At 48.8% G+C, this 140959-nt stretch overlaps 4 protein-coding genes and 1 non-coding gene across 13 annotated transcripts; 3 read left to right on the top strand and 2 right to left on the bottom strand.

Annotated features, from left to right (window-relative positions):
* The first annotated feature begins 398 nt into the window (after positions 1-398).
* TTPAL (alpha tocopherol transfer protein like) lies at positions 399-23054 on the top strand. Of its 4 annotated transcripts, XR_010751768.1 has the most exons (6): positions 4036-4146; positions 8962-9421; positions 11904-12097; positions 14820-14930; positions 17529-18791; positions 22685-22814. XR_010751768.1 is itself a non-coding variant. In XM_066387718.1 (5 exons), the coding sequence occupies exons 2-5, from the start codon at positions 8977-8979 to the stop codon at positions 17805-17807; spliced, it is 1029 nt and encodes a 342-aa protein (XP_066243815.1). In that variant the 5' UTR covers positions 399-514; positions 8962-8976; the 3' UTR covers positions 17808-21860. The 4 variants fall into 4 exon arrangements, 3 of the variants coding, with proteins under 3 accessions (XP_066243815.1, XP_066243816.1, XP_066243814.1); XM_066387718.1 differs by lacking the exons at positions 4036-4146; positions 22685-22814 and adding an exon at positions 399-514 and having other exon boundaries at positions 17529-21860; XM_066387719.1 differs by lacking the exon at positions 17529-18791 and having other exon boundaries at positions 22685-23054.
* Positions 23055-24940: 1886 nt separating this feature from the next.
* On the bottom strand, positions 24941-43686 carry SERINC3 (serine incorporator 3). Of its 2 annotated transcripts, none has more exons than XM_066387713.1 (10): positions 43504-43686; positions 40085-40246; positions 37958-38151; positions 37038-37117; positions 36268-36405; positions 35916-36085; positions 34664-34754; positions 33482-33662; positions 27602-27829; positions 24941-26962 (listed from the first exon to the last, which is right to left on the bottom strand). In XM_066387713.1, exons 1-10 carry the CDS (start codon positions 43540-43542, stop codon positions 26824-26826), a joined length of 1422 nt encoding a protein of 473 aa, XP_066243810.1. In that variant the 5' UTR covers positions 43543-43686; the 3' UTR covers positions 24941-26823. The 2 variants fall into 2 exon arrangements, with proteins under 2 accessions (XP_066243810.1, XP_066243812.1); XM_066387715.1 differs by having other exon boundaries at positions 40085-40303; positions 43504-43660.
* TRNAG-GCC (transfer RNA glycine (anticodon GCC)) lies at positions 29842-29917 on the top strand. The gene has a single exon. It is a non-coding gene; the product is annotated as a tRNA-Gly (tRNA).
* A 5227-nt stretch (positions 43687-48913) lies between the features above and the next one.
* Positions 48914-113513, top strand: PKIG (cAMP-dependent protein kinase inhibitor gamma). 4 transcript variants are annotated; one of them, XM_066387710.1, is made up of 4 exons: positions 48914-49045; positions 98872-98941; positions 110132-110305; positions 112800-113513. In XM_066387710.1, the coding sequence occupies exons 3-4, from the start codon at positions 110155-110157 to the stop codon at positions 112877-112879; spliced, it is 231 nt and encodes a 76-aa protein (XP_066243807.1). In that variant the 5' UTR covers positions 48914-49045; positions 98872-98941; positions 110132-110154; the 3' UTR covers positions 112880-113513. The 4 variants fall into 4 exon arrangements, with proteins under 4 accessions (XP_066243807.1, XP_066243809.1, XP_066243808.1 ...); XM_066387712.1 differs by lacking the exon at positions 48914-49045 and adding an exon at positions 69522-69614; XM_066387711.1 differs by lacking the exon at positions 48914-49045 and adding an exon at positions 76026-76088.
* Positions 113514-113920: 407 nt separating this feature from the next.
* ADA (adenosine deaminase) lies at positions 113921-139793 on the bottom strand. Of its 2 annotated transcripts, none has more exons than XM_066387706.1 (12): positions 139637-139793; positions 129849-129910; positions 125165-125287; positions 119535-119678; positions 118719-118834; positions 117609-117733; positions 116915-116986; positions 116733-116834; positions 116430-116494; positions 115424-115550; positions 114752-114854; positions 113921-114225 (listed from the first exon to the last, which is right to left on the bottom strand). In XM_066387706.1, the coding sequence occupies exons 1-12, from the start codon at positions 139667-139669 to the stop codon at positions 114209-114211; spliced, it is 1089 nt and encodes a 362-aa protein (XP_066243803.1). In that variant the 5' UTR covers positions 139670-139793; the 3' UTR covers positions 113921-114208. The 2 variants fall into 2 exon arrangements, with proteins under 2 accessions (XP_066243803.1, XP_066243804.1); XM_066387707.1 differs by having other exon boundaries at positions 113921-114222.
* Between the last annotated feature and the right edge of the window lie 1166 nt (positions 139794-140959).

Genomic DNA, 140959 nt, shown 5'->3' with positions numbered 1-140959 from the left:
GGCAGCCAGCCCCGGGCACATCTTATCTCAAGCCTGGGAGGGTGGATAGCGCTATTCTAGGTCCTGATTTTAAGGCTTATGAACAAAAGCCTGGCACACAGAAGTCTCTGGCTTCTTGAGGGACAGCAGGCCCATGGATCACAAGTTTCACACGACCCTCCGATTGGGGTCAAGCATGCCTGGCACTTGCCAAGCTCTGGACTTCTCCCAGCCCTCGTCTGGGCTTTCTCAAGCCAAGTCAGGCTCCGGACCACTGATTGGGCAACCCGTGACCTCAGACCGGGTCAGATCCATCAGGTTAACATCTGTTTGAGGATGGAACATTTTGTTTTTTAGAATCCCAAAGGCCAGAGATTATAAACCCTCCTCATTCACAACTCAGACCCCAACACTGTCTTGTAGTTACGTACTTTGTAATTTTGAGCAAGTTCTTCACCTCTCTGAGTTCCAATTTTCCCATCTGTCAAATGCAGACTAACAAGTACCTCCGTCTTCCAGGCTGTGTGAGGCTCAGGTATGGATTGTCAAGGGGATGGCACACACACTGGGAAGCACTCCATAAGAGGAAGTTAGTATTTGTGTATACAGGGGCACTGCAAACCAAATTTTTTTAAAAAAACAGTAAGGTATATATAATATATACAGTGGATATAGATGGGATTATGGACCAGAAAGCTAGACAGCCTAGGTTCAAAACCTGACTACTCTGCCACTTTCTGTATGGCCACAGATAACCTCTTTGAACCTCAGTTTTCTTTTCTGTAAAATGATAATAGAGATAATAAGGTTGCGAAGATTCAGTTAGATTAGATGCACTGGAAACAGTGCCTGGCACATAATAATCACTTAATAAGCATCAACTATTTTTAATTAGTCACACAAGTTAATGTTAGCAAAGGGACTGAAATCACACAGGATTAATAAGGAAGGGAACTTATACTTAATGAGCACCTATTATGTACTTGTTACTCCCAGAAGCTATATATGTATCCATATATCTATCTGTACACACACACACACACACACACACACACACACACACACACACACACAAACACAGAGAGGTACTTCTGTTTTCATTTTTTTTGTGTGTGTGTGTATTTTTCTGAAGCTGGAAACTGGGAGAGACAGTCAGACAGACTCCCGCATGCGCCCGACCGGGATCCACCCGGCACGCCCACCAGGGGGCGATGCTCTGCCCCTTCGGGGCGTCGCTCTGCCGAGACCAGAGCCACTCTAACACCTGGGGCAGAGGCCAAGGAGCCATCCCCAGCACCCGGGCCATCTTTGCTCCAATGGAGCCTTGGCTGCGGGAGGGGAAGAGAGAGACAGAGAGGAAGGAGGGGTGGGGGTGGAGAAGCAAATGGGCGCTTCTCCTATGTGCTCTGGCCGGGAATCGAACCCGGGTCCCCCGCACGCCAGGCCGACGCTCTACCGCTGAGCCAACCGGCCAGGGCTGTTTTCATTTTTAAAACCTTTATGTTGTGAAACAGACCACAGATACAGAAAATCATACAAATTAAATTTGTAGCTCAGTGAATCATTTCAAGACAAACACCGTATAACCACCACCCAGATCAAGAAATAGAATTTTGCCAGCCACCCATGAGTCCCTCCATGGACCTCATTCCAATTACAGCCCTTCCGTGAAAAGTAACCACTACCCTGACTTTTACAGTAATTATTTCCTTGTATTTCTTTATGGTTTAATCCTCTGAGTGTGTGCCCCTAGACATTATAGCTTAGTATTACCCATTAAAAAAATACTTAATGCCTTTTAAGCCTCTTTTAATGCATAGGTTCCTGCCTGTATCTTTCTTTTCCTTGCAGTTTATTTGTTGAAGAACTCAGGCCGCTTGACCTGTAGAGTCTATCAAAGTCTGGATTTTGTCAGTTGCATCCTCATTGTACAATTCAACTTGGCCCTTTGACCGCTGCATTTCCTGCAAATTAGCAGCTGGATCAGACTCAGATTCCATCCCTTTGGCATGATAACAGGTGGTCCTGGGTTCTTTTATCAACAATCATGTACACAGCTGGAGTTCTGCATTCTCTCTCTCTCTCTCTCTCTCTCTCTCTCTCTCTCAGCTAAAGACATGAATTTATTGTAGGTTGCAAAACGGCAATATTATATCATTTTGTTTTTATTTATTAGCTGCAATAATTTTATAAGAAGTGGCTTTTCTTTTTCTTTTTTTTTTCCAAAGACAGAGAGAGAGAGAGTCAGAGAGAGGGATAGACAGGGACAGAGAGAAATGAGAAGCATCAATCATTAGTTTTTTTGTTATGACACCTTATTTGTTCATCGACTGCTTTCTCATATGTGCCTTGACCGTGGGGCTACAGCAGACCGAGTAACCCCTTGCTCGAGCCAGTGACCTTGGGTCCAAGCTGGTGAGCTTTGCTCAAACCAGATGAGTCCGTGCTCAAGCTGGCAACCTCGGGGTCTCGAACCTGGGTCCTCCGCATCCCAGTCTGACGCCTTTATCCACTGCGCCACTGCCTGGTCAGGCAGACGTGGCTTTTCTTTCATTTTTATTTATTTATTTATTCATTTTTAGAGAGGAGAGAGAGACAAGGGGGGAGGAGCTGGAAGTATCAACTCCCATATGTGCCTTGACCAGGCAAGCCCAGGGCTTTGAACCAGCAACCTCAGCGTTTCCAGGTTGACGCTTTACCCACTGCGCCACCACAGGTCAGGCAGACGTGGCTTTTCTTAATCTATTATTTGGTCACCCAGTGATTTATACGTAAAAGGTGAAATAAATATTTGGTTCTTTTTATTTACCTAGTTTTCAAGAATATAATGTTTCTATGCCATCATGAAGGTGATCAATTAGTGTTTCTGCTGAATATGAACTATTTTTTGCTGGTTTTATGAACTGAGGGATTGAAACATATTTGATGAGTTTCAGTCAATTGCAACTATCTTTGTTGGGGCTGAAATTATGTCATCTTCAGGTTGGTTTCTAAGTCCTTTTGGTGTGACCCTAGGGCCTTTGATAGCTTCTTTGTTATCAAGTATGACAATATATTAAATAGAAAATGGCATTTCAAGAGTAAAATCTGAATGTTAGATACGCTTATTGCTACTACATTAGCCATTGTTTCTAGGCATTTCTAGAGGATAGAATTAGGTATTTTATATATTTATGTATACATGTGCATATACACTCATACATTTCTTTAAAAAACTCATCTCTTAAATTCACACTGATATTTCCAATGCAAATACAGTTTTATGGGATTTTTCATCTATATTACATCTGTAGGTCATTTTTTTCACACAAGAAATTGTGTGGAATATTGAGTCTGTAATTTCTGATTTTCACACAATCTGGCATCTCACGGAAACTGTCATGTTCTCGTGGCCCGCCTGGGTCAGTTCCCGTCTCCCTCAGACCTCTTGCCCCTGCGGTAGGGAAAGGAAGAGATTCAAGTCATCTGTTGGATACTCTTTTGGGCTTTGAGTCCTTCTGGACGACAGAATTTCTCTCTAGAAATGATTTAGCGTCTTTACTCTGCCTGAAAGAGGGACCTAGACTTCTCACAAAATATATGTTGGCGGGCCTGGGGATTTTAATGAACTGGGGTTGGGGGTCCGTAAAGCTTTTTTTCAAGCTACCACCTTCATGAAGGGGACTTCATGCGCCCCAAAGCAGAGAATCCCGAAATGCTAACCCCGAAACCTAGGTTTAAAACCCTTTACTTCATTGATTGCTAGCTTCCCTTTTGTGAAAGTTTGCATAAATGTGAGGATTTAATGAGGCAATAAATGTAAACCACCAGGCGCATGGTAGTTAGGTTCTTGGAAAACGGCAGCTTCTCTCCGTCCTCCTCTGGGCCTCAGTTTCCCCAGCTATGCCATCTGAGCCTGCTGGCATTCTCTGTTCCAGCCACCACCTTCCGACGGACGTGTCCCCCTGCACTGGGCGCCAGCCGCCAGGTGGGCTCAGAACGCCGACATCCCGGCGAGACGTCACAAACGCGCACGCCAGGGGGCGCCCGCCTCCGCACGCCCTGCGTGCGTCACTTCCGGCGCGAGGGGCCGGCCGGCCGGGCCGGGGTTGCGGGGATGTTTTACGTTTGCTTCCTGACGAGGCTGCTGCCGCTTAGTGACCAGCGCTCCGCCCCGTAGCCGGGCCGGTGAGTGCCCGCGAGCCCGTCTGCGTGCCCCGGGCGCCGGGGAGAGGGACCCCTGAGAAGGAAAGAGAACCGGAAGTGGGTGACCTGAGGAGAGAGACCCCAGGAAATGGGGGCACCTGGGGAAGGGATGCCAACCGGAAGTGGGGGGTCTCATAAAGCAGCCGACGGGACGTAGGGTCCCTGGGTCTCCAGGAGCGATGGCATCTTGACCTTCTCCTGTTTGGGTGGCGTGGGGGGTGGGGGGCGGGCGATGCTCACAGAATGATGGGCTCCAGGTGAGGAAGATGCACCGCCCCACCCTTCCGACGGGGTTTGCTCCCCTCCCTGTGTCCACCCATCAGTTCATTCCCAGACCGCCACTGAGCCCTGCTCTGTGCGGGACCCCGCCGAGACCCTGGAGACTGAATGGGAAGCTCCAGGCGGAGTGCCTCCCTGGGTCTGTAGCCCTGGGCGCGTCACTTAACCTCGCACCATCCGCTAATAGTGGCTGAGCACCGTCCTGTGCCAGGCACTGGGGATAGCAGGGGACGTGCGGGCAAGTTGTCTTCGTGGAATTTACATTCTAGCGGGCAGTTTCCTCCTTTGTAAGTGGGAACGGCAGTAGAGCCGTCACCAAATACTGTGAAGATAAAACGAGAGACAGATGTAAAGTGCTTATCGCTGTGCTTGATACATGGTAAAAATACTCAAGTACGTGTTATTTCTTCATAATTCCACTGCGAGTTCAACTTCCTAAAACAAAAAATGACGCTTTTCGCTGTTGTATGCCCAGTGCCTAAGAGCACAGTGCCTGACAGCGTAGGTGATCAGTAATTATTTAATAATGAATGGATGCTGAAACGGACTCTGAGGAGTTTTCACCTAAATACCCATACCACTGGCCTGCCATTTCTGAAAGAAATGGGTGCTGTGGAAAATGGGAGGGAATCACCCTGGGGAAATCAGGGAAGGCTTCACAGAGGTAACATTAAAGCTGGGCCTGGAAGGTGATGAGTTGTCTGGTTGGAACAAACAAGGAGAGGAAATTCCAGGCAGATGTTTCAGAAATGCATGAGGTGTTTCAAGAATGGTGGGTCATTGGTCTGTTTTGACTGGCATTTGATGTGCATTGAGAGAAGCTGGAGAAGGCCTTGGAGGTTAGAACCTGGACATGGACATTCCAGTCTTTCTCCTGGGTCAGCAGTGAACTGGGATTACAGGCATCTGCTGGTAACTTCCCTGGAATCAGAGCCTAGGGTGGGTCCTGTGAAGCTATGGTTGTTCCATTCCTTGCTCGGCATACATCTGCCAGGCAGATTAAATTCATTCAACAAGCATTTATGGAGCTTAGACTCTGTGCCTGGCACCCCACTAAGTGCTGGGTTTAAGATGATGGGTGAGACAGATGAACGTTGCCCACAAAATGCCCACAGACAATTACAGTGGAGTGGGAGAAGTGCTATAGACAATTACAGTGGAGTGGGAGGTGTGCTATGTCAGAGAGCTCCTGTGGGGAGGGCTCCTAACCTGGCCTGGCTCAGAGGCCTCCTGTTTCCGGCACCATCATCTCTTGCCTGAATTATTGCAGGAGCCTCTAAAAATGGTCTCTTCATTTCTGCCCTTATCCCCTTATAGTCCATTCACAAGATAGCCAAGTCACCCTTTTTAAATATAAATCTGGTAATGTCATTCTGCTCTAAACCGTCCATGGCTCCCACCAAAGTCAATGTCAAACTTATTGGCCTATAAAGCTCTGTACCAATGGTTACCTCTCTAAATTCACCTGCTAGTAATCTGCCTTGCTCATTCGGCTCTAGCCACACTGGCCTCCTCTCTGTTCCTTTAAAAAGCCAGGTGTGTTCCTGCCTCATGCTTTGCACTTGTTCCCCCAGATCATCTGTGTAGCTTGCTCCCTTGTATTCTTTGTCTTTGCTCCATTGTCACTTGGTTGAGGCCTTCCTGACCAACCTATTTGCAATTGCAGCTCCTGTCCCCAGATGCATTCAACCCCCTTCCCTTTCATCTCTCTCTGTAATACACATCTTCTAGTAGACTATCTAGTTTATTTTGTTTAGAGTCACCCCTACCCCACCACTAGTATCTAGGCTCAATGAAGGCAGGGCTTTTTTTTTTTTTGTATTTTTCTGAAGCTTGAAACGGGGAGAGACAGTCAGACAGACTCCCGCATGCGCCCGATCGGGATCCACCTGGCATGCCCACCAGGGGCGATGCTCTGCCCACCAGGGGGCGATGCTCTGCCCCTCCGGGGGCATCGCTTTGCCGCGACCAGAGGCACTCTAGTGCCTGGGGCAGAGGCCAAGGAGCCATCCCCAGCGCCCGGGCCATCTTTGCTCCAATGGAGCCTTGGCTGCGGGAGGGGAAGAGAGAGACAGAGAGGAAGGAGGGGGGCGGGGGTTGGAGAAGCAAATGGGCGCTTCTCCTATGTGCCCTTGCCGGGAATCGAACCCTGGTCCCCCGCACGCCAGGCCGATGCTCTACCGCTGAGCCAACCGGCCAGGGCTTTTTTTTTTTTTAATATTTTATTTATTTATTTTTTTTAGAGAGAGAGGAGTGAGAGAGAGACAGAGAGAGAGAGAGAGAGAGAGAGAAGGGGGAGGAGCAGGAAGCATCAACTCCCATATGTGCCTTGACCAGGCAAGCCCAAGGTTTCGAACCGGCGACCTCAGTGTTCCACTGCGCCACCACAGGTCAGGCCGCTTTATCCCACTGCGCCACCACAGGTCAGGCCGCTTTATCCCACTGCGCCACCACAGGTCAGGCCGAAGGCAGGGCTTTTTTATTCACTGTTGTATCCACAGTGCCTGAAAGTGGGCCTGGAACATAGTAAGTGGTCAATATTTGTTGAATGAATGAAGTGGCATCTAACTGGAACTTAAGGGTGAATCAGTCAGGTGATGAACCAGAGGAAGAGCATGTTAGTTGGAGGAAACAGGATGTGTGCAAGAAAACACACCTTTGGGAGGAAGTGGAAGAAGCTGGGTTGGGCTGGAGGTTAGAATGCAAGGAATGGAGTGGGCAGAGCTAAGACTTAGGGGAAGTGACCTGGTCACAATAGCTGCTGTGGACTAGGGGGAGACTGGTTATGCACAGAGACCTCTGAGATGGTCCCTGCTTTCCTTGTTGGTTCAGTGACAGCCCATGGACAAGAGTTTGGGCTTTGACACTGGGCAGCCCTGCTGCTAGCTTACACCTGAAATATCTAGGCAGCTGTTTTGTTTTTGTTTTTCATTCGCTAAGTGTGTTGGTTCTGGTCTTCTAAGAAGCAGATACCAGGATAAGATTAGAAATGCAAAAAATCTATTGGCTGCAATGCCCATGAGCATGAAGGGAGGGGAGCTGGAGAAATCAGGGAGCCCTCAGGCAGCCATGCCAGTCTGGCCCTTTTGAAGAAGGTTTGGGCCGGAAGTCCCAGACTGCAGTGCAGGTCCACGAAAGGTTCCGCTGGCCAGGCTGATAGGGAGTCCTCGAGGCAGAGTTGCCTGTTAGAGGAGTGCCATGCCTCAGTCATTGGCTGGGGGCAGTCTGGGAGGGACAGCCGCTGGGGCCATCTGTCAGTTAAGCTTCATCCCAGCAGGAGATCTGATGAGTTCAGCATCGTGGCCACCATGATAAGTCACATTGTATATGGTAAACAACAACAACAACAAAAAAATGGTATGGCAAAAAGTCTCTCCGACCTTAAATACCCAGTTCCCTAGTTTTGTTCTGCAGGATTTGGCAACAGTTTCCTGTCTATCCTTTCAGAAATGTTAGGTGCAGCCTGACCTGTGGTGGTGCTGTGGGTCAAACTTGGGCCTGTAATGTTGAGGTCGCCTGTTCAAATTCCCAGGCTTGCCTGGTCACAGCACGTACAACAAGCAATCAAAGAACAACTAAAGTTGATACTTCTCGCTCCATCTCCCCTCCTCTTTCTGTAAAATCAGTAAATTTAAAAAAATCTTTAAAAGATAAAAAAAAAAAAGATATGTTAGGTGCATTCACAGATAAATATATATGTATATAAAAAGTGGGCAGAAGTAGGGTTACAGTTGTGAGTATATGAAAGTTTATTTTTGTATTATTATTTATTAATTATTGTATTTTCCATATGAACAACTATAAGCCTACTTTGTCCCACCTTGTATTTAAAAAATATAAAGTTATTTTATGTACACTGTTCTGCAACCTTCTTTTCCCCCCTTGACATGTTGATTTATAAAGTTCTGCCTGATTTTCGTGACTGAATAGTGTTCCATTTATGTGGTGATATTATTTAACCAGTCTTCAGCTGGTAGGTAGTTCAAGTGTTTCCGATCTTTGCCGTTATAACCAATACTTGTGATGGTCATCCTTCTGTGCATGTTTTATCCACACACACATGTATTGGAAATGAAATGCTGAGGCAAAGGGTATATGGTTTTGTATTTTGATAGATATTGACAAGCTGCCATCTAAAGAGGCTAATTTATTCTCCCAACAGCAAGCATCTCAGAGTACACATTTTGCGTTTTGCCAATCTGAATTTCAGAGTCGTTTTAATTTCACATTTCTTATGAGTAAGGGCGAACGCCCAGTCATATACATCTGTGAGCAAGGCCCTGTGTGTGTATCCTGCTGTAGGTGCCTGGGTGCCTCGTGGAGATTCTACTTCATTCAGGCTGGGGTAGGATCTGGGCCTGTGGTTCAGATCCCGTTCGTTCCTCCCAGTTGAGACCTACTGCTCGGAGGTCACTCGGCTTAACAAAACTGTTCCTGTCCCCTCCGTCAGCTGCCCTGAGGTAGGAAATGACCAGTGCTGCACTCCATTAACTCCGCTTGGGGCTTCTGTTTTGACAGGGATCCTGGTAGCTAATGTCAGAAGAAAGTGACTCTCTGAGAACCAGCCCTTCTGTGGCCTCACTGTCCGAGAATGAGCTGCCGCCAGCCCCCGAGCCTCCTGGCTATGTGTGCTCGCTGACGGAAGAGCTGGTCATCAAGGCCAGGGAAGAGCTGCAGGAGAAGCCGGAATGGAGACTTCGAGATGTCCAGGCCCTCCGCGACATGGTGCGGAAGGAATACCCGAACCTGAGCACCTCCCTGGACGATGCCTTCCTGCTGCGCTTCCTCCGAGCCCGCAAGTTCGATTACGACCGGGCCCTTCAGCTCCTCATCAACTACCACAGCTGCAGGAGAAGCTGGCCCGAAGTCTTCAGTAACCTGAAGCCTTCGGCCTTAAAAGATGTCCTGGCCTCCGGATTCCTCACTGTGCTGCCCCACACCGACCCCCGGGGCTGCCACATCCTCTGCATCCGCCCAGGTATTGTGTGGACGCCCTCCCCTTCCTTCTGTCCGCTCCCCGTTTAGTCAAGGCTCTTTTGATGGCAGATTATAAAACCCTACTCAGCTTGGTGTAAGAAAAAATGGAGGATTTAGTCTGAGACAGGAGTGTCTCACAGAACCAGTTTTGCTGACAGGGCAGCAGCTCTCACTGGGCCCTGGAACCCAGAGCCAGAATCCAGTTCGTTCCCTCCAGGATCTAAGCCAGCCATTCTGTCTTGGCCTCTGCTGGTCTGTCAGTCTGTGTGTCTCTGGACCGCGCATTTCTGCTGCCCTTTGCATATCGTCACCCTTCTCCCTGTGGCCTAGCTTTTGCTGCCTCTGCGCACGTGGCTAGATCAGCACCCCTCAGCTCCCAGGCTTACTGGGCCACCCAACTAAGTTCTTGGGGTTGAGATCCGCTGGGCTGAGAACGCTGCCCTGGTCATCGGGAACAAGCAGGGATCAGCGTCCCCCGCCCCATCCCTCCTTTGTGAGTGAGGTGCAGGTGTCAGTGTGGCCAGGCAACACCTGGCAGGTGTCGGTCTACCACGTGCTTCCTCCTACCTCTCCCTCCTTTCCTCTATTTTAAGCCCCCGAAAGGATTCACTTTAGATTCTCATTTTGATCTTAGCACTTCATGATGGTAATCAGGACACCTGACATTTCTTTGGCACATTCATTTTCAATTGGTGGTGGCTCCCTGCCCCCTCGCCACCCTAAAAGCATTTGGAAATGTGTGTGGGGGGGCATTTTTTAAGTTGACACCATGACTAAGGGATGCTAGAACTCAAGCCTTCTGATTCTCCCTCCTATTGTCTTCTGTGACGCCAAATGCATTATAAACTCAGGAGTGTTTGCACCCCACCCCCAGCCGCAACATCTTCCATCGGACCAGAGCTGAGACAGAATCTGCAAGTGAGATTGCATTGTTCTTCCCAACCAGCCGGGAAGTGAGAGCGTGCCGACAGCCCTCCTTGCCCATGCGTGCAGAACGCCTCCTGGGTTGTCTATCAGGGAGTGGAAACCTCCGCGCACTTTCCTCTGTTACCAAACCCACTTTGCAGACGAAACCATTCTCTTGAGCCTTTATTGTGTTCCAGGCACTGTTAACTAACTGCTCTGCCTGCTGTTGCAGGCACTTTCCAAATTGCGCTTATTTTTAAATTTGAATAAGCAATGCAGTGGAGACTTTAGGGTACCAGGAGCCCTAGAAACCCAGTAGAGGTTTTCTGCTGCTCCTCTGTGTTCAGCCCATAAGAATATTATGAAACAGTCTGACATTTCCACACTGATTCCACCTCTTTGTGTGGCTTTAACCCTGTGCTTGTGAGATAATTTTTCCCCCGTATACTTGCAACAGATCTAGGCCCCTCCCCACCGACTCAGCCTTTTAGGAGGAGGCGTACACAGAAGGCTTTGTTCTCAACGGGGCATTGGCTTTGCCTGCTATAAGCTCTTTTGAGACATCCATGATTGAAAAGGATGACAGCCAGTTATGTAGAAACAGGTTTAATTGACAGCAACATTAAACAACAAGCTGGCACAATTTTTGAACAAAGATTTCTTCATAGGAATTTTGTGCGTATTACACACGCCATTGGTGGTGATCGTGTGGAGTTCTGTCAGAAGGAGTCACATAGATCATGGTGGGGTTTTCCTAAGAATAGTGGTAAATAGTCCAAAAGTTGTCATTTTCATCTTTTTCCCAAAGAAAGGAAAGACTCCTTATATGGGGCGTATTAAAGGAGCATCCAGCCTGGAGAGGGGAACTTGCTCAAACTACGGCATTAGAAAGCCATCTCCATATCCGCTGTCCTCAGCACGGGCTTCCTTCTCAGACCAGCTCTTGTCTCTTGGGGCCTCTGACAAGGTTCCCATCCTCACCGTTCCAAGAGGAGAGAGAGAGATCTTTTCTTTCCGAAGGGCCAAGGTCCCAGCATTGAGTCCCCTTGTCTCATTCGACCTGGCTTGGACCACACACTGTGGCCATGGGGATGTAAGGCCTGGATTGGCCAAGCCCACATCTGGAACCAGGAGTCAGTTATGTTGTACCCATACTGCATGGTGAGCATGGGGAGCGGTGGTTCCCCACGGAAAGTCAGGGTGGTCTTGGTGAAGATAAGGGGACACATCTAATGGCAGAAGACGCAGGTGTCCATTCAGAGAAGTACCGTTACCCCATTCTACTTAGGAGACGATGTGGGCCCAGAGTGAGGAAGTAGCTTGCCCAAGGACTGACATCAGAGCTCCCACTTTTCACTTCAGCACTCAATTGCATTTCCATTTCAGAATGTGTTGCTGTGTTTGGTGTTAAGAAATGTCAGCTGCTGCTGAAGGTGTCTGATTTCCTAACCTAAATAGAGCCATGCCAGTAGAATATTTTGCTTTTCCATTTTTAAACAACAGTTTTAGCATGGAGATAAATCTTAGCCTGATTGTATTTGTTTCTGTAACGTACTGACCATCTCTTACGACCTTAGACAGATGGATACCGAGCAACTATCCAATTACCGAAAACATCCGCGCCATATACTTGACATTGGAAAAACTCATTCAGTCTGAAGAAACCCAAGTGAATGGAATTGTAATTCTTGCGGACTACAGAGGAGTGAGCTTATCAAAAGCATCTCACTTTGGCCCTTTTATAGCCAAAAAGGTGATTGGCATCCTTCAGGTAGGGCTGCCATTTGTTGTGTGCCTGTTCTGTGATTGATTGGTCTTCCAGGGCCCTGCCCGATTACTTCTGTGAAACGCACACACCACTTCCCACTCCTGCAGTCAGGAAAATACAGAAGCATTATGGGAAATGTAAAAGTTCTATTTTCCACTCATTCCCATGAGGGTCTCTAGTAGTTTCTGAGGTACCTTCAGTCTAGGCAAGATCAGCTTTAGGGCAAGAGTCCAAAAACCAGAGAAATGCTTTCAGCTCTTCCTTCCTTCCTTCCTTCCTTCCTTCCTTCCTTCCTTCCTTCCTTCCTTCCTTCCTTCCTTCCTTCCTTCCTTCCTTCCTTCCTTCCTTCCTTCCTTCCTTCCTTCCTTCCTTCCTTCCTTCCTTCCTTCCTTCCTTCCTTCCTTCCTTCCTTCCTTCCTTCCTTCCTTCCTTCCTTCCTTCCTTCCTTCCTTCCTTCCTTCCTTCCTTCCTTCCTTCCTTCCTTCCTTCCTTCCTTCCTTCCTTCCTTCCTTCCTTCCTTCCTTCCTTCCTTCCTTCCTTCCTTCCTTCCTTCCTTCCTTCCTTCCTTCCTTCCTTCCTTCCTTCCTTCCTTCCTTCCTTCCTTCCTTCCTCCCTTCCTCCCTTCCTCCCTTCCTCCCTTCCTCCCTTCCTCCCTTCCTCCCTTCCTCCCTCTCTCTCTTTCTCTCTCTCTTTCTCTCTTCCTTTCCTTTCTTTCTTTCTGTTTCTCTTTCTCTCTCTCTTTCTCTCTCTCTCTCTTTCTCTCTCTCTCTCTCTTTCTCTCTCTCTCTTTCTTTCTCTCTCTCTCTCTCTCTTTCTTTCTTTCTTTCTATAAGGAGGCAAAAGAGAAATTCTCCTAACAGATGAAACTGAAAAATTGTGCTTCTGCCCGAGGCCCTGTCCCCTGCGGGACCTGGGGACGTGGAGCGCCGTGGGACTGTTTGGGGTGGATGCATTTACATCTCATGTTCTGTGTCTCAGAACACAAGTCACTGAAAACCATTAAGTTCCTTCTGTAGCTTCACAGTGTGTAACAGTTTGCAGAGCTCTTTACAATCATCATAACCCATTCAGTCCTTCAAGGAATCCTCCAATATAGACAAGCCAAGGGTTATTTATCCTTTTTGGTAGATGGGGAAACTGAGACCAAAGGATGTAGTCTGGCCCGAGTCCCTAACAGGCTTGACCCCTAATTTATTCCCACCCACCCGTGGGGTGCTGTCTCTGGTGAGCTGTAGGGCGCTGGAGCTAGAACAGTTCTCAGTGTGTCTGAGCTCCTGCTGTCTGTGCCCCAGGCTGATTATTTAAACATTAGTGTCACATTTCGTCATTGTGGGAAATTTGAATTCTGGCTTTGAGGCAGTGCTCTGGCTTTCCTTAGCTTCCAAACGTCTTTTGATGCCTCCTGTAGATTTGGGGTCTATATAATGAGTTTGGATTGTTGTTTCCTGGTCCTGATCTGGGAGACAAGATCCCAGGGATAAATAAGTCTGGGAAGTATGGTAAAGCACAGGGGTCCTCAGACTTTTTACACAGTGGGCCAGTTCACTGTCCCTCAGACAATTGGAGGGCCGGACCATAAAAAAAACTATGAACAGGCCCTGGCCGGTTGGCTCAGCGGTAGAGCGTCGGCCTGGTGTGCGGGGGGCCTGGGTTCGGTTCCCGGCCAGGGCACATAGGGGAGGCGCCCATTTGCTTCTCCACCCCCGCCCCCTTCCTCCCTGTCTCTCTCTTCCCCTCCCGCAGCCGCAGCCGGGGCTCCATTGGAGCAGGGATGGCCCGGGCACTGGGGATGGCTCCTTGGCCTCTGCCCCAGGCGCTAGAGTGGCTCTGGTCTCGGCAGGGCGATGCCCTGGAGGGGCAGAGTGTCGCCCCCTGGTGGGCGTGCCGGGTGGATCCCAGTCGGGTGCATACGGGAGTCTGTCTGACTGTCTCTCCCCGTTTCCAGCTTCAGAAATTTAAAAACAAACAAACAAACAAACAAACTATGAACAAATCCCTATGCATACTGCACATCTTATTTTAAAGTAAAAAAAACGGGAACAAATACAATATTTAAAATAAAGAACAAGTAAATTTAAATCAACAAACTGACCAGTATTTCAATGGGAACTATGCTCCTCTCACTGACCACCAATGAAAGAGGTGCCCCTTCCAGAAGTGCGGCGGGGGCCGGATAAATGGCCTCAGGGGGCCGCATGTGGCCCGCGGGCCGTAGTTTGGGGACCCCTGGTTACGGTCCCTTCCTTATGAGTCTCACTGTAAACATTTGCATTTAAAGTCTGGACAGTCCTGCAGTTAAGGAAGCTGTTTGACTATATTTAGTCTATTATTTCTCAGACTCAGTTACCTACCAATGAACCCTTTTTAGCATCACACCTTGTAACATCCTGAGAAATACACTTTGAGCAGCTTTGATCCTGAAGGCCGATACTTGCTAGATCCATCAGTGTAGGCTCAGATCTTTTTTTGCCACAAGAGGAGCAGCTCTCCACTAGTTTGCCTCCCTCTCTCCTAACCTAGCTCTGGGTCCCAGAGAGACTCTTCCCTTGAGGCTCGCTTTCTTGTTTAGCCCCAGCGTGGGCTTCTTGGAGGAGGCCGTGGATCAGATCAGACTGATGTTGGGGACTAAGTGAAGAATATTGCCCTGGGGGAGGCAGGCTGTGGCAACAGACAGTTTGCAGATGCTCCTTATGTTCTAACATCCTCTTTCCTCTTCCTCCCACAGGATGGTTTCCCCATTCGGATAAAAGCAGTTCATGTAGTGAATGAACCTCGAATATTTAAAGGCATTTTTGCCATCATAAAACCGTTTCTGAAGGAGAAAATAGCAAACAGAGTAAGTGATGAACCTAAGACTTAAATATTTTCATAGTTTTTTGTTCCTTTGTTTGTGACATCTATAAATTTATTGTGACATCCATAAACTTAGTTTATTATTTTTGCCCTGGGACTGTTAATTTGAAAAGTAAGATGAACAGTCCTTTCTGTGAGGGAAGATGAAATTAATAGGAATCTGGTATTTGGCAGTGGACAGAGCAGAGCCAGGATTGTTAGCCTGAGAGCTCCTTGCTCTGGAATCGTTTAGACAAGCGGTTCTCAACCTGTGGGTCGGGACCCCAGCGGGGTCGCCTAAAGCCATCGGAAAATACATAATGCATATCAGGTATTTACATTCCGAATCATAACTGTAGCAAAATTACAGTTATGAAGTAGCCACCAAAATTATTTTTTGGTTTGGGGTCACCGCAACATGAGGAACTGTATTGCGGGGTCACGGCATTAGAAAGGTTGAGAACCACTGGTTTAGACTTTCTGACATCCTAGGCTGAGCATTGTGGACCAACTCTGTACTTTACGTGGAAGGGGACGTGGAAATGGGGAGCCATTGGGCAGGTGGTCAAGAAGAGTTATGGAGATTTCTTACTACAACTCCTTGGGTTTCAGATGCTAGTTAAGCCTTTCAGTGGACCTAATTTGTTGTCTCGCTGTATAAAGTTCATGGAATAATTTATGGTTAAAAGGTGGAAGAGGCACTTCTCTTAGCCTTTCTCAGCACCATGATTGAAATGTGATGGGTGGTATTTTTCTGCTTCTTCCCTAGGCCTAGGAACATTGTGATCACTCCAAAGACTGGGTCTTGAATTTTATACTTTTCTTTTTTTTAAAAGGAAGCACAGGAAGGTAGGGTTTCAAGATTGCAAGGGAAGGAACTTAAAATCCAGATCCTTTGGCCTTTCCCTGAAGGTTTGTTTTTTGTTTTTTTTTTCCATTTTTCTGAAGCTGGAAACAGGGAGAGACAGTCAGACAGACTCCCGCATGCGCCCGACCGGGATCCACCCGGCACACCCACCAGGGGCGACGCTCTGCCCACCAGGGGGCGATGCTCTGCCCATCCTGGGCGTCGCCATATTGCGACCAGAGCCACTCTAGCGCCTGAGGCAGAGGCCACAGAGCCATCCCCAGCGCCCGGGCCATCTTTGCTCCAATGGAGCCTCGGCTGTGGGAGGGGAAGAGAGAGACAGAGAGGAAAGCGCGGCGGAGGGGTGGAGAAGCAAATGGGCGCTTCTCCTGTGTGCCCTGGCTGGGAATCGAACCCGGGTCCTCCGCACGCTAGGCCGACGCTCTACCGCTGAGCCAACCGGCCAGGGCCTCCCTGAAGGTTTTAATTCATCAGCTCGGGGTGGAGCCCAAACACCTGTGCTTTTTAAATCTCCTAGGTGGGTGACTCTGATGCACAGTTGAGTTTGAGAACCACTTGGCTTCCACCCTGGGTTTGAGCCTATGTTTGTTTTTGGTGATCCTATTTGGAACCTGCTTTCCCCAAAATAGCCTTTGGACCAAGTCTTTTACATCTGTGAGATGACCTTATTTGTGATCGTGATCCATAATATTTTTTAAAATTTTTTAATTATTGATTTTATTGAGAGAAGAATGGAGGGAGAGAGAGAGAGAGAGAGAGAGAGAGAGAGAGAGAGGAACATCAATCTGTTCTGTATGTGCCCTGACCAGGGATCAAACCTATAACCTCTGTGCTTCGGGATGATGCTCTCACCAACTGAGCCATCCAGCCAGGGCTGTGGCCCATAATCTTGTTCCCTTGGTCTTTCATATGTTCATTCACTCATTCTTTCAAAAATGTTGATCAATTACTATGTGCAGATATGTTCTGTATGAACAAAATAGACCAAAATCTCTGCCCCCAGGAAGCTTGCATTCTAGGGAGACACACGACAGTGAAGTAGGTGTATTGTCTCGTATTGGAATGTGATAAGTGCAACAGAAAAAAATAAAGCAGCAAAAGGGGATAGTGAGTGTAGGAAGGGGGAGGAGGCTGTAGTATTCAGTAGAGTGGTTAGAGGGCATTGTTGAGAAGTTGGCATCTGAGCAAGGACTTAAAAGAGATGAGGCAGTGAGCTTTCCAGGTATCTGGGGACCAGCGGCAGCCGACCCTAAGGTGGGAGCATGCCTGGCATGCTGGAGGAGCAGAGGGGGCGTGGGAGGAGGGGAGGCAGAGAAGGACGGGCCCTATGGGCTAGTGTATGGACTTTGGCTTGTAGTCCTCGAGATGGGAGCACTGTACGGAGGAAAGATGTGATGTGACTTCCACTCAAAAGAGCTCAGATTGCGATGGGACGGGGTGTGAGCAGGGAGACCAGACGGAGGCTGTTGTGAGAATCCTGGTGAGACATGATGGCGGCCCAGTACCATTAGGGTGGCAGTGAAGAGGTTGGATTCTGGGTGTATTTTGAAGGACCACCCAGCAGAAAGAGAAAATTAAGGATCCTCAGGCTTTTCAAGGACCCAGAAGGGTAGTCGAGTTGCCATCAACCGTCCTTGATTCACTCAGCAGACATTTCTTTGAGCAGATACCATGAAGGAAGTTATGGGATTACTGGTTAACCTAAGGCCACGTTTTCATTTCCTTCCCCTTTAGTTCTTCCTCCATGGGTCTGACCTGAGCTCTCTCCACACGAACCTTCCCAGAAGCATTCTCCCCAGGGAGTACGGGGGCACGGCCGGCGAGCTGGACATCACCGCCTGGAACGCGGTGCTGCTGGCCTCGGAGGAGGACTTCGTGAGGGAGTTCTGCCAACCTGTCCCCACCTGGGACAGCATCCTGGGCCAGGCCTTGCTGCCTGAGGGGCTGGGCTCAGACGCACAGTGTGACGACTCCGTGCGGGCTGTGAAGTCACAGCTGTACTCCTGCTATTAGCCAGCCCCTGTGAGCATCACCATCTTCAAGTCCTTTCCCTTCTTCCTTTGGGGAGGCACAGAGGGGACTTCAGGGGCCATGTGTTCATTCCTGCGGCTTGTGATTGAGCTGCAGCGCGGAGGACAGGCCTGCAGAGCGCCGAGGGGAAGGCACTGGTGCGGCCGTGCTTACTGGAATTACTCCATGGAAGGCATGGAAAACGTTCCCAGTGATTCCCGAATGTTTGGAATTTCAGTTTGCAACCATTAATCTGGAAGCTGTATTTGGTTCTTACACATCTCAAAGCAAGAAAAATCAGGACCCAAGTCACTTTGCTCCCATGTTCAAGAGAAAACAACCCGATTGGCCAGTCAGCACACTCCTAAGGAACACCTTGGTCAAGCCTGCAAGGTGGCCACTCGTGAGACTTTGGGAGTGTGTGTCTTTCACGTGAACCCTAACTCCAGACTTCTGTTGCTCATCTGGAATGGACAAGTTTGAAGTCCAGGCCCCTGTTGCCATGTAGATTTGGAAAGCACCTTATCTGAATCAGGCACACATTGGGACACACGCAGCACTTCCTGATCAAATTCGGGAGTCAGAGATTTCAAGCACGTGTGTGGATTCATTGGCTGAATTTTGCAACAGAGACTTGTTTTCCCAAATCCATAAAGCCTTAGCCCTGGTTCTCGGGAGAGTCATGCAGGGTCCTAAATGTATGGAATTTTACTTGACCTAAAATACTGGATGCCAGGCCAGTGTAGCTAAAAGGATTCTGGCCTGTGAATGAAGAGACCTGAGCTCCAGCCTCAGATGTGAGACCATGGACAAGACCCGGGCCTCGAAGCCTCGGTCATCTCATCTGTAAGATGAGGCTGAATGAAGTGACGCCTGGGGCCCTCTGGGCTCCTGCGGTTCTGGGGATTTAGTTACTGAATATTAGACATCGCTTTTCTGCCTAGAAAGATGACTCTAGATGCAAGTGACTGGATCCTGTGTTTTGAGGTACACTTGGGCCTTTCCAAGAGGGATTGTCAGTCACCAACTGGCCCTGCCTTTAAAGAAACAAGTATGCATATTGTTGGGACTCGGTGGTACCAACTTCCTTTCCCTAGTGAGGTTAAAACTTCAAACGAATGGCTTTAGTGAGGGCAAGTAGTTAAAATGACCGGGATTTGGTGTGAATTCCTCCCGTCCCCGAGAGGCTGGTGGTATACTCTGAAGGGAGTGGTTAAGTCACTTGGGATTCTGACATTTGGTCTCTGGAAATGAATACAAGGGCCGGTGATTGCTGGGTCACTTCTGGGGCCCCTGTTCTTGCAGACCCACTTGAGTTTCTCTCTGTGGTGTGGGTGGGCACACTTTAGCCTGTGCAGCCAGACTGAATGTTAGTGCTGTGTTTCAACACTTTCGACCCTTCCTGTTGAGGATGTAGCCTTTGCCCAGGTGTCACATTGGGCGGTTCGTCTGGTAGCTTTTGAGCTACTTCCTTTCCTATTCATTCCATGTAAATGATGTTAAAAAGTGACAAGTACTATGTGCTGTGTACCTTCTCTGCACACTCAGTAGGCCACTAGGCAAGGTGGGCGGCTCAGTTAGGAAGAGAACAGGACACTGAAATTCAAAGGCCAGTCTGTTGCGAATAAGCTGTTCATGTTTATAGCACTTTGGAAAATGTCTGGAGGAGTTGTTGGTGGAAATTACCTCATTAGTGCCAATTGTTGGGAAAGGCCTTTTTACCATAGATTCTAACCCTAGATCCTGCGGGGTCCTGGCTGGGCTGGAAGTGCCAAAGTGCCCCCTCCCCCCCGGCCGCCTCTGGTTCCAGCTGACAGTGATGGTGTGACTAGCATTGTTGAAAAGACCTAAATAGGACAAGTGAGGTGGCTAATGTAGGGAGAGGGTTCAGAACCTGTCTGCCTGGGTGGAACAATTGGGTAGAGGCTTCCTTAGGTCCCAAAGAGGGAAGAGAGCTTAGTGAAAGGGGGTCACACCAGACTCATCTGACCTCATGGGGAAAGGCCAAATGTACAGAAAGAAACAGCCAACGTGCAACAAATAAAAACAAGAAAAGTGAGACAGAGAGAAAATTGAATTGCTCAGCCCCACCAAGCTTCCAGGGTTTAAATCAGGGTAGTCAACCTTTTTATACCTACCACCCACTTTTGTATCTCTGTTAGTAGTAAAGTTTTCTAACCGCCCACCGGTTCCACAGTCATGGTGATTGATAAAGTAGGGAAGTAACTTTACTTTATAAAATTTATAAAGCAGAGTTACAGCAAGTTAAAGCATATAATAATAATTACTTACCAAGTACTTTATGTTGGATTTTCGCTAAGTTTGGCAGAATAAATCTTTATAAAACAACTTACTATAGTTAAATCTATCTTTTTATTTATACTTTGGTTGCTCCGCTACCGCCCCCCATGAAAGCTAGGTGGTAGGGACCAGGTTGACTACCACTGGTTTAAACCCTGCATTGTATTCCATTGCCTTTGTGTATGTGACATCACATAGGGTGGCCAAGCTCACCTAGAGAAATGTCAGAGACTTGCAGGGATGTTGTTCGGGCCTTTGTAGTATGAGGACCGAGGAGTTATTCAGGTTGCTGAAAGAGTCAGGCCCCGGGTTTCTCTGCCTATTTCCTGGAGCTGCTGTGTTTTGTTTTGACTCCATAGGGAGATCCAATAGTTTGGGCACCTCAGGAGTCTGAACCAAGCTGTGAAAACAGGACCTCCTGGGGTGAAGTTCAAGGTAGTGTGTGTGTGGTTTAATGAGGCAGTTCTATAGTTTTCCCAGCAGGGGGCGGACCACGGAGCTCACAGCGAGCGTCACTCAGTAGTGGAGGCACTGGGCAAGCACACCAGTGACCACCGGGGGAGCTGGGAGTGTGCTCCTTTAGGGACAAGTCCCCGCCTGTTTCACAGGCACTGAAAAGGAACTTTTCCCAAAATACAGGAAAAGAGGAAATCAGGAGACCTGAGTTCCAGCTGTACCATGCTGTGTGGCCTCTGGGGAGCCGCTGAACACCCCCGAATCATCAGATACTAAAAGGTGATCACACCCTGACTATTCCACCTTCGTGGGGTGGGGGCTGAATCTACAGAAACAGCCGGAAGTGTGCCCCGGCTTCCTCGTTTGCTCTGCGAAGGTGGCTTTAGCTCCCTCATGCTCCATCCTGCTCTCACAGAGAGCAGCCTGTCCTTGAGCAGTTTCTTTAAATGCCATCTGATTCTCAGACCAGTCATGGGACCACTTTTTCATTTGGTAGTAGGCAGAAAAGCTGTAGTACTGTGTGGCATTATTATACCTCATTCTAAGGTTTTCAGCTGTTAGGTTTTCCTCTGAAACCTCCTCTTTCATTCACGAAGTAAAAAGCCAATGAGGGAGGGAGGTTGTCCTGTGGCACAAGGGGTGGAGATGCCAACCAACGTGCCTGTTCGGAGTGACGTCAGTTCTCATGCCTCTGCAATGGGATCTGTGAACTTGGTAAACCTAAGGTCAATTCCTTTCTGCTCTCCTGCCTCAGAAATGGTTTGCTTGGAATGCAAAGAGCAGGCATGCTGTCAGATATATTCCTCTAGGAGCCTTCGCTCCGTGGGGAAGCCAGCGCGATCTGGGGATGAAGATGCTAGTATTGAGTTTACCGATTGCCAGTCGCTGCTTTCCCCTCCATCTCTCGGGGCGCCACGGTCGTTGGGCAGTCAGCTGCCTTTGGGGGTTCCTGCGGCTGTGTTCCCTCTTGGCAGATCAGTTGGGACCCGGTTACAACTGAAATACTTGAAACTTCTCTGAGGCCACCAGCCTCTGACACCACTCTGCTGGGGTGGGAGGCGGGCTAATTTGCTGTCCAGACTGGGGCACCATTTCCACCGCTGGTCACGTTCCTCACTTCAAACTGAAGTTCAGTTTGGCTTTGAGACTAGGGACACACGGTGGTGGACTCATCTACGTCAGTGTTTGTTTTGACCAAAAGTTTATTTTTCTAGTGCATTTTCTAAGTCAAAGTGGTGAAAACATGTAATTTTAGTATGCATGTCTGGGTCTTAAACAATAAAAATCCCTGTAAGGTTGGGTGTGTGTGGAGTCCCTTTGTGATGATAGTTGGATTAAGGTTCCGAGGCTTCATTATTCATGGTGTGCAAAGGCCTGGGCCGAGCCTCCCTGCAGCTGAGGCCGGAGGGGCACTGTGATAGCAGGGCGCATCCTGTAGACACAGGGCTGGCTGCCGGTGAAGGTCACGCGCAATTAGAAGACACCTGTGTAGGGAAAGGGGGTGGAGCTAGATGCACACAGTGCTGGAGACAACGTGCAGATTTTTCAGTTCCCAAGGCCCAGATGTACTTCCGGGCTGGCCCTGAATCCTTCTGGTGATAGCAAAACAATTCCTGAGAGCTCACGTGCCTGGGCATCGCTCTTATTCTTCACACAGATAATCTCATTCAGTCGCCACTCACCCTTAATGAAGCAGTGTTGTTGCCCCTACGGGGTGATGCACAGAAAAGTTGAGCAGTTTGCTCAAGGACACACAGCTAGTTAGCAGAACTGAGATTCAAAGCCAGGCAGTCTGCTGGAGCCCAGTTTCCACCTTATGGTTGGTGCAAAGTCACACACTTCTATTCTTATTGTCAGCCCACACACGAACACAGGGACAGGAGGGAGGAACTTTAGAGTGAGGAAGCATCAGTCTTAAAATTGGTTTTTATTCTGGCTTCTCAGAAAATATAAAGCAGAGGTTCTTAACCTCTGATACCCAAGATGTAATGGAACATTTTATTCTGGAAGCCCTGTAAGTAAACCCAGACTACTCCTTGGGAGGGTAGCCAGGGTACAGCTTGGTCACCTCTGGCCCTCTGCGAGCTCAGCCCTTTCTCTACCTGTCCCGTTTGTTTCTATAGAAGAGCATGCACTCTGCCCCAGCGGAGACAAAGCCAGGGTCCCAGAGGTGGGTCTGGCATGCTGGTGACGGCGCCGTTGAGACATACTCTCATGCAAGATGTCCGCACCCTTACTGCCGCTGACGCAACAGGTAAGTATTGTGCCTATGTCGGAACACACCAGCTCTTCAGGCCAGCCTTCCGAGGCGGCCGGGGACGTCAGCTTCTTCTGCTTCTTACAGCTGAAGAATGGGGTTGTGGCTCCAATCCTTCTTACCTTAGTGGCATTACAAGGATACATATGAGGCACTTTATAAGCCACTGGAGTCATTGTCACTGTTATGAGTCAGCACTTTCTTTTCTAAAATACCTTAGTTTTCCTCACTGTCCACTCTTCACATAGTACTGGTTTAGCATCCCTATAATAAATGGCACCAAATGTTTCATGTTACTGCCTTTATAGCTGGTGAGTAATAAAATAATTTAAGGTGCCACGTTTCTGGAAAAAACTCTTAACCAAATGTTCACTCTCTTACCTGATAAGGTGCCAGCCATTAGGGATAGTCACCTAAGTAAGATAATGGCTACTACCTTCAGGGGATGACTTGCTTTCCTTTGTTCATGGTGGGTAGCTTAGAGAGCCAGGTGACTCCCCTACATGTCTTGAAGCAGTCTCTAGTTTATATTGTCCCCTACTGCCTGATGGGCAAGAATCAATGGGGTCTAACTAAAGAAAACTGAAGTCAGCCTGGGGTTTGTTTCTGTAACTGTGGGCAAATCACTAAGTTCTCTGAGCCTTGGTGTGATCAGTACAAGGGAGGAATCATCATTTTGCAGGGGTGTGGACAATTGTGTGTTCAGTGCTTGGTATGTGTAGCCATGTACGTGGTAGTCACTCTTCACCTGAGGTTACGGGCAGCGTGTGACTTAGTCTCCCGGCAGTACTGAGACTATAACTGAGTAGCTGCCTGATCTAGGCTCCTGGGTAAAACACAACGGATACAACAGACCAACAAGAGCTTGAGGTGCAGCTCCCTTTAGTAAGTGTAAACCTGGCATCTGCTATCAATCAGCAGAAATGAAATGCATGACTCATATTATTGAATACTCTTTAGCTTAATGTGTAAAAAGAGAAATACTTGTAATGGACAAAAAAGCTGTTCTGGATTAAATTAAGCCTGAGTTATGACTTGGTCCAGAACATCAAAAGCACTGATAACCAGGCCCTTGGCCATTCTCTGGCAATATATCTGGTTGTCAAGAGAAAGTTTGAGTACTTTGTAACAATCTAGAAGGCAAACAGCCAGCATGGGCCTAGAGGCTTTCTCCCAGATGTAACTCTGTCAAAGCGCAGCCACTGCTGTCGCCTTTGAGGAAGTCCTACAGCCTCCTGCAGACCTCAGAGCCAGGGCCTTCAATCTGCAATCCTGGGAGGCAGGCCTGTTTATGCTGATGAAACACCGGGTGATAAACACGGGGTGACTCACCTGGAGTGACATGACCGCGTGAGGTCTAATGATTCCCAGTACTCCCCTGCTTTACATTGGGTCCTGGGCTTACTCAAAATGCTGTTTATGCCTGTCTGTAACGCAGCACTCAGCTGTGTGATTCACTCGAGTCTTGGGTACACTACTGAACTTAGTCCTAAGGTAGAAAACGATGCCCAGCAAGGACAATGCCCCCCAATTTTTAAACAAATTTGTTATTTCAAATTAATATCAAAGTTATAAGAAAAAAATTTAAAAACTTTATTGGACTTTATTACACTTTACAGTTTAGTACTGCTTTTATTTTGAATTACATAGGGTGGGGGGGGAAGGTGCACCGAAATGTTTTTGAAGTTAAGGACCTTTGATGGGTTTGATCTGCTGGCCCTGCTGTGAAGGAAAGAGGGTGTCTGCTTTACTGGGAAATGTAAGGGCTCAACCTCCCGTCTGCCCCCAAGCCCCTGACAACCGTACCTCTGTACCCTAACATAAACCACTGGTTTGAGAGATGGTGGTTCCAACAGTTTGTATCATCAAGCCCCGTTTCCCTACCCTAGCCACGACTGTGCCCTCGATGTTCCCGGGGTTGACTTCTGTAAGAGCACCTCAAATCTAGCCTGTGCGAGACTTTGGCTGAAAGTCTGACCTTTGAATATTGTGCAGTGTCTTTTTAGCCCTTACTGAGATTACCAGCTACTACCAGAGTGCTTAAAATGGGTTAGGCACTTTGCAAAGTAGCTTTACTCTCTAAACAAGCTTATGTACTAGGTGCTATCATTTTGTTCAAAGAAAATGAGGCTCAGACAGGTAGTCATTTGCCCAAGGTCATAAAGTGTAGTATATACGCAATAAACATTAGCTGTGTGACAGACAGAAAAGTGAAACTACATGCAAACCCATTCCAAAGGGCCACATACCTCCATCCGTTTAGCACAACCCGTCCCTCTTCCTGCTCCTCACCATACTGACCCAGGCCATTAAACTAGAATCACTCAGTTTCCCTTTCCCCCTACATCTAATCAACTGCCAGTTTCAAGTTTTCAATTACTAAAGTAGCTCTGACCTGTCAATTTCTCCCCACCCTTACTTTTATTGTTTCAGATCTTACATGGACTGTCCTGGTCTATCCCTCCAGATCCGTTCTCTACACACCGACTCAGGACACGAGTCACTCATGCCACCGTGAATATGCTCTCACTTGCCTCAACATAAGGTCCAAACGTGTATGGTTCACAAAGCCCTTTATAATCGAGTCCCTGCCCAGTCCTCCCCTTTCCAGCTTTATAAAGGTTTTTTTTAAATCTCCCTGCCTTCTGTCTACCCTTCAGCACTGCCATCCCACCTCCCTCTTAGCTAACTCCTGACACCTCTTGGCTTAGACATCACTTTTTCCACGAAGCCTACCATGACACACCCGTACCCCGGGCACCTCTTCTTTGAGTCCTCTGCAATTCCTAAATCACAGTACAAATTACACCACACTGCACCACCTGTCAGCTCATTTTCACCCTCCTTGAATCTGTAAGGCCGAGATGGTGAGCTGCTGTGTGTCACGCTTGAAGTTGTATCCCAGAACCCGATGGCTGGTCGAGGCCAGCCAGCACATCTTGTTGAAAGAACACTTCTAGCTCCTTGCGCTCCCTCTCCTGGAGGAACCCTGACAGTTCCTGCCCCTGCCCCTCACCTACCCAAGCGTCTTACCCAGAGAAGGTACTTACTAGTACAGTTTTTAAGTGAATTCAAGATTTTACTTAACAGCCCTTAAGTTTTAGAAGGAATAGACGCATTTGGCTAGATGCCTGATAAATCTGACAGCCATGTAAGTAAAAAAAAAAAAAATAGAACGGCTCCTAGTTCATAAAAGCTGTTAAAGAAAAGGCCTTAAAAGCATGTCTATTTTAATCAAATACCTTATAGTGCAAATATAATAAATTCACATGCATTTTACTTTTACATACTTATAACAAGATAATGACACAGACTAAAGTTGCAGTGTTTTCCCAAGTGAATCTTCATTTTAACCAAACCTACAAAGCGTTTATTGAAATTAACATTCTGGCAAAGCCACAGACTTGAAATAAACAGTGTCAATGCTGTAGTATAAAAAATTACTGAAAAAACTCAAGTTGCAGAAGCAGTAGCCCTATCAGCAACCCCTGTTCTGGGGAGGAGGAGCCCGGCCTCAGGCCTTCAGGCCAGGACTCAGACGCTCCGCCTCTTACGAGTTTCAAGGACCGGACAGAGTGCTGTGTCACACAAGTAAAGACTTTCAAGAAAAACTGTCACAGAAATACATTATTACTTTTTCCCCCTGCTCTTTAAGGATAATGCAATAGAAATATATTAATGATGGCCTCAAATATCGAATATTTTTCTATTTTAATATTAAATCAAAGTTGTAGATCTTAATAAAAACTCTCTTCACAGCACAGCTGTCATTCACTATACAATGCAAAAAATGTTCCCTTTGCACTACATCCTTAAAAATAAACAATATACATGTAAATGAAAAATTCAGATCCTGCATCAATCATAATTCAGTCTTGCCTTCAGAAAGAAACCCGGATATAGTCAAATTCGCAAAGCACTCGGTATTTTAGTTGAAGCAGAAGTAAGAGGGCTTTCAGCAAAGGAAACCTTTATCAATTTGTGGCGTCCCGGCACTCAAGAGGCTCAGCTGAAGTCTCGGTTGGTGAAGACCAGCGGAGCCACCAGGGTCCAGACGTAGAGGAGGAGGCAGACCCAGCTGGAGCTCATCTTGACCCACACAGCTGGCCACTTGCTGGTCACATTCTGGAACTCTGCATCAGGGCTAAGAAAACAGCAGAGAGTCAGGAAAAGGACCCTGATATCAGCAGTGAGCAGCCAGCTAGCCAGAGCCAGGAAATTCTCCAGGGACATTTGGCTGACATCACCCCCTAGGAAGGTTCTAGAAGGGACTTAAAGAAGCTAATTTCATTTTTATGAGCAGGGAACTCTACCTCTCAAATGGCTTTTATCTTCTTGCCAGTATGAAGAACACTGACTAATTCTTGGGCAAAATTGTCAGGAACATCTGGCTGTTCTAGATGCTGATAAAAGTCCAGACTGAAACGGGCCCCTGAAACTTCCCTTCCTTGCCAATCACTACCTGGGTCGGAACACACTCTCTGGTCGGCTCTAGACAGACGGAAAAATTAGAGCATAGGGATGGGTCAGATTCATATGATTTTCTTCCTCAAGCACTCCAGTCTGGAAGAGCTCCCCATAAACTGTACTGTAAGAATTCCAACTAGATTTTCTATCCAAGAGAAGAAAAAATTAAAAGTATTTCAGAAGAGTCAGTACTGAATACAACCTTATTATATAGGTAAGAGAAGGGGATTCTAAAGTCTGGTGAAATGGATGGAGATTTTACAGGCAGCCCAAGGGGGCTAAGCGGTCTTCCCTCTGTGTGGTCCGTGCCTCCTACCTGTACCAGCCGGTCACCGTCATCATGATGTACAAGGAAGCAAGGCAGAGCATCAAGTGGAAGACAGAGTAGTTGTACTGAACTCCCTCCTTCTCGTTGTCCACAGCCCGCCGCGGCTGTCCGTCCTCTTCATCGCTGCCACCGTTGGTGGCTGTATCACGGAGGATGACACTTTCACTCCCTGACAGGGTCAGCTTACTTACTTGGCTGTTGGTGGAAGTGCGGAAGCTGGAAAGTGATCCCAAGGAAAACAAATCAGAAGTGGGCCATGAAGACGAACCGCTGCCGTTGGCCGATCACCTGCAGGTTACTTCAGAACTGCTCCTACGCTGGGGCCGGACAGCCCTGTGAAGGGCCCAGCTTCACGTCTGACCTGCCGCCTGCCCTCTCAAGACAGACTGCTCTTTTCAGTCACTAGTTGATGGTTTAACTGCTTAGGCGTTTCCCAAAACATCCCGGGCTCTTAATATCTACTTCCATGACTTCATAAGGACCCCTCTAATCTTAGACTCTATGACCCTCCAACCTTCTCCCAGCTAACTTACTCATCCTTCAGTTCTCTGGCTGTGTGTCATGTCCTCCGGAAATCCTTCTCTGACATCACCCCCATCGCTAAGCTGATCAAGTGCCCACAGCTCTCTACACCTCCCTCTGCCACAGCACTTATCATTCCTTCTCTCAGGCTGTTCACAGAACTGCTTGACAACGGCCTTAGTCATCTATGCATTTCGGGCACATGGCACATGCTCACTCAAGTTTGTTAAATGACTCAATAGCAAAGTACACACAAAAAAGGACAGAAACCGCACGATCATCTCAACAGACATTAAAAAAAAGCATTTGACAAAATCTAACACCTTTTCAAGGTAACAAAAATACTCTAAGAACAGGAAAACTTCCTCAAAATAATAATGGGCATTTATGAAAAACCTAGTGCTAAAATCATACTTAATATTGAAAGATTAGGCCCTGGCCGGTTGGCTCAATGGTAGAGCGTCGGCTTGGCATGCAGGAGTCCCGGGTTCGATTCTCGGCCAGGGTACACAGGAGAAGCGCCCATCTGCTTCTCCACCCCTACCCTCTCCTTCCTCTCTGTCTCCTGCAGCCAAGGCTCCATTGGAGCAAAGTTGGCCCCGGGCGCTGAGGATGGCTCTGTGGCTTCTGCCTCAGGCGCTAGAATGGCTCTGGTTGCAGCAGAGCAACACCCCAGATGGGCAGAGCATCGCCCCCTGGTGGGCGTGCCGGGTGGATCCCGGTCGGGCGCATGCGGGAGTCTATCTGACTGCCTCCCCGTTTCCAACTTCAGAAAAATACAAAATATATATATATATATATTGAAAGACTAAAAGCTTTCCCCCTCAGATCAGGAACAAGACAAATACTCCACTCTCATCTTTCTATTCAACTCCATGCTGGAGGTTCAAGCCAGAGCAATTAGGCAAGAAAAAGACAAAAGGCATCCAGATTGGAAAAGAAAAAGTAAATGATCTCTATCCACAGATGACCTATGCTTCTGTATGGAAAGTCTTAAAGAATACACACTCTTAAAATCAATAAACAACTTTGCAGGATACAAGATTAATATACAAAAAGTAGTATTTCTATGCATAGCAATAAGCAGCCTAAATGATCCCATTTACAATCCCATAAAAGAGTAAAATGCTTAGAAATTTAACAAAGTTCAAGACTTGTACACTAATAACTATAAACCACTGAAAGACCTAAATAAGACACGCCATGTTCATGGTGAAGAAACCTTAACATTGTTGAGATGGTAATACTCTCAAGTTAAAGTACAAATTCAACACAATCCCCTTCAACATCCCAATTCCCTTTTTGGGGGCCAGAAAATGACGAGCTGAACCTAAAGTTTACATGGAAATGCAGGGACTCAGGATAGCCAAAACAATCTTGAAAAAGAACAAATTAGGATAAGTTACACTTCCCAATTTCAAAACTTACTACAAAGCAACAGTAATCCAAGACAGTGATATTGGGATAAGGAAAGACATATATCAATGAAATAAAATTACAAGTCCAGAAATAAACCTTTACATTTATGGTCAACCGATTTTTGACAAGGATGCCAGGACAAGTCACTGGGGAATGAATCGTCTTTTCAATAAATGGAGTTGGCACAACTGGATAGCCACACAAAACAGAATGAAGTTGGACCACATACCTCAAACCATATACAAAACGATAAAAGACAACCCAATTTAAAAATAGGCAAAAGACTGGCCCTGGCTGGTTGGCTCAGTGGTAGAGTGTCGGCCTGCCATGCAGGAGCCCCAGGTTCAATTCCTGGCCAGGGCACACAGTAGAAGCGCCCATCTGCTTCTCCACCCCTCCCCCTCTCCTTCCTTGCTGTCTCTCTCTTCCCCTCCCACAGCCAAGGCTCCACTGGAGCAAAGTTGGCCCGGGCGCTGAGGATGGCTCTATGGCCTCTGCCTCAGGCGCTATAATGGCTCTGGTTGCAGTGGAGCAACGCCCCAGATGGGCAGAGCATCACCCCCTGATGGGCATGCCGGGTGGATCCCGGTCAGGCGCATGCGGGAGTCTGTCTGACTGCCTCCCCGTTTCCAACTTCAGAAAAAAATACAAAAAAAAAAAAGGCAAAAGACTTAAATAGATGTTTCTTTAAGGAAGATACAAAAATGGCCAATAAGTACCTAAAAATAATGTTTAACATCATTAGGAAAACGTAAAGCACAGCCATAAGGAAAGGCTGCTTCACATCCTCTAGAATGGTTACAATCAAAAAGACTTAACAGTGTAATGATTAGGAGGTAATGAAATCCCAACCCTCATAACGTTGCTGGTGGAACTGTAACATGATGTAGACACCTTGGAAAATGCTTTGGCAGTTCCTCAAAACAGTAAATGTAATAGTATCACATAATCCAGCCACTCTATTCACAGGTATATACCCAAGAGAATAGAAAATGTCCACCCATACAAAAAATTTGTACACAAATATTTATAGCAGTATTACTCATGATAGCCCCACAATGGAAACACCCAACTGTCCATCAACTAATGAGTAGATAAACGAAATGTGATATATTCACACAATGGAATATCATTTCAACAACAGAGAGGAATACTGACAACACAGATGAACCTTGAAAACACTGTTAACTGAAAGAAGCCAATCACAAAAGAGCATATACTGTATTTTATTAATTTTTTTTTTTTTTTTTCATTTTTCTGAAGCTGGAAACAGGGAGAGACAGTCAGACAGACTCCCGCATGCGCCCGACCGGGATCCACCCGGCACGCCCACCATGGGGCGACGCTCTGCCCACCAGGGGGCGATGCTCTGCCCATCCTGGGCGTCGCCATGTTGCGACCAGAGCCACTCTAGCGCCTGAGGCAGAGGCCACAGAGCCATCCCCAGCGCCCGGGCCATCTTTGCTCCAATGGAGCCTTGGCTGCGGGAGGGGAAGAGAGAGACAGAGAGGAAAGCGCAGCGGAGGGGTGGAGAAGCAAATGGGCGCTTCTCCTGTGTGCCCTGGCCGGGAATCGAACCCGGGTCCTCCGCACACTAGGCCGACGCTCTACCGCTGAGCCAACCGGCCAGGGCTTATTAAATATTTTAACACCATTTGGCTCAGAATATTTTTTTCTTATTTTCCTCCTTAAAACCCTAGGTGTGTCTCATGGTCAGGTGTGTCTTATGGAGCGAAAAATACGGTAGTACGATTCCATGTATATGACACGTTTGAATGAGCAAATCTAAAGCCAGAAAGATTACTCTCTGCCTGGCCTGGGGTGGCACAGCGGACAAAGCATTGACCTAGAATGTTGAGGTTACCGGTTCAAAACTCTGAGCTTGCCCGGTCAAGGCACATAGGAGAAGCAACTATGAGTTGATACTTCTCACTCCCTGCTCCTCTGTAGAATTGATCAATAAATTAAAAAAAAAAATCACTGTCTGCCAGGGGACAGAAGGTAGGGAAAATGGGGAGTGGCTGCTAATAAGTACAGAGTAACATTTTCAGTACATAAATGTTTACATTGGTTGTGGTGATGGCTGCGCAGCTCTGTGAATCTACTAAAAAACTACTGAATTTTACATTTCTAAAGGGTAAATTCTGTGGTATGTAAATTACATCTAAAAAGAAGTTAGGGCAAAAGCAAAATAAACAAAAATAGTCATAGACAATATAAAAACAAATGAGCATAGATTTGTTCCAATAAACCTGCTTATAAAAATAGACAGCCAAGGGTTGCTGTGATTTGCCAAGGGTAGAGTGTTGACCTGGGACGCAGCGGTCACCAGCTTGAGTGCAGAATCAGCAACATGTCCCAAGGTCGCTGGCTTGAGCAAGGGGTCATTGGCATGGCTTGAGCTCCACAACTCCATCAATACATATATGAGAATCAATCAATGAACAAGTAAGTTGATGCTTCTCGTCTCCCTCCTTTCCTGTCTCTCTCTCAAAAAAAGGGTACATCTACACATGTTATGGAAAGTTGTCCAAATCAGAATGACAAATTTCTATTTCAGAATAGCATATATATTTGTATAGCATATTCCTAATTTATTTTTAAAAATTAAATATCAAGTGATATAACACAATTGTGTATTTAACTATATATAAAATTACATATAATTATATAGGTTGATAGTCAGTATAAGCAAAGGAAAAAGCCTGAAATAATATGTACCAAATCAGGGGTCCCCAAACTACGGTCCGCAGGTCGCATGCAGCCCCGAGGCCATTTATCTGGCCCCAGCTGCACTTCCGGAAGGGGCACCTCTTTCATTGGTGGTCAGTGAGAGGAGCACATTGACCATCTCATTAGCCAAAAGCAGGCCCATAGTTCCCATTGAAATACTGGTCAGTTTGTTGATTTAAATTTACTTGTTCTTTATTTTAAATATTGTATTTGTTCCCGTTTTGTTTTTTTACTTTAAAATAAGATATGTGCCTGACCTGTGGTGGCGCAGTGGATAAAGCGTCGACCTGGAAATGCTGAGGTTGCCGGTTCGAAACCCTGGGCTTGCCTGGTCAAGGCACATATGGGAGTTGATGCTTCCAGCTCCTCCCCCCCTTCTCTCTCTCTGTCTCTCCTCTCTCTCTCTGTCTCTCCCTCTCCTCTCTAAAATGAATAAATAAATAATAAAAAAAAATTTTTTTTAAATAAATAAGATATGTGCAGTGTGCATAGGGATTTGTTCATAGTTTTTTTTATAGTCCGGCCCTCCAACGGTCTGAGGGACAGTGAACTGGCCCCCTGTGTAAAAAGTTTGGGGACCCCTGTGCCAAATGTTAACCATGGAAGAAGTCAATTTGGAAAGAGGATACTTTCATTTCCTACTCTGTCCTTTTCTCACTTATATTAGTTTATATCATATATCCTTACCCATTTTATTATTACGTATTTTGAAATACTTAGAGAAATACATGCTATTATAGAGAAAATAACAATAAAAATGAGTGAGAGGGTAAGTGCAAACTGCTAACCTAGGTTATATCTGGGGGCCTGGGTTTTACTAGTGTCTTTAACATTAGATGTGTGTAATTCTTAGTCATTTAATTATTCACAATGATCAGGAAATGAAGATTAAAATATAACAAGATAAGCCAACCAATTTCAGAGCCACTATTCTAGCTGATGCAGGGTCAGGTGTGGACTTGAGCCTTCTATCCAAATGAGAAGATACCTGTGTAAGGCTGGGAGGGATGCCTTGATGGGAGGACTGGATAAACTGTAAGAAATGCACATGGCCAGGTAACTGAGGCAAGTCAAGGACTTTTAACAAAGAGTGAGGCTGGCTATTTTTTTTTAAATTCCTCACACTGCTATTTGAAAGCAAAATAGCTGCTTCACTTATGAGAATCTTGTTCTAAGGTATTTTTTTGAACTTACCTAGAATGCAAGAGGCAGAGAAAAAAAATGACCAGCCCCACAAAAGTCTCTATATCCAGAAAATGCCCACTCTGTGACGGTGCAGCAGTAGTGGGGGCAGGAGCAGTTGAGTTCCCAGGAGCCAAGGTGGGTGCCATAATGTGTGAAATAATGCTCCACAGGGTTGGGTTGCAGGCACGATCTGAAAATGGAGAATATCTTATTATCCTTTGTTAGAACTCATCTTATTCCAGGAAAGGATTGGAGGGGCGTGGTTACACACTCAGTCATTGACATAAAACACGGGAATGCTGTATTTATCGGTAGCACTCCTCACGGCGCCATTTCTCTGACGTCCCTCAGGAATGCTATATTTAAAAGAACCTGAAATTCAGCAGTCAGTAACATATACTGCTCACAAAAATTAGGGGATATTTCAAAATGAATATGAAGTGATAAAATATCCCCTAAGTTTTGTGAGTAGTATGTTTGTGTTGCAATTAGTGACCTCAGTTTTAGGAAAAAAATAAATAACAATTTGTCAAATTTCATAAATATCAATCTTGATTTCATTGGTTTTTAAGTGTATTAACTGATACATAAAAATAAGTTAAGTCACCATTAGAGGGTTTGCAAAAATTATTTTCCTTTAAAAGGAATCCATAGAATACCTTTTGAGAAATAATCTGCAACAAATACAAAAGGACATTTCCTATGGCTGTTTCTTCCAGAGCAGTGGTTTTCAACCCCTGGTCCGCCAGACATTTCATGCCAGTCTGCAGAAGAGTTAACCACCCTAATGTTATAGGAAGAGACTGTAATTATCATACGTCAGGCTGGTTAACCGGCCGTTGAAAACTACTGTTCTAGAGCCTGTAACACTAAAGTAAAATTCAATTAAAACAATTCTACGAAGGGCCAAAACAATGTTGTTTTCTTGCTCTTAACTAGTTTGACTTAGTCCAGGAGAAAGCCTAGACTAACATAAAGGGCTGTGGTCCTTTAGATCGTCAGCTATGAAGAGACGTGGAGAATAAAACCTGGGAGGTAAGTATCTGCAAACAATGCACATTACACATTTCACTGAAGTTTCTAGTTTGTTCAATTGTTTGACGCCTGCTTTAGTTCTAGTCTGCACTCCATCAGAGGAGTAATTTCCTCCTTTCTTTTCATCAAATGAACGTGCTGTTGCCATTCCCTTACCAGGCTCATTGGTCATGGCTGACCACGTGAGGTAGATGGTGTAGAGGGTGATGACAGAGGACTGCAGGAGGCCAGAATGCGGATGGTGTTCCTATGGAAGCCAAAAGAAAATGCCACGGGATTGCAAGGGCTGACTTCTTAAACCCGGCGTACTTCCCTTAGACCCGCGGAACTGCTAACTAAGAGCCTTCTGGTTCTGCCTGACAGCTGGAAGGTGACAAGTTTGAGTTAGTGTGAAAAAGAACCAAGAAAGAGGAAGCATGCACTCTTGGTTCCCACGGCATTTCATAATCCTGGGAAGTCCCGTGTCACACAAGGCTTCCACTGACCAGTCTCTTAGTGCAGTGGAGCTTAAATTCAGCTTTGCCACTGACTAGCGAGGTGACCCACCATCTCTTTAGAACTTCACTTTCCGCACTTTTAAAAGGAGAGGTGATGTATAGATGTTCTTTTCAATTTCAAATTTCACAGTTTTCATAAAACTCCATGGATTTTTAAGAGTATATAATTTAGGTGATGAGACTCAGGAACATGAGTTTAAGTATTAAAAATCAATTTTTTTCTGGTTTAATTCCCCTGAAATACCCTGGCTAATGATTCATAAGAATCATTCTTATGATGTAAACAATCTTATAAAAATTATAAATTCTCAAGTTACCTAGGATTTTTTTTAAATGATAGGGAAATTATTGAATTACAATACAGGCAATTCAATGGCACGTTTTACAGTAACTAACATAATTCTGAAGACTTTATCATAAATGGAGAAATGTTTAAGGTAAGACTTGGACATAAATTCATATAAAAGGTTACCTAGGGGCCCTGGCCGGTTGGCTCAGTGGTAGAGCGTTGGCCTGGTGTGTAGGAGTCCCGGGTTCGATTCCCGACCAGGGCACACAGGAGAAGCACCCATCTACTTCTCCACCCCTCCCCCTCTCCTTCCTCTCTGTCTCTCTCTTCCCCTCCCGCAGCCAAGGCTCCATTGGAGCAAAGTTGGCCCGGGCACTGAGGATGGCTCCATGGCCTCTGCCTCAGGCGCTAGAATGGCTCTGGTTGCAACAGAGCAATGCCCCAGATGGGCAGAGCATCGCCCCCTGGTGGGCATGCCGGGTGGATCCCGGTTGGGCGCATGCGGGAGTCTGTCTGACTGCCTCCCCATTTCCAACTTCAGGAACAAAAAAAAGATACCTAGGTTTCAAAGTTAGCATTAAATAAAAACCTCACAGGAGGAAGCAGCAGAAAACAGCCATACCTGAATCTTTGGATGGATGGATATAATAGAAACCACCACGCAAAGGATCAGGTTAATACTGATGAAGAACTTGTTTTCCGTGCAGCCGTCTGGTTTGGTGTATTTGGCATAGAGCACACCGACAAAGATGATTGAAAGGGTATAGAAGATGCTTGTGACAGAGAGTAACACTGAAAATAAACAGAGAAACCAATATGAAGGCCCACAATCCTAACAAACTTTTATAACGAAGACCAATTTTCTTTTATTCCTTGGAGTTTATACATTGAAATCAATGGCGATTTTTCTTGTACACCCTGTTTTAGTGCAGCATAAGGCAGTACGGTCCCCCTAGGTGAGTTCAGACACCTACCAGCATACCAGCGCCTTGCGTTTCCTTCTTCCATTCGATTTACAAGTGATTCATTCCTAGAGTGAGCCATGTCTACTAATAGCACCAGCTGGATAAGGATGAAGCAGAAGGCCCCAAGCATGCCTATTATAAACCAGGCTACAAACCAAGAGAACAGAGTTATTCTTTACCATAAAAGCAACATTTCAGAACGTTACTAACATTCTAAAAAGATTTTAATTCAAGCAAGAGGTGGTAAAGACATATTCTATCTCCAGCACTACAGCAAGACTGCTCCAATTCCAAACTCTAAGGCATTCTCTGAACAGTGTTCTGTTGGGGTTCAGGCCTTTAAAAACTTGTTCTCGCTTGTGCCAAAGGGAGCCTAAGTCCTAACATTGCAAATGCTACCATAAGCCTTTTTCTTTATAGAGAGGAAAAATCACATGGAAATCCACACAGGTTGCTCGATGCCATGGTAAGGAAGCAGGTTAAGATGGGGATGGTAGAGCACACGAGTTAGAAGTCATGCCGACGAGCTCTCTGATTAACTTAGTATTGCCAAGTGAGAAGGTAAATGATTAAAATACTGGCAAACAATTCATGTATGGTTCCAGAACAACCGAGAAGTGACCTGAACGCTTTAACATCTTAATATGAGTCCCAAATCGTAACTGGACACCACCGCCTTTATCAATTCTGCAAAATCAGTAATGAGAATATAGATTTAACTCAATCATCTGTACCATCTGTATGTATTATGATTAAACCGTCTTAATAGTGAGCCATACCTGTGGTGAAATGGCCCCCAGGGATATAGAAAGATCCAACCATGATGCCAACAATGGCAGCAATTTTGAAGAACCAAAACCTATTAAAATATAAAAAATGCACTTATAAAATGCTAATTTTCACCTATTGAGAAAATGAATTTCTAAAACATAAAAAAATAAGCCTTAGTAGCACCTCCAACATGATTGGGCTTAGATCTTCGTTTGACATGAAGCTACTTCAATTTTCACATAGTTGAAGAACAAACAACACAGAGAACAAATCATTCACATTCTTATTAGGGGGAATAGGTATCCTTACAGTTTCCCTACTTTTAGCACTTAAAGATAGAAATTCTTCTAGAATTCTGAAGCGTTCTAAATGATCAAAGTTATCTAAATATACAACAGTTAACTATTAGATCAAGGGAAAAGTTATCACCCCCCCAAAATTTATAAAACTCCCTTCAGTCTTCAAATGAGAATCACGGAATCTAGGGGCTAGGAATGGGAAGCAACAGAATATGTATATCAGGGCCTCAGATATATTCACTATTTATCTTTCTGTATACTGCTTAAATATATCATGCACATGCTTATCTTTAACAATAAAAAGGGAAAAAAGTGTGTGTGTTTAAGCCTAGTTTAAGTCTAGCACAGTGCTTAAATGTTTCATAGGTGTTCAATAAAAATCTAAAAACCTGAAATGAAAGATATTAAAAAAAAAAAAGATGATACTCTCCTCATCCCTCCTACAGCCTCCATGCGACAGGTCTCCAACTAAAATGACACTGAAAACAACTTCACATATGTAATGATCAGAAACACACCAGGGCCACTCACTGACATCCTTTACTGCTTCCACCAGAATGCAACATTAACTGCTGAATGGGGGGAACCCACACCACAATAAAACAAATTAATAAGTAAATCTTACATACCCATTGTGTATTGCTGCTCTGGGATCTTTACTTGTTTTTACTTTTAACATGAGCAGAAAGAAGGCAAAGAAAAAGATGGCCAGGGCAAAACTGATCCGATATACAGCTTTATAGCCGACCTGCACATTACAATCCTCATTTGCCTTCCTATCAGTCACCTTGAATTTAAATCCCCCTTCACAGAATCCAGGAATCTGGAAAAAATAATTTCAATGTTATGGGAACTTCCACATTTAAATAGAGATTCTATCCCACCATAGGAAAGCTTGGATCTATAAAACTGACTACTTCAACAACTATAAGACTGTCCTGTGGGATTTTTCTCTGTCTTCCAATTCATTTACAAACTTGTTACCAAATAGTATAAACTACTTGCATTTTGGAAATAAAAGTACAAGGGGTCCTCAGGTTATGACAGTCTTGACGTAAGACGTTTCGAGTTTACGACACTCCCATAAAAACTTTAAAAAACTGAGATGTAAGTGTTGCAGCTTACGCCATTAGCACGGTGATTACTGACTACATCAGTGAACTAGTTTGGCTGCGCACAGCGGAAGAATAGGCAGTAATGTGACCCATGAGCGAGGGAGGTGTCCCCCAGTACGCTTACCAATGCCATTTGGACTGTTAAAAGTGCAAGTGTTCCATATGTGTTGCTTTGTTTGGTGAGGAGCTGTCTGCTCTAAGAACCACACAATTCAGCTGGAGAAGCAGCTGACTGAAGAGGAAGAGATAGAAACTCCAGAACCCAAGAGATTTACTACCAAGGGTTTGGAATAAGGTTTTTCTATGGGAGAGGATGAGTTGACAAAATTTCAGGTTTAGGACCCGTGATAAGATTCAGTAAGGTCTACAGAGCTGTTATAGATACCTTGCAGTGCTATAGGCAGATTTTGGAAGAGAAGTCATCAACCTTCCAGACTAGCCTGGAACAATTCTTTAAGAAGGCAGAGAGGCCTGCAACAGATCCTGTACCCTCCACATCAGCTGCTTCTCGAGATGAAACACCTGTAGTACAGGTAGGATCATCCCCAGCACCTTCTGCAGGTTCTCCTGCCTCTCCAGCTTCCTCCTCCCAATAGGTCCCTCTCTCCCACCTTGTAATGCCCCTTCCAGTGTGCAAGCCAACCACTAGAATAAAGGTAAGGAATTTTTATACACTCATTTTTGCCATTTTTTTCTGTTACTACTATACAGTACAGTATATTTATGTACATTATGGACATTATGTCCTTTTCCTTTTTCTGTGGCTTTGTTGTTTTTTTTTTTGTTCTAGATTGTTATTTTACAACTGTGTTAAAATAGGTAAGTGACTTAGGCTAGAGTGTGTTCAACTTACACCAAAATTCAGGTTACGTCACTGTTATAGGAAGTGAACTGTGTCATAACCCAAGGACCCCCTGTACTCTCTTCTTTGCTCTTTTCTACAGATGAGGTCATCTCCCATTTTCCCATGAATTTTCATGCTAAACGCATTCCTTCCAAAGGTGAAGGCCTACTTCAGTTTAAACATTTAAATCAGTGATCCCCAACCTTTTTTGGGCCACGGACCAGTTTAATGTCAGAAAGTATTTTCATAGACCAGCCTTTAGGGTGGGACAGATAAATGCACAAAATAAAATTATATGACCGGCGTAAAAACTGTGGTATTTTTAAATATAATTGTCGAACTTATGAGACAAGCGTCAAGAGTGAGTCTTAGACGGATGTAACAGGGAATCTGGTCATTTTTAAAAAATAAAACATCGTTCAGACTTAAATATAAATAAAATGGAAATAATGTAAGTTATTTATTCTTTCTCTGCGGACTGGTACCAAATGGCCCACGGACCGGTACCAGTCCGCGGCCCAGGGCTTGGGGACCACTGATTTAAATCTTAAGCATACACGGAAAGATGTTTTAGGGCAACTCTTTTCCATGTTTTCTCTCAGTCGTTAGACCAGAACCTGAAGATGTTAACTTTGACTTCCTTTATTTCATATTCTGTGTCCTGACTATACCCCCAAATTAAAATGAACTTGACTAACTTTCGTAACAGTGAAAAAATCAGAACATTAATGTCAATTAAAATTTTGCAAAATCTCAAAATAATCAGTACTTTCAGGGTACTGTTGCTTCTACTTAACCTTCTTCAGGGGACTCTCCATCGCTTTCGTCTGCATAATACAGCAGACAATAGCGCCCAGGAAGAGAATGAAAGCGTAGAGGACCCGAGTCAAAGTGGAATTCTTGCTGTTGGGACAGCAGCCACACAGCAAACAGGACGCGCCACCGCAAAGGCATGGAACCTGGAAGAAGCACACATGGCCATTGGAGACCTTCAGTGGACTCCTTCATGACAGGTGCTGCGGAACAGAAGACAAAGCAAACCAGGCTTTGAGAGTTTTAACAGAGAATTACAGCTGGGGGGGAGTGGTTAAAACCGTCTGGAGTCAATATTATTACTGCCACTTTACCTCAGCAGACCTTTTTCTTCATCTGTAAAACAGTCTCACTAACAGAATTGTCCTCCCTCTGACATTACTCTAGTAAATAAGCACTCAACACAGTACCTAAAACATATTAAGAGCCTAATAAATTTTACTTATATTCACACAGAAAACATACTGTATTTAAAAACAAGGTATCTTTTTTTTAATTTAGGATTTTATTTATTGATTTTGGAGAAAGAGGGAAGGAGACAGAGAGAGGGAATAAGATTTTAGTTGCTTCACTTTAGTTGTTCATTGATTGCTTGTCGTAGGTGCCTCGACCAGGCAAGCCCAGGGCTTCGAACCAGTGACCTCAGCGTTCTAGGTCGATGCTCTGTCCACTGTGCCACCACAGGTAGGCCAAGATATCTTAATATTGAGAAAAATACTAACCTAACTCCACTTGCTATTTACTGAGAATCCTACTTACCAAATCTGATGTTACAGCATAAAGCAACCTTAAATGAAAACCCTTATAGATAATGATAGCAAGAGCCAGTTAGCTCCATTCAAGAGTAACCTGGAGATCCCTTAAAACATTAAACACAGAAACAACCCAACTGTCTATCAACCGATAAATGGGTAAGTAAAATGTGTTATCCACACAATGAAATATTAATTATTCAGCCATAAAAATGAATCAAGTACTGTGTAAAGGTACTTGATCTGTGGAACAAACGTGTCCTACTATACTGCTCACAAAAATTAGGGGATATTTTATTGCTTCATATTCATTTTGAAATCCCTAATTTTTGTGAGCAGTATATATGCTATGTCACTTCCCTATCTCTAAATGACAACTATTATTCTGGTTTGCTCAGTCCAGTTACCTTGGAGTCATCCTTGATGCTTTTCTAAAAGCCTCATCCAATCTGTCAGCACATCAGCTCTATCCTCAGAATACACCCAGAATCTGCCACGTTCATAGCACCCTTAGCTATCATGCTGGTCCTAAGCTACTAATACCATCTGTCATCTGGGATTAAATGCAATAGCTCCAATTTCACTGTTGCAGTGACCCATTCAGAACCCAGAGTAGGTATAAAGAGTATTTTAAGGTGAAAACATCTGAGATTCAGAACAAATGCGGAATAAAAGCTTTCTCTTCTCAGAGCTTTCCTCATCTGACCAAAAGCAGCAACTTCGCGGCTGTGAGGTTGCCACAGATTCCCTCCCCGAGGGAGTTTTAGGGCCATGCAGAAGGCAAAAAGGCCTCTACATCTACACACTGTATTTCCCCACGTATAAGATGCACCTTAATTTGGGGGCCTGAGATTTGAAAAAATATATATGACATAAAGCTATTGAACTCAAGTTTTATTCATCATAAAATTCATACAACTCCTTATCCACGTGAAAAAGTGGGAAATGCAAGTAGAAAATCTACAACCACTGTATAAGACGCACCCAGTTTTCAGACCCCAAATTTTTCAAAAAAAACGTATGTCCTATTGATTGAGAAATATGGTCAACAAGTTATTATTACAAACTTTCTTACCTCTTGTTTGTTCTCCTAAAAACCCATTTTCTTTCCTAAAGAAACTTCTCTGGTACACGGAACTCCTTGATGTTCTTATTGAACAAAAGGGATTCATAAAATATAAAAGTGATTTATAGATAGAAATTTTTCGTTGGCATCAATTCAAATCTTAGCTTAACATCAATGCCAAAATGTGTTTCGGGTTATTAGGTTGGAAGGACATCTTTCTTTCAAATTACCAATTAACTCCTTAATTAATAACCTTATATTTTTTCTACATCTATTTTGCAAATAGTGAGTTCAACCTACTAAATGGGCTGTAAAAATCAACTAACCAGAATTTTTTTGATGTGATAGAAAAATTGTATAGCAGATGGTAAAGGTAAGAATTATTTCATGTAACTTGTATCTAAAGGATGTATTGCCCTGGTTGGGTATCTCAGTTGGTTAAGAGCATCACCTGAATATACCAAGATCGTGGGTTCAATCCCAGGTCAGGGAGCTTACAAGAATCTACCACTGAATGCATAAATAAGTAAATAAAAAATCAATGTTTTTTTCTTTCTTTCTCTCTCCCCCCCTTCCTCTCTAAAGTTAGTAAATAATTCTTGAAAAAAATTAAAAAATAAATGGCTGTATTAACTCAACTATGTAAAATTTACTTCTTACTTTGGGTCAAGGTCAAAAACATTGGAAAACCACTACTCTCAAGGAACCCGCCATTCTGATTTAAGATGAACAACCCTAAAGGATAAAAACACACTCTGTCCCAAAGAAATGGTCGTGGAATGAGGTGAAATTGAGTCCTCTGTCGATTAAATCAGCCGGGATTTTAGGAAACTAGAAAATGATTTCAAGGACTCATGTTCCTCTGAGGGTACACAGCGTATTCTATTCCATAGAACCTAATTATTTCCTTTTTTAAATACGGAGTTTACAATCTACAAAGCGATTCAACCCGCAACAGTTCTCCAAACGAGGAATGCTGGGGTGATTATCCTCGTCTAATGGGAAGGGATAAATGATTTGTACAAGGTCCCAAAGTTCAGACCACGGCTTCCAATTTTGAGTAATAAACTACGAGGCCTTCTTCCCCTTGCACCAGAACTGCAGACAAGCCTCGGTTAAAATCACAGCTCTGCCATGTACTCTGTAGCTTTGGAAAAAATCTCATACTACGGGACAAAAATATTCAAGCCACCCAAATTAAATGGCGCCACCTTCAGGAGGTGCCCCGTGATAAACTAGAGAGCTTCTGCCCGGGTAATTCATTCCTTGGTCCTGTTCCAGCAACTGGTCAACCCAGAGACCGGAAAGCCTTCGGGGGCGGGGCAACATAAATTGTAAACAATGGCGGCCCGGCCTCCTACGTTCTTCAACGAACCCGGAAACTGAGCCGCCTGATCCCCACCGCGAGGCATGGCGGATTTTGGCGTGGGCCCCTGGATATTCTCAGCAGCCCGGAGCTGGTCGCTCCAACCCTCTGGTCCCTGCCAGCGAGGCCGGAACGCGTCTGGTCTTGGAGCTCTCTATCGCCCCCCACCGCCCACGCCCAAACCACAGGTCCGACGGAGACACCGGTCTCGGAACTCACCCAGCTGGCCAGGGAGAAGACGCCCAGCACAGCTCCCATGGTGACGCTGGTGCTGAAAGTGGTGGATCGGCAGGCTTCGAGCGGTGGTAACTACCTGCTGAGGCGTCTCTTCAAAATCGCGACGGTTTCTCAGGCTGGAAACGCGCCGCTTGCATCATTGCGTGGCCCCGCCCACCGCCTCGTCCGCTGACCAGGAGGCGCCTGTCATTGGTAGAGGGAGAAGGTGGAGCTAAATCGGCGCCGAGGCTGGGGGGAGGGGCGGGGCTAAACCTGTTAGGGGTTGGAGGAGTGGGCGGGGCCAAGCCGGCGGGTGCTGCAAGAGTTGTGGAGTTTTATTTCTTCACCTCATTTCTGTTCACTAGGAGCCCATTAGGTGTCAAGATCTGGGGTACAGGGTGTACAAGAATTTATGGCCTAGTTAAGAAGAGACCAACAATGAAAGTAAAATACACTATGACATATTGTGATGAGGACTATGAAGAAGTAGAATAAGGGAATATATTTTTTTTTACAGAGAGAGGGATAGATAGGGACAGACAGGAACGGAGAGAGATGAGAAGCATCAATCATCAGTTTTTCATTGCGACACCTTAGTTGTCCATTGATTGCTTTCTCATATGTGCCTTGACCGTGGGCCTTCAGCAGACCCAGTAACCCCTTGTTTGAGCCAGCGACCTTGGGTCCGAGCTGGTGAGCTTTTTGCTCAAGCCAGATGAGCCCACCCTCAAGCTGGCGAACTCAGGATCTGGAACCTGGGTGGGCCTCATCCCAGTCCAAAGCTCTATCCACTGCGCCACCGCCTGGTCAGGCAGGGAATATTCTTTTAATAAAAGTTTAATGCCCACTGTGTAAGGGGAAAGCAATTTAGTTGGGGGAGGGGGGCAGACCTGGAAAACTTTTCTGAGGAATTTATATTTAATTCGAGAACTGAAAGATGAGTCAAGTTAACCAGGGGAAAATGGGCCTTGTTTCTAAAAATGTAGGCTCTGAATATCATTGGGGTAAATTAAATTAACATGACATTAAGTAACATTAAAAGGCACAGTGAAAAAATCCTGTTTCAAACCAAAGAGGTTTGAGACTAGTATGTATTTAACATTTTTCTAACATTTGCTTATTTCCCTTTTTAACAGAATAAAGGCTTCATTTTCCAAAAATCTCCAAAGTTAACCATATCTACATTTTAATAACACTTCTGTTTTAGGGTTTGTGTGTGTGTGTATCTGTAAAAATTCTACCATTGCTACCAAGCAGTGCTGGTTTTCCATTTAATTAAATAGTGAGGTAATTTCCTTTGTAGATGTAAGTGAAAATTGAGTCTATTTAAAGAAAAAAACCTTGAAAATTATTTAGCCTGGCCTGTGGTGGTGAGGAGCCTTGAGGAGCCACTGCGCCACCTCACCCGCAGGTGTTGTAAAGTACCAAAAGCTACAAAATCGATATTAATATTTTAAGAGGCTTAAAGAACATTTTATTCATTTCGGTTAAGGTGTGCAGAGAAATTTTGTGAATAATCTCTGTACTGTGTGATTGACATACAACCAGGATGGCCCTTGGCATTGTATTATAAATGCAAAGGGGAGGAAAACATGGATTCCCTGACATTCCATTACACCTGTGGGGAAAGGGGTGAATGGCTAGCCAGGTGCAGGAAGAGAAAAGCCAAAATAAACCTTTTCTTATAGTAATGAGCCATTTGCGGGCATTTGTCCCCACGGAAACTCTCTCTCATGAATGCATATAGTTAATGTGTGTGACTCTGGACAAAGAGATGGCGGATAAACATTAGAAAATATAGGAATGTCTCTTAATATGTAAAGAGACATCTTTCTATCATTGTGTTGACTTGTAAATTTTGTTTTCTCCAAAATGATGTATGGCTTGCAAATTGAACATGGACTTATCATGTTAAAGGACATATGACTATAACCAATAGTGGTAAAGGGCACCTAATTGCAATTTTTGCTTCTATACTTCCCACTTGCAAAACTATAAAAACTAAGTAGAACAAAGGGCCAGCTCGTTCTCCCTTAGATTTCTGTTGGAGTTGCTGCCGCTTGGCCAAGCTAGACAATAAAGCTTTGATGTGTAATCGACGGATTTTGTTCGCGTCTTCAATGTTTCGAGTCCCTCCAGATTAGGCTTAACAGTGGCAAAGTGGATAAAAATGTTGACCTGTAATGCTGAGGTCGCTGGTTCTAAGCCCCCAGGCTTGCTTGGTCAAGGCACATAAGAGAAGCAACTACAATGAGTTGCTCCTCCTCCATTTCGTGTGCTCTCTCTCTTTCCTTTCTCAAATCAATAAATAAAATTGTTAGGTTTGGGTTCAGGGCTCCTTTAAATCCACAGCCCCTTTTTAACTCAAATCCCCTTCACCCAACCTCCCACTAGTGCTGGGACTTCATTAGCATCTCACGCACCCAACCTCCCCCTCCCCTTAAGCAACTGCCCCACTCTGGGGAGGTTCTGGGAAATGTCCTTGGGACAAGGCCATCAGGACAGACCTGAGGGTTGGGGAAGGGAGACAGTCTGTAACCAAAGGCAACAAACCAATATATGCTAATCTGAGCATGGCCAGGTGCAGGCAACCCCATGCCAGCAAATGCCTGCAGCAACCCCTAGATCAGACTCCCCCCCTTCCTGCAGCTCTCCAGCTCTCCGCTGATGCCACCAGGGTCTTAGCCCGTCTGTTTTGCAGATGCATAAATAAACTTCTTATAAAACTCATCAGGCTTGTGCATCCCTCCTTTGGCCAACCTAACAAAAATAAAATAAATTTAAATACATAACAGTATGGGTGGTATGTAGATATGACAACAATGTTATACAAATGGCTAATGTAAGGGAACATATACTTGAGAATATAAGAAGCAATGGAGTTTGGAATCCTATAATCTTTAGATTGGCAGAAGCCTTAGAAATATACTCAGATCTCTTCTTTTATAGAAAAGGAAAAAAGGCTGAAAGTGAAACGGTTTGCCCAAGGCCACAGAAAGTCTTGATGGCAGAGGAAGGATAGTTACTCAAACTTTCCTAATCCCTGCCTCAGTTTATGTGCTCCTCTTCCCCACAAATACCTGCCCAAGTCGGGTGTTCCAGGACCACTGAACCTTCCAGGTAGCTCATAAAACCCTGTCATCAAGAAGATTTATCAGTAGCTTGTTTATTAAGGATGTACACCAGGGGAACCGTGAGATATCTTGTTAAGGGACTTGGGAGGAGCTTATGTTGGGATTTGGGTTTGTGCTGGGTATCTCTAAGGGTGGTTTAAGAAAGTGGGGATTGCCTGGCCTGTGGTGGCGCAAGGGATAAAGCGTTGACCTGGAACGCTGAGGTTGCGGTTGGAAACCCTGCACTTGTCTGGTCAAGGCACATATGGGAGATGATGCTTCCTGCTCCTCCCCCCTTTCTCTCTCTCTCTCTCTCTCTCTCTCTCTCTCACTCTCTCCTCTCTAAAATGAATTAATAAATAAAAAAATTTTAAAAAAGAAAGTGGGGATTTGTTTTGAATGTGACATAATCAAGAAGCAGGGACAATTTGATGATTATGTATCTTAATAATTTTTATCCAGAAGGTAGGAGAATCAAATAAAGCAAGGCCAGAATTGTCACTGAAAATTCAAGAAGCAGGACCCGCTCATGTTAGAAGAGGAGGATGTTGAATCCTATTTGTCTCTGCCTTGTTCCTCTTTTTTTTTTTTTTTTTTTTTGATATTTATTCATTTTAGAGAGGAGAGAGAGAGAGAGAGAGAGAGAGAGAGAGAGAAAGGGGAGGAGCAGGAAGCATCAACTCCCATATGTGCATTGACCAGGCAAGCCCAGGGTTTCGAACCGGCGAGCTCAGCATTTCCAGGTCGACGCTTTATCCACTGTGCCACCACAGGTCAGGCTCTGCCTTGTTCCAACTATGGAGTGGCTGTCTGATACTTGTTTACATTCTCTGAACACTGTTTACATTCAGTAAGGAACACTGGGTCAAGCCAGCGGCTGAAGAGTTTTTCATTTTCTGACCTGCAAGCATTAGTCCTCCCAAATGTGGGATCTTGCCCATCTCAGTGTTGTTGTTTTTTTAATTTATTTATTCATTTTAGAGAGGAGAGAGAGACAGGGGGGAGGAGCTGGAAGCATCAACTCCGACATGTGCCTTGACCAGGCAAGCCTAGGGTTTCAAACCGGCGACCTCAACATTTTCAGATCGACGCTTTATCCACTGCGCCACCACAGGTCAGGCCCATCTCAGTGTTTTTTAACCCCAGTGGTTACGTGTGCATTCTCTAGGTGGCAAAGCTGGAGGAAAGCACGATTTTAAGTAAGATTCTCAACTCCGATTTCCACCTATTGCAAGAACCCTTCAGTGACATTATCTTATAGGACAGAAGGGTCACGGCCACCCAACGCAGCCCTTCCCATATTGACAGGAGGAGTCTTTCTGTATCTACTTCTCAGTTGCCTTCAGCTCAAAATAATCTTTATAAAGTGGCATATTTTGGGGTGATACAGTCCTCTAAACTCCTATATATTGTTTGAAAAGATGATATATGCACTTGGTTTTTTAAAATACTACATAAAAGAACATACAGTGAAAATGTATTTTCTTATCCCCCATCTCCCAGTTCTTTCCAGAGTTCATATATGCATATGCTAGCGTTATAAGTATCATCTGTCATCCCCTTTTTACAGGTCTACAACTAAACTCTTATCGTTATCTTCCTGGGTCTCTCTTAATTCTTGCTATAAATCCGTTTTATGGATGCACTATAGTTTATCTACTCAATCCCCTGCCGATAGACATTTAGACTGGTTTTAATTGTTCTGTTTTTACAAAAAACAGAGCAATAAATATCCTTAGGCTCATGTTCCAGTGTATCTGCAGGATTATTCCAAGTACAATCGCTGGTCACAAACTAAATTATTTTCCATCTTGAAATTAAACGTGGTGATCTAATTCGCAACTTGAACCCAAAGAAACAAGTTTATTTATTTGCCACACCACCGCGTCGGAAGATTAGAGAAAGAGGCAGCTGTCACCCCTCCCACATCAGTTTTCACGTCTTTAGATATGCCCCGTCTAGCCAGGTTCCGCCTGCGGCCCAGTCCTCTCCACGGAGGGTCTCCATCACAAGTTACAGAGTGAGAAAAGGAGGCACAGGCAGGATCCGAGGCTCAAGTCCCCCCAACGCCTTGTTGTCCCCCTTTCCCTAGCATTCCCTTCCTCTCCCTTCCCTCGGGGCCAAGTTCCAGGATGCCAAACCCTACATGGGTTTTGGGGGCGGGGGGACGTTCAGTGTCGATGTGTAAAAAAAAGGCCGCTCCGCTCTGGGTCCCAACTCCCATCCATTTTCACTCCTCTCCCGGCTCGCGGGCGGCGGAAGGACCCGCGAACCCTCCCAGTCCCTTCCGAGCCGCCGTAGCGTGTACCACGGGAGTTCAGCCGCTCCGGTCGCCAAGGCAACGGGTTCCGCTGCGCGCTGCGGACGCCTGGCAGCCCGGGGGAGGCGCTGCGGACCGACGGCCCCGACTCGGCGAGGCGGCTGGACAGCAGGTGAGCGGGGTCTGAGTGGGTAGTCGCAAACAAACACGCCACTCTGGTGCGGACTCTTTGCAGAGGGCGAGGGACCGGGTGGTGGAGGCCGGACCCTCATCCCCTCAGCCGGTGTTTGTGCCCCTTAACCCTGCCCGGCGCTGGTTTGGAGTGCGCTTTCGGCTGTTCATTGTATTTTGGGGCCATTGCTTTAGCCTGATCTGAAAGTTTCTTTGAAAACAGAAAAGCCCTTCTTATTTGGGGGCCGGGGAATAACTAAAAACTGCAAAAAAAAAAAAAAAAAATGTGTATGTCTGTGTGTGATTCTTCTGGGTCTAGAGAAGATTGACTTTGTGTATCAGTTTTCCCATCTGAAAAATGGGGACAGTGGTCATACCTGTCTTATAAGGTTATTACAAAGTTAATTTATATCTTAAGCTTAAGCCCTTGCAGGTAAGTCCTCACTACTTGGGAGCTTTGATGATTACTACATAGGCATACCATACCTCCTTTAATTGCTCTTGGCTTTAATCGCGTTCCACAGGTGTTGCGCATTTATACAATACAAACGAAGAGCTAGGCCCTCCACCTGTGAAAAAGATTACGATTGGCTTTACTGCAATACGTGCTTTATTGCTGTGGTCTAGAACTCAATTCGCTGTATCTCCAAGGTATACCAGTACTACAAGGAGGCCTATCATTGAGCGTGTTTTGTGTGCCAGGGCCTGGGCTGATTGCCTTAGGCAGAAGAGTGAATGAGACATCTTGTCCTCAGGAAACACCACAGTTTCACAGCATAAATAGGAACTTGTGTGGTTCGCGCTGTGATTTTGGACATGCAAGGGGCTATGAATACACAAAGAACGCCGTTAATCCAGGTCTCCAAAGATGAGGTTGGGTGGATGATGAAAGAGAGATTCCGAAAGGGGATGACTTCCAAAATGAGACATGAAGTCTGCCTCTGTATTGGTCATAAGATGAGGCCGATGAGTGCATGATGTTCTAGGCAGGGTAAACAGTGTGCGCAAAGCCCTGGGGAAAGAGCACAGGCTTCTTGGGAATTTGCAAGATTTCACAAGCTGGCTAGCATCAGATTCTGAGAAGTAGAAGTGATCTAGCTAGATGATGTGTGAGAGATAAGAGGTGCTCCTTCTAAAAAACTTTTCTTGTATCTTCTTGCAAGTTTTGAGAAGTTTGGACTTTATCTTGGGGGCCGGTGGGAGCCATCAGGATTTTAAGTGGTCAGTGAGTGTGTGGTGTGTGTTTGATTGAGGTATGGTTTCAGAAAGATCAGAGTTTTCTTGTCGTCACTCCTCCAATCTACTTTTACATTGCAGCCATTCATTTATGGTGTCCAAAAAAGTATTTATTGAGCATCTACTATGTGCCAGGCAGGCAGTAAGGAATTAGGTCTCTGCCCTCATGGCATATATTTCAAACAGGTTTAAAGGTACATTCATAGAAGTGGAAGCAGCCTAGCACAACTAGAGCTTAAATCAATATTTAAAAGACTAAAGCCATCCAGTATAAGCAGAACTTAATCAATATTGGAAGGGACCGATCCAGAGAGATATTTTTAAAAGGCCCAGCTCATTCAGGGCCACTGTGAATGCTCTTGGAAGAACCATTCACTTAAGACAACACCAAGAAGAAATGGCCAGAGGAGTAGAAGGGAATTTAGGATTGTGCAGTAATGAAAGCCTAAGGAAGAGCTCCATTTTGCTGGATGCTGCTGAGCTTTCAAATTAAATAGCTTGAATATTAAAGTGTCCTTTGGATAAATAAGTATAGATATCACTGGGGATCTAACTGAGTACATTTGGAGAAACGGTGGTGGCAGAATCTATGATGCCAGCAGCTTCCAAAGGTTCAATATGATGTATCAGTGGGATGAGGAGAGAGGGGGACCTGAGAGAAGGTAGAGACAGCGTGTAGGCAGCTGAAAGAAGTTTGTGAAGGAGAAGGGGGAGAAGGCGGAATGTGATTGGGGAATCAGGTGAAGCCTCTTTAGGCACGCAAGAGAGAGAGGAGAGCAGACTGAAATGCTGAGGGCAAAGGTGAGAAACGCTGAGAACACACAGAGGGGAAGGGAAAAGCAGTGGCACAGCTCTCCTGAGAAGGTGAGAGTGGATGAGATCCACATCACAGATGCTTTAAAAGGAGTCTAGTGGCTTCTGCTTTTGGGGGGAGAAGTGGGGAGCAAGGTAAATGCTGAAAAGGAGGGCCACCAGTACAGTGCAACAAGAGGAAAATAAAAGGTGTAAATGTGGAGGGAAAGTTGTATTTTCATTATCGGCAGATAGCAAACGTTTATGGAGGTGCTATTGTGCTAAGCACTTTTCACCCACAAGTCTCAATAATGTGACCTTTACAACAAAGCTGCGAGATAGCCTCCTTAGAGTTCCCAGCTCCTGGGTGAGGAAACCCAGGGAAAATGCTTAAGAAAGGTCGCGGAGGATTTGCATCCAGGTCGGCCTGAGCCCAAGAGCATTTAGGCTTTACGAGATGACGTGATTGTCTGCCTATTGTATGATTATATGCTCTGAAAATTCAACAGAATTAAGTTAAAAATAACTAGATACAGGGTTAAGTGAACCAGCAGCTAGAAGATAGACAAAAAGCAATTGTGTTATGCAAGCCACGACAGTCAGAAAATGTCAGTATAGAAGAAATGACAGTAGCATTATGGAAATTAAGTATGAGGAATAAACTTTAAAATAAACGTGCCCAGGACAGCCAAACAGAAAAAGTGTAGGCTGGAGGGGAGGAGGTAGGATGAGGACAACAAGTGTTTGGGTTAAGAGGAGGTATTTTTCCCTTTGGAAAATCGGGATATTGATACCCAAAAAGGGCTATGAAAAAAACTGGATGTCTAGCATAAGACATAATGAGAAATATACTAAGATGTTGACTATGATGTTTTTATAACATTGAAAAACTGCAAACAGACTGGTTAAATTATGGTGCAGTCATGTGATGGGTACTACTAGCCATTAAAAAAGAATGAGGTGGAGCTTGACCAGGCAGTGGTGCAGTGGATAGAGTGTTGGACTGGGATGCCGAGGACCTAGGTTCGAGACCCCGAGGTCACCAGCTTGAGCGCGGGCTCATCTGATTTGAGCAAAAGCTCACCAGCTTGGACCCAAGGTCACTGGCTCAAGTGGTCACTGGCACAAGGGGTTACTCGGTCTGTTGAAGGCCTGTAGTCAAGGCACATATGAGAAAACAATCAATGAACAACTAAGGTGTCGCAACAAAAAAACTAATGATTGATGCTTCTCATCTCTCTGTTCCTGTCTATCCCTCTCTCTAACTCTGTCTCTGTTAAAAAAAAAAAAAAAAAAAAGAATGAGGTGGGATATATATATATATATATATCTCATATATATTATATATATGAAAGAAGTTTAAAGTATGGTTAGGTATGAAAAGCATATTACAGTATGTGCCTATTTTTTTTTTTTTTTTTTTTTTTTTCCCATTTTTCTGAAGCTGGAAACGGGGAGAGACAGTCAGACAGACTCCCGCATGCGCCCGACCGGGATCCACCTGGCACGCCCACCATGGGGCGACGCTCTGCCCATCCTGGGCGTCGCCATATTGCGACCAGAGCCACTCTAGCGCCTGGGGCAGAGGCCACAGAGCCATCCCCAGCGCCCGGGCCATCTTTGCTCCAATGGAGCCTTGGCTGCAGGAGGGGAAGAGAGAGACAGAGAGGAAAGTGCGGAGGAGGGGTGGAGAAGCAAATGGGCGCTTCTCCTGTGTGCCCTGGCCGGGAATCGAACCCGGGTCCTCCGCACGCTAGGCCGACGCTCTACCGCTGAGCTAACCGGCCAGGGGAGTATGTGCCTATTTTTAACTTCTTTTAAATATATACATACCTATTTATAGGAGAAATGTCTGGGAAAGATTTATTTTTTTAAAATTGTGTTTTTAATTGTGGTAAAATGCCCATAACATAAAATTTATCATCTTAACCATTTTCAATGTACAGTTCAATAGTGTTAAGGATATTTATATCGTGCAATCAGTCATTCTCCAGAACCTTTTCATCTTGTAAAACTGAAACTTTACACCCATTAAACAAGATCCCGTTTCCCCTCCCCCAGCCCCTGGCAATCAGGGTTCTACTGTCTGTCTGTGTGAACTTGACTGCTCTGGATACTTTGTCTAAGTGGAATCATATAATATTTATCTTTTTGTGATTGGCTTTCATTTAGCACCATGTTTTCAAGGTTCAGCTATGTTGTAGCATCTGTCAGAATTTCCTTCCTTTTTGAAACTGAATAACATTCCAAAACATTTTGTACATACAGTGCGTGCATATGCACACTTTGTTTATCCATTTCATGGATGGACATTTGGGTTGCTTCCTGATTAGGGCTTTTTGTGAATAATGCTGCCGTGCACCTGGATGTACTTGAAAAAGTTCTTTATATGTCTGTGTCTTGAGATCCTGGGGAGACTTTTATTCCTTTCTTTTTTGCATTATTTTTCTTTTTTATGAGCATGAATTGCTTTCATAATTAGAAAAAGCAATAAGGATATATTTAGCCTATTTGGGGAGATGGAGGAGTAAAGGTAAAAAAAAAAGTGAAATTAAAACGAGACAGGCCTGATCTAGGGCAGTGGCAGCAGGAGTGGGATGGAGAAGGCAGATCTGAGAGGGGTCCCGGGAGAATCCACAGGACTTGACAACTAAGAGGTAGGGGAGAGGAGTGTAAGGGGAAGCCCTCCCTGCTTGTGGCGCGAAGCAGGCATGGGTCCTGAGGGAGGGTGGAAATAAGGCTGGAGAGCCAGCCACCGGAGCCTTAATTCAGGAGCTTGGACTTTTTCCCGAAAGCAGAGGGAAGCCATTGAATGGAAGGGAAATGACTTAATCAGATTTACATTATTGAAAGATCTTTCTGGCTCTCCCTCCAACCCATTCTGCAAGCTGAAGTCAGATTGTGCTTAATTTCTCTTTCTGTTCCTTAGATTGGAACCTCTATTAATTAACTTTTATTTTGAGATGAAGATTAGTGCTAAACATTACATATCTAGTCTTCTAAAAGCACTTTGAATGTTTTCGTTGGTTTTTTTTTTTGTGGCAGAGACAGAGTCAGAGAGAGGGACAGATAGGGACAGACAGACAGGAAGGGAGAGAGCTAAGAAACATCAATTTTTCCTTGCGGCTTCTTAGTTGTTCATTGATTGCTTTCTCATATGTGTCTTGACGGGGGGGGGGGGGTGCTACAGCAGACCGAGTGACCTCTTGCTCGAGCCAGTGACCTTGGGCTCAAGCTGGTGAGCCTTGCTCAAACCAGATGAGCCCGCGCTCAAGCTGGCGACCTAGGGGTCTCGAATCTGTGTCCTCCGCATCCCAGTCCGATGCTCTATCCACCGCGCCACCGCCTGGTCAGACAGCACTTTGCATGTTTTAAACAAGTCCTATTTAGATTACATTGATTCCTAATTGTGTTCAGTTTTTACTCAACAACACAGTCTTCTGTAATTTTACTTTCTGTCTTTAGTAGGGGAAACATGAATAATTGGGAAAGTAAACAAAAAATGTAAACAACTGAAGTTAGAGAAGTTTAATGTATTACAAATATTTTTGACACTCTCCTTTTGAGAGAAGAGAGCCAGTGTCATATTAAGAAGTAACTACAGCCTGACCAAGTGGTGGCGCAGTGGATGGAGTGTTGATCTGGAATGTTGAGGACCCAGGTTCAAAACCCCAAGGTCAGTGGCTTGAGCGCAGGTTCATCCTGCTTGAGTTCGGGGTTGCCATTGAGCTACGATCATAGACATGAGCTCCCGGCCAGGGCACATATGAGAAGCAATCAATGAACAACTAAAGTGCTGCAACTACGAGTTGATACTTCTCATCTCTCTCCCTTCCTGTCTGTCTGTCTGTCTCTCTTGCAAAAAAAAAAAGAAAAAGAAAAAGTGTAAGTTGCTCAGAATCAGCCAGTAAGTGGGGAAACCAAATTTCAAAGCTTTACTATATTCCCGAAGTATTTCGAATAAATATATGATGTTTAGTGAGTTCCTTAGTAATAGCACCTACTGCATAGAGTTGTAAGGATTAGCTATATAGTTAAAGCACTTAACACAGGACCTGGCAATGAGAGCCACTCAGTAAATATTAGCTGCTGTTATTATTTCTGAAATCTGTTTTCCAGTGGTGAATAGTTAAGCCTCCTGCTACCCCAAGCCCTGCTCAGTTTCAGTTTACAGCGCTGCCTTTGTCTCTATGTAGACTGGGGCACGCCCTTTTTATTGAAAAAAATGATTAGCAGTCTCCTTTGGTTTGAGACAGCTAATAGCTGTAAGGTCTTAAGGGGGAAATTTGCACCTCGTTGGGGTAGCTCTGAACATGGTAGGATTGGGGGAGAGAGACAGGCAGGTGCTCGTGAACAAACTGCAAAATGTTTTACACATAAAGCTTTCTTTTGTTTTTAATTTTTACTTTTATCGAAGTACGTAGTCCTTTTTTAATTCTATGCTATAACATTCTTTATTTGGGGGTCTTGGCTGCCTGAAGAATGACAGTATTATATATGTATACGTATATCATTTAAAAATATAGCTTGTGAGTTTTCATAAACAATTATGATGGTAATATTTACTCATCCATCACCCGGGTTTGAGTAGCGGTTTTTCAATGATTGTCCATGGCCAGTAATGTTTTTAAGACTAGACTGTGTTTTTCTTTGGGTATTTGTATGAAAGCTTAGCATTCTGCTGCTCACTGATTGTATTTTTGCAACCTAAGAAAATGGAAACTATATGTATTATTTTAAATTAGCTTATCTGAAGGATCGTACCTGTTTCCCTGTGGGGGTTTTTTTTATTCATTTTTAGAGAGGAGAGAGAGAGAGAGAGAGGAGAGAGAGACAGAGAGAGAGAAGGGGGGAGGAGCTGGAAGCATCAACTCCCATAGGTGCCTTGACCAGGCAAGCCCAGGGTTTCGAAACGGCGACCTCAGCATTTCCAGGTTGAGGCTTTATCCACTATGCCACCACAGGTCAGGCTTCCCTGTGGTTTTTAAGTTAAGTGAGACATCAGATCTTTTCGCTTTAGGTCAATTTCTTATGGATAATCTATTCAAGCTGAAGGCACTATGATTGAAAGTAACTAAAACTTAATTAAAATGTTATTTCCAGGCGACTACTAAATGGCACAGGTTTCCTATGGCCTGAGAGGCACTGTTCTCAGGCTGGCCAATACTGGGGAAGCCCTAGGGCCCACAGAAATGCGCAGTTGTACAGTGCGAAGAACTGGGGTTTCAGATCTCAACCGCTGACCTCATTGCAGAAACTACTGTGAACAGCACTGCTCTCGAGCTCCGCCACACTGAATCTCTCACTTTTTTGGCTTTAAGGAGTTTTTAGTACAGTGATTGAAGTCACCAACTTGGAACCAGACTACTACCTGTGTCGCAGTTCTCTGCCATTTACTAGCTGTGTGACCCCAGGCAAGTTACTCAACCTCACTGCGTGTCCTTTTTCAAAAGGTGATGTCACAATGGTATCTAGACCTTGAGGAGTAAAGGGCTTAATATAGGTAGAATGCTTAGAACAATGCATGGCACATATTAAACACCTTGTAAGTATTGCCATGATGATGAGGATGAAGAACAAGAGTCAGGTGGGTCATTGCCAAGCCTGTTCTCCTTGTTATTGAATTACAAAATAACTAAGTGTAAACTAATGAAACATGAGGACCAAAAGGGGGAAAAAATGACTTTAAAAAAAACCCCAAAACACTGAATGCATTTAAAAGACCTGATAAAGAGAAATGATTTTTAAAAAAAAGGTTCTTGTCAAATTATAGGTAAGACGAGATCTCTGAAATGAATGAGGACAAAAGTTCATCAAAACGTTGGATTTTGCCTTCAGATTTCATTTCACAAGTGGCTTTCCAGTAAAAACTAGAAATCATAGACACGTATCACGGGTGTGGTTCATGCCAGAACTTTAATTGCTAGAACTTATTCTCAAGAAAAAGCCTTGGTTTCTTATCAAGTATTTGACAAATGAATGTACATTTTAAACGATTTCTCTCTTTAACCAGCTGTTGTTTTTGGTTTTGTTTTTAGTGAATTCTACCGTTACTAGTCCTGATCACATTGGGGAGAGAGCTTCTACTTTATTTATTTATTTTAATTGTTATGAATAGATTAATGTGCATCAGTTGACATGAATAATATCACCAAATCCTTTTGTTGGACATTTGCATTGTTTCTCAGTTTTTAGTGTTATAAGTGGTGTTTTGGTTATTCTCTTCCCTGCTAACATGTTTTGCTCCTAAGACATCTGAGGAGCTCTGGCTCTCTCCACCTAGAGGCTTGGATTTCTGTCTGGAGACCATGATTGCGCCACAGAAGAGAGGGCATGTGGGCATTCCAGCATGAATTTTGCTTTTGGGTTTAACTCCATTTCTTCTTGTGGGCCGCCACTCACTGAATTTAGATAATGTTTAGTGTTCAATACACCAGAAAGTTTGGACTGTCCCAGAGAGTTAACGTTGAATGGAAATTTGTCCTACTGTGACTTCTTTTTCCAATTCACATAGCACTGTGTTTGAACTTTTCTTTTTTTTTTTTCTGTATTTTTCTGAAGCCGGAAAAGGGGAGAGACAGTCAGACAGACTCCCGCATGCGCCCGACCGGGATCCACCCGGCACGCCCACCAGGCGGCGACGCTCCGCCCACCAGGGGGCGATGCTCTGCCCCTCCGGGGCGTCGCTCTGTTGCGACCAGAGCCACTCTAGCGCCTGGGGCAGAGGCCAAGGAGCCATCCCCAGCGCCCGGGCCATCCTTGCTCCAATGGAGCCTCGGCTGCGGGAGGGGAAGAGAGAGACAGAGAGGAAGGAGAGGGGGAGGGGTGGAGAAGCAGATGGGCGCTTCTCCTGTGTGCCCTGGCCGGGAATCAAACCCGGGACTTCTGCACGCCAGGCCGACGCTCTACCACTGAGCCAACCGGCCAGGGCTAAACTTTTCTTTTTATAGCATTTCTCATAAATACCCCTCCTCTGTAATTCCTTTTGCGTTTGTTTTGGTCTGCTCCTAAACTCCTAGCTAGTTGAGCACAGGAATCCTGCATACATGGGACGTTTATTTCTCCTAGCATAAGGGGTTCGCGGGATGATGTGACTTTCTTTTATTACATAGCTATCGTCCATAACACATCCTTTGAATCCATTTAGTGGAGGCTGGTCTTCTAGCCTCTTCAGTAGATCAGATTCCACATTAGAGCACAACATTTTAAAGGTGTATAAGGTAATTTTCAAATATGAAGGTAGAAAAATGTAAAAAACTCCCACTACCCCTCATCCAGCTTCAGTAATTATCAGCATTTTGGAGCCGGTTTTGAGTCGGGATGAGGGTAGAGAGAACATCAGGACTTTAGAGTGCTCATTTTAATCTGTGGGGGCAGAAGCAGGGATGTATAGTGGCAGGGTGGACAAAGGGTAGGTTGGTGGCCCGAAGACAAACCTGCCAGTGTACCTGATAGGGTGGTCCTGAAGGTGACCTGAATCGACATAGGAAGGGGGCAAGGAACAATGCTCAGCACACGGTGAGTGTGACTGACATGCTGTCGCTGCCATCATCATCACCTCTGCGTAGCTTTAGGAAGCTGACTGTGATAGCCACGGCGCTTCCCTACTCTGTGACTTCGGACACCAGCCTTTCTGAGCTGCAGTTTCTCCATCTGAAAAGAGTGGGAATGGTGACAGCATCTTATATACCACATGAGACCGTGAAACAGTTCACGGAAATGGGTTCTGGATTAATTAGCATTCATCACAGCTTTCTAGATTGGTGGTCTGTTCTGGAAGGGGACCATGGTTTTGGGGAGTCCAGCCTATTCCTGTATGAACTCGCACTTACTCTGAGGCTTCACATTAGTGGGCCCTTGAGTTACTTTTCAGTCTAGCAAGTAAACATTCTAGTGCAATAAGCTTCGTTTCCATTTGCCAAATGTTTGTTTCTAAAGCATGGAAACAATGTGCCTTTATATAGCTTGTCCATATATGCACAAGAAATGAAATACTTATCAACCAAGTTGATAAAGGGCTAAAAATAGCTTTCCTTAGGAACACTTGGTCAAATTTTGCAGCAGAATCTGTTTCACCATCTTTGAAATATAAACAGTATCCTCATTTGTCTATATTTCTCTTACAGCACGTTGCTCAACTCCTCGTTAAAAGAGCTTTCCCAAAGCCAGAATTCCTCTAAAAAAGTCAGTGTTGTGTTTTTTTAAATGAAGACTACGCTTTAAACACTTGGTTTTCTCCTCAGTACTGCAAAGAATTCTAATTATGCAGAACATTCATCCCAATCACACACTGAGATAAGAATTAGTAGATACTGTGGGAAGAGAAATGGGACCTCTGTGAGGGTTATAATAAATTTCTGCGGAGTTTGTTTGGACAGGACAATCAGCTGTCACGTCTCCTGGGTATGAGAGTTATGTAAATGCAGGTCAGAGGGTCAGTGCCCTAACCTTAAATTCTCTGGAAGATTTTTCTCCCTCTTCAAATAACCACTTGCCATTAGGTTTGATTTTTTTAAAGTTTGATTTTTGTTGTTTCAGTAAGTAAAAAGTTGGCTTTCTTTCCATCTTTGATTAACATCTTGTACTTTCATAAACGTCTTCAGTCAAACAAACTACCCTCCCTCATTCTCTATCCTCAAATAACAAAAAACAAATAAACACAAAGTACAGTTTTATCTCAAAAAGAGCACTATCCTAATGCCACTCTTTGGCCCCGGTGACATATGAACTCTTAGATTTATTTCCCATAGACTGTCTTATTTAAATGTTTTATTACACTGTCTCTTTACTTGACCCCACCCCAGGACTTCAGTATATTTTGTTAGTATTGCTTTTCAAAGGATCTAGCACAGATCATTCATAGTAGCCATCTAACCAATGTTGTATTAGAAGATGTGCTACTTCTAATTTAAATCGAATTGAAACTTTTAAATCAGTAGAGTCAATGGGGAAAAAACTTTGGGTTTTTATAATTATGGGAATCCTTTACTTTGGTACATATTTATGTCTCTGAGTGAAAAGGAAGTTAAAAAGGGGTCAGATGTACTCCTTGATCCTCCTTGTTAATCACTGAAAAGTGAAATTGGGAATAGTTTTAACTTCTGAAGGAATCGGGGGATTTTATCCAGTATTTAAAACGTACTGACCTTCATTGATAGGAAACTGAGTTTCATAGTGATTGAGATAGTTATCTGTGGTCACGCAGCTGGTGAGTGTGACCATGAGTGGAAGCCACGGGCACAAGGGCTCTGAAGCAGAGCTGAGGCTGTCCGCTCAAAGCTCGGACAGAGCCGTGATGCCGGGGAGAGGGAGAGAAGTACCGTTTCCGACTAGAGACACAGTCCAGGCGGGGTCGCCAGGCTTCGTGGCCGCGAAGAGGAGCACGCATCTCCTTCTAAGTACAGTGGAAAGTATTAGAAGGTTCTCAGCAAAGGAACACTGTGAACAGCATGGTCCAGCTGAACTCACTGGAATTCGACTTGGTGCCGGTGTCAGAGTCCCGGTCTGGAACGATGCTTTGCTTTTCCTTGCTCTGCCCCCTTGTGTATACCTTTCTCCTGGCAGCCTCCTCAGGAGAGGACTCCGATCCGGTCACTTTCAGCATGTCACTGTTAATTACATCGGCCTTCTAGTGGGAACTCAGGCGGAAGGATGGTTTGCTGGGTGGGAAGGGAAGACACAGCACATGCCAGACTTAGGGTATGTTCAGGAGGAGGTACCAGCTGACACCCAGAGCAGTACTTTAGGGCTGGGGTCCCCAAACTATGGCCCGCGGGCCGCATGCGGCCCCCTGAGGCCATTTATCCGGCCCCCGCCCCATTTCCGGAAGGGGCACCTTTTTCATTGGTGGTCAGTGAGAGGAGCATAGTTCCCATTGAAATACTGGTCAGTTTGTTGATTTAAATTTACTTGTTCTTTATTTTAAATATTGTATTTGTTCCCGTTTTGTTTTTTTATTTTAAAATAAGATATGTGCAGTGTGCATAGGGATTTGTTCATAGTTTTTTTTATAGTCCAGCCCTCCAACGGTCTGAGGGACAGTGAACTGGCCCCCTGTGTAAAAAGTTTGGGGACCCCTGCTTTAGGGTGTCCTGGCCTCTGAATGTGCAGCACGAGGAACTTGGCATTCTTTGGGACCACTTGGGCTCTATGCCAGCACAGAAGCTATTGTCAAGTGAAGCGTTGTGTTTGGGGCAAAGCCTTTGGATCAAGTTTTCATCTGAGGCATCGTTAAGAACACGAGCAGGTTTCAGTGAGCAAATGCAGCAGCCTGAAGCAAAGGAAGATTTCACAATGAGTCTTCGAGGGGCTGTGAGAATCCTAATAAAATAATATGGAAAAGGAAGGCCTTAGTCCTCAAGGCGTTTAAAGCCTGTTTAGGGAGATACCTACAAATGGAAAGGTAATTGAGACTTGAAGGCAGTCTTATGCTTTGGGAGGACGCCAGAAGAGGACAGCCACGTGGCGGCTGAGTCTGGCAGGGCCCACCAGAGAGCCGGTGCTCGGCCCGGATCCTTAGGGTTAGTAGGAATTAGGAGGAGGAAGGAGAAAAGGTGTTCAGGCGGGGTGGGGCGAGAACATGGTCAGGAGATGTCTGAGAACAAAGAAGTGCCCCGAGTATCAGGCTGAGGAGGATCTATCTGGCTGGAGCAGATGCAAGGAGGGGGGAGAGGGAGCGGATCTGATAGGGAGGAAACTGTGAAAACGACTTTTAGTCAAGAACTTCCAACCTTGCTACTTGCATAGATAACTCAGGAGGAGAATGGGCCTGTGTGTGGATGGGGACTGTTGACTGAGGTGCAGTGATAATACCTGTGCCTTCTAGAGTGCATATCTGTGCCAAGCAGCTTCCATTTATCAGATTATTCCATCCTTATAACAGCTCTATGAGGTAGGTGCTATTATCTTCATGTTACAGAGAGGGAAACTGAGGCACAGGGAGAGGAAAATTACCTGCCTACAGCCACAGAGTGATAGAGTCTGTGCTCTTAGCTGTTATTATAACCTTTCATTTAATGAGGGCCAGATTTATTTTTTCTGAGCTCTCTATTATGAAAATTTTCAAACATACAGAAAAAAATTAAAAAGTACAATGAACATCTATAGATCAGTGTTAACATTGTGCTGAATATGCTTTATCTGCATATATGTGTGCTTTTCATTTCTTCAGAACAACTTGAAAGCATGTTACAGACATGATCATTTACCCCTAAATACAAACGGAGCACGTCCTCCTTTTCCATGGTCTCGATAGCTCTCTTTTCCCATGCAACGTGTATGGCCTCTAAAACCATGCGAAAGTGCTTCGTAACATAAAAGGAAGTTCTAGGCCCATATAATAATAAACAGGTTTTCCACTTATGTGAATGTCTTGGTATTTGGAAGTCAGGAGAAGGGCAGTTTTTGTGTCCATAAGACTACCTCAAGCCTGACCAGGCGGTGGCGCAGTGGATACAGCGTCGAACTGGGATGCCGAGGACCCAGGTTCGAGACCCCGAGGTCACCAGCTTGAGCGCGGGCTCATCTGGTTTGAGCAAAGCTCACCAGCTTGGACCCAAGGTCGCTGGCTCGAGCAAGGGGTTACTTGGCCTGCTGAAGGCCCGCGGTCAAGGCACATATGAGAAAGCAATCAATGAACAACTAAAGTGTTGAAACAAAAAACTGATGATTGATGCTTCTGATCTCTCTTCATTCCTGTCTGTCTGTCCCTATCTATCCCTCTCTCTGACTCTCTCTGTCCCTGTAAAAAAAAAAAAAAAAAAAAAAAGACTGCCTCACAATTTGCTGGGCGTTTAACCTCCTGGTCCCCATCAACTAACTACCAAGAAGGCAGTCAAATAGTGTGACAACCAAAAATCCCCCCCCCACACACACACAGATTGGAGTCCTTGACCTAACCAATCCCCTAGTGAAGGAGCTATGGGTTAAATTCAAGGGAAATGGACACCCAAGGCCCACACGATGTCCCTTATTTCTCCATGTTTTGCTGGAGGTGCCAAAGGGTTCACCCCACTGCATCGTTCCCGGTGTTCCATTGATCTCTTGTTTCACTGTCGCCTCTCAAAGCCCATCCGTCCAGCTTGTCTCAGAGGCCACGTGCTCAGGGGTCTCCCTCAGAGCCCTGCACCACGATGGGATCTAAACTCCCACAGCACATTCTTGCTTATGACACTAACCACCAACTGCCTTGTGTTACATTTGGTTGGCGTTTTCTTTATCTTTCACATATATTTCAAAAATAATTTCCCGGGGAACTCCTATGTGGCGGGCCTTCTTCAAGGTTAGGGACGTAGAGAAATGAATCTCTCCTAGTAATCCTGTTTTTCTTTTACCCTTGCTTCATGGTAATTGGGGCGGCCTCATGCCCTTGTGTGTCCTGTGGTACCTGGTACATTGCCTTGCACGAGGCGATTCATACGTATTTCCGAGTGGAGATTGAGACCCGGGGAGACGAGCGCTCCCAAGTCAGATCCAGACTCAAGGCATGGCGCCACTGCTCTGCAGCGTTGGGTAAATTTCCTAGCCTCTGTGAGCCCCAGATTCCTGGTCTATAAAATGTTAATAGTAATACCCACCTTCCAGGTTTGTTGTTAGTTGAAAGACGAATTATATGAGGTGCTAGGCACAGTCATTAGCACATAGTAGGTGCTCATTCAGGGGCGGTTCTTGTGAGGGAAGTGCAGTCATTTCTTTAGGTCGCTTGAGGGAGCAGTAGGAATATTTAGGATCTTAATTGTCTTAAAAGAACTGCTTACTTAGTCTTGACACTTCTCGGAGAAGAAACAGGCCCTGGAGAAGGTCTGGCCCATCTCTGACGAACTGTTCCCTTTGTAGAGCCAGTGATCTGTGTTTCTGTTTTGCAACTACTTATATAATGTATACCACCTGTTGTTTGTGTATTTTTAGCGGCCAGAGTCAAGTAACCCTAATCCTGTCTATAAAAGAGCAAACTGTTTACCAGAAGCAGAGCTTTTTTCTTAATGCTGATTCACACTGACTCATCCCTCTCCTTTTCCTCTCCACCCTTCAAAACTGCCTTGCATGGGGAAGAATTTTGGGGGAATTCAGTCGGGTTACCTTTTTTCCCCTCTGCTTTTCAAAATGAAAAGTTTGAAGGTTGTCATGTTAATAATTCCATCTCAGGAAAGGATCGAGTCTGTGCTGACTTGGAGTGGCCAGAATGACCAATGCCGGGTAGCTGAACACCTGACATCAAACCTTGTCCAGACAAACCAATCTCTTGGCTGAGAGATGAGATAGTGCCTGAAATGTGCATGTTATAAACGTATGTTGTCACCTCAATTTAAATTCTGTTGAATTTAGAATTTTTTTTTTCTCCTGAGATAAGAAACCCAAGCAGAATTAGAGCCAGAGCTGTGACGTCTTAACTGATGGCTCTGAGATGACAGTCACAAAATTCAGGCAGCACGTTAGTCAGCAAAATGGGGAAGGACGGGCAGAGATGAGATGGGATGACTAGTGTCCTTATGCCTTCATCTGACAGTCGTTAGATGAATATTCACTGATCATCTGTGATAGGCCAGGTGCCAACACCCCGCAGTGAGTGAAGGTCGGTGCCTGTCTCCATGGGCCTATAATCAAACACGTGGGAGTAGGAAGTGCTGTGGGGATGGAAGTAGGGGCGGAAGGGCAGTGGAGAAGTGCCCGGCCTGCACCGTGCGCATGCGCTTGGGAGTCAGGGAGAATGGAGGAAGGAAGGGGTCTTGGAGGAAAAGGCACCCAAGCTGAGACTGGCCGGATGAATAGGAGACAGGCATGGATGGCAGAAAGAGAGTCCAGGCAGAAAGAGCCACGTGTGTGTAGGCCTTCAGGTGGGAAAGAGCCTCCTTGTGGGGGAAGTGAAATAGGTACCAGAGTTGGGCCCTGGCCGGTTGACTCATGGCTCAGTGGTAGAGCGTTGGCCCGGTTGTGGATATTTAGGTTTGATTCCCGGCCAGGGCACACAGGAGAAGCCACCGTCTGTTTCTCTACCCCTCCCCCTCATTTCTCTCTTTCTCTATCTTTCACTCATTCTCTCTCTCCTCCTCTCCTGCAGTCATGGCTTGATTGGAGTGAGTTGGCCCCTGGTGCTGAGGCTGGTTCCATGGCTTCCACCTCAGGTGCTAAAAAAAATTGCTCCAGTTGCAGTGGAGCAAGGGCCCCAAATGGGCAGAGCATTGCCCCCTAGCGGGCTTACCGGGTGCATCTTGGTCTGGGCGCATGTGGGGAGTTTGTCTCTGCCTCCCCTCCTCTCACTAAAAAAAAAAGATGCCAGAGTGACCAGTGGACGATCAAATGAGGGGGAAGTTTAGCACAAGATAAGTAATTTGGGGAAGCTTGCAGGGCTAGATCATACAGAACATGTGAGTCAGTTTATTGATTAAAAATAATTTTTTTAACTGAGATAAATTTTACATACAGCGAAATGCTCGAGACAAGTGCATATACTCATGTAAAAACACCCCATTATGAGTCAGGACTTTTAACCCGATACCGAGAGCAATGGGAGAGGTGGATTTTGAGCAGGGCCCAGACTCACTGGCTAGCTTAGACCCGCTGCGGCCGAGGGGCACCAGTCAGACAGGACTGGAATAGGCGGCTGCTTGCACAGGGGTGGAACCCAGCTTGGGAGGGGACCAGGATCGAGGTTTACCAAAGACGTTTTGAGCAAAGGACAAAACCGCAGAATTCCATGTGGAGTCCAAAGTGTCTGCAGTAGACAGAACACAGGCTTTGCTGAGTCTTCCTGGAAAGACTCCCAGGCCACCTGCGTTTTGAAGAAAGCTTCCCCCAACATGCCTGGCTGCAGAGACGGTTTTGACTTGATTGACAAACAGGAAAATAATCCCCTTACTGATTTATTTTTGTTACCTACAGTATGTGTGACATTTTCTTTTTCTAAGTAGGGTATTAAAAATACTGTTCCAGTTTTGGGTTTTAGGGATTTGGTGAAGTTTATATAGTTTAAGTGTTCTATTTCACTATTCTGTTTTATCATTTGTTAGTTATTATTTTTCATATGAACAAGTGTAAACCTACTTTTGCCCCTCCCTGTATATATAGGAAGTTTGTTCTCACTAAATGTTTTTGTTTCTCCAAAGCTTCCCAAGTTCTGTAGGTCTTAAATAAGTTTATAACTGTTTTTATACACATTAGCCTTCTGATTTTGATCTCATTTTTTTCCTACTTTAAAGTTGCTATTTTCTGATGTCACGAAAGGGCTCACCTTCATACGTTTATAAACTCTCCTTAAACTGTGATGTAGCGTGAGTTACAGTGAATTCCAGCCATCATTTTTACGACCCGTTTCAGAGGGCTCGCCTTTCTGATCCTGCTTGCCTGACCCCAAGGCCGTCTCATCCAGTGATCTTCAACTTTCTGTAACTCGCCATGTATTTATTGTGCTATAAGACAGGCTGTGGGCACAGACGGAACCGTGCCTTTCACGTTCCTGTCCTGGTTCTGGACATAAACGTACAAACCTTTCAAACCTTTGAAACTCAGTTTAAACTTATCAAAGGAAAAATAAGAAAATTAGTGTTTTTCTTCATTAGAACTTGTGGTCCCTGATATGAATGCTACTATGTTCCTTGGTCTTGGATGAATGATACTAACTTTGACCTAGACACTTAAGAAAAATATATTAAAATACCATTTAAAAACTATTTTCCCCACCATTTTAACCAAAACAGTAGTTTTCATGGTGTTTTGTTGTTGTTTTTTCCAATTCTTTGTTTGCATCTATACTTATTTTTAGGTGCCTCTTGTCTGCCAGGCATTGTGTTAGGTGCTAGGCTACAGAGTTGGATAAAATACCTTCTGCATATGCACAAAAATATAACAGGCAATCACAATGTACTGTGCTGAGAACTACAACCCAGGCGCTTATTGGGTATTGCTCAGAATTTCTAGTAGCAAATTGTTCAGAATTTTTAGTAGGAAATGATAAAATCCACTCTTGCTGGTATAAGCAGAAAGGTAGCTTACGGTCTCCAGGAAGTTGACAGCTCTGGACTTGACTGTCGCACAGGTGGAAAAGTAAAGCAGTCAGGGACGATGTTTACGAGAAATGCTCAGCCACACTAAGGGGGAGGGACCATTTTGGGGAAAACATCACTGCAGCCTTGACTCACTTCTGCAGCGCAAATGGCATTAGATGTTGGCCATCGGAATCTAGGCCCCGATCCAGCCCTAGAACATGAACTTGTAATTTTCGTTAAGGTCTCCAGGGCGGTTAGACACCTCTCGTTCTGTGGCAGCAGCCACCGAGTTTGGACTTGGCTTCACCTGACCACAGAGGATGATCTTAAAAACTGAGCCTTGCATGCCCTTGGCTATTAGCATCCCATCTTCCAACACAGGGAGTCATAGAGGATTCTGTTGTTAGCAGTCTGGTGAACTCTGCCTTGACATGGATGATCTTGAGAAACGGCCAGAAACGAAGGCATATTAGAGTTCTTGGAAAATCAGTCTTTCCTCTAATTAAATCAGAATCACCTCCTGTTGATATTTGCAAATACAGAGTTAATATACTGCTCACAAAAATTAAGGGCATATTTCAAAATGAATATGAAGTGATAAAAAAAGAAGCATTTGATTTTTTTTTATTAAACAAGAACATCAAAAAAGCAAACAAGTAAAAAAAAAGTTCAATTATGCAAATGAGATGCAAAACCAACTTTTATTTCGTGAAAATGCACTAGACAAAAGACTGAAAGTACTGGAGTATCTGTACGATCCCTGCTCCCCTAATTTTTGTGAGCAGTGAGATTGGGTGCATAAGGAGTGTAGAGACCATAATTCAGGTGTAACTTGGCTCTTCTCTTCTTCAAACCCAATTCAGACCAGACTGGAGTCTTCTGGTCTCCCTCCCCATTTGACGAGGCAGCAGCCTGGTTCTCCTACCTGGGATCTGAGGGATGAAGAGGTCCCACTGTCATTGTTCCTTTCTGGAGTTTCTCTTTTCATGTTCACGCTGAGCTGTTGATCAGCTTCCTCTAGTTCCCTAACAAGAGGCCAGCCTGCTTTTGTTCTCTTTCTAATTTATTTAAATTTATCTTCAAATGTGTCATCTTTCTTTTTGTTTTTTTGTTTTTTTCCTAATTGAGACTTTTTTAAAAACTTTAAAGAACACAAGTGTCTACAGGCTTCTTACCTGGCTGCCAACAGCCGTTGTGCTGCCCCAGGGGCGGGGAGGAGACCTTTTATCTTTTGCAAGTCAGCTCTCTGTTCAAGACAGCTCTGCCCAGGTCTACAACTTGTTCTAGGAATGTTCATCTGTGGACTCAGTAGCCTCTTTGCAGCTTTAATAAATAGTCTCTGTTTATTATAAATCATGACATTGTTGCACATTAGTTTGAAGTTAGCTTTTATTTCTATGTACTGATAGCCTTATTCTTGGTGTAATCATCCATTTTACTAAAATCCAGTGGATGTATAATTCTGAATGAAGCTGCCAGGAGCCACAGGATCAGTCCTGGGAAATGAGAAGAGAGCTGGGGTCCTTTCTGTGATGATGTTATCACAGCTTCTGAGGGCGGGCTCTGGCCCGGGAGCTGCGGGGCTGCCGGGCACTCCCCTCTGCAGGAGGATCGGCCTCATCCTCGTTTTCTCCGTCTGTCTTCTTTTTTCTCTTCCGTTTTATTTCCTTTTCCTTTCCTGGGACCTGTTTTCTTCCTCTCCTTTTCCCTTCTCTATTCTTATGTTTTCAGGACCATTGCTGTCATCAGTAGCTTGAATCATGGTTGAGATGCCTGAACGGAGTGGGGAGACTTCATTTCCTCTCACTTTCAGGGGTGCCTCATACATGTCGAAGGGTCCCAGTGCCTGACCCTGTGCCCGGCATAGGCTGGCACAGAGCTTCTGGGCCAGCCTGGGCACAGAGGGCCGGAGCAGGGCCCTGGAGACCACGCTCAGCTGGCAGAGTGTGGCGCATGTCTCTCCACCACTCGACACACCAGACACTGTGTTTGATACTTTGGTTCTTTCCATTTTTCCGCTGTCATAAATCATGGCTATAAGTCTCTCATGTTAAGTCAGAATGTGTACATATTTGTAGCACTTGGTATGTACCCAAAGGAAAAAAATAGCTTTTATATTTTCCTTTCTATGGAAGTACTACTATATTTTTATTATAAAAATAACGCTTTTTAGAAAAATTTAAAATACCAATAGACTGAAAGAAGAAAATTATCTTCAGTGTTACTGATAGTTTGTCTTGTTATTTTTTTTTACACAAAATACTATTTTTCCTCTTCCAAATACGAAACCCCACTGTATACATCTTAACATTAAAACGAGACTTTCCATGTCATTAGCTATTCTTCTGTAACATCACCTTGTGTGACTATATAATATTCCATCCTGCAGCTGTAGCAGTTTCCTTAGCCACTCCCTGACGGTGGACCTTGACGACTGTTTGCAGCTGTTGACCGTTCTAAGCGATGCTGACGTGAGCAGCCCCACATCGGGTCGTGGCACACGTCTGCAGTGATTGCTCTGGGACAAAGTCTTAGATGTGAAATGACTGGATCAAGGGACAGGTATGCTTTTTAAAATCAGTAAACGACTTTTGGGACCAGTTTTCAGTTCAAGCAAAATTGAGCAGAAAGTACGGAGAGTGTCCAGGCCCCCCTGTGTACGCACATTTTCCAGTGATTTCGGAGTCTATTCTCAAATGGCCTGTTAGCAATGTTGAGGCGTTTTCCATTCTCACCTACGTGTTTCCGTAGCTCCCTAACACTGGGTATTGTCATTACAAAGAAATCTTTGATAAGGCACATTTTTTAAAGATTTTACTTATTGATTTTTCGAACAGAGGGGGTAGAGCAAGAAGTTTCAACTCATAGATGCTTCACTTTAGTTGTTCATTGGTTGATTGTCATATGTGCCTTGATCCAGCAATTCCTGGGTTTCGAACCGGCGACCTCAGCACTCCAGGTCAGTGCCCTATCTACTGCGCCAGGACAGATCAGGCAGATAAGGCACATTTAAAGCAGAATATCTATTGTGCTCATCATAAGATTGAATTCCTTTCTTCTGAAATGTATATTTACATTATTCATCCCATTACTATTTCTCTTGATAGGTGATGGCAGAATACCATCAGCCTTCCTTCCTTTGCCAACTTAACAAAAATCATAGAAGTAACACATGGACACAAAAGTAGACATCCAGGTAGATCAGAAAGATAGAAAGGAAAAGGAAAAGAATCTTCCTCCCACTTGCCCAGGCTTTCTCCTGAAAGCCACTGGTTTTTTACTCTCCTGGATTTTAGTAGTTGTGGTTACTTTCCTGAGCGATTCTGAACAGTAGGTATACATGCGTATGTGTTTTCTTCTTCTCTTCCCTTCTTAGACAGTTGCCTCTGATCAGCAGCTCCGAGCTGCTTTAAAGGCTCAGGGGCGTGCTTACCTCACTGAATTTGTGCTGCTTATCTGGCCTCACACACTTTCCTATGCTCGCTTCGAGCTCAGCCATGCATCCGAAGTACTTGCCAGGGCGGCGGTAGTCACCCTCCGGGGGGTTTGGGGAGGAAGGTTTGGGGAGATAGACTCCATCTATTACTGGCCGAAATGGCAGACTCAGTCCACTCACCTTGTAGCTCTGTAAACATGAAGTCAGCACCTCTCTGCTTCTCATTCTACCTCCTGTTCCCTCCACCTCCCTGCATTTTCAATGCGATGGACACTATTGTTTTTTCATTTACAAATGAGATACCAGAATTCAGAGAGGTTAAGGGATTTGCCTGAGGTCTCAGAGTGAGTAAGGGGAAGATGGAGCCGGGATTTGTGCTCAAGTACATCCGAGTTTCCCGCTGTGCTTTAACGTGAACCTGTCCTGCCCACTTTCTGTCCCTGCCGCTTCCTCTCCTGGCCTTCCTGTCGCGCTCATTGCTGTCATTTCTCCTGTGAGTTTAGGAAAAGGTAGGGCTTGTCCAAATTCCAATTATGGCTGCAGGACTTACAAGCTATTAATGACCCTGGGCAAGTCACTGCCTCCCCTTCCTTGTTAGTAAACGGGTCTCTGAGCACTTACAAAGAGATAAGGCGGCGAGACGATCTGTGTGAAAGTGCCATGCAGTGCAGAGAGCAGGCGTTAGTATCCATACTTCAGAGCTCAGTAAGGATTTGCTGATCTACCAACGCAAGCCAGCAGCGTGGACTGCAGGCTTCTCTTAGATGAGTATTTCAGAACATTCTTTTTAGTTTGTTCATTTATTTTTCTTAAAGTAGCATTTTAGAAAATCCGTGGTTACTGTTTGTTAAAGAAAAGAGCTCAGTATTTTGTTTTGACCTGTTTTGTTTGAGATACTTTTAGGCAGACACAGAGAAGTCAAACGTCCAGAGGAGCGGGCCGGCTGTCTAAAGTGGCACCAGTGCCCTGGCCCGGTGGCTTTCCTCTACTTGTGCTCAGTACTCGTGTCAGTCCTGTCCCCCTGGTATTCCATTTGTAGTTAGTAAGTCCTGCAGCCTACAAGGAAGTGGAGGGGTGAGGTGAGTCTGAATGTACAGTCTGACTCATCCCACCCCATTGCAGTGATAGGTTGCCTGTTTCCTTCCCTAGCTTGACCTCAACTCAGTGTACAGTACAGCACAAGGGTCACATCACATGTATCTTTACACCTTCAGGATCTGGCGTATTAGATCCCCAAAAGGTATTTATAAATGATGAATGTTGGCAGTGTTCTTATGCCTTCTGCATAAACCGCAGGATGGCTCATGATCCCCACTGCCTCTAGCAGGCGATGCCCATCAACACTGTTGCGGTTTCCGTAGAGCGGGGCGTCTTGAGCTTGGTCTGGACCTGTGGTGGATCCAGAGATAGCCTCAGGTGTCCCACACACCCCTTGGATTTACATTCATTTGAAGATACACATTTCCTGAAGAAATGATCTTCGCTTTCATCACATTCTTGAAGAACTCTGTGACCTGAAATGAGTAGGAATCACCACACAAGTTGTGAAAACCTTCTCAGTGGTACGGAGTAGTCTAGTCAACTTGTTTTCATGTACACACGTCAGTTCATTCCTTGATCCCACCTGATAAACTGTATATGACCCAGATGTGTCAGCACTGTCAGATCTAGATCAGATCAGCTCGAGCCCTTGTTTCATGCCCAGAAGTTCGGAGTTTCATTCAGATTCTGGGGATCCCTCGGGGCTGAAGGTGTGGGTTATGGGCTCCGGGTCGTCTCTGTCTCCTCTTCTCTGTTTCTCAACCCGTCAGCTTAGACTCAAAACTCAGTCCCCTCCGTTGTATCCATCAAGAACGAAAAGCATTTGTAAGTGTTACTGTCAGCTTTGCCGATGATTTGGGAGTCCCAGAAAGGGTTGCACGAACCCAGACCTCGGCCGTCAGCCCCTCTCTTTCCCCTCTTACTTCTCCCAGGTTTCCCCCGGAATTCCACTTCTTTCTCTACTGTGCATACATAGCCAGCCTGCAGCCTCTACTTGTTATTTTTTGCATGGCCAAACGCAGAAAGGTGATCAGCAGCCATTTAAAGGACCTTCTGTTTGATAAGAGCCTTTCTCTTAGAAGGCAGATGTGGTTACAAAGAATTCTTTTCTTATTGTGTATCTATGTTAACATCCTCTCAAATTCCATGAATCCACCTCAGTAAATTCTGTAGGCCTGTATTCTCACTCAGAATCTCCATCGCTTCACTGCAGATATCATTCTTACGTAGAGCGAGAGGAGGAACATTTTTATTTTGAGATCTGCTAAACTAGTTTCCCTCACTGTCCCATAAACTGAGTTTTCTCCTCTGTTAAAGTTCTTCCAGTTTTATTTGCTTCATCCTCTTCCTAAAAAATAGTATTATGCTTATTTATTTTTATTTTTTTTGTACTTTTCTGAAGCTGGAAATGGGGAGAGACAGTCAGACAGACTCCTGCATGCGCCCGACCGGGATCCACCTGGCACGCCCACCAGGGGCGACGCTCTGCCCACCAGGGGGCGATGCTCTGCCCCTCCGGGGCGTCGCTCTGCCGCGACCAGAGCCACTCTAGCGCCTGGGGCAGAGGCCAAGGAGCCATCCCCAGCGCCCGGGCCATCTTTGCTCCAATGTAGCCTTGGCTGCGGGAGGGGAAGAGAGACAGAGAGGAAGGAGGGGGTAGGGGTGGAGAAGCAAATGGGCGCTTCTCCTATGTGCCCTGGCCGGGAATCGAACCCGGGTCCCCCGCACGCCAGGCCGACGCTCTACCGCTGAGCCAACCGGCCAGGGCTGTATTATGCTTATTTTTGATAAGAATAGCATAGATATGCATTTTATAAAAATTAGAAAAAACCTGGAGTATACAATTCAGTTAATGAACCCCCCCCTCCCATAATCCTGCTGTCTAGAGATCGCTGGTGTTAACAATTTGCTATATTTATATCCTTTTAGAGATTCAAATGCAATATAGCAACAATAAAACCACTGACTTGGAACCAGGGACTGTGCGTTGTCTCATTAAATCCTCAGAGTTTCTGAGATGGGGCCCTCTTTTAACCAAGAAGATAAACTTGAGGCTGATAGCTAACTGGTGACTTGTCTGAACAGATAGCCAACGTTTACAGTAGTCTGCAGTAAAATTGTATCTAACAATGTACAGCTAGTGCTTGACTTACGACCACGATTGGTTATGACAGACTGGTCATAACACGATTCGGTCGTAAGTTGAGTAGGCTATATGTACAGTACTGTGAAATGATGTTATAAAAAATTTTAAGTCATATTTTATCATAATTTTATTTCATTATTGTTATATATCATTTTCTTTGTTCATTTTATGCCATTTGTATCATCTCTACACCATTTTGATTCTTATTTTTACATTTGTCAGGTTTTTTTTTTTTTTTTACAGAGACAGAGTCAGACAGACAGGAACGGAGAGAGATGAGAAGCATCAATCATCAGTTTTTTGTTTCAACACTTTAGTTGTTCATTGATTGCTTTCTCATATGTGCCTTGACCATGGGCCTTCAGCAGACCAAGTAACCCCTTGCTCGAGCCAGTGACCTTGGGTCTAAGCTGGTGAGCTTTGCTCAAACCAGATGAGCCCGCACTCAAGCTGGCGACCTCAGGGTCTTGAACCTAGGTCCTCTGCATCCCAGTCCAACTCTCTATCCACTGTGCCACCACCTGGTCGGGCTATATTCATCAGGTTTAAGTAAAACACTGCATTACCAGTACAACTAGTTTAATATTTGCAAAGATAATTTCCTCTTGGTAGACATCTGGAGAGGGGTTTGATGAAAAATATCCAAGACACAAAACACAAATTGCTGTACCAAGTCTGGGATAACAGTTGAAATGGTGCATGCGGAGATGGTAGTGCTGCCGGAAGCTGGTCCACACTGTTGTACACCCAGCTGGGCAACGCTTGCGCTGCCAGACGCGGAGCAGTCGTGACTAGCTAGCGATTGTGGTCCTAAAGTCGAATGGTTGTAAGTTGCATAGGTCATAAGTCGATCAATATTTGTATTCTTGTCTGATTATCTCCAAGTGATCAATTTCCAAAACTAGAATTGTTTGGTCAAGAAGTGTGCACATTGAAACTTTGGGTTCATTTTGAGAGGTGATCAGGAGCGTGGCTTTGTAATTATAACTCACCAGTGTTCAGATTCTCTTTGCCACTTACTGGCTGCGCACTAGACTTCAGCTGTGCCTCAGTTTACTCATCTTTAAAACGAGATGATAACAGAAGCCTCAGATAGCTGTGAGATTTATATGGAATGATCATGTAAAGTCTTTGGCTAGTATCCAACACAAAGGAAGAGCAGTGTATTGGGCAGACTGGGTCATTGCTCTTATAAACCTGCCATTTTAATGGGGTTGGGAGGTAGCAGTGAAAGACAGGCAGTAAGTATATTTACTGAACAAGAAACAGCAGTGCTGTTCAGACAGAAGGAAGTGGTGTAGTAGGTTATCTTAGGTTGGGTGAGTGGGGAAGTTCTGAGGAGGTGACATTTTAGCTAAGTTTTGAATGATGTAAAATTCCTAGAAGTAGAATCATGGGACCAAATATTACATGCATTAAAATTTTCAGTTAATACAGTATTGACAAGTCGACTTGCACAATTTTTCTATAACAATTTACATTTCCACTGTGTATGGACATGTTTCTTTTCCTTCCCCTCATTAGCACTTCCTCCTGATTTTAAGAAATGGGGTTATTGAAAACTTGTCTGTGTGTGTGTGTGTGTGTGTGTGTGTGTGTGTGTGTGTAACAGAGAGAGAGAGACAGAGAGAGGGACAGCTAGGGACAGACAGACAGGAAGGGAGAGAGACGAGAAGCATCAACTCTTCGTTGCAGCTCCTTAGTTGATCATTGATTGATTTCTCATATGTGCCTTGACCGGGGGCCACAGCAGACCGAGTGACCCCTTGCTCCAGCCAGCGACCTTGGGCTCAAGCTGGGGAGCCTTGCTCAAACCAGATGAGCCCATGCTCAAGCTGGTGACCTCGGGGTATTGAACCTGGGTCCTCCGCGTCCCAGTCAGACGCTCTATCCACTGAGCCACCGCCTGGGCAGGTGAAAACTTATCTTGGAGACCTTTCAGTTTGTCTTCTAAGGAGCAGAGGGAAAAGAAAACAAGTTAGTCCCTTCTGTTCCCTCTCCCTAAATTAACTGTCCAGCGTCACCCTTTACATGATAACCCTTTCTTCTCACTACTGCCCTTCTCTCCATGCTCATTCCTGCCTGCATTGTGGGACAGGACTGGAAGCCACCAACATGTTAGCCAACACAGCACATGATAATGAACCACTTTTCCCCTTCAGAATTAGTGCCTGGCTCAAGGGAGATGGCTGATCAGCATTGCTTTTGCTATAAAAACAAGGCAGCTTTTAGAGATAGGCTGGTTTTTCCAAACACATTTGTTGGCAAGGGTATATATAACACCGTCTGTGAGTTAAAACTGTGCAGAAGGCTCTGCACATCTCGTTATAGTCAAACCTCTCCTGTTTAGAATGCAGAGGTGGAGGGGACATTGCTGATAACGGACACTACAAGTGCTTCTGCCCCAGAATCGGTGGGTAATAAGACCTCTTTTGTTTGTTTGGGATGTGTGTGCAATTACATATTATTTGTGGATCTGTTCTGTGAAGCCTACCTAGACTGTGTCATAAGAAACAGTCTCCTTGTAGATCTTGAGCAAGGCTCAGCGTCATTGCAATAATGTAGCACATGTTAAAATAGAGGCCTCATTGGGGTGCTGTTTCATTTTGGTTGTATTTTTTTATAGAATACATATGTATTAGAGTTTAATCTCTGACTCAGGCCTTAAAGAAAATGATACTATGTAGTTTAAGCTTATAGACAAATGGCTTAAAAGTCAGTTCTTGAAACATAGTTTCTTTTTATAACCTTTTAAAACTCAGCAACTTAAATAAACTTACCAGGGCCAACACGTGTTAGTGAGTGGGTTTGGGGTGGCTGGGGAGGGAATGTGTTCTGTGAAATTGTCCAGGAGCACAGCACTGCTCTCTTGAAGCTCAGAGATTTGTCAGCCAAATATGTGCAGATTGCTGGTGCTAGAAATAGTTTGAACTCAAGTAAACAGCTTCCCCCTAGTTGCTGCTTGGCCATTGTTCAGATGCCAGAACAGCCTGGGAGCGGCATCTCACACCAGGCTCGTGGCACTTGTGCCCAGCTCAGGCTGCTTCACTGCCAGGCAGAGCGGTCATCTAACTCCCCAGGGCTTGAGAGGGCCAGACACTCGGGCCCTTCAGCTTCCCACATTGGCTTCCCCTGCAGTCTGTCACACAGCTCTCCAGACTTGCCTGTGCTCTGGAGTGGCGCTGATCTGGGATTCCTGGCACCTAGAAGAAGCCTTGGGCCACATGGCCTCTACCGAAGTCAATTTAGGAGATAGACATTCTCTTTTCAGGGCAGAGCACACATGGCTCATTCCTTGCTTTTGGAGCCGAGCAGCGCGGCACTGGTTCTCGGCACTGCTGCAGGTCGCCTGAGCCAGCAGCTGGTCTGCGTTCTGAGAGCCCCTTTGAGCACGCAGGCAGCCTGCTGGCCTTTGAGCAGCTGAGGATATTCCGTGGTTTGTTACTATATTTCTTTTGGAAAAAATAAGTTTCTCTCTCTCTCTCTTTTAATTCCTGCTTTAGCTGCATTCATTTACAGCGACTTTTAGGTCAGATGCCCATGAGGAGGATGAATAACTTGACATTTTGCCGTTGAGGGGATAGATGATTCAAGAGAGGAGAGAAGTACTAGATCCTTAGGCACGCTACCTAACTTTTCTTAGCTTTGGTTTCTTCGTATGTCAAGTGCAGGTAATATTGTCTCTCCTGTTTCATGGAGTTGGTGAGGAAGTTTATGTCACAGCACGTCTGGACCATACCGAACCAGTGGGACGTAAGGGGAGGTGGGGTGGGGCAAGAGTCTCCCAAGCCTGGCCTCCTTTGTGACCTTGGGCAAATGGCTAATGTCTCTCAGCCTCAGCCTTTCCCTCAGTAAAATGGAAGTCTCAATACCTGCCTTGCAGGGGTGGAGTGTTACGAAGATTAGAAATGACAAGTGTAAAGCACTGACAAACGGGAAACAATAGCTGAGTGGCAATAATGGTTATTATTACAGGTAATGTTGGGGATAGTCACGTGGGGAGTTTGATTCTTCACCTGGAGAAACAAGATGCAGTTTGTAGATGTCAAGGTTAGCAAAAGGCCCTGCTAAAAGCTGCTGGCAAAAACTGATAATAATAACGTTTTTAAAAAATAAAAAGTGATACATCATTAAAAGAAGCCTTCAAGTCCATATTGTGAAATGACATAAAATGCATTGTTACCCTGTTTACCCCCTTAGTCTGAGGCAACCATTTAATTTTTCTGCCTTTAGTTCTTCTGGTGGTTACTTCCATTTCTTTAAATAATATTACCTCTATTTTTTTTTTATTGTTTTTGTCAAAATGGCACAAGCACCCAGTTTTGCTTTGTTCTTTTTAAGGTCAAATAACATTTAAAACTTACACTAAAAAACAGCCTTCCTCTGCCCTCACCCCTCTATTCCCCTCCCTCCTGTTTCATTCCAGGAGCCTGTACTTTGGTCCTGTTAGCTGTTTGTTCTAGGATTTTTTTTTTTTACTCTATCTTAAATAATATGCTTATATAGCTGTCTTTTCTTATTGTGGAAATTTCCAAACAAATACAAAACTAAAGAGAATAGTATAATGAGCCCTCATATGTCACACATTACCCAGCTTCAAGAATCAAGACCAGCCTGACCGGTGGTGGCACGGTGGATAGAGCGTCGCCCTGGGACTCAGAGGTCCTCAGTTCAAAACCTCGAGGTCTCCTGCTTGAGTGCGGGCGTACCAGCTTGAGCGCAGGATCATCGACATGATCCCAGGGTCACTGGCTTGAGCCCCAGGGTCACTGGCTTGGCTTGTGCCCTTCCCTTCCCCCCGTCAAGGCACATATATGACAAGTAGTCAATGAACAACTAAAGTGAAGCAACTATGAGTTGATGCTTCTCATCTCTCTGCTTTCTCTCTCTCTCCCTTTCTATCTCTCTCTCAAAATAATAATAATACTCAAGACCAGTTTTATTTCATCTAAGCCTACAGCCATTTCCCCTGCTACTACATACTGTATTATGTCATTTCATCAATGACTGCTTCAGCATGTATCTCTGAGAGACTGAGGACTCATACATGTACATGCATATGCACTACCATAATCACACATGAAATAATTAATAATCCCTTATTATTAGCAAAGCTCTCCAATGAACTCTTAAGTATTTTTTGTTCAAATCAGATCCAAACCAGGACCACACACTACCATATTGCTGTTTCTTTGTTTTTTAATCTATTTTATTTCTGTACCCATTTTTTTAATGGTTATTTTATTGATTTAGAGAGAGAGGACAGAAGAGGGATAGGGACAGGAATATCGATCTGTTTCTGTATGTGCCCTGACCAGGGATCAAACCAGCAACCTCTGTGCTTTGATGCAATGCTCTAACCAACCAAGCTATCTGTCTAGGGCAGGGGTCAGGAACCTTTTTGGCTGAGAGAGCCATATAACGACCCGTGTACGTTATGCATTATCCAATAAAAATTTGGTGTTGTCCCAGAGGACAGCTGTGATTGGCTCCAGCCACCCGCAACCATGAACATGAGCGGTAGGAAATGAATGGATTGTAATACATGAGAATGTTTTATATTTTTAACGTTATTATATTTTTTATTAAAGATTTGTCTGTGAGCCAGATGCAGCCATCAAAAGAGCCACATCTGGTTCTCGAGCTATAGGTTTCCGACCCCTGGTCTAGGGCATACTGCTCTTTCTTTATTCATCAGTTTTATTTAAAAAACTTTTTTATTTATTGATTGATTTTAGAGTAAAAGAAAGGGAGAGAGAAACATCGGTTTGTTGGTCCACTGATTTGTGCATTCATCAGTTGCTTCTTGTATGTGCGCTGACCAGGGATCGAGCCCGTGACCCTGGCATATCGGGACAACACTAACCAATAGAACGACCCAGTCAGGACTCTTTATTCATTAGTTTTTAGCTGTTACTTGTTGACCAGCATGTGAGGCTTTAGCTTTTCTGTAAACACCACAGCCCTACTCACACTTCTTATCCTTTTCTCCCGATACCACGTTTTGATTAAATCAGTGTTCAATGTTTTACAGTGTTACAGGATGGCGGAAGTTGTGACTCTTGTCTACCACTGAGCGAGTAACAATCTAATTATTTTTCCTTTCTGTATGACTGTTTCCTGGACTTTGTAATAACTGCTTTATTTTATTTAATTAATTAATTTATTTATTTTTCCCTTTTTGTATTTTTCCGAAGTTGGAAACGGGGAGGCAGTCAGACAGACTCCCGCATGCGCCCAACCGGGATCCACCCAGCATGCCCACCAGGGGGCGATGCTCTGCCCCTCCAGGGCGTCGCTCTGTCGTGACCAGAGCCACTCTAGCGCCTGGGGCAGAGGCCAAGGAGCCATCCTCAGCGCCCGGGCCATCCCTGCTCCAATGGAGCCTTGCTGCGGGAGGGGAAGAGAGAGACAGAGAGGAAGGAGAGGGGGAGGGGTGGAGAAGCAGATGGGCGCTTCTCCTGTGTGCCCTGGTCGGGAATCGAACCCGGGACTCCTGCACGCCAGGCCGACACTCTACCACTGAGCCAACCAGCCAGGGCCTATTTTATTTTTATTTTTAAGAGCTGCTGCTTTAACATGCTGTAGGTATTTTTGTTTGTTCCGGGTTTTTTTGTTGTTGTTGTTTCTTATTGCTAAGTCTTCCACACTTGTCCCACAGACTTTCAATGCTGTTCTCAGCAAACCTCTCAGGGAACCCCATCAGTCCGGTCCTCTAGCTCCAGCGCCTTCCACCTCCTCCTGTAGTCAGACTGGCGCCTCCAGCCTGTGAGTCAGCCACGGTCTATCCGCATCCTCCCCTTTGCCATTCCTTTCATCTTGCTTGTGAGATCTCTGTTTCTCAAGTCTTCTTAGTTTAAAGCCTCGTTCTTCTGGAGTTTACTGATAAAATAGTGCGTGAGAGATAAATTGTCCCAAGTTCCTGCATGTCTGCAAATGTCTTTATTGCCTAGCTGAGTATAAGTCTAGGCTCCAGATCATTTTTCTTTAGAATCTTTCCCTCAGAAGGCATTGCTCCATTGTCTTCAGGCAGCCAGTTTTGCCGGTAAGAAGTCTGATTCTTTTCTTTTGAAATAATCTGTCTCTAAAAACTTTTAGAATTTTGTTTTTCCGTTTTGAATTTTGGAAGATTGGGAGACTGTGTGTAGCTATGATCTCTTTTCTTCCATCTCAACACTTTGTAAACTTCTCGTGAAGATGCAGTCTTCCTTTAGCTTTGGGGATTCTTCCTCATGATTTCTTAATTTCCTGTTGGACTTTCTTTCCCTCTCTCTTCAGTTTCTGGGATCCCTGTTTAGTCTGATGGTGCACTTCCTGGATTGTTGTTCTATGTCGAGACCCTTTTATAACCTGTGAATAGTTTCCCCTATATTTTGAGAGATTTCCTTATTTTCCAGTCCTGCTACTGAATTGTTCATTTCTGTTCATATCAATTTCCAAGAGTCCAGTATTATCAGTTTATGTTTTATGGACACAGCACAGTATCTTCAGAATATCTCTAAAGACATAAGGCTATTTTTTTAAGCTTCCCATTTGTCTGAAGTTCCTTTTTCATTATGGGCTCCATTGTCTCTTTATTTCAATCTATCGTGCTGTTGGTTTTCCTCAAATGCCTTGTGATTTTTTCCCCCATTTGTAATTAATAATAAAAGACTCCTTTTAAGAGATAGGTCTTGGCCCTGGCTGGATAGCTAAGTTGACTAGAGCGTTGTCCCAATATAGCAAGGTTGTGGGTTCGATTCCCAATCAGGGCACATACAAGAAGCAGCCAATAAGTGCACAACTAAGTGGAACAACAAATCGGTTTCTCTCTCTTTCTCTCAAACATTAAGTAATTTAAAAGAGAGAGAGAGAGGCCTTGGTTTCCTCTGGAATTGGTTGTCTGTTTGCCCCCTAGGCCTCACCCCTGCCTGGGAAGCTACTGGTACCACTTTGATGGGTGTACTTTGCTTCAGGGCACCCGCACAGCAGTTAGACTCGGCTCTGCAAAGGTTAGCGTGAGGATCCCTGGTCTCTTACTAGAAGCCCTGAATGGCCCCAGGCAGATCTTTCAGTTTATTTAAAGCCCCCTCCGTTCTCTGCCCCAGGTTCTGCAGAGCCTCCTGCCTCTCTGCGGGCTGTGGGAGTGGGTAGGGTGGGGCTGACTGTGCAAGAGTCAAAGCCTGGTTTCCAAAGACGTGATACTTTCTTTCTTTTTTTTTTTTTTTTAATTTTTCCAAAGTGAGAAGTGGGGGGTGGCAGACAGACAGACTCCCTCATGAGCCCAACCGGGATCCACCTGTCTTGCCCACCAGGGGGTGATGCTCGGTCCATCTGGGGCGTTGCTCTGCTACAACTGGAGCCATTCTAGCGCCTGAGGCGGAGGCCATGGAGCCATCCTCAGCACCCTGGCCAACTTTGCTCCCAAGGAGCCTTGGCTGCCAGAGGGGAAGAGAGAGAGAGAGAGAGAGAGAGAAAGGAGAGGGAGAAGGGTAGAGAAGCAGATAGGTGCTTCTCCTGTGTGCCCTGGTCGGGAATTGAACCCGGAACTTCCACACACTGGGCCGACGCTCTACTGCTGGGCCCACCGGCCAGGGCTAAGACATTATACTTTTTTAAAAGCATGTTATTGCTTTCTTCACTTCAAGCCTTGACAATCCGAGGTGGGTGTGTGTGTAGGTGTGTATTAGGGGTTGTTTAGAAAATGTTTATTGAGTGTCCTGTTCTGCGCCATGAACAAGGGAGACATGTTGGTCTCAGGGAGTTTACAGTGTGGCAGGGAAAACATAACATGTACTAACCATAAGATGCGTTAGGGTTATGAGAGGAGAAATAGAGGGTGCCCTGGGACCCACACAGAAGGGGAGCTAACCTGGCTCACAGGGAAGTGCCATTTAATCTGACATCTGATGAGGAGGGTTGTGTGCAGTGGTCAGTGGCAGAGTGCAGTGGCCGGGGGAGCCTGAGCTCTGTGGAAGGACTTCCGACTGGTGGAGCACCAGGCTCTGCAGCCTGGAAGTCTCCTGCCTTCTCTGGCTTGGCATTGATCACATGCCCTCTTCAGTTGTAAACATCAACGAGGCTAAATTTGTTAAAAAATGTTACTTGCGTAAAGATCCACCTGTCCTATAACTGCCCCAGTCTGAAAGCCGTCTCACCTGATGGGAAGCAAAAAGAAGCTGAAAAAGGCAGGGAGGGGCAGTGTGGTCCTGCGGACCCCTACCCATTTTCCCATTTTCTCAGTGCATGCTCAGGCTTCCCTCCTCTGGACAGCCCTCAGCAGCACATCTGCAGAAATCTGCGGGGCCAGGAAGTGTGGAGCATCAGATCATCACACCCTGTAGAAGAGCAGCCAGGTGTACTCCCAAACAAACAAACAAACAAACAAACAAAAAACAGAACATTTCTTTGTCACCTTGTGTGGGGTTGACTCTTCCCTGCAAAAAAAACTGACGTAACTGTCTGATTTCCAAACATTGTTTTGAGTATTGGTGTGACTGTGTCTGTACCCCAGGAGGGTAACTGGTTGTTTCTGGGTGCTAGGATGATGGATGGTTTCCTTTCTTTTTTCCTGTCCTTCATGATTTTACTATTTTTTTTATGATAAGCTATTATGATTATGTTAGAGTATTATGTGGCATGTGATAAACATTCAATAGTTTTTGTTTTTGTTCATGGATTTTCTATTTTAATAAGTGTCCCATAATATGTACCAAATGCTCATAAATTAGCTTCTTTTCCTTAAGAAGCTCAAATTCTAGCGGAAGAATTAAGATCTGCCCAGAAATAAATATACCTCAAAAGAGGAAAGGAAACATTTCTTAAGGAGAAACAGATAAAGTACTAAGGAAATTCAGAGAGAGAGAGAGAGACCCCTCCCAGACTGAGGGTGGAGGTGAGAATTTGGCAGCTTTGTGGTGGCGGGGCCATCTGAGCCAGCTCTGTGGGCCAGCTTCGTGCTGTGAAGCGGCCAACCCCTTTTATCCTCAAACGGAGCCAGTAGTGCTGAAAACCAGCCACGTTTCCTGCAGGGAAACCCTTTAAGAGGCATTAGAGTCAGGGACTTAGAAATACGAGCCTGGTCACCCCATTAAAATTAATAAAAAATAAAAGAAAATACAAGCCTGGCCCCAGACAATCCTGGCTTGGACCATGGGCTCTGTCACTTACTCCAGTGAACCTCTGTAGGTTGCAGTCTCTGCACGTGTCACTTTCCACATTTGTAAGGTGAAAATATTACTACTACCTCCTGCACCTGATTATTGTAAGGACGACATAAAGTGGCATTTGTGGAGTGCTCAGCACCCAGCACGGCCCCAGTGCGCGAAGTGCATCCGCCATTGTCAGGAGACAGCAGGAGAGTGCCGGCCTTGTCACAGTCCTCTCCTCGTGGATTCTGTCACAGGTGTGCCATTGCTCAGTCTGCAAGGCAAATGTTACAACATACATGTTGTAGAAGAACACCATATTCATTTTTATGAATGGGCTCCTTACTATTACCGTATTTCCCCATGTATAAGACGTACCTTTCCCCAGAACGTTTAGCGTCTAAAAACAGGGTGCGTCTTATACAGTGGTTGTGACATTTTAAATGCCACAGATGGAACTGAGGACGAGGCAATATATGAAGACAGTGATTCATCATCAGACACAGATGAGGACAAGCTAATGGATGGGAGTTTTGACAGTGATGAGGAGTTGTATGAATTTTTTGATGAATAAAACTTGAGTTCAATAACTTTATGTAATATATATTTTTTTCAAATTTCGGCCCCCAAAATTAAGGTGCATCTTATACACGGGAGCATCTTACACATGGGGAAATACGGTATTTTTGTTCAAGTAACAAAACATGATTTGGAGCGCGGAGGGTGGTGTCAGTAGCTGACCTGTCAGGAGCCCAGCCTGGTTTCCTGGTCTGCTCGGGCTTTTGGAACAAAGGCCTGGCCAACAATGGCCCGGCCTCCTACCCTCCAAGCCCAGTGTCCCTGCGGAGAGCGCTCCCGACCCCTCATCCAGCTTTTGTTCCTAACTCCTCCTGATGTTCTGAGAAAACTGGGCCCCTTTGCCGGCTCCCAGCATTCTGGACCTTATTCACTCATTGTCACATCCTTAGGGCGGAGGAGGGTGAGACTGAGTCAGACTTAGAAAATAACGTCTTACTATGAAGATGGTAAAGCTTATCTTTGCAAGTAGCTTTCAACTTGTGGTATGTGCCAGGCGCTTATCCACATGAGAACCTTGCCAGACAAACGCCAGTTTAACTCTTGTCTTATGCTGGGGAACCAAGGCACGTGCACAGCGAGGTCTCGGTGCACGCAGCCCACAGCTGGGAACGGGAAGCCAGGTCTCGAGCGTTGACTGTCCCTCCCCGGGGCTTACCAGGCGGGTGTCCTTCTTAGCCCGTGCAGCCCCACACCAGCTTGTGGGAAAGCCATCAGATTGGCAAACTCCCTCTTAATTCTGTAGAGTTTGTCGGCTTGGCCCTTTCTTGATGAGCATAAGAATTTTCTGAGAACTAATTAAAATTCTAGTTAAGTTACTAACTACCACAGCCTTACCCCCACCTATAAATAGCTGCTTATTTCTCAATAGATTTCACCCCTAACTTCCCATCCAAGTAGTTTTTTGTTTTTGTTTTTGTGGGGGGTTTTTTGGTGACAGAGACAGAGAGAGGGACAGATAGGGACAGACAGACAGGAAGGGAGAGAGATGAGAAGCATCAATTCTTCATTGCGGCACCTTAGTTCATTGATTGCCTTCTCATGTGTGCCTTGACGGGGGGGGGGGGGGGGCTACAGCACACCGAATGACCCCTTGCTCAAGCCAGTGACCTTGGCCTCAACCTGGTGAACCTTGCCCAAACCAGATGAGCCCGCACTCAAGCTGGCGACCTTGGGGTTTCGAACTTGAGTCCTCCGCGTCCCAGTCCGATGCTCTATCCACTGTACTACCGCCTGGTCAGGCCCCATCCAAGTAACTTTAAGACAAATCACATCTGCCTCTTTGGGGGATTGAAGCCCAGCCTTGCTTTAGGCCACACAGCACTTTGTTGGTAAAAGAAGTAAGCACCACCTCTTACCTAGTGGTTTTCTTTAAGCAGCAGAATCACAAGCTCTCCCCATCCCTGGCCTGGCTGGACCCAGGAGAACTCTCCTTCCACCCCTTGCCCATTTGTTTTAATAAGCTTGGCTCATTTTCCCAAGAGGAGATGATCCCATGTAGGAATAAGGCAGGCTCGGTGAAATAACCATCATGAGAATGACATTGGCATGTGTGTGGCATGTGTGCTGACCTAATTAAGACACGTTTTCCAATCTGGCCCTTTCATCTTGAGCTGTGTGACCTTAGGCCTGTTAGTTAACTTCTCTGTGTTTCGTTTTCCTATTCAGGAAAAGGAGATTGATAAATGTAGCCCTGGATACCTAATTCTTACAAAATGAGAATCAAATGAGATTACATACTACAGTGAGAGCTGCCACCTATCAACATTTAGCATGTGCCAAAGCCTTTCATTTCCCTTACATGTTATTTAATACTCGCGGTTCTAAAATGGAGGCCCTAACATTCCATTTTACAGTAAAAACAAAAACAAACCTGAAGTGCAGAGAAGTTGAGTCACACAGGGCTCAGACCACATGTCTGGCTCCCGGATCGATGCTCGTAACCACTGGCCGTGTCACGGTGCTTCCCACTGCACACAGAGGGGAGAGGTTCCTGAGCCTCCTCCGTCGAGCGCTCTGCAGATGCAGGCAGTTGTTACCAGCTCCTGTAACCACTGGCCGTGTCACGGTGCTTCCCGCTGCACACAGAGGGGAGAGGTTCCTGAGCCTCCTCCGTCGAGCGCTCTGCAGATGCAGGCAGTTGTTACCAGCTCTCGTAACCACTGCTCTTCTGCCTTAGTCCCTAAGGCAGTTAGTCTCTCGCTCCTTCATCTCATCTGGCAGTTAAGGGTGTCTCTGTCCATATCCCCCAGGACTTGTTTAGTGAATCATCTTGGGTTTTCTCCCAGAGAAAACAGTGCAGTTCCCAGAGAGAGGGGGTGGCAGGAGCCTGGCTGAGCCTGACCTCCTGAGCAGTGTCCTGTGACCCCTCCTGGGTTCCTCCCTCCCTCGAGCATGCAGTCGCTCAGCTTCTAGTGAAACGCCTCAGGTCGCGTTTGTTCACGGAGTTACGGGAAGGAGGACATCAATGCTGTTATTTTATGGAAGGAGAAACTGCAGTCTAGAGCAGGGGTCCCCAAACTTTTTACACAGGGGGCCAGTTCACTGTCCCTCAGACTGTTGGAGGGCCGGACTATAAAAAAAGCTATGAACAAATCCCTATGCACACTGCACATATCTTATTTTAAAGTAAAAAAAAACAACAAAAAAAAACACGGGAACAAATACAATATTTAATAAAATAAAGAACAAGTAAATTTCAATCAACCAACTGACCAGTATTTCAATGGGAACTATGCTCCTCTCACTGACCACCAATGAAAGAGGTGCCCCTTCCGGAAGTGCGGCAGGGGCCGGATAAATGGCCTCAGGGGGCCGCAGAGGGCTGCCTTGCCTAAGGCCATTCATTCATTTAGGTGTGTGACCAAGATGGAAATCCGGTTTCCCAGGTTACAGACCAGTGCCCTTCCCAGGCCTTTCATGTGGGCATGTGTCATTTCCCCTACCTGAATGACAAGCTCATGCAGGCACTGTGCGCAGCACACACGTGGAAAACTATGGAGAAATTAAACAGCTTGGAAAATGCAGCAGGCAGAGAGAGAGGGGGTAGGGTGGGGTAGGGAAGCAGATTGCCACCCTAACCTCATGTATTATACACCGAAGAAGCAAATTAAAACCCTGCAAAGAAAACGAGGTAGCCCACAGTGGGCGGGGGCTGAGGCAAAGTGATTTACGCCCGGAGTCCTGGCCCAGTGAGTGGATAGGAAGCCTTTTGTCAGTAAGGCTCCAGTGTTGAAAATTGAAGGAAGGATGTTAGGCAAGTGTGACGACGGCTGGGGATGCGGTTACAACCCCCTGGCTCATTGTCCAGAGGAAATGGATCTCTCCTGTGCACGGAGAGGTGGAAACTGAGCGAGGGAGCCGAGTGGTTGACATCATCAGGCTGAGCATTGGATTTCAGCAAATGGGGACTGACTTGGCCGGAGACGTGGGAAACACCCACTAAAACCTCGAAGTGCATTTCATTTAGGAGACACGGGCGAGGGGGAGAGAAGGGGTAAGAGAATCCTGCCCAGCCTGCGAATCTGACTTACCCTCAGAAGGGGGGTGTTTTGAACCCTGGTTTCTTAAATTCTACTTTCTCTTTCGGCCGAGGAGCACTGGACTTGGAAGACACTCTCTGCTCTTGTAAGTAGAACTTCGCTCTGCCACCCCCAGGGAGAAGGCAGAGCTCGTGGGCAGAGCTCTCTGGAGAGCCTGCTCTTGTTGGTCACGAAGTGTCTATTTTTATATCACGCTATATTATTGCACTGAAAATTATGGCTTTGTCAGAAACTGCTTAGGGCTAGTCCCGTCACACAGATGGACCCCATTCAAATGCTGTTTTCCTCTTTACCCAAGAACTTTGACAGAGGATCTAGAGCTTTAAAAGCAGCTCCTTGTTATAGAAATAGGTGAAAAAATACTCCCTTAGAAACTGGTGTTTGTAAGACCTTTATGTATATGTTTTTCTGATTACAAAGATGGTACAAATTTTCCTTAAACATTCTAAAGAGAAGTGCCTCTCAAAGTGAAAATTTTCCTCAGTCTTTCCCTCATATTGTGGAGACTTACCCCTAGTCAGATAAAAGATGGATGTTTTAAAGTTGAGAGAGAGATGTGATTAGACGTCATGAATGGATTTCCTCACCTCGGCTCGCTCCAGCCCGCCGTGGCCGCGAGCAGAACTCCGGGAAGGGGAGCAGCGTTGGAGATCTTCAGCCTTGCTTTGTGAGCTTTCCTGGCTTCCTTTTGGAAGATCACTGTTTGTTCCTGGAAAATAAACAGAGCATGTGAGCCCAGGGGCTTTTTCTCTGCTCTGTTTTCAGGATTTTAATCCCACTGATGCTGCACCCAGTGCGTGCCTGCGCAGAGGGTTCTCAGGTGGCTTGGGCGAGGTGGCCTGCAGTCGCTGTAGGTCACCCACCTCCCCTGCTCGCAGGGACAAGTAGCTGAAGGATCACAGTTAAAGGGAACACAGAAAACGAAGAGCCACCGTATATTAGAAGGGCCACCCAGCTGCGGGCCCCAGTTTGCTCACTCGTACGTAAATGCGAATGATATCTAGATGATCAAGTGTTTCCAAGTCCAGCGGGAGGTGAACTGGAGATGACAGTTGCTCTGTCCCCTTTGAGAAGAGCCCTCAGGGCTTGAGAAGCCAAGCACCCTTGGCGTTTGTATCCCAGAATGCCTGCATGCTGGCTCCTGGGAGAGAACACAAAGAGGACAGAAAACAGGCAACATGAAGTCACTGCTGAGCTTTAGAGTTTTGTCAGGCGTGGTGATCCTGAAGAAAGTGTCGGTGTGATGACACGTGCGCGTGCCCGCATGCTCACATGTTGGAGGGAGGAGAAAAAGAAGGGGCATTGCGGAGCACTCCTGAGTGCCAGGCTCCTTGTCGTGCTCATCCCTTTCGTTACACGAGGGTCTGGTCTTGTTCCGACCCCGCCGACGAGGGTGAGTCTCCACTGCCCATTCTCGTGTTACCCTGAACTGCGCTTACGGAATTATTGGCATAACTTCAGGTCACTGTGCCTCCGCTAGACTGTAAGCACCCTTCCTGTGAGCGTCTCATCCATCGCTGTGCCCCGTTGCCTGGCGGGAAGCCTGGCACCTCGGTACAGAGGAGCTACAGCATCCTGAGTCTGACCTCAAAGCCCACCATTCCAGTTCCTAGCTTGGCAAAGGACGGGAGGGAGGGAGGGAGGGGAAGTCCCTTCACAATGCCTCCCTTCCCCTTCGCTTCCCCCAGACGCGGCCCCTCCTGCCTCTGGGAGGGGCGGCCAGGGCCATGGCCCGAAGAAACGCAGAGGAAGTTGTCACATCTTGGATTGTGAGTCTCCAAGGTTCCAGCTCTCGGCCACTTAAGAGATATTTATTTTTAAGGCCATCAGAGGCCCTGCCCCTCAGGAAGATGTGGCATTTAAAAACTATTCACTTGAATTAAGATCTGTGTTACCAGGAGGGTTCTCAAAGCCCCTTGGCATGTCTTGAATTGTGTGTGGTCTTCCCAGCAGCTCAGCCCTTCAATGGTGGACTGTTGTTGCCATGGCCACCCATGGGCACAGGCCATGGGAAGGCTGGGGCCTCCTCCACCTCTGCCTCCCTCCACTCCCCAGGATCTTGAGATTTTGGGTTTTTTTTTTTTTTAAGTGAGAGGAGGGGAGGCAGAGAGAGAGAGACTCCTACATGCAGCCAGACCAGGATCCACCCAGCAAGCCCACTAGGTGGCGATTCTCTGCCCATTGGGGTCCGTTGCTCTGTTCCTCAGCAACTGAGCTATTCTAGCGCCTGAGATGAGACCATGGAGCCATCCTCAGCACCCAGGGCCAACTTGCTCAAATGAGCCATGGCTGTAGGAGTGGGGAAAGAGAGAGAGAAGAGGGAGGAATAGAGAAGCAGATGGTCATTTCTCCTGTGTTCCCTGACCAGGAATTGAACCTGGGACTTCCACACACCAGGCTGATGCTCTACCACTGAGCAAACTGGCCAGGATGAGATTTTGGGTAATTTAAAAAATCATCTCTCTTCCTAAGGTGGTGGTGGGGAGGCAGTATTCTGGAAGCAAGTATCTACCTAGTCCTTGTGGTTCCCACCTGGGGCAGAGGCAGTGGGGATGTGGTGGACTGCCCACACCCCTCAGTCCAGGCCCTTGGGACCCAGATGAGGGTGGCCTCGTTTCTCATTCTGTGCTGGCGGAGTTGGCACTGTGTTCAGGGTGCTTCTCCTCGCATGTTGCACCTGCCGCTGCAGTAAGTCCAGGGCATCTTAGCAGAGGACGTAGGTTGTGGGACTGTCATGTCCCAAGCTCTGGCTTGGCTTTTGTATCTTCCTGAAACACATGTTGCGCACAAAGCTGGGCATACGTATGTGGACTCCTTTTAATCGTCACAGCAATGACGTGAAGCAGAAATGATCTTTGTTACACACGGAGAAGGGCACAGAGAGGTGAAGCGGCTTGCACGAGACCACTCAGCCGGCAGAGCTGCGTCTCCGTGTGAGAACTGGCTCTCCCCGGAGCCCTTGAACTCCACCCCCCTGGACTGACTTTTCCACATCCCTTTCCTGAATCTCAGTTTCTCCATCTGTGTATAAAATGAGGAAGCGTGAACTAGAGTCGGAAGTCAGTGTGGTTTGGGGTTTTATTTTTATCTGATTTTTGATGCCTTTAGGTGGCTGTGTTCCCCCGTTTATCTCCATCTGTGCCGTTCCTGGGCCCAGTCTGTTGCTCTCTCTGATCTCTTGCACGTCTCTTGGCCCGCATGGGCATTTGCCTTTTCCACCTCTGGACTGGGGGGTGTCCACAGTTTCTGTCACTTTAGACAATTTGTGGTTCAGTGTGAAGCTGGCAAGGGTAGCAGTGGAGCCCTGCCCTTAGCACCTCCTTGCCGAGGCATCACGGACAGATCACGTCCCCTCCCAGAGCCCGTTCCTCTTCTGTACAGTGGACGTCACGATCAGACCTGCCTCGGAGGGTTACTCTGAGGATGAACTAGGGTAGAGCTCGTAATGAACTTGGTTACCCTAGTACACGCTCGGGATCAGCTGCTTTACGGCTTCCAGAGAGTGGACGTTGGCCAGTGTGTACCGGCCCCTGTCCCGCTGTCACGGACAGCTTCTGTATGAGGAGCTTGAAGCCATCTGGACCCCAGCATTGTTGAAGCCCCCACGATGGGCCCTGGAGCTGCCTCTTCGGCTCTTCACACCAAGCTCCAGCGCTGCTTCCGGTCACCCAGTCAGGCGCCGAGGCCAGAAGCAGAAGTGGGTGCTGTTCTCCCACGACCGGGCGGCCCTGGCCCAGCCCCGAGGGAAGAAGCTGGTGGCAGGTGTTACTTTCCGAGTGTGACAAGAAGCCGAGCTGCCCAATTAATTCTACTGTTTTGACGAAAGGCCAGGAGTGGTTCCTAAGTGGAGACAGACATGGAAAAATGTAAAGTTCTTGGAAACAAGTCATTAATCACGGCTCCGAGCTGAGCTCCCCGTCTTTGGAAGCCACGCTTGCCGTATGAAAACTTGGAGTGCGTGCTGTGCTTTCTGGCTGGTTTCTTCGGAAGTTGCAGTCCGCTGTGATGCTGAGGGATTCCAACTGCAGGGTAAAATGCATCCGCTCTACTGGAGGAAGCCAGCGGTCCAGCTTTATTTACAAGGAGCCTCTTTGCCTGGCCTGTGGCCGCGCAGTAGATAGAGCGCCAACCCCAAACGCTGAGGCTGCTGGTTCGAAACCCTGGGCTTGCCCAGTCAAGGCCCATCTGACAAGCAACCAATGAACAGCTAGAGTGAAGCACCTACTTCTCATTCCCCACCCTCCACCAACTCTGCAAAATCAATAAGATCTTTAAAACAAACAAAAAGGAGTCTCTTAAGCTTCCAAGAAATTGATACTTACTTGTCTTTCACTTGACATTTTGAAACTGAATAATGGGCCTCAGGTCCCTGAGCAGTGAAGTATTTGGTAGCTAATGTGTACTTATTATGCCCCTGGGACCTAGGTCAGTCATGTTTAGAGCTTCACAGGTGTGGTCCTGACATCCAGCACACTGTACTGAGGGCCAGCTAGTGCTAACATGAGACTAGAGGAACAGGCTGATTAGGAGACGGGCCTGGTTCCGTGCAGTTCTTAGTGCATCGGGGAAGGCGGGCAGGTGAGGGAGGCATCCCAGGATGGAGGGCCTGACCTTGAGCTGGGCTGTGGCTCCCGAGCTTGGGCAGCGTTTGCAAGAGGGAGAAAGGAGAGCTGCCCCCTGCTGAAGCTTCCGCTCCTGGCTCCTGGCGCCTCCAGCCCCACGTGGTCTCAGACAGAGAAGGGACGTCTGCACAAAATGCCGGGACCCCACCTCAGAGGACCCTCAATCTGCAGCCCTCGGTTAACGAGGAGACAGAGGGATGGGTGATTTTGTAGTCTAAAATCACCACTGGATTGTCTCTTGTTACTTTTTTATAGCATTTCTTGTGTGGGCTTTTTTTTTTTTTTTTCCCTTTCTTCCAGATTACAAAATTAGAACGTGTCCATGGAAGGAAAACTAGACAGTTCAGAAAAACATACTTGAGTCATCACCCACTGATTTGACTCCTCTGATGTTTTAAGAAGGCCTGGCTAGGTCAGAGGGTGAACATTTTTAGATCTCTGATACAAATGTCCAGTTTGGCACCAGACAGCGTCCGCCTGTATAAGCTCCTGTTAGCATGCTTTCCCCTCGTTGTCTTGCCCGCGCACTACCACGCCGGGTCTAGTTCTGATTTTAATTTCTCCTTGGGCAGTGTCTGTCTGCATATCTCCAAGGTGCCCGTGTTTCAGGTGCTCAGGCCCCTGGCTAGGGGGACCCACTCCCTGTGGTTGGTTAGAGGCTGCAGCCTCCAGGTGCCCTCTCCCGTACGTGTGCATGAATTCGTTCACCTCTCGTGTCAGCCGTCACACAAGGTCCTCTGGGGAATGAACACCTGGGTGAGGAAGACTGATAAGCAGCTCAGAGGCTGATAGGTAAAGAAGACGCAGATACCTCTAACACATATGCTTATGTGCCCATGAGAGGGACAGTGTTGTGCCTGAGAAAGTAGAGAAACAGGAGCGTTTGAGACGGACCTTCTCTGTTCACTTCAGGAAAATTTCATGTATTCACCCAATATTTATTGAGCATCTGATGTCTGCCAGGCAGTGGGCAAGTTGCTAGGTGGGCAGTGTTACATAAAACAGGCCTGGTCCTTCCTCACACGAAGCTCCCAGGACAAGTAGTGGCGCTCTGAAATAAACAGCGAGTGATGGATGAGGGGCCTGGGGTCAGGGCAGGCTGGCCCGCAGAGGTGGTGGTGAAACCACGGTGAGGAGGCAGTTACGCCAAGAGCAGAGACAGGAGGCAGGGAGCAGGGGAAGAGGGAGCTATGGAGAGAGAAAGAATGATTCAGGCAGAGAGAGAGGTGCACTGGTGGAAGGGCCCACAGCCGGAAAGCACAGAGGGAAAGGGAAGGGAAGCAGAGGTTCCGGTTAGAAGTGGAAAAGCACTGCAGGAGAGCACAGAGGGAAAGGGAAGGGAAGCAGAGGTTCCAGTTAGAAGTGGAAAAGCACTGCAGGAGAGCACAGAGGGAAAGGGAAGGGAAGCAGAGGTTCCGGTTAGAAGTGGAAAAGCATCGGGGAGGGGCCTAGTGACGAGGGGATTCTCCTCCCTTATGCAGCAGCTGTATTGCACCGTATCGGCAAGGTCCTTCCTAACCCGGCATAGACTGCTGCCCCTAGTTTACAGTTGTTTCATGAGGGGCAGGAAGAAGCTGTTCTTCCCAAGAGCCTGTTTTATTCATTGGCTTGGCTGTGGTTCCTCTTGTCTGTAATGTCAGACTGGAGCTCCCTGTTGGACCTGGGGTTTGGCGACCGGCATTTGTTTTGCAGCTTTGTTACCAACTTGCTGTGTGACCTAGAAAGATCCTTAACTTTTCTGGGCCTCCTTTTCACCTCTACACGGTATGAGACTGGCGTGATCCCAGCAGTGTTGTAAAGGTCAAGTAAAGTATCTTGAAGTGCTTTCAAAGATATGAAAGTGCTATACAAGTGTGCGGTATCATTATTATTTCAATGCAATGTTTATTATCAGTGAAGTAAAAGGATAAAAGTTTAAAGCAGAACCTGACCAGGTGGTGGCACAGTGGATAGAGTATCGACCTGGGATGCTGAGGATCCAGGTTCAAAACCTCGAGGTCGCCCTGGCCGGTTGGCTCAGCGGTAGAGCGTCGGCCTAGCGTGCGGAGGACCTGGGTTCTATTCCCGGCCAGGGCACACAGGAGAAGCGCCCATTTGCTTCTCCACCCCTTTGCCGCGCCTTCCTCTCTGTCTCTCTCTTCCCCTCCCGCAGCTAAGGCTCCATTGGAGCAAAGATGGCCCGGGCGCTGGGGATGGCTCTGTGGCCTCTGCCTCAGGCGCTAGAGTGGCTCTGGTCGCAACATGGCGACGCCCAGGATGGGCAGAGCATCGCCCCCTGGTGGGCAGAGCATTGCCCCATGGTGGGCGTGCCAGGTGGATCCCGGTCGGGCGCATGCGGGAGTCTGTCTGACTGTCTCTCCCTGTTTCCAGCTTCAGAAAAATGCAAAAAAAAAAAAAAAAAAACCTCAAGGTCACCTGCTTGAGCACAGGGTTGCCAGCTTTGTGTGGGATCATAGGCATGACCCCATGGTTGCTGGCTTGAGCCCAAAGGTCACTGGCTCGAGCAAGGGGTCACTGGCTCAGCTGGAGCCCCCCAGTCAGAGCACATGTAAGAAGCAATCAATGAACAATTAAAGTGCCACAACTACGAGTTGATGCTTTCCTCTCACTTCCTGTCTGCCTCTCTAAAAAAAAAAAAAAAAAAAAAAAAAATGGTTAAAAGCAGAGCATTCCACCAGGGGCGGGAGGGCATAATGTACTTTCCACATAACTGAACTGGCCGATTCAGCATAGGTAGCTGTCCTTCAAGAGCTTGTCTGAAATGCTATCCTTCTTTTCTAGTTTGCTTCATCCACTGGGCTAAACCATTTCCTCTCCTTCCTCCCTCAACCAAAAATGGTTTGCAAAACAATTCGTTTCACGTCTCTAAATTCAGAACCTGTGTGGTACAGGAGCCAAAGCTTCTGCTTGGAGAGCACGGGAGCCTCTGAGCTGAGATGTGGTTGTCAGGGCTCTGGCATCCGGCAGGGCGCACTCACTCCCAGGAGGGGAGTGCATGGGACTTGGGAAGGAAGGCCATCCCGGGCGCAGCCGCTGGAAACAGTCACCAGCACCGAGCCAGCCGCAGGCCACCTGTGCAGGGCGGCCTCGAGCCAAAGCTTTAGGCTTTCTTCTGGATTTTCAAGGGATAACTTCTTTCGTTATCTTTAAATTTTTTTTTTCCATTTTAAAATAAGAGGCATAAATGCTTAGGAAATAAAGTTCACCCCCTCCCTTCATGGAGTTTTTTTTAAATTGTTCTATTTTGACCAAAAAAGAAAGCGGCAGTGCTGTTAACTGTCCCCTGGGAAGATGAATGGGTGCTGGGTAACAGTTTCCAGCGACCTTTCTCTGCTCATGTGTTTGTTATTATCTTATTTTCCCTAAAGTAATACATGTGCTCATTCTAACTAATTAAACAACTGGAAGATATGTAAAGAAAAACTTAGAATCTCTTCTCCCTCTAATTCCCGTTCCCACCCTCTGAGATAACCAGTGTTATCAATTTGGTGACTGTCTATATCTTCTCCAAGCTCCTAGATAGATGGATATAGAGTTTGTGTTGTCTATGGCTGTTTTGTCAGAGTGGGGCCATACTTTATTAGTTCCCAATTTATTTTCCCCACTAAATAATACATTACAGGTAGGTGAAACTCGAATTCGCCCTTTTAATTAGCTTCAGGGCTCTCGATCGAGAGGTACCACAGTATATTCAGCCGTGCACCTTTGACCCATATTCAAGTTGTTACTCATTTTTTCTTCTACTAGGAATATTATTGCATTAAATATCTTTACATATAAATCCTCTACTGGTGCTTTTATTTTTATAGGTTACATTTTCAAAAGTAATATTTCTGGGTCAAAGAGTATGTGTATTCAACCTTTTAGTAGGTAATATCATTCTACTTGACAAAGAGGTCTTAATTTACATTCTCCCCAGAAATATGAGTACTTGCATCTCCCTGGGTCTTTACCAATGTTAGATAGTCTTTCCCCTCACCCACCCTCCTTCTTTCCTTCTTTGCATTCACCAACCCTCCTCCTTCCCTCCTTCTGCCTCTGTTTTATCTTGTGCCCCAGCCGATGGGGGTGGAGAGGGAGGTTGATGGTGTCGCACAGTTGTTTATTCTGTATGTTCCTTCGCACCAGTGAGATTGGACGTTGCTTCATGTTAATTGGCCATTTCATTTTCCTCTTGTTTCCTTCACCCATTTTTTTCTAATTGTTGCCTGTTTCTCAAGTTGTAGTAGCTGCTTATATATTTATATATCAAGGACACCATATGTGTTGCAAATATTTTTCCTAGTCTGCTATCTATTAAAATTTTTTCTACTAAATTTATAGTAGAATTTTAATGTTTTTAGTTATAAAGTGTATGTTTTTGAATTTTCTCTTTATAGTGTCTGGATTTCTCACCTTGTTTAAGAATAACTTCTCTACCTTGAAGTTATAAAAACATTTTCCCAAGTGTTCTTCTAATACTTTTATGGTTTTGTTGTTGTTGTTGTTGTTTTGTATTTTTCTGAAGCTGGAAACGGGGAGGCAGTCAGACAGACTCCCGCATGTGCCCGACCAGGATCCACCTGGCATGCCCACCGGGAGGATGCTACTTTTATGGTTTTAATTTCATTGTGGACCTTCAGTCCCCCTGGCATTTGCTTACACACTGTGAGCGGTAGTAGGCAAGCTTTGTTCTAGCTATGCTGGTACCGTTTTTTAAATAAGCTCTCTCTTCTGCTTGGTGTTGAAATCCTATTCTTGTCATAAATAAGGTCCTTTATTGTGTCTATTTCTGGACTTCCTATTCTAGCTCATGGACCTTTTTGTCTGTTCTTATGTTAATACCTTATCTTTTTATTATCTTTATAGTAAATTTTATTTTCTCATAAGACGGAGTCCCTAAATATTTTTTATAATTTTCTATTTCATGTCTAGTTTTTCTTGGGTATTTTATTATTTCATATGAACTTTTTAAAGTAATTTTATCTATTCTTCCCCCAAAATAATTATTAGTATTCTCTTTGAAATTAAAATTTTTTAATTGATTTTAGAGAAGCAGTATTGGGAGAGAAATACTGATTTGTTGTCCCACTTATTCATACATTCATTGGTTGATTCTTGTACGTGCCCTGACCAAGGATCGAACTTGCAACCTTGGTGTATTGGGACAATGCTCTAACCAACTACCCAGCCTGGGCTTCTTTCAATTTTAATGAAAGTTAATTAAAATTATGTAGTAATTTTGGAAGGATTGACATTTTTGGATACTTAGCCTTCTTGACCCAGAAGCATGCTAGCTGGTTTGAAACATGCACTCTATTTACATACAGTGTTGTTATTTTACCTTTAACATTTTAATATGCATCACGGATATTTTGTCTAAAATAAAACAATATTTCTGTGTTTTCCTGAATAATGAAGAACCTTAAAAAGTTTTAATTCTTCTCTCTTGTCCATCTACAATGTTATTCCTGTAAAACGTGTGATACTGTCAGGTATTGTTGAAATTGTCTTTATCTCCTCGTCAGCTGCATTTTGCTTAATGAGTATTTCTTTAAGTTTATCAATATGCTCACTAATTTCTTAGCTCACTGTTGATTCTGGAGCCTCACTTGTTTTCTGCTCAGTTTCTTTTCTGTTGGAGAATGTTCCTGAGTCTCTGATGGCGAGCTTGCTCAGTCTCGGTCTGGAAATGTCTTTGGCCCTCACTCTTGCTATTTTAGAATTTTAATCGACCGCATGTATGATGACTGACAGTTATGCATGCCTCTTTAAAAGGTTTCAGCCCAGACAGAAATAGTTCGTGTAAAGATTGGACGTCTTTTACTCCCTTCCCCCAGTTTCTGAGTCTCAGAGTGAGCCAGTTTGTAATTTGCCGCTTGCCTTTTTCTAGGTAGAGACAAAAAAGTTTATGTACACAAATACCGAATGCTTTTCTAGGCATAAACAATCCTGTTCACGCTTTTATTAAAAAGCGACAATGTGTACCATCTCAGACTGCTTCTTAACAATACAGCGTGCTCCTCTTTCCACGTCGGTACCATGAAATCGCCCGCATTCCTTGTGACGGCTGTGTGGTTTCTCGTATTGCTACGCAATGATTTAATTCTTAGTCTGTTAACATTTAAGTTGCTCTTTTTTCTTGCTTTTACGCCATATGCTGTACTGAACATCTTTGATTCACGTGACCCTATCTGTGGTATAAATCTGTAGATGTTTGACCCAAAGGATATACGCATTTAATACGTTCATTGATATTGTTCACTTGTCTTCAAAAAAGATTGTTTCCGTTTATAACCCTGGAGTATGACGGGCTCTAATTTTTTTTTTCTTTTCTTCTGATTCCCCAGAACTTCCACACTGATTAGTCAACAGTGGGAAAGCTGAAGAGATGCGAGCAGGAAGGAGAAACTGAATCAGGTGGGCAGTCATTGTTCACACCCCTCTACTGTGGCATCCGGAAGTGTTTGCCTAAAAGCCTTTGTTTCCGTTTGCAGAAGGAAAAGAGAGTGCTTCCAAATGGAATTAGGAATTTTCTCAGAAAGGGCAGGCGGGCCCTTTTCAGCAGTTCTGTGATACCACACTGCAGTGCCTCAGCTGTTACTCCGTTCACAGACCCTTTCTGAACACAGTATGCTCTACTGCACGTCTTTGATTCATGAAGACGGTTGACCTCTGCTGGCTGGAAGGGAACGGTTTCTTTAGCCGTCCCCTTAAGCAGATGGGCTCCTACCTGGGAGTTTTTAGCAGAGTTGGGTGTGATACCAACTTTCCTGCCTAGCAGTTGTTTGCTGCAAAGCTGTTTTCACAAAGACCAGGGCACACTGTGGTGATTATAATACGATGATAGAGGAGCAAGCAGAGCCCAATCCAAAGAAACGAGCACTGCCCAGCGGACCAAAGGGGAGAGCTGGCTCAGGTGCCTCTGGGAGAAACATGCGACTCAGCGAACAGGGGTGGCCGCAGGGGTGGCCCCTTGGGTCAGTGTTCCTATTGTCATGGTCTCTAAACGTTTTGGCACAAGTTGATAGGTTTTAAGAGCCTCTGACCCGGGCCTCAGCCTCCTCCCCTGCCCTGCCCTGCCCACCCCTTTCAGCTCCGCCTCCCTGCAGGAGGGCAGGAGCTCCAGCCTTGGTTTCTCTGTTTGCACCCTTGGAGTCCTGGGAGTTGGGGCTTTCCAGGCTGTGCAGTCCCTGTTGGCCGAGCAGGAGTCCCGCCTGGCGGCAGCGGCCCTGAACCGAAGCTCCCCCACTGCTTATCAGCAAGGCTTCTGGGCCTTGACCTGCAGTAGCTTCCCAAACCGCCAGGCTTGTGTCCTGTTCTGACTCAGTGCCCCTGGGGATCCCCTGGATGCAGATGTTTGTGGTAACTAGGATGCGGCGGCCGGCTCCCAGGGCTGTTTATCTGGCCGAGGCCAGGTTAGGAGGGCAGGCCTCCAAAGGGCCTCCTGCTCCAGCTGCTGTGGGAACGGCGGGGACTGAGCTGCCGCGCCTTGAGAATGCTGGGCTCACATGCCGTCTAGCTGGGGTTCTTAACCAGCTTCGTGGTTGGCTTCTGGGGTGGAGGAGCCCCTGTAACCATGGGAACAAGTGTGTACATACACACACACACACACTCTTCTGGGCCAAGTGTCCATAGCTCTCCTCAGACTCTCAGATGTGTCTGTGACCACTGAAGTGTAAGAACCACTGGTCTAAAGGGGCATAAGTTGTGGGCCACTGTGGTCCTTGGGCACTGGCCTGTCCGACACCTAAGCTGGCCTTTAGGTTTTTCTGTTTAGGGGTGAACAGGAACAAATCACCTGATGTTCCTGAAGCTCAGAGCCATCCCACAGATGCCTCGAAGTCCAATCGTGGAATCGTACCCCCCACGAACACACCACGTGCACGGAACATACCACGCTGGTGTTCGGGCTTGGTGTGCGCGGCTCAGAGGGTTGTTCCCGGCAGCCCCACTGACGACAGCAGAACAGTGTTGAAAGCTAAACTTCAGTCTGGGTTAGCACTGCCAAGAACAGCATTAGATGCTTCATACACACTATCTTATCCTCACAACCCCCCAGTGAGGTTGGTTCTGTTATTTCACGCACGGAAAAAGCGAGGCGTGGAGCGAGCTAGTAACTCTCCAGAGATCACACAGCCAGTAAGTGATCACAGTCACCCCAGTGAGTGATATATGACCCAGCACTTGAGCTGAACCACCAAGCTCTAAACGAAAAGGCCTGTTTAGAAGAAAATAAAGCAAACAACCCTGTGTATTAGACCACTGAGAACATTGCTGTATTATAACAGATGAAAAAACAGGAATAAAAACTGTGCTCGCAGCCAGATCTTCAATCACTAAGAAAAGTTTAGGGGGAGGTAGAGGGGGTAAAAGGGGGATCGGTGGCGACCAGGGAGACCTGACTTTAGGTGGGAACACATGACGCAGTAGACAGATTATTTCTTCTAGAAGTGTATGCCTGAAACCTGTGTAATTTTATTAACCAATGTCACCCCAATTAATTCAATTAAAATGAAAAGATTAGCGGGTAATACATTAATGCATTAGTGTGATACATGAGAAGAATTTCTATCCATTGTAATTCAAGTGAAGTTTGTTTTATGGCTCTGTTGAGATATGATTCATATACCATACAGTCCACCCATTCACAGTGTACCGTTCAGTGGCCTCTGGTATATTCACAGAGTCATGCGGCCATTGCCATAATCAGTGTAAGAACAGCTTCATTACCCCAGAGAGAAACCCCCACACTTGACTCACCACCCTCTCATCCCCCCAGCCCTCCCCAGTCCTAGGTTCCCGCTGATCTGCTTTCTTCAGATAGAGTTCTGATACTTAAAAGAGTAACAGTGTGGGAATCTCGGTGATCTGGAGTGAGTCATTCCCTAAGGATAATCAGACAAATGAAATTTGACTCAATGTATGTTATAAATGGTTTTATTAGCTAAGAAACTACAAGCTCGAATTTGGTGTTGACACAGGCAAGCGACAAGTTTTTTTCTGAGTAATTCCACTTGTCAGCCCAGCCCGGCCCTGAGGCTTTTCTCAGCGAGCGGCCGGAGAACGCTGGCAGTGTCGGTGTCGTAGGTGCGGGTGGGCCGTGTTTCTCCCTCGGCGTCAGACGGGGCGGCTCCGCTCAGGGTCTTCCTGTCCACATTGCGGGCTTGGTTTTTCTCTCCGCCTTGCTGTAGTTATTGCAGTGGTTATTTTCATCTCTGGCTTGAGAGGGTGGATGTTCTTAGGTTCTTATTTGGTTTGTTTATTAGTTCATTCATGAGTTTATTTATTCTGCATCTTCTATGTGTCAGGAACTATGCTGGGGACACAGTGACAGACCAGAGTCAGGGTACCTACTCTCTTGGAACCAGTTGGGAAGGCAGATGTTGGACCAAACGCATCAGTACCTGCATCACACCCGGCCCGCAGGAGACTTCAGTGCACACTTGCGGACTGACTATTGAGTGAATTCCAAGTGCAGAGGTTACAGGAAGGAGTCAGTCAAGGTGCTGCAAGTGGCAGAGTAAGACCTCCTCTCCTGCTGGGTCAGAGAAGAGGGTGTTGAGGCTGACAGATCCCCGGCCAGGGCCACGAGGAGCTGCGCGAAAGACTTGGGCTGGGGGCTGGCAGTCCCACGAAGACTCGGTGCCTGCCCGTGGGGTAGAGGGCTGAAGTCTTGGACACAGCATGTTACTGTGTGTCCCCTGACTACGCACGGAACTTCACTCAAGCACACAGTGGTGCTTCGCTGCTTTGTGTCTGTGTCATCTAGTCCCAAGTCTGGTACACGTGAGTGCTCGGATAAGGTCTGCTTTGCAGTCGGCAGTGTGTCTGGGGCATGCTTTGTATAGAATTCTGGAGGAACTGGAGAGGGACCCCTGAGCAGGGCGCGCCATTGGAGATCACTGTGGTTATCCAGTGTGCTCTGCACGCTGCTGTGGTTTAAAACAACAGCAGCCACTTCTCAGGCCATGGCCTCTGTGGGCAGGAATTTGGGGACTGCTTGGCTAGACAGTTCTGGCTTGGATCTCTTGTGCAGTTGCCGCTAGACAGTGGCCGGCGCAGCGGGGGCTGCCACCTCATCTCTCTCTGCCGTCTCAGGGCTCCAGGGGCGGTCACTTCGTGGAGCCGCTTTGGGCTTCCTCACAGCATGGCAACCTCAGATTTCCTAGATAGCTCACAGTTCCAAAGACAAGCGTCCCGAGAGAGCCAGGTGGAAGCTGTGTCACCCTTTCTAATCTCATCTCGGAAGTCACACAGTGTCACTTCTGCTGTGTTCTCTTAGTTAGAAGCTAGTCACCAAGGCCAGCCCGTTCAGATCCACCTGCTGACGGGAGGAGTGTCGGAGACTCTGAGACGCATGTCGGAGCCGCCACGGGTGCCCGGTTTACCCCTTCACCCCCACGCGAAACCCCCGCGGGCTGAGGGAAGAACCTCACCGCCGGTGCCCGACCGGCATCCACGGCACTGCCTGCTTGGAAGTGACCTCCCTGTCCCTTCCTGCCCCTCCCTCCACACTGTGAGGGGACTGCCAGTCTCTGGGGACCTTGCTCTCTAGCTGGGCCCTCACCAGGTATAGACACCGTGCCGACAGCAGGAGGTCCCCGCAGTGAGTCAGCTGGAGCGGTCTGCCTCTTTCCACGACCTCGCGGAAGCACAGCCTGTCAGGGACTGAAGAGCTGGTGTCACTGCCCCAGCCCCCAGGCCCGCCCTCCGTGAAGTACTAACCTGCCCTGCCACAGGCCGAAACCCCGCTGCTAGGGCAGGAAGAGGTGTAAAATTCGTACCCCAAGATAATTGGGTTTACCGTGGTTGTGCAGTTAGAGAAAAAAAAAAAAAGAATTTGGTAGCAAAATTCAGAGAGTCAACCCAACATCACTGAAAAGATTCTGAAGAGTTGTGCGTCTGGCTGAACATTCTAAACAGACTCTGCTTACGCACGGGTAGGGCAGCCACGGGCGCACGCGTCCGCCGGCGTTATCTGGGTTTTCCTGGGACGCTCACTGCCTTCCTGCTCTTTCTTCAGAAATGCCGCAGGATAGCATTGGGGATAGAGGGAAAGATGGGGAGAACTGGGAATGGACACTTTTTAAAAGATACTTAGATGCTCGTTCATATCCATGCTTTCAAATCTGATGGTACAGGCTCGGCCCTGCCCCCACTCAGTGGGGGCGTGACCTTGGGCAAGCCGCGTACCCTCTCTGCCTCAGCCTCCTCCTCCGCAGAACGGGAATAATGACGCTGCCTGCTCCGCAGAGTTGCTATAAAATTAAGTGAGATCATGTCTGTAAGATGCTTGGCGCAGCCTGTCTCTGAAAATGCCCATAGCCACCTTTCTAGGCAGTTGTGACACCCCCCATTTTACAGAAGACGAATCTGCAGTCAGTTGAGTCACTCAGCTGTGGGGGCAGGAGCTGAGGTGACCCCGCAGTCCTGCTGTGTCCCCTGCACCGTGGCAGACACCCGCCAGGCCTCCCCGACATGCAGTGTAGTGGGCAGAGGGATTCTGGAGGCGTCACTCCCGGCAGGACCCCCATATCAGGGTCCTAGAGTAAGAAGATCTGAAAAGTCAGGCCCTGAAGTCCCCTTCTGAGACCCTGTAAAGAGCAGGGTGACAGAGAATGTTCCAGGCAGAGGGAACGGGCCGTGGAGACCCTGAGGTCAGGCAGAGCTTAGCTGGTTTGAGGAATTAAGGAGGGGCCTGTGTGGTCAGAGCAAAATGGGCCAAGAAGAGAGCAGAAATGGGACGAAAGGTCACAGAGAAGGCAGGGCCAGACCCACGCGGGGTTTCAGGGGCTGGTGTGGAGTTGGATTCTGCCCGACACGAAGCGGAGGAGCATCGGAGGCTGAGTGAGGCAGGGAGTCACGTGACCCGGTGCCGGATCCGAGACCCCCCCCGGCTGCTGGTGTAGAGAACGGAGCTGGGCAGAGGCCGAGGGGAAGCGGACGGGGGGACGCCCGTGAGAGTGATGCCGACCAGGGGGTGCTCGTGGAAGGGAGGTGGGCAGAGGCCGAGGGGAAGCGGACGGGGGACGCCAGTGAGAGTGATGCCGACCAGGGGGTGCTCGTGGAAGGGAGGTGGGCAGAGGCCGAGGGGAAGCGGACGGGGGGACGCCCGTGAGAGTGACGCCGACCAGGGGGTGCTCGTGGAAGGGAGGTGGGCAGAGGCCGAGGGGAAGCGGACGGGGGGACGCCCGTGAGAGTGATGCCGACCAGGGGGTGCTCGTGGAAGGGAGGTGGGCAGAGGCAGGCTCTGTTTTCCAAGTGGTGACGACTGGGCCCGTGACCGACAGTACATGGTGGAGGAGGAGGAGGTGGAGGAGGACCCCAGGGTGCCCCAGGTGTCCGGCTTGAACAGTCGGACAGACAGAGCCCTGGCCGAGCTGGGACGGCTGCAGGGAGCAGGCTGGGACCTGACTGTGGACTTTGAGGTGCTGGCGAGGTGGCGGAGGGACAGGCCAGCTGGATTCACACATCTTGAGACCTTAAAGCAGACCCGGCCTTTTTGGGAATCATCAACACACTGTTAGGGAAAGGTTGAAAGCTCCCCGGAAGTAGAGAAGAAGACCCAGACCTGGTGCTGGGGGCCTCTTACCCAGAGGTCTCTAATGGAGGGGGCGCTTGTAGGGAGGCCCCTGGAGGGCAGAGTGGTGTTCCCGGGCCCCGGACCTCCCTGACCCCTGCACCCGCCCTCACCTCCCCCCCCCCAGGGGACCCTGCGGCCTCGTTCTGCGTGCCTGGGGGCTGCGTGGTCCGGCCCTCCAGAGGCTGAGGCCCTGCCTGCCTGCCTCCCTCCAAACAGCCTTGCCAGGCGCCCCTCTCTGAATGGGCAGTAGGCACTGCCCTGGCAGGAGACGGGCTCCTCTGCTGACTCCAGGCTGGACGTGCCCCTGAGGCAGTAGATAGCGCAAGGTGCCACCCCCAGCAGGCTGCACTGGCTGGACCCAGCTGCCCTGCCCTTGCCCGGGGTCTCAGTGTGCTTGGTTTGGGGCCCTGACTTTTTGCTCACCTCCGTGCCTCTCTGGTCTGGCTGCCCACCACAGAGAGGGGCCACTGCTCTTTGAATGTGAGGAATGCCAGCCAGCGGCCCCCCTTCCCTCCGAGGGGCTTGAGAGGGCACCTGCCCCACTCCCAGGAGGCCGCTGCCCCGAGGCGAGCCCAGCTCTGTGCTCTGCGTCCTCTGCAGAGTACTCTGCTTTCCTTTCATACGGTCTCTGCAAATATCTAGTTTTTAAAAAGAAAAAAACAGGAAATGACCTTTCTGGTATATTTGGAAAACAGTTGGGGGCTGTAACAGAATCTGCCCGAGCGCTGGGGACTCAGAGCTGCAGATTTGGAACAGGCTGTAGCTTTTGGCAGAGCCCAGGGCCCCTGTTACAAAGCGGGAGGGGGGGGGGGATGGAAACCAAGCGAGAAGGCGGCTTCCTGCGGGGAAACCTGGCATACCCAGAGCAAGCACCTATAAGAGCCACAGCCTCTGCCCCTGGGCCACTGCCGGAGGGACTGGGAGGCTGACGTGGGCATTCAGGGTCAGTCACATGCCTCACAAGCGTCCAGAGCCCGGAAGGCACCAAAACTTCCCGAGGAGGAGATGGAGGGAAAGAGTATCACCTTGAGAACCCTGCAGGCTCGCACCGAGATAGACCCAGACTGTCTGTTAGCTCTGCCTGGATCATCCTCCACCAGCTCTCTGTGGGTCTCAGCCCAGGTCACCTCCTCAAGGAGGCCTGCCCTGACCGTACAACCTTTCATCAAACCATCCACACAGAGAGAACCCTGTGTTCTCTGTCCACAGCACTTATCACAATCTGTGATGATAGATTCACTTACCTTCTTCTCTTTTCAAGTTGTAAATGTCTTTTTAGGCTTCGGTGTCCACCCCGTACCTGGCACAGTGCCTGGCACATAGAAGGTGCTCAGAAAACACTGCGTGGCTGGATGGGTAAATGAGTGAATGGGATGTCAACACTGGAAGAGACTTAGAGAGTGTATTTCCACCTTCATTATTCAGATGGGGAAAGGAAGCTGGGAGAGAGGAAGGGACTCCTCAGGGTCACCCTTCTGCACGGAGATTGAGCCAGACCTTTGGCCACTGTTTAGGACGCCAGGCTGCGCCGCCCTTGGCTCTTTCTACGCTGGGATCTAGAACATCATTCATCCATCAGATATCCATTGAGCTTCAACTATGTGCCAGGCCTCTCGGATATAGCAGGCACATGCCAGCCAAGTCACCACCTTTGTGGGACTTAGGTTCCACTGAGCGCCATGAAGCACACTCAAGCCGGCGACCTTGGGGTTTGGAACCTGAGACCTCAGCGTCCCAGATCCATGCTCTGTCCGCTGTGCCACTGCCTGGTCAGGCAAAGTTGAGGTTCCTTGGTGCATCTTGTGAAGTCACTGCCCAGAGAGGTATTGACACTCATTCACAGCCTGAGAATGGCCATTTTCTGATGTGATGTCCCACTGAGGATCTGTTTGCACATTCACTGTTGACTTGAAGGAACAGGGAGCGAGGGAGGAACACAAGCACTGAAGGAGAATGAAAGACACGCTTGTACTGCGGGTCAGAGAGCTCCCTGAACGCAGACCCACCTTTGGGACCTCTGTCCCCGAGGGGGGGGCATGGGGCAGCCAGAGCTGTTGGCTTGGTTGGTGTTTTCCAGGATTGAGCTTGGAGCTCGGCACACTGCCCTCCCCGAGTCAGGAGGGTCAGCTTCCTGCACTGGGCAGCTCGTCAGGTCATCTGGGCAAGGCAGGAGCTGAAGCCGAAGCCCAGGGCGTCTGTTCTTTCAGACGGAGCCTGTGACTCCATCCCACTGGATGGGGCTCCTAGAGGGATGTCAGATCCTAGAGATGGCCGCGAGAACATCACACGGCAGTCTGAGTGGACAGAGGCCTTCCGCAGTCCTGAGAAGGAGCCGCCCTGCCGTCCGCACAGATAGGAAGAGACAGACGGAGGGACGGTGGACAGACTCAGGTCGTCAGAGGAGTGTTGATTGTGTGTCTAGTGCCTGTGCTGGTCGAGAATCTGAGGGGGGGCAGAGCATGTGGCTCTGCGGCCAGGATTAGGCCCTTCCGTCCGGCCTGGTGAAAGTCCAGCTAACAGCCCTGACTCTCATGGGGCCAACGCTCCTGCTCGGGGAGAAGAGCTCAGAAAACGGTGCTTGGGGAGCCGGGCCTGTTCCTGCCTGTCGGGAAGGTAGGACGTGAGGGATGAGTCTGAGCCTAACAGCCAGAGCGTACCCCTGAGATTTTTAAAATATATACATTTATCTTTAAGAGGGCAGGGGTAGTGAGAAATATCAACTCATAGTTGCTTCATTTGGGTTGTTCACCGTATGTGCCCTGGGTTTCGAACCAACAACCTCAGCGTTCTGGGTCAAGGCTTCATCCACTGCGCACCACAGGTCAGGCCACAATTAAGTGAGGTACGGGAAACATGCAGTGGCTTAGTAGATGTACTTTATTGTTAGAATTACCGCAATTTTCATTGTTACTATTGCTGTCGCAACAGGCCAGTGCCCTGTTCTGAAGCTTCCAGCAGCTCACCCGGAGGGAAAGTGCAGGTGTTGAAACGTGTGACTTGCAGAAGGGGCCGCCTCTGGGACTTCAGAGGTTTTTGCTGTTTGTTTTTTACTGACTAGGGCAACTTCCTTCTCTGGAGGCAGCCGAGAAAGACGGGCTGGGCGCGCCCCCTGCTGGAGTGTGGGGGATACTTCAGACAGAATCCCGGCCCACGCTCTTTAACAGCAAGTGACAGGCCCAGGGAGGGCCGGTCTTGCCCAAGGTCTGGTGGCAGAACCAGGTCCATAACACAAGCTCACTCTCTTTGTTTTCTCTTCTACTGGATACATACCTGTGTCCTGTGCCTGATCTTGAGTGCCCCTAATTTATTCTTCGGGTGCTTCTGAGCTCGGTATTGTGAGCTGTGGCTCTAGCCCTGCACGCTGGCCAGCCCCTCCTCTCTCCACCTCCCTCCCCCCCCCCCACTTTCCCCAAAGCACTTACTGAGCCCCGCCCTGGGCACTTGCAGGTACATACTGCCGACATTAGTTACCTTCTGAAAGCATTACACAATAACTTGAGCGTGTAAAAACTTCTGCCTTTACAAAAACATAGTCTTTTAGGTGAAAGTTCCCCTTAGTCACAAAGAATCACACTTCACAGGTGTTTCTTTCTGCTTGTGTCTGCTCTCCCCCCCACGGCAACCGGGTTTATTTTAGGTATTGTTGGGCAGCCTACATTTTGCAGTTAACGGTTTCTCCCAGAACCCTTGCTGTCAGCACCAGTCCATCTGGCACATTTCTTTATAAATACTTTATGACTTGTGTAATGCCTAGCCTCCTGCTGGACATTCAGGTGGCCTCCTGCGGTTTGCCATTACTGACCACATGTGGCAAACATCCTCACCCTGCAGAGAACACTGGCATTTTGCCTGCATGTGTCTAGAACTGGGATTTGCCAAGCCCATCCCGTTAGGAGGACTCTTAACTCCTGAGGTCAGGCCAGTGGCTTAGACCACCCATCCCACTCCCCAAAGGAGGCTCTACCACGTAGCAGGGTCCAGGCGGTGACTGTGATTTGATTGCCTTCAGAAAATTCATAGGCGTTTAAGTGAGGATGCTCATATCCCCCAAGCAGATGAATATCTTTCGTCCAATAGCAACACTTGTTGGCAAGGGCAGATACATGGACAGTCTGATGTGCTGCTACTGGGAACATTAGTAGGAACAGTAATGGACGTATAAGGTTTTTTCAATGCAGATGCTAGTCATCTCTGAAAATACAGACCTGATCCTTCATGACATGTCCTAAACACCTCGGGCCAAGTGCAGGTGTGACCTGGCCTCTGTGCCGCTTATCAGCACACAAGGTGTCACCGAGGCTCCTCCAGCCTGCACCTCCTTGGCCTCCTGCCCCACTCAGAGTCTTCACACACACTGTTCCCCAGCATGTAATGCTCTTCCTTGCCACTGCTTGTCTTCCTGTTCCTCGTCAGACCTCAGCGAACTGGCACTTGCTGGCCCCCAACCTTGGCCAGGCTCTGGTAGTGGCTCCAGCACCCTACCTTTTCCCTAGAAGCCCTGACCACCGTGGTGATTACTTGGGTGATTTGATGTCACCTCCATGGACTGTAGCTCCCGAGGGCAGAGAGCACGGCTGGCGGGCTGTTTGTTCCAGCATCTCCAGCACTTAGCCAGCACCTGGCACGTGATACTGACAAACGAGTATCAGGGGTCCCCAAACTTTTTACACAGGGGGCCAGTTCACTGTCCCTCAGACTGTTGGAGGGCCGCCACATACCCACATACAGTGCTCCTCTCACTGACCACCAATGAAAGAGGTGCCCCTTCCGGAAGTGCGGCGGGGGCGGATAAATGGCCTCAGGGGGCGGCAGTTTGGGGACGCCTGGAGTAGATACTGATCAGTAATTTAAAGACAAAGGATGGTTGAGTTTTGTTCTTTGCATTTTCTGTGCTTTTTTGTCTTCAGTGGTCAAGGCAATAACTGTCATTTTGTCAAAAGACATCAGTGCTGGGGCCAGAGCTGTGTCCCCAGCAGGAGGCACTGGGCCTCACTGCTGTCCTCTGTCTGCCCTTGTCCCCACAGGCCTGGAGAACGATGCGACAGGCATGATGGAGGTTGAGTCCTCCTACTCGGACTTCATCTCCTGTGACCGGACAGGCCGTCGGAACGCAGTCCCTGACATCCAGGGCGACTCCGAGGCCGTGAGTGTGAGGAAGCTGGCCGGAGACATGGGCGAGCTGGCCCTGGAGGGGGCAGGTCAGAACCCTCTGCACGTGTGCATCTCTGTTTCCTCTGCTGAAGCCCCCCACCCACCCCACCTGGGGCTGCTGCCTCAGGCCCAAGCTCAGACACGGTGCTCAGAGGGGTGTTCCCGACAGCTTCTCGGCACTCTGACAGTCTCCTGGTTGAACATGAGCTCAGGAGCGCAGGGGCCTCTGCTCTGCTAGCAAGAGCAGGTGTTTGCAAACCACAGGCTGAATGAGTGAATGGAGGAAACAGATCCGCTGGCCCCCCAACCCCCTTCTCCCTCCTTTTCTCCCCTTCTCATCTCCCCATCTCCTCTTGTCTCCCTGTCTCTTCTCTCCCCCATCTCTCCGTATCCCCCCTCTTCTCCCCGCCTCCTCCTCTCCCACACCCTTCTGTTCTGACAGCCCTCCCTCGCCAAGTGGCCCGCATTCCCTGAGCGTGCCGGGTCTCCCTGCTCACCTCACCGGCCTCAGCTCATCTTTCTCCCTGAGCCAGCCAGGGAAGTGCTCTGTCCCCTGAGAGTCCTCGTGGGGCTGCACACTGCTCCTCTGTCCGGGCCTCCTGCCCTCCCCTTGCCTGGCTCATTCTCATTCTGGAACCCCAGACCCTGCTGAGAAGCCTTGCCTGACCACATGCCCGGGGGGGTGGGGGGATGCATCTCTTCCGGCTCCCAACCCCCTGAGCACAGTGCCCTCCTCTAGGCTGGAGCGTCTCCACACAGGGTCTGTGTCTGCCCTCGATGCCTGGCAGCATTTGGAACCTGATCGCAGCACCCAGTCAATGGCTGCTCACTGCTACCTGGGCGCGCTGCCAGGGTCATGCTGGGGCTCCCGCGCCACGGCTCTGGGGACACTGTCCGTCTCCCGCTGGCTCAGCACTTAGTCACTCACCCGGACCAGGCCTTCTAATACCCATTTCCCTCTCTCATCTGAAATTTCTAAAGTGTCTGGGTTCGGTGGAAAGTGCATGACACTTTCCCTCCCGGGTGACTGGTGTGACAAGGGGCCCGAGGCAGGACAGTGCTCACTGCAGGGAAGTAAAGCGCTCGCGGTGGAGTGAGGCCAGACGGCAGCCGCCCCCCTTTGGGGGGCCAAGCAGGTCCAGAGGCAGGTCTGCACATGCTCGGTCCCGTCCCGCAGGCTGACGAGGGAGTGGGCTTCAGAGCCCAGTCCAGCTGGCCTGGCTTAGGCTCTGCTCACTGCCAGCTCGCAGGAGGCCCCTGCACAGCGTGTCTCCCCATGTTTCCTTGTGTGGGAAGAAGAGGGCCTTCCCTCCTTGGCCTTATAATGTAAGAGAAACTACAGCCAGGGCGTGAGTGCGCTGCCCAGCAGGGTGTGGCCGCAGGACATTGTCACATGGTGCTGGTTGGAGAGGAAGGTGCTTAAGGACCCTCTGGTCAGGCCGGAAAAGCTGGGACTGGCACAGAAGGCTCATTACTACTGGCTGAGACATTCTCATTGTCACATGGCCACACAGGCCCACACAGCCTCGTGCCCACTTTATGGATCAGGACACAGAGGCTCAAAAAGATGAAATGAGTTGCCCAGGATCCCACAACAAGGAAAGGGCAGAGCAGAGATTACTGGGGAGTCCAACAGGATTCTTTCTGCTCGCTGGGACAGGAGGCTTGGGGCCAAATAGGGCACCCCGAGCTGGGAGATCTGCCCAGAGCGCCGTCCAGTTGGTCAGGCTTCTGGAAGAGCCGGGGGCCCTCCAAAACCAAGCCTTTGCTACAGGTGCCACCCAGGACAGGAGGCAGCCTGGCAGGGAGCCAGAGGTCCAGATTCTGCCCACACCACATACTGTTACACTGCTTCCCAAGACCGCTGCAGGAACAAACGAGGCAATGTCAGTGGCGACAGGTCTTTACAAACGGAGACTGCAGCTGGCACAGCGGGACTTCCTGGAAGGACGGGCTCCCTCCACCACTTGCTCTCAGGCGGTCACTCCTCTCTGAGCCTCCAGTCTCACTGTGTCGCACCCCTCACCACACCTCCAGGCTGCAGAGCTGGTACAGGGTGGTGGCTCTCGGTCACCTGAATGGCTTAGCCTGAAGATGCACGGATGAGGGCAGAGAGGGAAGTGTGGCCGGTCTGTGAGGACACGGCACAGTGAACAGTCACACCCTGGGACTTCCCTGAGCTGGCCTAGCCTAATTAATGCCCTTTTCTGTCTTCTAAGAGCTACTGGTTCACTGTGCACCGGTTACATGCTGGGATCTCCCATGTGTCCTCCATCTGGGGCACCTGCCACAAGTATCTCGACCCTTGACAGCCCTCACCTGTTGCTTTTCGCATCCATCCATGACCCTGGCCTCTTAATTGACTTATACTAGTAATACCACATGTGTTTTCTTTGTAAGCATCAAAATATTAGAGACCAGGCTGAAGTTCCCTTTGGCCACTGCCCCCCTTAACCCCACCCCTGTCCTGGGTCCTGCTGGGCCCTTCCAAACCCCTCCTGTGTCATACATCTGTGCAAATGCGCCCCCTCTTCTCTCCAGAGGGACAGGCGGAGGCGGGCACCCCAGACAAGGCGGCTAGCACCCAGCCTGCAAGCAGCAACGGGACCACCTCGTCGTGAGCCTGACCCGCCCCGGAGGCCGGAGGAGAGACCTGCTGTCCCCACCTGGACAGGGAGCCCCGGCACTGGCCCGACAGCCACTTCTCTGAGCCCATGGTCCAGGCAAGCAAGGCCAGACTGAACGGCGCCCCTGGAGGCCGCTGTGGCCCTCCCTGGGGAGGCCCTCTGCCCACACCCACAGGCTCCACGCTGCCACCTCCTCACCGTGCCCAGGTACACTTCTCAGACACTGTAACCACAGGATGTTATTTATTCATTGGGCGCCTGGGTGAGCAACCCACCCAAGCAGGCGCCTCTCCTGGGCAGGCACGTCCGGCTCCGCCTCTTCTTTGCAAACCCAACCTTCTAGGTCAAGCCCTTCTGATCCCTTTTTAAAAAAAACCTTTTAAACTTTTTAAGGATTTTAAACCTTTTTCAGCAGAGAGGGAAGGCGCTGACAGTTCTCTTATTTTTGGAGCCATTTTAAGCTAAACCCTGAGCATCTATGCAGCTCTGAGGTTCCCTCATGGGGCTTCTCAGATCCATTTTTAGGGAAGGGATTTTTGTGCTCAAAACTACCTGATCAACCTGCCCCTTCTTTCTACCAAGATCAAGAACACCTGGACCCAGGAATAAATGCTGACGATTTGTGTGACTGCTTTCAGGTGACTCTTCCTCTGTAAACGGCCTGGCCAGTCAGCTGGGACCCCATGCTGCCCCCACGCCCACAGGATGCCAGTACCGAGCAGGCTGGCCCTTCTGCTTGGCTAGTGTCCGAGGGTCTCCCATCCCGCCCTCTCTCACCCCAGTCCACAGCGTTCAGACCCAAAAAGAAGGTTTTCCCTTTAAAACCTAGAATAGGAGGGGCTAAGAGTTCAGGAAGCAAATGAGCAGACAGCTCTTTGAGAGAAGCCTGTTTCTTCGGGGGCGGGGGGCAGGCTGTGGGCCTCTCTTACCCGCAGCATGGGGAGCGCTGGGCTCTCAGGCCCTGCCCCTGGGCAGGCTGCCCAAGTCTGGGAGCCCCACGGGCTCTTTCCTGTCTCAGCCCCCCGTCGCCCGGCCCAAGACCACACGTCACGTGCTGCACAGCACCGGCCGCTGCCTTTATTGAACACCAGCTCGTCAGCACAGGGGGCGGGCTTCAGGTCTGCCCTGGCACGTGACCAGGAGAGAGGTGGCCGTGCCGAGGGCTGTGTGTGCAGAAATGGGCACCCAGCCTTCAAGAGTGTCAGTAGCTGACTGTGGAAACCACAGTCTTCCGGGAGTAAAGGTAAGAGTGTCGTTCGGGCCCCCAGAGCTGTGAAGTCTCCATGCACAGGGCGAGGACTCAGACAGGTGGCCACAGTGTCGTCACAGATGCTGCCCTGCTGGCCAGGTCATAGAAGCAGAAAGATTAGGACACGCACAGCACCCAGGGCCCAAAGAACCACAGGAGAGCCGGGCAGAGCCCTGGGGAGCCCGAGGCGCAGCACAAGGGAATACCTTGCCAAGGCCCACGGGGAGGGGCAGAGGAGAGCTGAGACCTGGGTCTCCCTCCCTCCTGGGCGTTGGGCAGCCATGCAGACACCCCAGTTGCCAAGGCCCACGGGGAGGGGCAGAGGAGAGCTGAGACCTGGGTCTCCCTTCCCTCCTGGGCGCTGGGCAGCCATGCAGACACCCCAGTTGCCAAGGCCTTCAGAAAGTCTCCCCTCAGAGTGGCCTCAAGGCAGCATTATACAGAAAATAGGCCAATCTCGTGAAAGGCTGCCACCAGCCAGGGCCCTGTAACCAGGGAGTCAGCACATGTCCTTGGCGCTACCCGAGAGAGGGAGAGGAGGGCGGACATCTTGCTAGAGGCCCCCAGAGAGCTAAGCTGGAGGCAGGGCCGCGGCCCAGAAGCCAGCAGGGACACACCTGCAGAGGCCGGCAGCGGCATCCCATAGGCTTTGTAGAGCTGACTCAGGAGCTCCTTCTTCTCGTCTTCGGGGAGGAAACTGGACTTGGCCGCATTGATGTTCTGGAAGGGCCAGAACGGCAGACACATGGAACCCAAGACTACGGAAGGAAGCCCCTGGCCATGCGGCGATAGTCCTCTCTCTTCCCTGGATACGGGCAGTTAAGCTCTAGTAGAAGGGACTTGTCTAAGGTCACACGGCAGCAAGGCCACGAGGCTGTGTTCCCAGAGGCACTCTGGGATGCAGCAATGTGGCAGCGAAGCTGGAGAAGCTTTGAGAGGCAGGGTAGGATGTCCGGGGCCAGAGAGAAGTGCCCGCAGGGACAGGCTTGGGGAGCTGTAACTCCTAAACATCGGGCTCAACCTGGGATCTGTAAGCAGCCAGAAAGTGAGCAAGATTTTACAGCTGTCCACACTCCTCTGGGGGAGAGGGAGGATGGCTTTCATCAGATTCCAGGGCAAGCGAAGGGAAAAACACCTGGTCCCAGGTCAGCACATCACTCTGTGGGAAGCGTCTAACTCTAGGTCTGGCTTCGCCTGGCCTATTGAGGCCCACTCACTCCTCGTCCCCAGAGATTCTCCCTCCCACCCAGGGCCCATAGTCAAGGCCAACTGGGCACACACCCACTCACCAGTCTCTTAAACTCCTCTTCGGTAAGGCCCATCTGTTTGATCATCTGGTAATCGGTGTTCATGGTAGACTTGAAGATGAGTGGGTCATCTGTGTTGATCGAGTAGTTAGCCCGATCATTTTTGAGTCTGGACATGGGGGAAAAAGGGGACCTTTACTCTCTGAGCAGTCAGTGCATAGCGCCCTACACCCCCAAGCCTCGCATCACCCTTAACCACGCCGGGACAGCTCCGTGCACAGAGGAAGAAACAAGCCAGAGAACTCGGTGACCTGTCCAAGGCCACGTAACTAGCAGCTCGAGACTCAAACCACCCAGTCAGAGCCGGGCTAAGGCAGCAGAGAATCAGGATGGGGGGGGGGCGTGGGGCGGCCCCCTGGGTCTCCCCCTCACAGCCAGCATTCTGGGAGCCTTGTCTGCACCCTGCCCCAGCCATCTTCAGTCCCACCGGGCTCTGCTCTTCTGGCACACCATGGAAACGGGGCACGGTCCCTGCCCACGTCCTGTTAAATCCGGTGGCCCTTCCTAGCTCTTACTGCACTCAACTTGTGTAGTTTTACTGGTTAGAGCATGGTCCTGATACACCAAGGTTGCAGGTTCGATCCCCAGTCAGAGCACATACAAGAATCAACCAATGAATGCATAAATAAGTGGAACAACGACAATCAGTGTTTCTCTCTCTCTCCCTCCTCCTCTTAAAAAAAAAAAAAAAAAAGTGCCCAGGGGAATGCCCCAAGGTGCCAGAAGTGGAGACCACATGAGCAGGAGGGCTCCCTTTTCTGACCCACCCCCACCCCCGCCTGGGAGGCAGAAACTGGAGTGTGGAAGCCTCCCTCCCCGCAGCAGGACGTTCAGGGGCAGCTCTGAGCTGCAGGCCCTAGCTCTGCCCAGTCACATGACAGCACACCCCAGGGCTGGGGCCTCATAAGATGAGGACTCTGGCCGCACGTCCTCCCACCCTGGGCACTCCTGGTACAGGACTGAAAGGGCTCCGGGGCGCGAGCCTCACCGAACAACCGGGTGGTCCGTGTCCGGATTCCAGGAGCCTGTGAGGTAGCTGGACCAGGGGCAGATCTGGAAGAGCGGGCGTGGGGCTGGCACGGGCACGCCCAGGCCAGGTGGACCCCTCCTCCTCTCGCCCGGGGGCTGGGGCCACCTCCTCTAGCCATGGGGACACTGGTCTCCCTGCTGCAGATTCCCATGAGCCTGTCCGTCCCAATCTTCACCACCACTTGGCAGCTTTAATGCCCAGTGCCCACACCAGCCTGGCTTCTCCTGGCTTCCCACCCCGGCCTCCCTCCCGGGCACCTACTTCAAAGTGCATGTTCTGCTGCTTCAGCCTGTTGTAAAGGAAATCATCATCCAGGGTGTGGTATCCGTGCCCCAGCCTCTCGGTCTTGAGCCTGTCCACAGCCTGCGGAGAAGTGGGCGGGGCCCGGTGAGGGGCGGGGCGGAGCGAGGAGAAGGGTCCCGCTGTCCATGTGGCCGCCTCACCTCTTTCACCACCTCTGCGGAGCCGGCCTCTCCGGCGTGCACCGTGCGGTGAATGCCGCTCTTCACAGCCTCCTGGAAGGACAAGAGCCGGGTCATGGGGGCCCCCGGGAGGCCCCCGAAACCCTACAGGCCCTGCCTTCACTACCCTTTGGGTCTGAGTTTCAGCAGGCTGAACCATGCCCCCAGTCAGGCTGGCTGCCTCGGATGGAGACCTGGTCTGTTTAAATTGTAGCATTTATTAGTCGTTACGTGTCAGGCACTGTATGAAATGCTTTCTATCTGTTGTCTTTCACAACTAGTACCTATTTTACAGGTAGCTGGGGGGAACGGAGGCTCAGGGAAGTTAAGGAGCATGACCGAGGGCAGACAGCTCGGAAGTGGGAAGCCAGGCTCTGAACCCGGCAGTGATGCCCAGAGCCCCCACTCTTAAGTAACCCTGCACGTCACCCCTTCTGCAGGAGGCTCAGACGTCTGCTCCAGAGGCCCAGAGAATAGTCTTGCCCCAGGTCACACAGCAAATCACAGGCAGAGACAGGCTGAAACCCAGACCCCCAACAGCAAGGAGGGTCTTGTCTTTATGCCAGATTCACCACTCAGAGCCCCACACCCAGAGGCCTCACACTCCACCGTGGGGGAGACAGGCTTCCCCCACAGTCCTCCCGATCCTGTCAGCCCCTCCTTCCCCGGGCCCCACCTCGTAGGCCTTCATGTGTCCAGGGAAGAGGCTGCTCCCCGGGATGGTCTCGTCTCCGGCCAGGTCGATGCCCACCACGGTCTGGCGATACTTCTTACACAGCTCCACCACGTCGTGGGACCAGCCTGGGGGTGAGATGCCCATTGGTCTCCAGCACAGCAGCCAGGAGAGAGATCCTTCCAGAACACAGGCTTGCTGTCCCATCTACTTACCCCTCCCACCCAGGGCCAGCGCAAGACTGAGTGCCCAGTGTCCTGTCTCCAAATCCTGACTGCCACAGGCTAGTCACATGGCCTTTGGCTACCAGGGCCTTGGTTTCCTCTCTCGGAGGGAACTGCTGCTGCACAGGGTCACGACGAGGCTTTGCCACGATCCTGTGTGCAGCTCACTGGGGGCAGGGCCTAGGCTCTGAGCACGGCAAATGGCCCTTCTCTCATTTGTCCCCACAAAGCCCTCACGGTAGGCTCATCCCCACTCAGATGTGGGGATGGAGGCCCACATGGTTTAACATTTAAGCTAACACAACTCACACTGGCATTATGAAACATATAGCTAACATACTGTGGACTCGACCGGTCAAGTCATCATGCAATGTTAAATAATGGTTGTTTTCACGGGTTGTTGCAAGGACTGAAGAAAATACATGTAAGTCACTGTAGGTAGGCCCAGCGTGCCAGCATGTGACTTGCCCAAGGTCACACTGTGAAACACTCTACCTTGGAAGTTCCAGCCCTGGAGATTGGGTGTCAGTCACAAGGGAGACCCCTCAGCTCGCAGAGAGCAGACCTATTCACAGGGCCCATGGCCTAGACCAGAAGAGGCCGGGCCCACAGGGTCTCGAAGGAGACCCATGGCTGATGAGAACCTGGCTTAGACTGTTTTCTGATTCAGACAACTGTGGATTTGAACCCCCTGCAGGCTGTAAGGCCTGGTCTTCCTAGGGAGAAAAGTTCCCGTTGTCAGGAAGTTCTGAGCCTGTCCGGAAGGGCTCTGATGACCCCAGGAAGCCCTGAGGCCCAGCTGATGGGGAGACCAGGTGCAGCCCCAGCACCAGGCCAGGAGGTTGGGGCCGGTGTCGGATGTGCAGGGCAGGGCAGAGGTCACACTCACCCGGCTCGTGGCGCATGCAGCACAGGATGGACCGCACCTTCACCTTAAAGTCTCGCTCTCCCTCCTGCAGGCCCTGGTTCACTAGGGCCACCACCTCGTCCGGGGTGAGGTCCCCTCTGCAGAGAGAGGAGTAGGAATGAGCCTGAGACAAAGGAAGGTCAAAAGGACAGTGTTGGGACTGGGACAGAGGAGGAGGGTGGGAAAGCAGAGGAGGAGGGTGGGAAAGCAGAAGCTCCCTCTCCCCACCAACCCACTGCCCATGAGAAAAGACGGAGACATCCAAGCCCTAGCATACCCCCTCCCCAACCTGGAGGATGTCCCAGCGTGCACGTGTGTGTGTGTGTGTGTGGTGTCAGACACAGCCTGCCCCAAGATGGAGAGCGCTGTCCCACTTGGTCACTTGTATCAGAGTCATGGCTAGAAGGGGGCAAAGCGGTTGAGTGATGCCCCTTAGAGATCCCTGGGGGGTCCAGGCAGGGGGCAGGAACAGGCCTGACACTTCAGCTATGGAGTTAGAGCAGGACCCCTGCAGTCCCTGGGGAAGCAGTATTCCTAGACTGCAGGCCTGTGTCTAGGACCAGGGGTGACAAGACTCAGCCAAACGCTTTCTCTCAAGGTAGAAGATACACCCAGGGGAGGGGTGGGACCATGCCTTTCATGACAGAGTCAAGCCCATCTTCCTGAGGCCAGAGACCTGATCAAGGAGCAAAATCAAGGTCTTGCTTGGGTCAGGGCCTCTCAACAATCTGTCCCTCGGGTCCCAGGTTGGGCCACACTGCTATAGCCCTGGCCCAGCCCCTCCAGGCGGTCACTCACTCAGCCTGGTTCCAGGGGATCGGCTGCACTTTGGAGTTGGCCAGCAGGTGTGGGCTGTAACGCACCTCCACGTACACCACACCCTCCTTGGCTTTCATCTCAACAAACTCATAGGCAATCCTTTTGACGGCCTCCCGGCAGCCTCTGGGAAGGAAAGAGAGTACTTGGGACAACCTTCTCCAATGGCCCACAGAGCTCTGGGAACAAGAAGACCATCCCCAACGCTTGGCCAATGAAACCCACTCTGGTCCCCAATCCCTTGTCCTCCAGTGCCAAGCTCTGGGCTTCTGCTGGAGAAGGTCCTAGAAGCACGGCCAGTCCTATCAGCTCTACTTCCAAACTGTGTGCTGATTCTTGGCCCCACCCCCCTGCCCTGGTTCTCACCGCCTCATCTCTCACTGGCCTCCCTGTCCCCGGGCTTCCCTGTAGCCGTTCTCCCCGGAGCGGGGCTTCCCTGTAGCCGTTCTCCCCGGAGCGGGGCTTCCCTGTAGCCGTTCTCCCCGGAGCGGGGCTTCCCTGTAGCCGTTCTCCCCGGAGCCGGGCTTCCCTGTAGCCGTTCTCCCCGGAGCGGGGCTTCCCTGTAGCCGTTCTCCCCGGAGCCGGGCTTCCCTGTAGCCGTTCTCCCCGGAGCGGGGCTTCCCTGTAGCCGTTCTCCCGGAGCGGGGCTTCCCTGTAGCCGTTCTCCCCGGAGCGGGGCTTCCCTGTAGCCGTTCTCCCCGGAGCGGGGCTTCCCTGTAGCCGTTCTCCCCGGAGCGGGGCTTCCCTGTAGCCGTTCTCCCCGGAGCGGGGCTTCCCTGTAGCCGTTCTCCCCGGAGCGGGGCTTCCCTGTAGCCGTTCTCCCCGGAGCCGGGCTTCCCTGTAGCCGTTCTCCCCGGAGCGGGGCTTCCCTGTAGCCGTTCTCCCCGGAGCGGGGCTTCCCTGTAGCCGTTCTCCCCGGAGCAACCAGAACAACTACAGATCTAATCACAGCATATTGCTCCTCTGCTCTGGACCCTAACGGCTTCCTCCATGTGAAATGAAACCGTAACTCTGTGCCCGGTCCATGAGGCCTGTATAATCCCCCCACCCCACCCCTGCCTGCTGCCTTCCTCTGACACATCCCACGAGCCCCCCGCAGGCACCTTCTGTCTAAGGGGCCGCGCCCCCACACTTTGTCCGGATGTTTGCGGCTCCCGGGCCTGCATGCTCAGATGGTCCTGTGCTCCCGCTCCCTCCCCATTTAGATCCCAGCACCAGCCTCACCACCTCAGAGAGGCCTTCCTGGATCACCTTATCTCAAAACAGCCCCTCTTGTCATTCTCCAGCCCTTCTCCTGGACTTGGTTTTCTCTCTGGCCCTTATAACCACCTGACATTGCATGTCACAAGGTTTATGAGCCAATTTTCATCTCCGCTAATAGAGTGTAGTCACCATGGGACAAGGACTCCTCCATTTGTCTTGTCACTGCTATGATCCCTCAGCCAAGGACAAAACCTGGGACATAGTAGCCACTCAGATATCTGTTGAGTGGTGGATCTGGGCCAGCAGGGAGAGAAATAAGAGAAAAGGACACAGGCCACAGGAGCAAAAATAGACAAGCGGGATTGCATCCAATTAAAAAGCTTCTGCAGCCCTGGCCGGTTGGCTCAGCGGTGGAGTGTTGGCCCGGTGTGCAGGAGTCCCGGGTTCGATTCCCGGCCAGGGCACACAGGAGAGGTGCCCATTTGCTTTTCCACCCCTCCCCCTCTCCTTCCTCTCTGTCTCTCCCCCTCCTGCAGCAAGGCTCCACTGGAGCAAAGATGGCCCAGGCACTGGGGATGGCCCTGTGGCCTCTGCCTCAGGCGCTGGAATGGCTCTGGTTGCAACAGAGCAACTCCCCAGATGGGCAGAGCATCGCCCCCTGGTGGGTGTGCCGGGTGGATCCCGGTCGGGCGCATGCGGGAGTCTGTCTGCCTTCCCGTTTCCAGCTTCGGAAAAATGAAAAAAAAAAAAAAAAGCTTCTGCACAGCAAAGGAAGTCAACGGAGTGAGATGGTAACGTACAGAATGGGGGAAAACATTTGCAAACCACACAACTGCAAAGGCGCTAATATCCAACAGATAGTGAGAACTTCTGTAACTCAACAGCAAAAAAGTCAAATAACCTAATTTAAAAATGGACCAAGGACCTGAGTAGACATTTCTCAACAGCAGACATATAAATGGCCAGCAGGTACATGAAAAGGGGCCCAACATTCACTAATCCTCAGGGAAACAAAAAACTATCAATACAATGAGATTTTAACTCACACTTCTTAAGATGTCTGTTAGCAAAAAGAGAAGCCAAGATCTAACAGGTGTTGGCTAGAAAATGGAACCCTTGTTCATTGTTAGTGGGAATGAACTAACAATGTCAGTTGGTGCAGCCATTAAGGAAAACAATATGAAGGTACCTCAAAAAAATTAAGAAATAGAACTACCATGTGACCCAGCGAACGCCCTTCTAGGTGTGTGTTCCACTGGAAATGACATCAGCGTCTCGGAGATCTCCGCACCCCGTGCGCACTCATTAGTCATGAAAGCCAAGACATGGAAACAACCCAAATACCCACCGAGGGATGAATGGATAAAGAAAACGTCTCACACACGCAGGAGTATTTTTCAGCCTTAAAGAAGGACATCCTACCATTTGCAACACAAATTATGCTAAGTGAAATTAGCCAGGCAGAGAAAGATAAATACTGCATGATCTCCTACGTGGAATCTAACTAAGAACTCAAAAAGCAGAAAGTAGACGGTGGTTACTAGGGACAGGAAGAGTTGGGGAGGTGGTGGTCAAAGGGCACCAAGTTTCAGTTATGCAAGATGACAAAGTTCTGGAGATCTATTGTACAACACAGTGATGATACGTAATACCATACTGTATGCTTGAGACTTGCTAAGGGGGGCCGAGCTTAAGTGTTCTTACCACCCAAGGGAAAGGGAACTACAGGAGGCGATGGTTATGTTAACTAGCTGACTTAATAATCACTTAACAGTGTATGTGTATATCAAAACATCAAGCTGTACACCTTAATTTCTTTTTTTTTTTTTACAGGGACAGAGGGATAGATAGGGACAGACAGACAGGAACGGAGAGAGAAGAGAGGGATAGATAGGGACAGACAGACAGAAACGGAGAGAGATGAGAAGCATCAATCATCAGTTTTTCGTTGTGACACCTTAGTTGTTCATTGATTGCTTTCTCATATGTGCCTTGACCACGGGCCTTCAGCAGACCTAGTAACCTCTTGCTTGAACCAGCGACCTTGAGTCCAAGCTGGTGAGCTTTCTGCTTAAGCCAGATGAGCCCGCGCTCAAGCTGGCAACCTCAGGCCTCGAACCTGGGTCCTCGGCATCCCAGTCTGATGCTCTATCCACTGCGCCACCGCCTGGTCAGGCTGTACACCTTAATTTCTATTTGTAAATTTTACTTCAATGAAACTAAAAAGAGGGAGAAAAGGGCACAGATGGACAAACCCAGATGGAACTCTGAGATGGGGGAGATACCGGCAACTCAGACTTGAATCCCAGTTCCCACACGCCTCTGCTGCGTGACCCCAGTCAGTCACCTCTGACTCCTACATCAAGGGTCACTGTGAGGACAATGAGGTAAACTGCATGAGGCTTGGCTGCAGCAGCTGGCCCAGATGAACCTGCCAGGGCTCCTGAGTGTTGATCAAAGGACAGGGGCCTGTGACCTGGCTGGAAGTTCCCCCATGAAGAGTGAGAAAGGAATGGTGACTGGAGCACAATGTGTGGGGGAGGCGCCCTGGGGAAATCGGCCACTCCCAGGTGGAGGGTCACAGAGCACCTGGGCCTCTGAGGACCAGGATGGGGACGGGCAGCTCTGGTAGGGGGGGGGGGAGGCAGAGAGAGGACTCATTCCACACTGTGGCCAACACTGTCCTGGGCACAGGGGATACAGCAAACAAGGTACACAAAATCCCTGCCCTCTTAGCGCCTACAGCCTAGCAAGAAAGACAGGGAAGTAAATAAGTAAAATACAAAATATATCCTAGGTCAGATCTGACAAGTTTGCTGGATACACAGAAAGCAGGGGAGGGGGATATGGAATGGTGAGTGAGGGAACTACCATTTTCAGTGGTAAGATCAGGGGAGGCCTCAGAGAGAAAGTGATGTCTGGGCAGAGATGTGAAGGAGGCAGAGAAATGAGCCACAGGGCACCTACGGGAACAGCATTCCGGGCAGAGGGAACAGCAACCACAGAGGACCTGAGCTCGGGGTATGTGTGGTGTGTGGTGCCTGAGGTGCCACAGGAGGCGATGTGGCTGGAGAGGGGCGAGTGGTAGGAGGTAAGGGCTTTCACCTGATGTCTGCGGATGCTGGCAAGGGGGTGGCAAGTCAGGCTCATGGGCCGTGGCCCCAGATTGCCAGGCAGCTCTGTAGGAGGCGATGTCTAACGGCCTGGGTGGGCTGGGCCTTCAGGAAGCTGAGTCCCGTCTGTCACGTGGCCAGAGAGGCAGGAGCTGTCTCAGGGGTGGCATGGGAGAGGTGCCTAGGCCTGCTCGTACGCTCTGGTGTGGTGGGGTCTTGGGAAATGCAGCAGGTGCCTCCAGGGAGGTGGCATGCATCTCCCTGATCCAGAGACAAGGATGGGACAGTCACTGCCTTTCAGGCTGAGCCCAAAAGCTTCCAGCAAGAACTCAGCCACCTTGCAACACATCTTCCTTCCAAGGACTCCTCACACCATTTCACCACTTATCCAGCCCACACCTGTCTGCCTCACACCTTCGGTGACCCTCCTCCAAGCCTTTCCTTGAGACTAGCCCTCTGGACAATATCATACCCTCTCCGTCCCAAGGCTGGGTCCACACTTCCTCCTCCAGGCAGCCCTTCCTGACTGCCTCCAGCCCCTCTGCTTCTCCCACATCCTGAGCTCCCACAGCACTGAGTGCCAAGGCTGATTGTCGCCTGCCTTGGGAAGCTCTGCCTCTTGCCAGGAAGCTCAGGTGGCATGGAGGTGAGAATCTAGGCTTCATCCCCGGCCAGCTGTGGGGTCCTGGGCAAGCCCCGTCACTCCTTGAGTCCTCATTCCCTCCTCTGGAAATGAGAAGTCCACCTAGCAGGCCTACAGATGACTACAGAAGTACAGTTCTGTGAGATGTGCATTCATCATATCCGCCTGTCTGGGATATTCTGGCATGAAAAAGTGGAAGGTATGCAAAGTGACATAAAAACACTTTATTGGCAGTGCCTGTCAATAAAGGTAGCAGTTGTCTCCACAGCGAGGGGGGCCTTGCTGAAGACAGGACTGTGTCCAGTCCGAACTCAGCAGAGGAAGTGGACAGGGTCCCCAAGCTCACTGCTGAGAGGACTGCAGCCCAGAGAGGGAATTTGCCCAACATTAGTTCATGCAAGAGTCTGGGACCAGGATCTGTGCCCTCACCCCCACCTTCTGTCACTTCTCTATACAAGTTGAGGAATTTCCATCCATTACACCCACTTTCCAGAAGGGAAAACCGAGGCCCAGAGTGTGCCAAGCAAGTATACACTACGGTGAGAAGCAGAGCTTGGGCCCCCTGCCCCGCAGTCTGAGGTGCAGGCCTGGTGCGGACAATCCCTCCCGGACACGGGGGTGGACGCCGCCCAGGGCCCCAGGCTGGGACTCACGCGATGGCGGGCATGTAGTAGTTGAACTTCTCCAGGAAGCCCGGGAGGGTGAGTGGCTTGTCCATGCCGATGATGTTCTGCAGTTCCTGAGCGGTGTACGCAGGGAGGGCGACTCCCCTCTGCCTGGGGACCAAACCGGAAGGTGACGGACTGCCCAGGACCCCTCCCCAAGGGGCCACAGCAGGGAACCCGAGCACCTCCCCCCATTGGGGAAACTGAGGCATCGGGCATACAAAACCAGGACCAGAGTTCGTCCAGCACCTCCTGTCCACAAGGCCGTGACCAGCCAGCAGATTTCAAGGGAGGGGGCAGCGAGGGGAGCAACTGGAGTTAAAGTTTGTGTGCACGCACACACACTCACGTGCCTGGGGACTGGGAAGGGGCCAGGGCTCCAGCCCACAACTTCTGTCTCAGTCCCCCAAGAGTGGGTACAGCCCACTGGTCCTGTGCCAGGTCAGGGGTTATCAGGGGCAAAAACTACGGGGCAGGGGCCAGGGGCCAGGGCAAGCGCGGGACCTCCCTCCTCCGCTCTCTGTCTGGCCGACTCATCAGAGAGGTGTGCCTGGCCCAGCACACTGGGAGAGCACCGGGTGGGCTGGCTGTGACCTCTGAGTCCCTCTCCTCCCTGCCCACAGTCCCCCCACGCTGGGCACTGCCACCTCTCAGCAAGGCCTGGCCGAGGACAGCCCTCCTGGCCTGGAGCCTCCTTCTCCGTTAGCAGCTCCGCCACCCCGGCCAGGGCGGCAGGACGGCAGGGCACGAGGCCGCGTTGGCTCCCTCCCTGTGCACGCCCGGCCCCTCTGCCCAGCCCCCAGCCCCCAGCTCCCCGGGCAGCCTGGGCCGCAGTTCCCCCACTTTTCATACAAAAGACACAAAGAGCACCAGACACTCAATAAACGCTTCAACCAGGAGAAACCAAACAAGAGACAAGAGGAGCTCTGAGGAAACAAACAGAATGCAGAAAATAGAAGAAAACTTGGAACATAAACTGAACACCCACAAGGAGATGGAAGGACAGTACCCCCTGGAAACAAGAACACCGCTTTTTAAAACGGGGACATTTTGAAAGAAAGCAGATGGAAATGTAAAAGAATAAAGCAGCAACCATCAGGATGCAACAAAAGGGACGGCAAAGAAAGGTGGGAAAACCTTCCAGCAAGTAGAACAAACAACAAGACAGTTTTGAAGAAAGGAACAGACAGGGAAGAGAATTAGGTGAGCAAATCAGGCCGTTCAAGCATCCAGCTATCCGCAAAGCAAGCTGACGGGAGGAGGGCGCTGCCGAGGGAAGACGGACCAAACAGTGTTCAAGTCCCTCAGGGGCTCAGTTACTCAGATTCTGACATGTTTTCCTACTAAACACCTGTTCCCCAAGTCCCCTAAATAGGCCCTCTTCCCCTTCCGGTGGCCCCAGTCCTTATGAGTGCCCAGTGGGTGTCACCAGGGGCCATCCTGGTGCCCGCCAGCAGTCAGCCCACTGGCCCCCGTCGCTGCAAGACCCCAGGGGCAGACGGCACCTCTGGCGCTGTCCCGGCACCCACGCCAGGAGCTCAGGGCCCACCGAGCCTTCTCCCACTACCCGCCAGCCCGCTCCCAGGCCACCCTCGTGACCACAGAGCCTGTACCAGTTGTTAAGCACTGTATTCTGGATCTCTCTCTGGGAACCCGTGGGCTGAATGCAAGGCAGGTGACTCTGAGGCTCTGGCTGCCAGATTGGCGGATGCAGTGGCCACATTTGCCTTGGACGCCACCACTTCCTGTTGGGCGTCTCCTCCTAGCCATTCTCTTCCAAACCTCCTTTCATCGATTTCAACCCAGGATCTGGCAGTCCACCGTTTCCAGCCCTACCTCTACACACCATCGGAGAGCCTGTGACGTGCCGGGCAGTGAATGGACAGCAGTGACAGGGCTGACCCATGCATCTGACCACCCCCGGAAGGCAGGCAGCTCCTGCCTCCTCTCCTCTGCCCTCCCCTCCCACTCCCGGGCTCCACATTTCCAGGTACGGCTCCTCCACCTAACCACCAAACCAGAGACGGGAGCCTGCCGCCAGCTCCATCTCTCCTGTCCCCTTCCCGCCGTGGTGGGCAGTGCACCTGCAAGGCGCCTGGCCACAGAGCGCCCAGCAAGGAGGGTGAGCTCTGGCTGTGGAGTTCGAAGTCCGTGCCCCGCTGCTTGTATGGGCCCTAGCACCCCGGCAGGAGCCGTCCCCTCTAAGGACCTCCACGTCCTTGTCAGTAAAACTCGGTATTTTCCTCACAGGTACAGAGAACACACGAGGCTATCTATGTGCCCTGGGAAACACTGCGGACTCCGAAGCTAGATGGCCTGAATTTGAATCCCAGCTCTGTTGTAAGGGCTGTGTGACCTTGGGCAAGTTACCCACCATCTCTGTGTTTACTAGGACTGACACGTTTGAGAGACGCCGGTGTGGACTAAGCAGGGAGCAGTGGAAGAGGTCAGGGATCTCCCCCAGGCTTTGTAGAATGTTAAGGGCCCAGTGCAGACTTTGGCTTTGACCCTGAGCAGGGTGGGAGGGACCGTGAGGGTTTGAGCAGGGGGGTGAGCTGACCAGACCTTGCTTTAAACACTTGTTCTGACTACAGGATTGTCAGGACAGTAGCTGGTGGGAGGCCAGAGTGGACACCTGGAGACCCGTCAGGAGGCCGTTGCAATAACCTAAATGAGGGACTGGTGGTGGCTTAGACCCGGGTGGTGACAGGAAGAGAGGACTGGATTCAGAACGGGCCTTAGAGAAAGAGCGGATGGGGTGGTGAAGGAGTCCGAGTCAGGAGATGCCCCTGGTGAGGATGGACTCGGGAAAGAAGTGGGGAAGACAGAAGCCACGGAGGCCCAAATCAAAGGCAGAAAGGGGCCACTGGATGTGGCCTGGGGCATAGGTCACAGGCCAGATACTCCCTTCATCCTCCTCTTCCTCCTCCCCCACCCCGCCCTGGCCTGACCTACCCCACCAGGGAGTCCTCCAGGGCTGTCCATATCAAAGTCTGGCCAACGCCCTGCTCCCCCTGCCTACTGACCTCGGATCAAACTGCAGCTGGCACCTGCACCCCGTCTCCAAGGCCAAGGCTGTGCCCGAGACACCAGGCGACGTGGGAAATGGAAATCCAACCAGCCACCCCACCCTGGCACTCTCACCGCCTTGCTGCGCTAATGAATGTGCTCTATGACCCCTTAATGAGCGCCCCGATTAGATCCCATCTTGGCCCCCGATAACCCACCCTAACAGCCCCACCGGGGCCCGGGGCAAGGGCTGGCGCTCCACAGTGACAAAGGACAGGCAGAGATAAGCCGAGCGACTTTACCCCACCAGCACAGCCACTAGTCATGATTAATGATGCTGTCATTATTTGGTGCTTTTCCTGGAGTCCTGCGCTCGGCATTTGCCTGGTTGTATTTCACCGAGACCTCTAGTGACAAGGGTACCGCTCCGGGGCAGGGACTTGGTCACAGCTGTGCTTACTGGTCGACAAGTCACTTCACCTATCATGACTCAGTTTCCTCTACGTCCATACATAGGGACAGTAATAGCACTCACTTCACCAGCTGGCTGAGGACTCGGTACGCTAACACAGGTGTGGCTCTTGAAGCCGTGCTTGGGACGCAGTAATTGCAGACACACTTACATAAATTACAATGAAATCAGTAGCTGCTTCCTAGAGCAAGGCCGCTGGGCGTGTGACGAGGAGGACGGTGTCCCTGCCAGAGCTCGCTCAGGGAGTGGGAAGAGACGCCCCCGAGAGTGGGGGACAAATTCCAAGGAGCAGCAGAGTCCTCCACGGAGCAGTGAGGGGCAGGTGGGTCCTTCCCACTCCAACAGAGTGAGTGTTGGGTGACCAGTGAAGAACACAGTCCGCCGAGGGCGTGGGGGGTGGCTGAGGGGCCCCCGTCCCCCAGGTCAGCGCTGGAGGAAAGCCCTTTTAACCTCAATCCACAGAGGCCAAGGTCACAGCATGGAAACTGCCTGGATTTGAATCCAGATCTATTGGCCTTCAAAGTCCCTGTGCTCTTCATTGCTGGACCCAACAGAGGGGCCACCATGGGCCCTTAAGGTATAGGGATTAAGGGGTCAAGCTCCCTCTCTGGGGGGCACAGGGGACCCTGCAGCCCACCAGCATCCACGAGAGCTGAGGTGGGAGGCATGTTTTCACTTGGAAGATGCCGAGTTGGGGTCAGAGAGGGAACTACTTCACATCTCCCAGTAGGTCATCGCCATGGTGACACAGGAAAGGTTGGGGGTCAGCTGGCCCAGTAACTCTGACTCTGCCTACTTGCTGTGTGGCATTGGGCGACTGCCTTCACTTCTCTGAGCCTGTTCTCTCCTCCGTGAGATGGAAATAGCAATACCCTCCTCCCAGTTCTCAGCCACCAGTTCTCTGCCAGAGAACAGGGAATGGTTCGGCCCTGGGAACTACTTCCACTCGTGTGTGTTTGTGTGTGTCCACGTGTAAGGTGGGGCATGCTCCCCCTGGCTCATCTGGCAACAAGAAGACAAGACTGGGAGGCACCAAAGGCAGAAGACACGGCTGTGGGCCTCTGGCTCAGAGACTAGAGACCCTTTCTTCTGGCCAGGGCTGGCTCAATTCCACAGGGATAAGGCTAGAGCCCTCAAACTGAGGACTTTGCCCAAATCCCGGGGAGGAAGGCCTCTTAACTGTGGACTTACCTGCCGTAGTGTAAGATGGTTTCGGGCCTGATGGACCCATCTAGATGGACATGCAATTCTACCTGCAAAGGGCAAAGGGGAGACAGAGAGCGAACACACTATGAACACCTGAAGGACTTTTCAGAGAGTTAGTGTTAACATTAACCATTATCACCATTAGTCATTACTTACTAGACACTTACATACACTCACTAAACTCTACACACACCATCTTGTTTAATCCTTATCTGTGGGATTGATTTGTTTCTCAATATCTTTCACAGTTGACAATACTGAAGTTCAGAGAGGTTAAATATGATAACTTGTCCAAGGTCACACAGCAAGCCAGTCATGGAAGCAGGAACCCAGCCCAGTGTCTTTGTGCTTAACCACAATAAGGGACAGAGCCAGTATTCTAACCTGAGCCTAGTTCTGAAGCTGGTGCTGCTAAACACGAGGCCAGCCATGGTTCCCTAGGCGCTACCAGCCCCAGCCACCACACAGGCGGCTCCTGCCCTCAGACAACTAGCAGACGAACTCCAACTCTAACCACAGGGCTGGCCACAGACTTCCTGGGCTAGTGAATCACATGACGTATTTCAGAAATCAGGCTCCATTTTCAAAAGCAGGTGTTACTTAAGCATAGCTTCTCAGGAATCGATACGAAAGCAACACGAGACCTTTCTGGGACTCTAGAAAGGACACTAGATACTTGGCCATCTAGGGGATCATCTCCCCACCAACACTCTGCACACAAAGCCTAGAATTTAGGGACAGGGGTTTGGGACAGCCGGTCAGGCTGACTCCCAGCTCTGCGCCCCCCCCCCCCCCGTGTGACTAAGACACTCAACCTCTGAGTCTCGGTTTCCTCCACTGAAAAACAGCAGGAGAGAACTGCCTCCCTGTCCAGGACGATCGTGAGGATACAGACAGACAGTGGGGATGGATGGAGTGCCCCCCGGAGCCCCTGCCTCTCGGGTGTTTCCCACGCGCTGTTGAGAGAAGCGGAGCAGGCACTGGCAGTCAACAGGAAGGTGCCTTTGTCATCTGCCTGTTCCCGGTCACGGAGGACACTTTTCCCAGCCGTGGGGGAGAGCGAGAAAACACCCACTGACATCTCCACCAGGGCGGGGCCTTCTCTGGAATCCAGGGACGTGGACAAGAAGGGAGCCGCTCTGGCTGCCGTGGCTGGCAGGGAGTATCTCGGAACACGCACGGAGCTGCCTCCTGGAGAGGAAACCCGGCCCAGGCCCCGGAGGCCGGCAGGGATGAGCCGCCAGCCCCCCTTCCGGCAGCACAGCCGCGGCATCAGATCTCCCAGATGCCGTCCAGCCGGCACAGGACCAAGCGGCGCTCACACCCGGGCTGGGCGTCACCTGAGCTGTCAGGTTCTCAGACGAAACGAGCCCGCTGCCCACTCAGGCCCACGTTCACAGGCTGCCAAAGACTGCTCAGCATCGAGAACACTGACCCTTCTGGCCAGGGACCTGCCAAGCAGTTGGGTGACTTTGGACAGGGGACCTCAGCTCTCGGAGCCTCCTTTTTATCCTTAACCCTCTTCATGGCTGTGGCGAGGATCCAGCTAGAAGAGAGGCAGGGCTGCCTTGTGGTTAGAGCTGGACTCGCAGCTCCTCGACTCGCTCTCTGGGTGACCTGGGTGTTCCTGTCTGTCCCACAGGGAAGAGAACGTGCCTTCCTCTCAGGCTCTGCGGGGTTAACCATGTGGAGGCACGCAGGGCGCTTAGCATAGAGCAAACACTAGCTCCTCAGCTAGGGGTCCCGGACTGTTGGGGCGGTGCTGGGAACAGAGAGGCCAGGTAAAGGCACAGAGGCCTGCTCCGGTGACGCGTAGGGAGAGAGACATGAAGTGTCCTGTTGATGAACGTACAAGCCGTGACAGCTCCTTGTGAAGCATACACACAGCCCGATGAAAGAACTAACAAAAGAGGGAACCTTGCCCAGCCAGCAGGCCCCGGGGCTCCCTGGAGAAAGCAGATCTTGAGCGACGAGCTGAAGGATGCAGACCCAAGTGAGGAGGGAGATGGGAAGGACATTCCAGGCAGAGGGAACAGCATATGCTAAGTGTCTAAATCAGGACGCAGTCAGGGAATTGGTTCAAGTAAAGAAAATGAGGGTGGTGTTGAGATGAAGCCAGAAAGTCAGGGGGGTAGAAGGCCAAGATCCCACACGTCAGTTAATGGGATCTACTGAAGAGTTTTTTTTCTTAGTCTTTTAAAAAAATTTTTTTATTATTATTATTTATTCATTTTAGAGAGGAGAGGGAGAGACAGAGAGAGAGAGAGAAAGAGGGAGAGACAGAGAGAGAAGGGGGGGAGGAGCTGGAAACATCAACTCCCATATGTGCCTTGACCAGGCAAGCCCAGGGTTTCGAACTGGCGACCTCAGCATTTCCAGGTCGACGCTTTATCCACTGCGCCACCACAGGTCAGGCCACTGAAGAGTTTTAAAAGCTTTTTCTCCTGCTGCGTGGTGGACAGGGTGGAGGGGGCAAGAACAGGAGACAGAGGGCAGGCACAGGAGTCCGGAGGGAAGATGCACAGTACTCAGAACTCCTACAGCGTCAGACACAGCAGGTGCTCAGTGAGCAGGAGCTGCCCGTGCAGCGCTGCGCGGCAGGAAGGGCTGAGACACAGGCAGGAGGCGAGAGCACCGCTGGGGAGAGAGAAGGCAGAGCTGGCCTGCCGACCGCACCTCACGGGTCCACCCTCCCTGGGGTTCCTGGGAAGCTAGACACAGTTCAGGGGAGAAGCAGAGGCAGAAGCCACCTCCACGTGCAACCCAAGCTCAGGCAGGCCTCCCATCGTACTTCCCGGAAAACCGTGACGACCCATGGAGAAGTGTCAGCCCATCCCAGATGACGATGGGGTATAAGCTCGGAGACTGCAATGGGGACCCTGTTCCACAGACCCCATTCAGAGAAAAGGAACAGCAGTGGCTTCTGACTTATCTTCCAGGTGCTAGACAATCTACATGCATCATCTTATTTCATCCTTACAATCAGGAAGGTTGGAACTTTGCGCCCATTTTATAGATGGGGAAACTGAGGCTCAAAGAAGTAAGGACAGTCAGTGACGGAATCAGGATTTGAGCCCAAGCCTGTGTCTACAGGCCTGGCCTCCAAAAGAAATACTAAAGAAATAACAGCAGTTGCCTATTATCAGACCTTTTGTCTCATTTCATCCTAACCCCTCGCAAAGGCACGCATTAGCCCCATCTGGACTTGCCAGCCTAGACTCGGAGACATACAGTGACCTGCCCAAGATTACACAGATCTCCTTAGTGGCAGACCCGGGTTGGAAGCCAAGTCTCCCCAACTTTAAGCCCAAGGCCTGCCCACGCGCAAGGCCACCCCACTCCCTGGCACTGCACCAGGCCTCCCGGCCAGGAAGCTCCTGCTCCCTGCTCTATCCACGCTCTCCGTGAGGCTGACTCGCAGTCAGAACTGCAGGAAATCCTCCCAGGGCTGACCAGGAAGCAGCCCCAGTTACCAACAAATATTTATGAATGAGCATCCCGGGGGTATGAGGAAGCACGCTGAGTCCTTGCTCTTGGGAAATGCCAGCCAGACAAGCGAGGTCCAGGGAGGCGCGTCCACTTGCCCGGGTCACCCAAGCGGCAGTAGCCGAGCCAGGATGGAGACCCAGCTCTTGGACTCCTGGGCTGGAAACTCCCAGGTCTTTTCATCCCACCGATTTTTAAGTTCTTTTACTATGTCTGACTCCCCGATGATTAGTTCCCCGAAGCAGGGACTGTGCGTCCTCATCCCATACCCTCAGGGCTCAGGACAGTGTCCAGCACGGTGAAAGGTACTCAGTAGGTGCTGGAGCTTTTTCTTTTCTGTCCTAGGTCAGCAGTACTTCGTCCTCCCCCTGGCTGGAGAAGGGGCTGACCTACCAGTCTCTGGCCTGGTCAAGACTCGAGACAGGGCAGAGTAGCCAGGATGCCTGACCATCCCCGGAACACGGGCACTACTGTCAGAACCTGGGTAAGCCACAGTGACCACTGTGGGGCAGACATCCCCTCCCTTCCTAGCCCTGCTTTTGGCGATGAGCTGGGCAGTGCCAGGGGACAGGGCCACCACAGCTTCTCAGCTGACTTTCAGAGTAAGAGGAGGAGATAGAACAATCCCGAGGCTGACAAATAGTTTCTGCCACACCTCCTCCAGGAAGTCCTCTATGCTTAGCCCCATCTGGGCTCCTGCAGCTCTGAGGCGCAGAGGGGAGAGGGGAGAGCAGTCACTCAGTGCCTCCTCCTGACTGGAAGCCTGTCTGAGCTGTTGCCACTGTGAGCTTCCCCAGAGGTTTCACAGAAGGCAAGACATCCATGGGGCAATAACTTCAGAACACAGGAGGGTTATCCCCATTTTATAGGTGAGGAAAGTGAGGTTCACAAAGATTAAGGAACTTGTCTTAGGTCATAGGTTAATGAGTGCCACAGCCATGGACTCTAAAGCTGAAAGTTGCAACCGTAACCCTTCACCCAGGATATCAGCGCTGAGTCAGCCCGCGCTGGTAAAATCTGAACTGAATGGTTAATAATCATGATAAGGACGTACTTGGTGTTTTACACAGGGTGGATCAAAATATGAGCTCCGTTTTAACATGGGCCAATTGAGGCACAACGAAGCAACTCACTCAAGCTCCCACAATGAACAAGTGGGGAAATCAGCCCTCGGACCCAAGGCAGCCTGGCCCCAGCTGCTACCCAAGTGTAAGCTCCTCACTGGCCTCCCTCTGTGGTCAAAAGGACCCCAGAGGCTGTTCCCTCCCAACCCGGCTTCTCTGGGGCCACAGGACCCTAAAGGGCAGGGGTAAGCCAGACCCCAGCACTCAAACTCCACTTTGGTGCCTCTGGGCTAACTCTTCTCCCCTGTTCAAAGTCAGGCCACAGTCCTACCCTTCCCTGCTGTAGGGACACTCCCTAGGTCAACTGGGCAGGTGGATGGGTTTCTCCCTGCTCACAGGGCCCCTTCCCACCCAGATCAAGCCCTCCTGGGGTCAGATAGGAAATCAGGAGACTGACCGCCACCCCCGGCTTCTGCCTTGCTGTGTGACCAGACACCACACTTCCCCTCTCTGGTCCTCGCTTCCTCCTAACAGAAGCTTCCATGACATCCAACCTCTGTTCTCCCCCTCCCAGCTGCCATGTGGTGAGTTGTAACAGGTAAGGCAGGCTCTTCCCAGGGGCATTTTAACAGGTGGTTCTGATAACCAAAAAAGCACTGAAAGAGCAAGGCAGTGCTGATGGTGGGTTTTACAGCAGGAAGACAGAGACATGGCAGATGGGGAGGCCCCCCAGAGCCCACAGCAGCCCCCACTGCAGTCCCCAGTAGACGGGGAGGCCCCCCAGAGCCCACAGCAGCCCCCACTGCAGTCCCCAGTAGACGGGGAGGCCCCCCAGAGCCCACAGCAGCCCCCACTGCAGTCCCCAGTAGACGGGGAGGCCCCCCAGAGCCCACAGCAGCCCCCACTGCAGTCCCCAGTAGACGGGGAGGCCCCCCAGTGCCCACAACAGCCCCCACTGCAGTCCCCAGTAGACAGGGAGGCCCCCCAGAGCCCACAGCAGCCCCCACTGCAGTCCCCAGTAGACGGGGAGGCCCCCCAGTGCCCACAACAGCCCCCACTGCAGTCCCCAGTAGACGGGGAGGCCCCCCAGAGCCCACAGCAGCCCCCACTGCAGTCCCCAGTAGATGGGGAGACCCCCCAGAGCCCACAGCAGCCCCCACTGCAGTCCCCAGTAAACGGGGAGGCCCCCCAGAGCCCACAGCAGCCCCCACTGCAGTCCCCAGTAGATGGGGAGGCCCCCCAGAGCCCACAGCAGCCCCCACTGCAGTCCCCGGCAGACGGGCAGCCCCCACTGCAGTCCCCAGTAGATGGGGAGACCCCCCAGAGCCCACAGCAGCCCCCACTGCAGTCCCCGGCAGATGGGCAGCCCCCACTGCAGTCCCCAGTAGACGAGGAGGCCCCCCAGAGCCCACAGCAGCCCCCACTGCAGTCCCCAGTAGACGGGGAGGCCCCCCAGAGCCCACAGCAGCCCCCACTGCAGTCCCTGGGAGGAAACGCAGACTCAGGGTCTGCTGCTCGCCAGCCGGGCACTCCTAGGCACCAAGCAGCAAAGCAGTTTCCACCAAGACCCCATGAATTTGGTGTTATCAGCCCGTTTTAGAGAAGGAAGATGGAGTCCTGGCTGGGTAGCTCAGTTGGTTAGAGCGTCATCCTGATACACCAACATTGCGGGTTAAATCCCTGGTCAGGGCCACACAAGAATCAACCAATGAACGAATAAGTGGAACGAATCAATGTTTCTCTCCCCCCCTCCCCCCCAAAAGCACTAACAACAAAAGGAACAGTTTAGAAACCACTGTTCCGACTTGGCCTGCTCACTCAGCGCTCAGATTTTGAGTAGACTTGGGCGAGTCAGTTTAGCTCTCCAGACCTCAGCCTCCTCTATAAATTGGGTTGAAAACATCTGCCTTGGAGGCCAGAGCCGCACACCAGGCGCCGGCTGAGGGGCTGCATGGCGCAGACCGGCCGGACGGGCAAGCTGAAGAAGGTGCCGTGTGGGCAGGACACTGAGGACCAGGGTGGCCTGGTCGAGGTGGCAGACACGTCTCCATGAAGCTGGAATACCAGAATAAAAGACTTCATTGCGTGTTTTCGTACAGGAATTCCCTGCTCACTGCTGGGCACTCTTCAGCTCGGGGTGCCAAAGAAGGAACCCTCTCTGTAGTGTTTTACACCTCCGGCAACACCCCGTCCATCGGGAGCACTGTCCGGGTCATGGGACTGTCGGTCATGGGGCCGAGGAAGCAGCTGAAGGGAATGATCAAGCCCAGGTGTTTGATGGCAACCACTCTGGTGCTCTTATGTCCTGCACTCGCCCTGGGCTGCCTTTTGGGGGCATAACAAGGGGCTGGCCCTCATCTCCTGCATGTTGCAGTCTTTGGCCCTCACATGGTACAGCTTTTCTTATAAAATTGGTTTTAGAGAGAGAGGAAGAGAGAGAGATAAACATCAATTTGTTGTTCCATTCTTTTTATGCATTCACTGGTTGATTTTTTATGTGTCCTGACCAGGGATCGAACCTGCAACCTAGCATATCGGAAGGAGGTTCTAACTGTGTTACCTGGTAGTATAGTGTGTCTTACACGACACGGCCAGTTCGCAAAGCTTGGGGAGGCACTGTGGACGGATACCAGCCCTCTCGCTCCCAGACACGCTCCTCTCCTCTTGCTGAAGTGCATTTGTGTGACCCCAACATTAGCACAATCGAAGGGGTGGGTTCTGTATTTCCCAGAGAGGAATCTTCCTCAGTACCCCTTTCTTCTTTGGGTTGTTCCCCTGAATTCCCATATTCTCATAGGTAAAAACCACATTAAGCAGCAAAAAAAGAAAGAAAGAAGGAAATATCTGCCTGGTCAGGTTGTCCAGAGGATTCTGTGAGATAAGTCACAGAAGGTACCAGACACTTACAAACATTCAAATGACAGCTATTATTATTATTAAAATACCAGGCATGTGACCAGCACTGCCCCACCTGGCGAAGAACTCCTGAGTGCCATGGCATTTTCCAGCCTTGCCCCCTTTGTACTTCCTTCAGTGCCAAACAGGTGCTCAGGAAGCTTTTGCTGGAATGACATAATGAAACCAGGTAGGCAGCTGCCTATGATCTCGCTACCTCGAGTGCTGTCCGTGGACCAGCCGAATGAACATCACCTGGGAGCCTGTCAGAAGTGTAGCATCTCAGCGCTCACCCTGGAGCTCCTGATTCAGAGTGGGAATGTTAACGAAGTCAGGTGATTTGAGTACACACTCAAGTTTGGAAAGCTCTGCTCTGCCTTCTTACAACTGGTCAGGGCCTGTGCCTGGGCCTCACCTGGAGGTAGGAATGAGCAGCTAGAATGCCCTGCCCCTGGGGCTCTGGCATCTCCACCCCCAAAGGCTTCTTCTGCAGAGGCGGTTCCGGGAAGCTAACTAGGGGCACAGGGTTGTGAAGACAGTCCCCTGGGCTCAAACTCTCGCTTGACTACTGTGATTTTACTAACCTAGTTCATCACTGTGCCTGTTACTTTGTCTATAAAACAGGAGGACACCAGTTACCTCACAGAGTCATTGTCAGAATCAAATGAATTAATGCAGGTAATGTGTTCAGAATAGTGCCCGGTACCGACCACTAACTCAGCTCAATACCCACCAGCTGCTAACAGCCGTAGTGAATGACCTGCCCCACCCACGGGAGGGCTTGGTCCCTGTGGCTGAGACTCATGCTCCCTCTGGCAACCCTGCCAGCTCAGACACGTTCCCTCCTCCTGAGATTATCCAATTTACCACACCTCATGTACATAATGGGTGACCTCTGGATACCACTACAAAGGGGGTCGGGCATTTCCCACGTGTGGAAACAGAGGCCCAGAGAGGAGAAACAGCCTGCTAGCTTGAATCGGGAGGACTGGCGAGGCAAAAATTAGGGATAACTGTGACAGTTGCTCCCCCACGGGGCTGTCAGAAAAGCGCTGCAAAGACCAAAATGGTGCAGAGAGCAGAAACCTGCAGAAGTGCTACCTCCTCGTTATCTCCTAACTCCCACTTCCCTCCCGATCAACGATCACCGGTGTTTGTCTACTGTTGTGCGGTTCATATCAGAGTAAGGTGGTTCCCCAGCCCAAGGGTAGAGGGAATTCAAACAGTTAAAAAAATTAAAAAGAAAAAGAAAAGCTTTCAAAGGAAAGAACCACTAAGGATGGGGCAGGCATTCAGACAAGGTGTGAAGGAGGCATTCCGGAAGGGCGGGCAGAAGTGCTTCCTCAGCACTGGGCAGGAAGTAGCTGAGCTGTGCCCAGTGGTGGGGGCGTCAGCGGTGGGCAGGAGCCGGGGAGCTAGGCCTTACCTCCTCAGAGTCCCCCTTTCTTCCCCTCTCCACTGCACGCGCGCGCGCGCACGCACACACGATTTTCATCTGCCATCAACACACCTGTTTCTCAGATGGGTAAGTTGAGACAGACCGAAACTTACACCTTCCCCTGACCCACCAGCGGTCTCAATCCCACAAGCTGATCCGCTCTGCTGGGCAGACTTTCGGGTGGCTTCCCTCCCTGAATGAACCTCAGTGCTCTGAGGCCCACCAAGTGGGCCTGGACTCTTCCTGGACCCCTCCCCCCATTCCAAGACACCACAGCTGGGGGGGAGGAGAAACAAGAGAGATATCTATCTCTTGGGCCAGTAGCCCCCCAGATCTTACCAGAGCTCAAGGCCTAAGGCCCACCCGAATCTTCTGCCTCTATCCCTGGCATAACTCACCGTTCGTCCCATAGGCACAGCCACAGACGGACTCCTTGGCATGGGCAGAACCACCACAGTGTTAGAGTATGAAGCTGTTCACCTTCACAGAGCGCTCAGTACACACTACTCAACGCTAGATACCTTTGGTTGCGGACGCCGGGTCCCAGGCCCCGCTTACAGCTGAGGTTCGGAAGGTGGAACCCCCCTGCCCCCCTGCCTAGGCTCACACAGCTGCTCAGCCCCTGCGGTGCTAGGGTGCCCATTTGACAGACGGTGCAACTGAGACCCAGAGGTGCCGAATCAGCAGCAGAAGCAGAAGTCAGAGGCCAGCCAGGGTGCCTCCAGATTCAGGACCCTCCCGCCCTCACTGTCTCACTAAACAGCCTGGAGGCGGACGAGGGCCCGCGCTGAGGGAAGAAAGCGCCCGCGGGGGCTCCGTTCGCTCAACCCCTAAGCCCTTCCGCCAGAAGGGAGCCAGAACCCGGCCCCCGAGCCCCGGCCCGCGCTCACTTTGGGCTTGTCGAAGGCGGGCGTCTGGGCCATGGTGCCACGCGTGCACCCCGGCGCTGCTCTGTCCGCTGAGTGCTGGTGGCCCACCGCAGAATAGGAGGCCGCCCGGTTCCCCTGCTGCCCCGCAGTAATCGCGGCCCTCCACACCCGTTTTAACCCGGCCCGGCTGGTCCCGCCCCCTGTCCGCCCGCCCGCCCCGTCCCGGGCCCCGCCCCCTCCAAGCCCCGCCCCTCCAAGCCCCGCCCCCGTCCGAGCCCCAGCCCCTCCCTTCAGTCCCCAGCGGCACTTTTCCTGGAATTCCCTCCCAGCAGCGGGGACAAACACAAGTCCCTTGGGGCCTGGGCCCGCCCATAAACTGGCCCCAGGACTTCGGGTTGCAGCCACCTGTGGGCTCAGGCTGCTGCTGGCTCCTCGAGCAGCACTCACAGGCTACTGCCAGGGGCTTACAGAGTGCCAGGCCCGAGCTGGCACCGGGGACCCCGTGAGCATCACAAGCCTTTATGGGGATTGCACTCTACCCGGGCCAGGGCCTGACCCACGTTCCTCACATAACCACGCACTTTAAAAGTGTAATTAGGGAGTTTTACTGTAGACCAGCGGTGGCCTGCAGGTCGGAGAAGGCTTCTCTAAGGACCCGAAGGAGTTTGCCTGGTGAAGGGAGTTGGCGTGGTCGAGGGCAAGCCAGACAATGTTCACACCTGAGCTGCTGGTAATAACAAAAACATTGATAACAAAACCTGGGAAACAGCCCAGATGGCCATCCCTAGGCGAGCAGGCAGATAAACTGTGGAATAGACCTGCGGTGGAATATTATACAGCAGTGCAATTGAAGGCACTTCAGCTGCAAACAGCGACACCTCTGTCTCAGAAGCAGTGTGGAGTGAAAAAAGTCGCAGAAAACTACATACGCTAAGATGCAACTTTTAGAATGTATGATAAAAGCAAAATCTAAAATATGCATAGTTAGGCATGTAGAAAATGTTTTAAATCAAGGGAAGGAGAAACGAATTTAAGAAGAATGGTAATTTCAGGTCAGGAAAGGGGAGGCGCACAGAAGAAGTACATTCAGGGTGTTCATAATGTTCCAGTGCTTAGGGTGGTCTGGTGGTTTTACGCATTTTATTATATTATAAATTGATCATAAATAAGGGGAAAAGTAAGGGCTGGAGAGTGGAAGGCAAGGGGCTAGAATATCAGGTAAGTCTCTCCCTTTCTGTCTGTCTGTCCCTATCTGTTCCTCTATCTCTGTCGAAAAAAAAAAAAAGTCTTGTGAGAACTAGGTCACACGAGGCGTGTAGGACATAGTGAGGTCTTTACCCTGAC

Source organism: Saccopteryx leptura, chromosome 5 (genome assembly GCF_036850995.1).
Source record: "Saccopteryx leptura isolate mSacLep1 chromosome 5, mSacLep1_pri_phased_curated, whole genome shotgun sequence".
Classification (NCBI taxonomy): Eukaryota; Metazoa; Chordata; class Mammalia; order Chiroptera; family Emballonuridae; genus Saccopteryx; species Saccopteryx leptura.
The sequence above is the reverse complement of the archived record's forward strand: the minus strand, read 5'-3'. Positions and strand labels throughout refer to the sequence as shown.

Excerpts from the sequence above, each read along its gene's own strand:
- TTPAL (XM_066387718.1), top strand. The coding sequence starts at position 8,977 with ATGTCAGAAGAAAGTGACTCTCTGAGAACCAGCCCTTCTGTGGCCTCA. Across the intron at positions 12,098-14,819 it reads AGGTGATTGGCATCCTTCAG|GATGGTTTCCCCATTCGGAT; the intron begins GTAGGGCTGCCA and ends TTCCTCCCACAG. Across the intron at positions 14,931-17,528 it reads AGGAGAAAATAGCAAACAGA|TTCTTCCTCCATGGGTCTGA; the intron begins GTAAGTGATGAA and ends CTTCCCCTTTAG.
- SERINC3 (XM_066387713.1), bottom strand. The coding sequence starts at position 43,542 with ATGGGAGCTGTGCTGGGCGTCTTCTCCCTGGCCAGCTGG. Across the intron at positions 36,406-37,037 it reads TGGGGGCCATTTCACCACAG|CCTGGTTTATAATAGGCATG; the intron begins GTATGGCTCACT and ends CTTGGTTTGTAG. Across the intron at positions 36,086-36,267 it reads CGCAAGGCGCTGGTATGCTG|TGTTACTCTCTGTCACAAGC; the intron begins GTAGGTGTCTGA and ends GTTTATTTTCAG.
- PKIG (XM_066387710.1), top strand. The coding sequence starts at position 110,155 with ATGATGGAGGTTGAGTCCTCCTACTCGGACTTCATCTCCTGTGACCGG. Across the intron at positions 110,306-112,799 it reads GCTGGCCCTGGAGGGGGCAG|AGGGACAGGCGGAGGCGGGC; the intron begins GTCAGAACCCTC and ends TCTTCTCTCCAG.
- ADA (XM_066387706.1), bottom strand. The coding sequence starts at position 139,669 with ATGGCCCAGACGCCCGCCTTCGACAAGCCCAAA. Across the intron at positions 118,835-119,534 it reads ATCCCCTGGAACCAGGCTGA|AGGGGACCTCACCCCGGACG; the intron begins GTGAGTGACCGC and ends CTCTCTCTGCAG. Across the intron at positions 115,551-116,429 it reads ACGGACCACCCGGTTGTTCG|ACTCAAAAATGATCGGGCTA; the intron begins GTGAGGCTCGCG and ends CCCCATGTCCAG.